The 130,714-nt window shown below is 39.0% G+C and overlaps 4 protein-coding genes across 5 annotated transcripts in view; 2 read left to right on the top strand and 2 right to left on the bottom strand.

Moving 5' to 3' along the window:
* Positions 1–21,933: 21,933 nt before the first annotated feature.
* Positions 21,934–35,813, bottom strand: bcl2l11 (BCL2 like 11). 2 transcript variants are annotated; one of them, XM_034303014.2, is made up of 4 exons: positions 35,372–35,813; positions 33,264–33,628; positions 31,055–31,188; positions 21,934–24,185 (listed from the first exon to the last, which is right to left on the bottom strand). In XM_034303014.2, the coding sequence occupies exons 1-4, from the start codon at positions 35,377–35,379 to the stop codon at positions 24,072–24,074; spliced, it is 621 nt and encodes a 206-aa protein (XP_034158905.2). In that variant the 5' UTR covers positions 35,380–35,813; the 3' UTR covers positions 21,934–24,071. The 2 variants fall into 2 exon arrangements, with proteins under 2 accessions (XP_034158905.2, XP_034158904.2); XM_034303013.2 differs by lacking the exon at positions 35,372–35,813 and adding an exon at positions 34,244–35,313.
* A 3,464-nt stretch (positions 35,814–39,277) lies between these two features.
* Positions 39,278–84,821, bottom strand: acoxl (acyl-CoA oxidase-like). The gene is made up of 19 exons (XM_053232884.1): positions 84,625–84,821; positions 84,226–84,322; positions 84,031–84,117; positions 82,969–83,055; positions 74,563–74,661; positions 74,004–74,118; positions 72,995–73,081; positions 72,829–72,901; positions 71,011–71,143; positions 68,605–68,639; positions 63,417–63,533; positions 62,426–62,579; positions 61,520–61,609; positions 58,997–59,106; positions 58,078–58,189; positions 57,756–57,843; positions 55,988–56,058; positions 47,455–47,556; positions 39,278–43,043 (listed from the first exon to the last, which is right to left on the bottom strand). Exons 1-19 carry the CDS (start codon positions 84,738–84,740, stop codon positions 42,852–42,854), a joined length of 1,965 nt encoding a protein of 654 aa, XP_053088859.1. The 5' UTR covers positions 84,741–84,821; the 3' UTR covers positions 39,278–42,851.
* Positions 84,822–95,411: 10,590 nt separating this feature from the next.
* Positions 95,412–115,925, top strand: lhcgr (luteinizing hormone/choriogonadotropin receptor). The gene is made up of 11 exons (XM_026939300.3): positions 95,412–95,826; positions 104,321–104,392; positions 105,430–105,504; positions 105,799–105,873; positions 108,519–108,593; positions 109,214–109,291; positions 109,556–109,624; positions 109,722–109,796; positions 110,101–110,286; positions 110,646–110,711; positions 111,827–115,925. Exons 1-11 carry the CDS (start codon positions 95,663–95,665, stop codon positions 113,028–113,030), a joined length of 2,139 nt encoding a protein of 712 aa, XP_026795101.3. The 5' UTR covers positions 95,412–95,662; the 3' UTR covers positions 113,031–115,925.
* An 898-nt stretch (positions 115,926–116,823) lies between these two features.
* Positions 116,824–130,714, top strand: part of mertka (c-mer proto-oncogene tyrosine kinase a) — a 19,653-nt gene continuing 5,762 nt past the window's right edge. The window contains exons 1-10 of the mRNA XM_034302899.2: positions 116,824–117,095; positions 118,982–119,261; positions 119,573–119,673; positions 119,770–119,940; positions 123,653–123,739; positions 123,862–123,977; positions 124,247–124,430; positions 125,315–125,460; positions 129,130–129,265; positions 130,097–130,244. Of these exons, the coding sequence (XP_034158790.1) occupies positions 117,023–117,095; positions 118,982–119,261; positions 119,573–119,673; positions 119,770–119,940; positions 123,653–123,739; positions 123,862–123,977; positions 124,247–124,430; positions 125,315–125,460; positions 129,130–129,265; positions 130,097–130,244 (1,442 nt within the window). The 5' untranslated portion in view covers positions 116,824–117,022. The remainder of the gene's footprint in view (positions 117,096–118,981; positions 119,262–119,572; positions 119,674–119,769; positions 119,941–123,652; positions 123,740–123,861; positions 123,978–124,246; positions 124,431–125,314; positions 125,461–129,129; positions 129,266–130,096; positions 130,245–130,714) is intronic.

Here is a 130,714-nt window from a genome sequence, read left to right as displayed (position 1 = left end):
CTCGGCTGGTCCGCAACACTTCCATTCTTTTTGAATTTGTTATTAAGTTTGACAAGTGGTGTGTGTGATGTGCTGGCCATGTTTCCTGTTCAAGTCCACCGCAACCTTGCGACACCTTCCCGATCCTGCCATGAGAATGATTTCAATACGTCCTTCTTTTGTCATTTTTAAAGGCTATCTGAAAAAATAATATTATATAAACTAAGTATGAAAAATTTTGGAGGACATTTTGCGAAAAAGTGTTCATTTTCCCTATGTATGGAGACTCTTGGGACACCCTGTAGATATACATATACAGTGTGTATGTTGTACAGAGTACATAATGCATTATGATATTTAATACTACAATGTTGTGTGTTGACTTCAAGCATTGACAGTTGACAGACATACTTTATATGAAAAGCTAAGAAAATAATATTACATGTTATCAGTATATTTACTCTGCTAAAGGTCTTGATTTTAAGGATTATGAGGCTGATAAACAGGTAATTATGGTAATAATCATGACTGGTTTAGAATTACACTGCTACTTTATGTATCTTTATGCTTTATGTATCACACTCCAAATGGTCCAGGCTTAACGATGCCAACATGAGCTTGTGATTACAAATTTGTGTTTTTTTCACAACTCAGAACCCTAGGATTAGGGTCAGAGGTATATTAAAGAGCTATGAATTTATATTGCATGTATATAACATCTACTAGAATTATCACCTTTCATATCAGAAACTGAGTCTTAACCATAATCGCTTACGGAACGTTCGTGCGACTGATTGTCAGGATTACAATGAGCCAACCTATGGAAATCTAATATGTTTACGTTTTTAAACCTCACGTGTTTGACAACTGTGAATTTTTGCAGTTCCTGTTTTAATTGTTACTTCATCTTCCCATCCCGTATCTGTACATTCATAGGATTTGCTAGAAAAGAGTATTTATTTTCACACTGTGGCCAGTCCCAGGTTTCCAGCAAAGGCGAAAGTCTGTTAACAAAGTGTAACTTTGTAATCTCTCTCTCTCTCTCTCTCTCTCTCTCTCTGTCTCTCTCAGATCTGGAAGCATGTATTTACATTTTCTTACACTGGACAAACCTATTTATAAGTCTGCTGTTGTGGAATAATTTTGTAATTCTTATCATTTATAACTCCTTGTCCTGACTGACTTCTTGTGCTATATATAATTCCTGTTTTTTAGGTTTATTTCCATAATGGGAATTTAGATTTGGATTCATTTGCATGGGAAAAATGATAACTGACTGTTTGCATTGTAAAAAAATATTAACATGGCTGTATCTTACAGAGCTGATGATTTGATTGGTTCAAAAAAATCTGATGAAATGGTCACCTGTGTTGCACAGCAGGCTTCATGAGTCACTGCTTGACTAAGTCTCCTTTGCGTTTGACGCAAAATCTAAAATAAAAATTAGGAAGTGGCTTTAGGTTAGCAACTTGGCATATCTTGGTGGCCTGTCGTCTAAGGGAAAACACACAGCTAATGTCTCTGACGTGAAATCATCAAGGTTAAGACATAAAAAGATCTGAATTCATATGCAGATGGAAAATTTTGTTTTGGCCTTATATTAGGCACTGGGTGGGGAGAGTAGTCTGAAAACCACACTCGAGTGAAAGTATTCTTATTTTACAGTTTCACGTAGAAGTAAAAGCAGCCTTCAAAACTAACTTGGGCAATTTAAAGACTCTGTCAAAAAAAGTGCTGAATGTAGTTTGGTTTCAGGTGAATCATTTCTGAACAAAACATGAACAACAACATGAAGTCGTACATTTCAAGTGGCCCTTTTTCCGCTGCATTGTTTAGCTATTGGTCAAAATGAAAAGAAAAAAAAAAAGTTGTTTAACAGATGAGCAGTGAAGCGGCTGTGAGATAACACTGTGTCAGTATGCGAGCCTGAATCAGAAATAATAAGGAAGAACCTGTACACTACGTCTCTTCCTGACCCCTCCCGTTCCCATGACTCGGCAAAAAAAAAAAAAAAAAAAAAAACACAGGAAGTTGTGTGACTTCCAAGCTGTGCGACACTATATGTCTCTGCATGGTAACTGTTCTTCGTCTGTCTCGTTTTATTTGTGCTAGCACTTCACTCTGGCAAACCTGATGCCCTCGTCATCTTAATTGGCGTATAATGGCAGGCAAAATCGAGCCCGTATTATAATAGGGATCTTATCTCTATGATTATGAGCGGCAGTGTGTCACGGTGATCCCTTTGTGTACATGAGTAAGTGAACACAGGTGAAAGGGGGGAAAAAAATGTCAGACAGACATCTAGGAGCCAAAGCACGTGTGATACAGATATGATGACTATCTGTTTACAGGCTGCTGAAACCCACCTCACAAAAAAGTGACTGAGGTGACTCATGGCATTGAGACACATCCTGAGACATTAACCCTGTCCTTACACAACCGCAGACAATGTTGTGTGTGTTGACTTCAGGCGCCAACAGTTGACAGACCATCAAAATAATTTTAACATGTTCAGTCGTTCTGCCTACGATTTGCTTCAGTTTATTCTGCTGCACTTTACAATGCGGAGAAAACAAAGATGTGCTAATGGCTCTGGCAAACAAATATTACTCAAGCATGTGGGCTTTCACCTGCATGCTAATTGTTTGTGCATAACTTTATTTGAGTTTCTGTGCAGTCAAGGGGAGTTTCTGCTTAACCTTTTACCAGTACAATTTGGTACAATTGATTTTTGTCATGGAGTGTACACAATCAGTGATATACACGTTCACTCATAAGATCATAATCACCAACCACTCCATGACAACTTGAGCCAAGTAGCCCCTGTCCTGTCTGCTGCTTTTTATTAGGCTGACTAACGTCATTATCTTGAGACACTAGTCTGCCTTTTGTTTATTCACCTCCAAAAGTGCCGGTAGTTAGAGAGAGAGAGAGAGAGAGAGAGAGAGGGAGAGAGGGAGGGAGGGAGGGAGGGAGGAAGACAGAGGAAGTTAGGAAGACGTAGGGAGAAGAGAGAAGAGTCTCGGCCCCAGTGAGAGTGCTCACTGCCCGGGGCGACACATACACGCCCTGACATGTTGAGCTGCCTCTGCTCTCCCTCCTTGTGGCTTTGTCCGGCACTGTGTAAATAAAAGTCATGCAGTCAGGTGCTGCTGCACGGAGAATAGACTTTACTCAGCTCTGTCTGAACCTCTGAAACTCACCCCCCTACCCTCCCTTCCCTCCCTACACGCTCTGCCCCAGTCATGATGTAAGAATTAGACACTCACAGCACTGCATCCATTTAAACATTCACCACTATGCTTATTATTCTCAGCAAACTGTTCATCTTTACCCCTCGCAGTGGCATATGATTCGCCCCGAATAACACACCTCACACTATTCAATTTAACAAAGGTTTCATTCGCTTGAGGCAAGCAAGCACACACAGCATGTAAGGATGTTAATATGCTTCACAACATGATCTCACAACTGCAAATTCATACAAATAAAACTGTTACTCCATGGTTTTGGATAGTTCACTTCCTGGATTCTTTGCATCTTGAAGGAGTGCTCCATGGAACTCTTTCTGAAACACTCTTATGTATGTCTTAAAGAACCTTTAAGGGTTGACCAGAGGGACAAATCTTTAGGATTGTAAGCATAGCATGAAATATACACACACACACACACTCACATAGCATGAAATATACACACACACTCACACATACACACACTCTAGCTTGTTAATACTCTTCTGATTTTCATGGAAGATTGGTTTGGGGTTTTCACACTGTGAGTTTTATAGCCAGGCAAAGAGGAGAAAACAAGGGAAAAACAAGGGAGATAGACAGTTTAATGGTGGAATTAGACACTGCCTGAACAAGACAGATGTTCAGAAAGAAGGAATGTGCACCTCTGATATGTCTTATTTCAGAATTATTTATTAATATCTCAGTCATTCACAAGAAGACTGAGCTGTGGGCAGCTTTTACTACATTCAAAAAAAATTTCAGTGTAGTACATATAGTTTCCAGAGCCATTTTGGACAAAAATCCTTCATCAGCTGTGTAAGCAAAGTGGCTCTGAAGCTGTAGGAGGTGAAACGAGTTGATATTCCTCAGAAGCACTTTGTTTGTGAAACTAATTAAGGACTTGTCTTTGAAATGTCCTGTTTCTCTGGAAACTTTGTGTACTACACTCATCTTTAGCTATACACTGCCAGTCGGAAGGTTTTCAATATGCTAGATTCATCCAGTCCATCTATCTATCTATCTATCTATCTATCTATCTATCTGCATTCTTAATACACCAAGGGTACAAAATTAAGTGGGTAAGTGTGTTAACTTTCCACTGCATATATTATGAGGACAGAATGAAACAATCCCCTCCACAGCCCTAAGTGTCATTCTCATCCGTGACCTATCTGGGTTTCTGACTCATCCCTGAAGATCAACAAAAGGGCTGCTCCTTCAGCCTTGGGGTAAAAGCACTTGCTAAACCTTGTGTATTTTTTTTTTATTTCCAGCTCCTTGTTACGTAACTCATTAGCACTGAAATATAAGAGTTCATTTCCATTCATTTCCATTTCATTCATAACTTTCCCTGATAATCGACTGCCCTAATACTACATACACTACATCTTCAACAAGCAGCAGGGCCATGGATCCTTCCTGTCATGCTCCGGCTTTGGACTTTTTCCAGGCTTCAGTGAACCTGTCCCTACTATAGGCTCAATATGGTCTTCTGCTGTTGTAGCTCATCCACATCAAGTGTTGATAGGTTGTGCATTCTGAGATGCTTTTCTGCTCACCGCAGTTGTAAAGAGTGCTTATTTAACCTTCTTGTCACCTCAAACCAGTCTGGCCATTCTCCCTTGATCTCTCTAATCAACCAGTCAATTTCACCCACAGAACTACCGCTCATTCTAGTGTCTGTTGTGTGTGAAGGAGTCACCAGTTTCTGAAATGCTCAAACCCTGTCATACTGGCACCAAAAACCATGCCATGGTCAGAGTCACTGAGATCACCTTTGCTTTATGTGAACATTACTTAAAGCTCCTGTCCTGTATCTGCATGATTTTATGCATTATACTGCTTCTATATAATCATTCAACATGATCAGATAATTGCTTGAATTGAGCAGGGATACAAGTGTTCCCATTATAGTGGCCTGTGTGTGTGTGTGTGTGTGCCAGTTTGAGTGGAATCAGCAGTTATGGTGAAAGCACATAAGGGTCACAGTCTATTTTACTGACTTTTAGATTTCCTTCTGTAATGTTGTAGTAATTTTAATCATCATTCATCTCTAGTTATGTTCCTTTTGTGCAGCGAAGCCAGAAATTTGGTCCCAAATATGTCGCCCACAACAGAAAAATCATATGACTGAAACGGTACAATAGTGTCATTTATGGTGATTTCATATTATGTCTTTTTTTTTGCTTTCATCTTTATATTGAGGCTGTAGTTTTTTGGTGTATTGCTCCTGTTCTGCCGTTTTAGTTCTATTGTATCTATTGAGAAGACTATAAACAATGACTTGGGTTGAATATGCTGACGAGACTGCTTTGTTTTGTGCTGGTTATGGTAACTGCAGCTTTGCGTGTTATCTGTCACTGCTCACGGTCTCTGGGGGGGAGGTTAACAAGCCTGGTCAGAGTGGCCAGATCCCTGATTAGCAAAAGACTGGAACGACATCTACATCGTGTACATATGTCTAAGTACAAGGTGAAGAAAAATGAAGTCTGTCCTCTTCTTAGTGCAGAGATTAAACGTTATAAGAACTTTAAAAGATTACAAAGATAAAGCCTAAGGTAAATATGTCCGACTAAACTTTCATGTGGCTATTCCTAACAGTCTGAACGTCACAGTATCTCATTAAAAACACTGCAGAAATACTGAATATAGTCAAATTTATCTAGTATTTCTTGTTTTAAGATTTTTCTTTTTACTAATTTCAAGCTTGACATTGCTCATGCTCTACTGGCTTCTTTCTAGAAATCGATGCTTAAAATTAGCAAAATTATCTGCCAATAGAACAATAATATTTCAAAATATTTAAAAAAAGTAACAGAAATGTCTTGAAATAAGTTTAATAATCTTATATTTGGTTTACTGTAATCTTATAATAGATAATATTAGATACATAATACTTTTAATTTGAGATATCTTCACTTGATAAGATGTTTTTTTTTGCAGTGAAAATCCTAGTCTTCAGCCAACCAGAGTACAGTAAGCCTAGTGAACTGAATAAACCACCTTAAATCTAAAGTCCGTCCTGCCATATACCGTGAACCTGAAACTAAACATGAAACAACTCTTTAAAAACCATATAACTTTGGAACTTCAAAAAATTGTTTGTTTGTTTGTTTATAATTAGTGTTGGTTTGGGGGATTTTTTTTTACCTTTTTGCATCATTCAGCAGTCTTAAACTTTATTAACTGAAACTAAAACTTTGTTAACTAACTTTGTCCTAAAATTCAGAAATGATATTGTTTAATTTTGAATATTAAAATTTTTAGACATTTTTAGTTATTATTATTTCAGGCATACTGTTTTTTTTTTTTTTTTTTAAATTTAAACTTTTTACTTACAGACAGGCCTTTCAATATACGCGACACAGTCCAGACTTTTCAGTCAGTAATATTTAGACAGAATCAAAACTCATACATGCAATTTAAAAAAAAAAATTAAAGAATCTGGATATGCATATAAATACAATAGATGTAAAAAGTCTACACACGCCTGTTAAAATGGCAAGATTTTGTGAAGTAAAAAAATGAAACTAAGATAATCACCTCATCATTTCCCACCATTAATGTGAAATTGCAAAGTATATAAATAAAGATCAGAAAACCTTGTAGGGAAAAAAGGAAAAATAAAAAAACTTACCATAATCTGGTTGCATAAGTGTGCGCACCCCTGAACTAATACGTTGTTGAAGCACCTTTTGTTTTTATTACACCACGTCTTCACTTAGCAATATTTCCCACTCTTCCTTCCACAAACGTTGATTGTCGTCACATGCAGAGAGTAAGCAGTACTTGTCAGATATTCCTGCAGCTCCTTTAATGTTGCTGTGGGTCTCTTGGCAGCCTCCCTGGTAAGTTTTTATCTTGTCCTTTTGTAAATTTTGGCATAACGTCCTGTTCTTGGTGATGTCACTGTGGTGCTCTGCTTGATGATGATGGCCTTCTCGGTGTTCCATGGTACATCTAATGTTTTGGAAACCTCTCTCCTGGTCAGCAACAGTAGGACCCTGTACAGGCTTTGTAAGCTCTTTGTGGACCATGGCTTCAGCAGTCTGATGTAACCAAGAGGATGTGAAGAAAATCTTACAGAAACAGCTGGGTTTTTTGGGGGGGGTTAATAATAATTTCACTGAAGACAGCTGTATGATAATTACTTTTGAACATGAGATTGAATGTGATTGGTTCATTCAGAACACAGCCACATCCCCAATTATAAAAGGGTGTACACACTTATGCCATCAGATTATTGTAACTTTTTTTCCTATTTTTTTTTCACTTAATTTTATATGTTGTAATTTCACGCTGAGGGTGGAAAAAGTTCTGATATGCTTTATCTTAGTTTCTTTTTTTTTTTTTTTACTTCAAAAACCTGCCATTTTAACATGGGCGTGTAGACTTTTTATATCCACTGTAAGTTATGCATGAAAGGGTTAATGAGAAGAAGAAAGCAATGCCATGGTGTTGAAATATGGCGGATGCTGTGTTTTCAGCCTGGAAACAAAATGTGATGACTCACGTCATACAGGCTGATGTCGACGCTGCTCGCTCGCTCACTCACACACACAGTCCTCTCTTTGAGCCTCCGAACAATCTACCCAGCACACATATTTCTAATTAATTCACTTCAATAGCTTATTGTTTCATGTGATGAAATCTACAGTTGCTGGCTTGCTCAGTAGAAGGTATTGACATGAATTGGTTTGCACATGCAAAATTTTTACTGCCAAGTAAAAAAAAAAAAAAGGGTGTGACTGATACTAACTAGTAGCCTAATTTTATTTTAAAAGAATACTAAAGCTTCTAAAAATCAAACTAGTGCAAATATATAAGTATTAGTATTTTATTTCCTTGTGTTTCCCCTTTTGTTACTGTTTGAGATCTTTTGAGAAATTTGAGATCTCAAAGCTTTAGACTGACTAATTTCAAATTATCTCTGCTAACTATTCATGTGGAAATTCAGTTTATTAAATTGGCTCTAATTTTAAAAAAAAATCAGAAATGGTAAATCAGGCAGAAAATCCTGTATTGTTTATCCATTTTACTCTGCAAGAAATTCATCGACCAGTAGATATAGAAAGCAGCAGACACTCTGCTAGGAGCATTTAGGTTGACTAGCTGAAGCCACCTGAACTTTATACCTGCTTAAAATAACCCTGCCTAGATCAGCCAATTAGCAGACTGCAGTACAGAGTGACTCACTGCTCTGGTATACCTGCACACACTCACATCGTCCAACAGTTCCCTCAGCAGTGCGGATGTACACAAAGCACGCAAGCATGGGTTGGTCCTGGGCTGATTTTCAAAGGAAAGAAAAAAAAAAGTACTTCTTGATGACTATACCAGTGATGAGCATATGTATTCATAAATAAGTAAAGGCTTTTATATGTATACATTTTTTTAAAATACATTTTATACACAAATAATGAATATCAGTCATCATTCAAAATCAATAAATTACACATGACCAGTTTTATTAGTGTAATAAAAAAAAAAAACTTGAAAAACAGCAACAGTTCTCATAAGGCCAGTAAAAGATAAGTACTGTGTGAGAAGTGTTTCAGGAGGAACCCTCAGGCTCTGGTGGTGTACTTGTTGACACTTCCTGGTGGGGATTTTTCAGGAGGAGTCCTGAGGTGACAGATTGAATAGGCCCGTGGGATGACTAACACCTCTGGAAAGTACACAGCGTTCCCATCAGCAAGCCACTGCCCTAGGGTGAAGCAAGGGGCAAACAGCCCACAGGTGAGCAGGGTCATTGCCCTCAAGGAGTCTGTGGTGGACGGGGGGTGATTTGAGTTTTTTTTTTTGTTTTGTTTTTAAAGGTATAATTGAGCCAGAAATGCTGACAGTGAATAATGATAGATCGAAGCAAATGACGGTGAGTCAGCATAATTTAGATCTTAACTTTCATTTGCTGCTTGTTGTTTTCCACTGATTGTTAGTGACAATACATTTCTGGTGAAGGACTTTTTTCGAAGATGGAGGTTTGTATTTGCACTTTGCAAACTAGACATGAGGGCTTCGTCACTAAAAACTGAGCTAACAATCAGGGTTTTTTCTTTTTTCTTGTTTTCTTTGTGAGATTCCAGACGGTTGCTCAAAGAACGTCAAGTCAGCAGCCATTTCTGTCAGTACATATTTGATTTAGAGTGTTATCAAATGCAAAGAAACACAGAAAAGATGTGTGGAAAGTGTATCTCAATTTGTCCAAACAATGGCAGAAATTAAGACCATATATTTACTCTTTGTAAGGGGTTGAATGACACACTTTTTCCATGACTACAGGGAGGGGCACTTCTTGTGCCTATTCTCTTTTGAGTCTGATGAGACCAGAGAGAGAGAGAGAATTGAAATATCTATCTATCTATCTATCTATCTGTCTGTCTGTCTGTCTGTCTAAATTGCCCTTAGCATTGTGTGCAAATTGTGTGCAAATGTATGTGTGCATTGTGATGCACTGGTGTCCTATCCAGTATAAATTCCTGCCTCCTGTTTGCTTGTTTGTTTGTTTCTTTAAGTAATGGACCCATGACGAACCCACACATAACAGAACACACAAATTAACCAAGGAAATGATTCATTATGTGCTCCATAATGTCCCATCAAGGATGAATTCTCCTGCCTTGTGGCCAGTGATACCAAGATAGGCTCTGGATTCACTGAGACCCTGATCAGGATAAAGCATTTACTAAAGATTAATGAATGAATGAATGAATTGGTATGGTTATTTACCAGTGAAAAATATGTTACTATAGTAGTCTGGAATTATGTACTTAAACCGATACTGTGTTGACTGTCGTTTTTGAAAGAAAAGAATAAAAAACTGTATACTTATTTGTTTTCCATTGTCATTGCAATTTGAGCAATATGATGAACAATACAATTTGTTCACATTACTAGTATTAAGCTTAGAATAAAAGGCTTTATCTGATAAAAAGAAATGTTTTATTGTTAAGATTTTAATGTAGACTAGTTACAGTAGGCCTGGAAACTGAACTATACAGGAAGTCTTATATTAAAATTATTAACCACATTTCAACCACATCTCTTGCTCTTGTGTATTATCAGTGGAACCAGTGAAAAGAAGAGACTAGATTACAATACGGCCTGCTGAGGGATATCCACTTAACAGTAGACACACCTAGAAAGCAGACGATAATGATCACAGTGATGATGATGATGATCGGCTGAATCAGGAGTTAAAACATGGAACGCTAAACTTTGTAGTGCTTTGACCTTCGTACTTCTTCTGTACACTACTGGAAATGAAGTCAGGAGTACTTCAATGGTATTAAGCCAAATACAATAGTTGAACAGTTTCTCACTTCCTATTTCCATGCGTTTCTCTTTCACTTTTGGACCTTCCTTTCACCTCTCTCCAACCACCTTTATTTACATATACTAACTCATACTAACTGAGGAACTTCAGTGAACCTTGATTTTTTTTGCAGTGACGTTTTGCTTTGTTCTAAAAGCCACACTCTTGAAACCAAGCATTCAGATTTTGAAATTTAACATTATTCGCACTTCTGCATCAGGGCACCAAATTTTAGTCAGAAGATTCGAAAATGAATATTCCTGCCCTTGTGCTTAACTCATGGTTCTGTGATCACTTCCCAAGCAATGAATTGAACTGTCGTCAGTGTGGTGATTTAGGCTTAGAGTCAGTCAAATAGCTGTAAGTAAGTTTAATATCAGTCTGATTTCGCAGCTAGAAAGCTAGTGTGGACTTAAATAAATTGCAAACAAAATACAATAATTATCATCTAAGAGGATTTTAGTAACAGGATTCAGTGTCCTAAATCCTCTTACTAAAATGTGAACTTCTGTGGGTAAACAGAATTATTATATTAATATCATTAATATCATAAAGATATCAATATAGTAATATCATTTATTTTGAAATCTTGGGATTTTAGGATTATTAATTTAGAATTACTTATTGTTAAATGTTACTACAGACCAGCTTTTTGCCTCTACAGATACCGCAAATAAATGACTTCTAACCAAAACCAAGCTTCGTAATGCTTACCACAAAAGGGAAAAAATGAGAACAGCTTTACAAAAATTGTGGTGCTTGCCATAGCTGTGTAAAGTGCACAGCCATAAAGTGTAGACCATCTACTGACACAAAATACTGGGAAGTCAGTATGTGGAAATGATACTGCTAAATAAATAAGCCATCTAGAGGTTAATATCCTTGAAGAAGCCCATAAGAAAACCACAGAAACGTTTATTTAGTAAATAAGTAATTTAATTGAATTGAATTTTTCTTTCGCTTACATTTACTTGAGCATTGTCATAATCAGGACGTCCTTCAAATGTCTAGATGTCGACGTTTCTGCATATACTTGCATACTTCTCTGTTGCTCATGTATTCACATAGCAGCACTGTGGCATCATGGGTAGCATTGCCTCTTCACAGCTCCAGGGTCCCTGGTTCGATCATGAGTCTGGGTTCCTGTCTGTGCAGAGTTGATCTGCATATTTTGCATGCTTTCTCCCAGAAACATGCCAGTAAGTGGATTGGCTAAGAGAAATTGAGTACGTGACTGTGTGTGAACACGGCGCAATGCAAATGACTGGCGTCCCAACCAGGGTGTATTCTGACCTCTCGCCCAGTGTTCTCGGGGAAGGCTCTGGATCTGCCACGACCCTGACCAGGATAAAGCGGTTACAGAAAAGTGTGTGAGTGTTTACACATGCAGTGCAAAGACTTCAAGAAGCTCTTTTCTTCAAGAAATTTTTCTTCTATTTTTTAAGAAGTTTGGTCTGTCAGAAGTTCTGTGATAGAGCTTTACTGCTGTATTCTACATATGTACAGATACAGTTTTATTCTATACTGACTACAATGTACAGTTGTGGCTAGAAGTTTACATACACCTAAGCTTAAGACATTCAAACTCAATTTTTCACAAATCCACACATTTCATGTGACCATACATTTCCCGTGTTAAATCAGTTAGGGTATGTACTTTAGTTCCATATGAGGTTGTTTCAAAATAATAGAGCTAAGAGACAGATTATTTCAGTTTTTATTTACGATATCAGATTTTCAGTGGGTCAAAAGTTTGCATGTACCTTGTTAGTACTTTTAATTGCTTAACTTGAATCAAATGCTTGGGGTAGCCTTCAACCAGCTTCTCACAATACTTTGCTGGAACCTTTGCTCATGCCCCCTGACAGAAGTGGTGTAATTCAGTCAGGATTGTGGGCCTCCTTGCTCACACATGCTTTTTCAGTTCAGTTCACAACTTTCTATGAGATATAGGTCAGGGCTTTGTGATGGCCCTCCAATACTTTCACTTTGTTTTTGTTACAACTTTGAAGGTATATTTAGGATCACTGTCCTGCTGGAAGAACCAGTTGTGACTAAGATCTAATTTTCTGGCTAAAGTCTTGAGGTGTTGCTTCACTATTTCTAGATAATCTTCCCTCCTCATGACATCATCAATTTTGTGAAGTGCACCAGTCCCTTTTCGAGCAAAACACCCCCACATGATGCTGCCACCCCCATGCTTTACAGGTGGGATGGTGTTCATTGAATTAAATCACAATTTTTTTCATAGTGCTGAACATTATGGCCAAACAATTTAAGTTTTGTCAGTAAAAAGGTTGGGTCTTCTTCCTGGTAATCACCTGCAAACTTTATGAGAGTTTGAAGTAGGGGATTCTTCCTTGTGTAAAAGCTTTTCAGGTCATATCAATGTAGGACTCAATTGTAGGACTTAATGGTGGTTGTACATGTTTGCTACCTGATGCCTCCAACTCCTTCACCAGTTCCTTTTGTATTATCTTGGGGTTCAGTTGAATCTTTCACACCAAAGTCTGTTTATCCCTGGGATCTAATTTGTACTTCCTTTGTATATGTGGTCCCAATAGTTTAATATTTGCATACAATTGCTTGTACAGATGCCTGGGGTACCTTAAGTTGTTTGGAAATAACATAATTCCTGTATATATGACTTTGTTATATAGACAAAATTGTTTCTAAACAACTTAAGGTACCCCAGGCATCTGTACAAGCAATTGTATGCAAATATTAAAATATTGGGACCACATAGTCATTGCAGCATTCAGAAAGGAAGTACAAAGTAGCTATATAGAGAGGGACATGGTGGCTTAGTGGTTAGCACATTTGCCTCACACCTCCAGGGCTGGGGGCTCAATTCCCGCCTCTGCCTTGCGTGCACAGAGCCCGCATGTTCTCCCCATGCTTTGGGGGTTTCCTGTGGGTATTCCAGTTTCCTCCCCCAGTCTGACGACATGCACTTGTGGCTGGTTGGCATCTCGAAATTGTCCATCGTGAGTGATTGTGTGCATGATTACTGCCCTGTGATGAGTTGGCACCCCATTCAGGGTTCTTTTAATTCTTTTAATTCTAATATATATATATATATATATATAATGTTGTTTTTTTTTTTAATAATTTGTAACTATGAAAAGTAGTGCCAACATCAGTGGTCATAAACTAGAGAGCAAATTTCCAATACATTGGGTAATATAAAAGGAATTATTAATTCATCCATTTACCCATCATTAATTCTAAAATTAATCATAAACTAATAAAATTACTAATTTTGCCCAGTGCTAATTAACTCATGGCATGCATTCATTTTATCAATTCTGTAGATATATGTTTGTGTTATATTTTATATTAGTATTTTTTTGTATATTTTGTGTTGTAATTTGCCAAAATGTAGTACATAAGTCATGCATTCCATTTATTCTGTGACTAAAAAAAAGCCATACACATCTTTTTTGTGAAAAAGATACAAAAGATTAATTTTTATCATGTGGCAAAGAAAGTGAGAAAAGTAAACCTATATGTTTAATAAAAAAACAAGTGAACCTTTGATTTTCGTGTGTATAAAATTGTTAGAAAGGACTTTCTGTTAACAGAGCTCCTTGTCTCCATATTTGTATAACATCAACAGGTCTAAAGAATAGCATACAGTCTTAAAGGAAGAGTGAATTAGCTCTTATGAGATCTGGGGCTTACTTGTGTGTGATGGGCATGTGATAAAATACCAGAAAGTGGGTAGTACTATGGAAAGTTTCGTGTGAATGAACTCAATAGAGGAAGACATTTGTCTGGGGTCTTTAACCACAGCATCCTGAGCACACTGCTTCTTGTCTGCAGCTCAGGGTTCGACTTACTGTGCTTGTTGAAAGAGAGTGTTAATGCATTTGTGTGCCTTTCCAGGCAAAGAATGTAGATTTCCTGAATAGTGTGGTCAAAACATTGAAAAGCGGCGAAGATTGCTAGAGGTTTGGTTGGCCCACAGCAGTAAGCAATGACAGCAGCACTTGTTGAAAGTGTATATACAGATTGTTGGACACCGGAGAGGGATATGAATGCTTTCTTCTGAAGTTTATGTGCCGTCAGGGGTTTCAGAGTCACTTAGGAACCAGGATATGGCACCTCTCCCAGCACGAAGCACATTCTGATCTAATTGAAGTGCAGGTTTAATCGAGATATAGTAAATAAACATTCATAAGCCTTATGACATAAAGCTAAACAAAAGCATTTTGTTATCCATAAACCCAGTTCAGTGAATGTACCAGCAAAATCAGCTGTGTTAATATTCCTTGTGCTGATGTTCCACAGGAATCAGTGTTTGGGCCTCTATATCTCCAATAAACATCATAAAACAGGTCCTTAATGTGAGAACTACAGGCAACTGCACAACTAGAGCAAAAATGATTGTATGACATAAAAAAAATTCACAGACTGATTCAAATTTGTCACTCACAAAATGAGGAACTACTTGACTTTCCTGAAAATATATCATTAACCTCAAAAATATGTGGCAAAAATATTGATACCCCCTAAAGAATATTTGGAATAAATGCAAACAAATTGTCAAGGCTCTGTGGGGGACAAGCAGAGAACATTTAACAAAACAAGACAGATGGTTGTTGAGTAGATAAAATTGGGTAGATATATATTGTTGGGTAATGGATATAAAAATACACAATCAATAAAAATATTAATTAAGAAGAATCAGGACAGTTTATAAAACTGCTCACAAAGGCTGTAACAGTTGAGAATTTGCTAGATTTTAAATGCATTATCCTATTGAGAGAGGCAAAAAAACACCCCCAAAGACCCTCACAGTTTCAGAATTGCAAGTGCCTCCTCCGTAACAACAAGCTGTTTGGCAGGGTTTCATGAAAGAAGACTTTCTGAGAGCAGCCCACAAAATACAGCACCTTCACCAAGCATCTCTGGAACTGCAGCTGATGGTCATATAAGACCAACTGTATACCCAATGTAAAATATGGTGATGGTTCATTAATGCCTTGGGGCTGTTTTGCAGTTGTTGATTGCGTCATTCATTTTGATATTTTAGCCTAAAAATAGACCACTGTTCTTACATATAGTATCTTATCTCAATAGATGTACATTTTGCACCATTTCACATACTTCCTTCATTCATATTACTTATTACATCTTTTTGCACAGCTCAGTGATCTTTACAATCATCCTACTCATTACTTGCACCACACTGTATGCTTTTTTTATATTGCGCAATTCGCAGTACTCATTCCACGTGCAATCTCAGCTTGTGCAATACTTGTTTTTGTCAAGGACATAAAATAACAGCATAAGGACAGAGTTTATGTCAGGGGTGTGCATAAGAATTTCATTGCTTCTCTTATACTCTGTGTTCCGGAAACATATGGCAATAAAGTGAAGTTTGAACCTGGTCGCCTCTGCCAGGAGGTTAAGAAGAAGATCAGTGCTTTGCAATGACCACCTAAGTCTTCAGATTTGAACCCTACTGAAAACCTGTGGTCTGAACTAATTGTGAACTAACTAACCATGAGATTGGTGTGGATAGCTAAAGATAGCTGTGGATGGTCTTCCTTGAATAGCCTAAAGACTGCACTTGCCAAAAACAGTCTACATTCAAGTCTCAATCACTTAATAGTAGAAGAGAAATGACATATAATTGCGCTATCTGGTGTCGCCCAGATGGAGATGGATTCCTTTTCGAGTCAGGTTCCTCTCAAGGTTTCTTCATCTTGTCATCTCAGGGAGTTTTTCCTTGCCACCGTCACCTCTGGCTTGCTCATTAGAGATAATCTTAAAATGTATATAGAGTTTCTGTAAAGCTGCTTTATGATCATGTCCATTGTTAAACATGAATTGAATTGAATTGAACTGAAGTTCACATGAGTAAAACTTTAAAACATTGTTGAAATGTTATGCATTGAGAAGTGGACCAAGATCCTCTACAAGTGTTGCCAACCTTGTTAGTGCAGTTATTCTTTCCATGTGAGGCTTCACTACATATTGATGCAAATAAGTCTGACGCAGTGTTTTGCAGGGAAAAAAGTACTCTTTAAGGAAACTACTTATTTTTTTTTAATGAAATGCAAATACTGTAGATAATACAACATCCCCATTTCAGTTATGCAATCTTGTTTTTTTTATCATTTTTCCTGAGGCTGTTGGTCCTTTTTTAGAAGTAAATAAAATAATAATGGTGGCACAGCGGTGTAGCAGACAGTGTCGCTGCCTTACAGCCCCAGGTTTTGATCCTGAGCTTGGGTTTCTGTCTGTGTGGAATTCTGCAGACTGACAAACAGATTGGGTCAGCGGCAGAAGTGTTATAGTTGCTGGACCAGTCTGTGGTGGTGAAGCAGGACTCTACAGAGACCGAAAGAATAAAGTCGCAAATATAGGTGATGAAGATGAACTGCCTCTGCAGGGTTGCTGGGTTTACTCTGTGAGAGGATGATGAGCTCAACAATCAATGAGAGCCTTAGAGTAGAGACACTGCTCTGCCGAATTGAGAGAAGCCATTTGAGGTGGTTCAGGTACCTTACAACAATGTCCCCAGGTCAGCTCGTTGTAGAGCTGTATCAGGCATATTCCACTGGACAGAGACCTCTCCTCCTGGAGAGACTATAGCTCACTGGTGGCTTTGGAACATCTGGTGATCCCCCAGGAGGAGCTGGAATCTGTGGCTGGGAATAGAGAAGTCTGACCTGACTGACTGAAGACTGACTGAACTTCTCAGTCTGTTGCCATGATGACCCCAACAGGAAATGAATGAATGATCAGGAACATTTCTGATCAGAAATATCAATCCAAGATGGACATCAGCAAACTTCTCATATCCTTCATTTTCCAAATACCAGTCAAGCCACATCCCTTACCTTACTACTACTATTTTATTTATATAGAATCAATAATCAATTATTTTATATTTTAAATTCAACTCAAACATTCTTTACAAAATATATTTATATACTGTATCTTCGATCATTTCTTCGTAATCGTAAAACCACACATACGGTTGCAACTGGTGCGCATATATATATATATATATATACTGTGCACAGATCATAAGGCACAAGCGCTTAGAGTTGACTGCAGGAATTTAAACCACCAACAAATACTACAGAATAGTCACTTGCTCATCTATTACTCAATCAATCACAGAACTGAAAACTGAAAGGTTAGTAGTTACAGGAAAACATTTGGTTGACACTTCCTCAGCAGTCATCATCTTACAGCAAAGGATTCCAGTAAAAGTAATTCAAGGAAAAACAGAAAGTTTAACTAATATGTCTGTCTGTCTGTCTGTCTCTCTCTCTCACACACACGCACGCACACACACACACACACATTTATCTCTCTCTCTCTCTCTCTCTCTCTCTCTCACACACACACACACATTTATCTCTCTCTCTCTCTCTCTCTCACACACACACACACACACACACACACACACACACACACATTTATCTAAGCTAAAACACACGTTTTGCATAGAATAAGAAGACTCGATCTCTGATCCATTTTTGCCTCTGAGTGCTTATTACAAAATTCAAAAGTAACCTCCTGTTCTTCATACCACGTTACATTATAAGTGTGTATTTATGATATGAAATTCTCCAGCTTGGCCTGACTGCAGATAATTTGGAGTTCATTTGTAAATTTAATAATTTAATAAATTCTGTATTCAGTCCAGGATGATGATCTGATGGTTAAGTAGCCATTAAAAGACCTCTCTGTCTACCATTATATGCAGCAGAGAACATGATTTGAATTAACCATTAAAGAAGTTGATTTGAAGTTATAAACAAACTGGTTTGTCACATTTACTGTAATACCCACAGACACTGTTTGGAGGAAAGAACCACAAAACCTACTCTTGTCCAGTGTGTTTCTGCGTGTGTTTCTCTGTGTGTGTGTGTGTGTGTGTGTGTGAGAGAGAGAGAGAGAGAGAGAGAGAGAGACAATGACATGCCCAAAGCAGAGAATAGCTCAGCATAAGCTATATAATTATGTCCACATGTTTATGCCAAGTTGTGTGGAAGGTACCGTACTTTCCATGTCTTGCAGATTAGCTCTGATAGGCTGCCCATTTGGAGGAAGAGAGAGTTCTCTTTTCACATGAACACTCAAATTAAGGGGGAGTGTCTGTGTTCGGTATACTCTGTGTGCGTGAGATACAGGACAGAGTTTCAGGTGTACTGTACTGTATTCATTCCAAAACAAAGTCTCTGGTCCTTTCTGTATATATATTTAAATGCAGTGTTTATTTCTGATGATCCAGTATAAGATCTTGGTACAGGTTAAGTTCATCAACAAATGTTTCGAATATTTAAAGCAAAGTTTCAATCAGTTAGTGATACGAACATTTTTGACCGGTTACAGGTGGTATTTCGGGCCAGCACGCATATACTTATGACAACATTTCCATAGTCTTTCGATCTGCATGCAGTTTCACTTTTTATTTCTAGAAGTATTTCTTACCTCTTAAAAAATTTCTGATACTTGAAATAAAATGACAGATTGACTTAGTCAAAAAAGTCCAAAAGTCTGTACTAGCCTTTGCACCATATTTTTTCATGCAATACAGAGGCACCAGTGTGAGATCTGAAAGGTTAATGCAGTACCTTCAGCCGACTCTGGACTCCTGCAGGTCCTCTTTATTCCCCTTTCTTCTCAGATCCTTTGGAATCACCCCCTTTTCTGTCCTTTATAGTGCCCCTGCAGGCTTTTTTTTTTGCTCTTGTAGCATAGGCTCCTTTTACACCTGGTATTAACATGCGTCTCGCGTGATCAGCTCACAAGTGGTTAGCGCTAAGTACAAGAGCACACGGGGTCATGTGTGACTTGGAGACACATTGTGATCTGTTTACTCAAACCACATACATGGGGAAGTGATCGGGGACGTGTGTACCTATTGTATGTACACCTATTTGTAGTGTAAACACTAATATGTCTCAACATTGAAGGACCACCTAGTCACCAGTGTTACCAGGTTTTCATGCACAAAAGAGCTACTTAAAAAGCCTAACCACACTGTTTTGTCTGATATACACGAGAGGGTTTTATTTATCCATTTTTGTCCACATGTTGAGCATTTTAGAAACATTATATTTATTAAATCTCTCTTACCGTTCTCAGTATGAGCTCTGTTGTTAATGTATGAACGTATATATCTGATTGAGACAGTTTAACCTACGTATTCTCATAATTATTCTAACAATTTAACAACTTTTAGCACTATTTTGGGAAATTGTGTGTTTTAATGGTACTTCATTAAGAAATGCAGTATGACTTCACATTTTGAATATTACATTTGCACTGATGATCCTGATGTTTTACAATAAAATAGTATATAAGGTTTGGAAATGGGTATATTTTCGTTTGGCAGTGTATATTCAGCCATCAGATGGTACTTTTATAGGAAACCTGCTTACACCAATGGATAATATTGATCAAGGAAACGCTGTGTAGGATCTTGTTACAGCTACAGACTATTAAAAGTGAAATGTGTCTCTGCAATAATGTGCAGTGTAGTTCATTAGAGGTGTGTGTGAGACCAGCAGGCTATGTAGGTGTATGTGGGTGTGTGTAAGAGCTGTAGGCCTACTGTAACTCAAACTGTGACTCCAACTCACGTTTTTACACATTTTTCTCTTCTCTTTCAGTCAACAGCTCCTTTCAGTTTGCGAGCATCGGTTTCATGGTTTAATCCGCAGCCTAAATACCGTCCGATGGCTTAATGTATACACTTAGGCCCAGATGCGTAGCTACGAGAGAAGATTTCTACTTTGAGCCCCACTGAAACAGCCTATTTTCCTGTTCCAAATGCTTATTCGTGGAACATAACACTCAGACAACGCAGCATATTATATATATATATATATATATATATATATATATATATATATATATATATATATATATATATATAAAATATGCTGCGTTGTCTGAGTGTTATATATATATATATATATATATATCTTTTATATATATCTCGTTATATATATATCTTTTACGGACGTCATTACAGTGCAATTACTGTAACTGTTATTTGACATTGAAGAACGTTTTGCGCCGTCATTGTGCTGTAATGATGTTCATAAAAGGTCTATGGAGCCATCATTACGATTAACCACCATCAAATGAATGCATCCCTTAGTTTGTTTAATTACATCTTATTGGCTACCAGCTCCTATGGGAAGAAACATTATTAGCCAATCAGAATCATGCATTTTTACCTGTTTCTGTTTGAAAGTCAGCAGTACTGTGAGCTCAGGGATATCGAGGTGACAGAAGTATAGAGGTCAGGTTTTATGAGCTAAATCATTTATTTAAATCATTCTCAATGGTATTTTATGGCATTGCTTAATATAGCAAGATTGGTTGATTGTAGATACCCTAAATGATTAAATAACACATCTGTGTGATCACTGCTCCCACTACTTTCTGCCAGGCACCCAAAATGCACGAGCGCTTAGCACTTATCACTATAACCGTACAGATCACTTCATGATTTTATTTAGTATGTTTCCTCATTCCACGCTGAAATTCATTCCTGGTTAGGTTACTTCTTAGGCTTATTCATTTGAGTATAATTAGGCTTACAGTATTAGACCAGAAGGGTTTAGACTGCTGTGTTGTTTTTGACAAGTGGTCAGTGAGGACGCATTCGAGACGCATGAAAAGACCAGGTATGAGGCTATCCGTCTCAACTGACCACGTGAGATCCGATCACTTGAGACACACGGCGTCATAACAAGCACATCCACAGTGTCTAAGGCACTGTCAGTAAATATGCCAAAAAAAGTCATCTAAAGTTCTGGAGATGTGTTTTGATTTGTCTTGAACTGTTTAACCTTCTTGTTACGCTGATAGATGTCGGATCAGATGGTTGATGTTATATTAACACAACTGTTTAAGAGTTTAACTCAGAAGAATGCAGCCTCATTTCTATAACGTCTGCCCTGTACTTATCTTTCTTGGGTTTACATTATACTATCTTTTTATTTGCATGGATGTTGTTTGCAATTTCAGTGATTTGTGTTTGTGTGTGTGTGTAGAGGTGCCCTACTATAATTAATGCAAAAAAATGTATATATATATACAAATTCTACTCTGAATAAAAACTGCCATAAACCTAAATGCTTGCCTCAGGTTCATTATTTCTCCTCAGAGCAATTACAGCAGGAATACAAGTACACCTTTTGATGCTTTTCGTGAAGTAGATTTACAGAGCACTCTCTTAGGTTATGATGGTGTAGGAATGGTGTAGCCAGAGCGCACATATATATATATATATATATATATATATATATATATATATATATATATATATATATATATAAAATTTTCTTCAACAATAAACATGTATTTTAAATTCAAAATTACGTATAAAAGGGCTTCTTTAAATTAGACGCAAGTTAGTCGTTTTTAGAAAGATGAAAAAGAAGCTTTTATTTACAGCAGTATTGCACAAGTTCAGCACAGCAAGGTTTCAGTGCAACAACAAAATGTCAAAAAAAAAAAAAAAAAAAAAAGAACCAAAGAAAAATGTTTTGCTACAAACGTACTGGGTCTGCGAGGTGGATCAGTTAATTTGCAGGTAATGCGACTGAATCTATGAAAAAAATCCAGTGAACTGGAATGCAGATCGGCTTGAAGTTTATCTTCTGTGAAAACGTTTGTCCTGGGGGAAAAAAAGGGCATGAAATCTATGACATTTCCAATACCGGGAGTTTGATTCTATACCAATCTTCATATGATTGTGCATACGTAATGCATAAATATTGAAGAACACAATGCAAATGTCAACATTTACATACAGTACGTTGAAACACGTTCTTTGGTTTGAGTGGTAAACCTGAAACGATCAAGGCAAGCTAAAAAAAAAAAGCTTGTTGTCATTTTGACAAGAAATTCAATTTTGAATGAAAGAAATGATGAAAATGTGACAGAAACGATGCCCATAATTGCATTTTAACAAGTGGATTGTGGGTGTCTTTAATATCTGCCAATTCCTCTGGGTGTCATTTGTCATCAGTTAACATATCTAACACAGTTAACATATTAGTTGTTAAGTGCCAAGAATGTAAGTGTAGAATATGACCCATCTTTTGGAATGCTAAATGCAATACTGGGAAAATGGCAATGCATAAAAAAGGTTAGGGTAGAGCCATGGACTGGATCATGAAGAAAGCCCATTTTGTTTAAAACTCCACAGGTATAAATCCCCTGAGTCACTGAAGCTATTTTTATAACACCATTACATCACTTTTCTTGAATCCAGACTCGGCGATTAAGGCTGTTCTTGGTCAAAAGTCAGCAAGAAACAAAACCTCACTTGAAAATCCCCTGAATAGCTTTAATCTCACACACGCAATTAAAAGTGGACACCACCACCCACGATGAAATGCCCAATACAACCACAGCTGACCAACCGCACGTGTATTATTAAACCTTTCACTCATGAAATTACACCATGGGCCAAATTTAAAACAATTAAAATCATCTGTTAAAAATAAAATTTCATCCAAATCACTTTAACGTGGAAACCGGTGTGTCTCGTCTGTCCTTAGAAATTCCAGTCGCTCACTTTCATTCATTTTCACAAAAGCAAAAAAAGACGGCCTTGTGAGGGTTTGTGTTGTATTTCGTCAGTATTAAATCACTTGGCCTCAAAACATGAAAGGGCATGAAGCCAAGGCTGACGTTTCTCTGGCAAATAACAGTGTGAAAATCGCACGTGTACTACGGGTTGGCTGTCCCTCAGGTTTCTGAAAAGCCAAAAGGCGAAATTAACAAGTCGCTGAATGTCTGGCCTGGTGTGTTTCTGTAGCTCTCATACGCTGTTCACAACCGGTTGGAGATTTCCTTGTTTCCACCAAGATCTTCAGGCAATACATGATTAATCAAATAATTCTGTGTAACTATTATGTGTAGACTATTCGAACAGAAGTGCAAATTTTGAGTTAATAAAGAAGGGCAGGCAGAACTGCAACATTACCGCTAACTAATCCACTTCCATTAAAAACAATACAAAACACAACTTAAATACAACAGTGGCAAATAAATACAGAACACAGGCAAGTTATTAAAGGAATACATAGTTAAAATTAAAATAACCAAAAAAAAAAAAAAAAACAGCAAACAGGCACTGAAAGGGAAAGATTAGAGCACTGAGGCCACGAAGGCACGTTTTCAACACGTCTTCGCTTGGCGAAAAACGGAAAAACTCCAGAGACAGACAGAGGCCTTCTTGACCCAGTGTTTTAATGGCTCAGCTTTCCATATTTATGCAGGAAACATAGCTGTCTATGACTCCAGGTTACATCCCAGAATTTCCCACCCAATTCCAGGCATCCAGATCCAAATTCCTCTCCGGACAGGGAATGTCAACGTCAGCGTGCAGTTGAAAGAGGAACAGATACTCTCATAGTGAGATAGAGGCAGAGAGAGAGAGAGAGAGAGAGAGAGAGAGAGAGAGAGAGCAAGCACAGTTTCTGATGTTGTGTATTTACATATCTACATTCAGGTGCTACTTGTCTGCTGGGTGTTCTGTGTGTCCATCATCTTTGTCTCAGGAGGAACTGTAATAGCCGTCCAATCAGGAGCCCCACCCACAACATGATGGCGGGCTCGTTCTGGGCCTGCTGAGGGGCTGCGCCACCATTTCTTTCTGCCTGTTGAGAGGAAAAACATTTGTGTGAGCGTGTGAATACTGTGATTCATTAAATCACTCACAGAAATTCTTCTGGAATGGCTGAAGTTCAAGATGCGCCTTTCCGCCAAGTGAAGACAGTGAGTAATGAACGGTTTTGGGATTTCTCAGAGGGCTTCTTTGTGTATTACAGCCTTCTGTGATATCAATCACAGGTCAATGCTGTGGTCAATGCTGTGATAATGATTATGAAAGTACATATTGTGTAGCTTTATTAAAAATACATAGTTTTAATCCTTCAAACCATGAGAAATAAACAACAAAATCACTTCAGACACACACCTGTTAAACCCTTAGTAATACATGCATGCCCGCACACACACACACACACACACACACACAACACACACACACACACACACACACACACACACACACAGTATACCATTGATGTGAACTGCAATCACATCCTCCAAGGATTAAGAACATTTCACATCCTACCAACACCATTTTCACTGCTCTACTTGTCCATGATGAGGAGGTTTCAGGCTTAGACTAAATCGGTCAGAATTAAAGTTGACTTGACGGTGGAGTGGCTGTCGCTTTATGTCCCAGGGCCCCCTCATGTCCGTGTTACCTTCTGACTATCCCTTTTAGTTACTGCTATCATAGATAGTCCCTGCTTGCACAATGTACATCATCATAAACCATTACAATGCAAGAGCATACCTAATAATAGGTGTTCTATTATTCTTCAACCCATTTTCTCTAGCAACATATGCTAATCCCGAGTTACCACTGATCCTGACCCCTTCTGCTCTCCGGACCTGCCTGCTCCATCCTGATGCCCCACATTTGCTTGGAGCTTTCTTCACCTGAAAATCACTCGCTGCAGCTGAGGATGGCCCAACGTGGAATACCTAAAGACCTCCATGAGATGACTGTGGATGGTACCACACAGACACTTCCTTGGATAGTCTAAAGACTGCAATTGCTAAGAGCAGTTTACGCTCAAGTCTCCATCACTGAACAGTTAATAACTTCAGTCATGATCCAACAGACTTGCTAGGGTTAAAACTCTAATGATGCTCATACTCCAGTTCCTGTTAACACACTTAGCACTATTTGACTATAGTATAGAGTTATAGAAGAGAAATTATTTATGATCACACTATCCGGTGTCACGCAGAAGACGATGGGTTCCCTTTTGAGTCTGGTCCCACTCAAGGCTTGTCCTCTCAGGGAGTTTTTCCTTGCCACCATTACTTCTGGCTTGCTCATTAGCGATAAATTTAAAAGTTTAATGTTGATTTTATATCCGGATTTCTGTAAAGCTGCTTTGTGACGATGCCTGTTGTTAAAAGTGCTATATAAATAAAATTGAATTGAGTTGAATTGAAATCACAGCACTAGCTTCTAGTTTCATGGCATTCTCCCACTCAGGGCTCTTGTGATCACGATCAGCTAGCAGTGTTTCAGCTAATAAAACGGAGTCTCATTGTTAAAGACAGCTTGGCTTTTGTGAGATCTGGCAGCATTCAGGCTGAATCAGGTGGCCTCTTCTAGCCCTTGCTTTTGGCGTACTTTCACACCGAGCACACACAGTGACCCCGATAAGAACAGGGCATTTCCCCCTGGGGACTCTTGGCAGGAACCAGCGAGGAAACACACTCCAGAATGAAAAAAGGAAAAGAAAAAAACCTTTTCCTGTACCGAATAAAAGAAGGATGAAAAACACCATGCTCGAGAGGGCTGCCTCTACTTCACCTCCAGGATAAGAATCGTTTGCCTCAGGCTAATAAGGTCAGCTATAAGAGCTAACAATCAAGGACGAATAATAAAAAGAATTAGATCTGGATTAAGGCAGGTGCAAAAGCCTGGAGAGGAAAAAACAGGAAAGCAAGAGGATACTGACTTGCAGCATGTGGTCTGAATTAGCCTCGATTATTCCTCTTGGCTAAAAAGCGATTTTTAATAAACAAATACAGCGGGTGAAAAATAAGAGGGGGGTTTGATTCAGAAAAAAAGGCCAGCCAAAAACCACAACATGCCCAAGAAGTGATTGTGTGCTCAGCCAGAGGAAACAGGTGAGGAGGAAGTGGAGTAAAATGGAGGGACATTTAACCCTGTGGTGTGGCACAGAGACAGAGGGAGCGAGTAAGAGAGTGAGTGAACCGCATCAATAGCGTGAATGACTGTGTATGCCAAAGGAACAGTTTAAGTTTTAACACATCACTCAATGTCAGTCGGGTCGCGCTGGATTACTGAGATGCAGTGCCAAGTCACACATCGCTTTCAGTCAATGGCTTTCAACCCGGATTTACCATCAAACAACCAAGAAACACAGAAATAAGCACACACGTGTAGACTTTTGGAGTAAAAGCTACACCTAGCATGCCAGCATGAGCTATATGAAGCCATTCTATTTTGCTCTACTCTCATGTTACCACTCAAAAACTACCGAGATCCAATGAACAATACACAACCAAACAAAACTGCACAACTCCATTCGCTTTCTTTTACTATTATACACATGCAAACATTTGCATACATTTGGGTGTATTTTGGTAAGTAACGTCTCAGCTCAATCTGTTCAATCTGCTCTTCTGCTGAGACAGCATGCAGTCCCAGTTCAGAGCCAAATGACAGCGGGAGCATCCCTTTAATCAACTCCAATTAACTTCCATACCACTGTGTACACAAGAGACAAAGAATCACAGCTCTAGTGAAAGACCGCTTCTTTTTGAGCCTCAGTATACGTACACGGCGCATATCTAGACCGTATGTGATCAGATCATCGCCATGGTTCTTACGAATAACTGCAATACAATACTAAAATAAAAACAGTGGAGTGCAGAGAGAGAGAGAGAGAGAGAGAGAGAGAGAGAAAGGGAGCGATAAAGAAGAAAATAGTGGTTAAGCGTGTCAGAGTCACTCACTCACAGTCATTTCTCAGAGAAAACTGGAAGCTGGTGAGCGAGACCACATGGAAGAAAAGCAGAGAAGCCACAAGCACACAAAGCCAGAGAACTGCAAAAACACTCAGCTCAGACCAGCTAACTGCCACGGTATGGATGAAATGACACTTTTTCTAATCTATTCAGAGATTTATTAAGGCTGTTTTAGCAGAAACAGCTTACTTTGTTCAAAAAAAAAGTTAGTGCATTTAAATTATCCCTTATCCCTGGAAAATGTTAGCTTATTATTCAGTTATTCAGATTTATTTTATTTGATAGCTGCTATGAATTATTTTTTGTTTTTTTAAATCCTTTTTTTTTAGTGGCATGCTTATGAGAGTGAAGTAATTCTGGGAGTAATTATACACAATTTAATATGATACTTAACCTGTAAAATCTATTTGTTGACTTTACTCAACTGCCTTGTCTACAGTCGTTTAAGCTGTTGGGATTGGCAATGGCTGATTTACGCTCCATTAACTGGTACAAATTACAGCAATAATTTACGACCAACTCCAATTAATTAAACCATATCTCCAAAATCTGAGTAAATTCATGACGCCAATAGCAGAGAAAATGCATCAATAACACCGTACGTATAATTCCTTTATCTTAAACACCATAATGACAGCATGATCGTTACACTTATAGATAATGTACAGATAATAACAGCTATTTTCTTGATGGACTGTCTAATACTTTGCTTTAACCTTGATAAATGTAAATCTCCTCACACTTGTAAATTATTACGTGTCTTGCCAGAGACAGAGTGCTAGTTATGCACTGCCAAACGACATGTTCGAACATAAATGCCTTCACCCATCATATCATCCCCTGAGAGGTGGCCGCCTGAATACAGAAACGTCCACGGGCACAAAGGAAGACGCTGTTCTGCTTCTCAGGGGGGGAAAAAAGATGTGCAACAAAAAAGCACTGATGCACATCACTGACAAAAGTCAACCGTGTGACTAGTGGGATGCAGACGACAGAGTGGGCTTGAACAGTGCCACCAACTCTGAGGCCACACATCTGCTCTGCATTAGTGCTTAGCTTTCTTATTATACTGCAGTGTTTCACAGCTCACACTGCTACCTCTCAGTTAAGCTGGATGAAATGTGAAGTAGGAGTCCAGGAGGAATTCTGAAATAGAGCCGTGAATAATACAGCGCCGTCGCAAAATGGGCTCCAAGCAAAAATGTGTCCTATCTTCTCTTTTGAATTCAAGCTGAATTCATAATAGGTCAATGGTAAAGTAATATTTGCGTGACACTTGGTGTAGCAATTGAGTGGTGAAGGAGGCCATCATGGTCTCACGACTGTGTGGGTGTAAAATTTTCGCATGAGCACACTCCTATGAAGAGACAGTTAAAAATCAGTGAAAAGGAAAGTGGTAGCAGTTATAGACTTCATTACGATTTCATTCTAATTATCCTGTAAATTATGAACAGCATTGATTTATTTAGTGTGGCCATGGTACACATCTCTTCTGTTCATTGCTTTGCTTGTCATGGGAACACATGGATGAAGGTACCAAAGAAAGCTCTGAATGTAGGTCAAGTGACATTTATCCCAAAACAAAGCAAGGCAGTGACATCACACACATGGGAGAAGAAAAATGAACTAAACAGGAGGTTTAAAAAAAAAAAATCCATACCCATCCATTTTAAACTTGAGTGGACAGCTCGATTCTGACCCTGACTAAGAGCAGATCTTAGCTGAGACTCGAGTGCGTCTGCATGGCGCTGAGCAGAATGACCAAGTGGATAATTAGAGCCTAGAATCTAACCACAGGGTAAACATTATAAAGTCAACTCGTCCCGGTCGCATACAAACCCTGCCATGCAACACGCTCAGCCTCCACTAACTAGCGACTACTACCTCCTCTGCACAACAGAAGTTGTAACATGTTATTGTGGCTGTTAAGTTAGCTCTGAGATGACAAAAAAAAACAAACGAAAAGATCAAAATATTCCTTGCCTTCTATGGAGCCATGTTCTAACACACATCAGGTAATGCATTTAAAGCCTAGGAATGTAATGCTCTCTTAAAGATGACAGATATGCACAAAAACCACTAATGTCCACCAGAGATCGGTCTGCGACGGAGATGTAATCATAACAAACATCCCTACTTGAAGCTATAATATGGAGGATAGAGCATGAGAACCAGGCAGACTGTCACAAAGGATTCTTTAATGATTAATGTTAGGTTAAGAAAATAAAGCAAAAAATAATATTTAAAAAAAAACATTATTTTTTTCGCCATCTAAACAGTTCATTAAAAAATGTAAGCTAGGGCCGATTTCAGTCTGAAGAGCAAATCCAAAGCTGAGATCTTTATTGAAATTCAGGCAAGCACACAGTCCGTATACGCACACCAGAAAGGTCGCTGAATTCTGTAACTACAAGCTTCATCACAAGCTTGTTTTCAGATAACCCTTCTCTGAAAGGGAAACCGTCTGTTCTACAAAAAGAACTTTTTAAGATAGCGATAGTGGAAAGCAAAAGAAAAAGATATGTTTTGCAGAACATCGTACGTGGGACACATGACACTGCACCTGTTCTGCTTTCTGGCATATGACATCGTTCTCTTACCGACATCTCAGCCACTTCTACATGGAGGTAAAGGAAAACACATCCAAAATAAAACAACTCTGATAAAGGCTGTCTCTGAGTCAGAATATTAGTCACAGTTTCAATAGCTTGTAGTCACGCTGGTGCTTCCTGCTCATCAAGATATCTGTGTGATACTTAGAGGAATGTGTCAGAATGCTAATATAGTTAACAACACAGCAAAGCTATTACAGTATGACATCTACACACGTATAGAAGTGTATATAGCTAAAGAGCGTTAAATCATCGGTATGTTAATACTTTAGTTTAATATAATGAAGTAACCTTTTAAATCCATCACTTCACAGCTTGTCTTCCACTACGCTTCAGAGTGTAAGTGTGTTACAGACACGTGACAGCAATGCAATGTTATGATGAGGTCTGAAACATAAACACAAATTGAACCTCTAAGCCATTTTCAATCACCCTCTTTTTTTTTTTTAATCCCTGGAACAGTAATTCATCTATTTTACAGAGCTAAACAAGTTTGAAACAATGATGAATAGGAGAGAGATCAGCTCATGTGAGATAAGTTGCTATTTGCATAAAGAGCTCAGGGTCTGGCCAACATGAAAGCATGTGATGTGGACGAGTATGAAGACATGCGCGCAGTACAATGCTGTATTAGCATCTGACATAAAGCGAATGGATTCTGGATTAAATATTGATACGACTCAGAAAATCTGACTTACGTGGCCCAAAAAGAAGCCACTGTCATCCAACATGTCTGGAAAACGAGTCTAATGCAGACGGTATGGAAAAAAAATGGAGATAAAAAAACACAACTATATTATGTTTTATGCACTGTGTATATGTATAATAAATGCATAATAAGTGTCTCATCTGATGCTTATTTAGAGTCGAGAAAGCATAATAGAAAATTATAAAGAGGTCTGTGTTATATATAGAATCCTAAAATGAAACAAGGTTTCCCTTTCGGCGAAGGTTTCAAGCAGAGCCGCTTTACAAGAACTAGTAACCTTCCAAAGAACCCTTGAGAAATTTCTATTTCTAACAGCGTACTGCATGACTCATGAGAGGCGGTTCCTTAGGCGAGGACCTTGATATCTGACTGTAAATGAAGTGATGCAACGTTCAGACATGCAGTCAAAAAAAAAAACCCCACGCAAATCCTTAATGTAAAGGAAAGTAAACGCTTCTCAAGTTAGAACCCTTCTCTCTTTTCCTGCAGCGGCAGAGGAAATCTCAAACGCTTTCAAGACCTCCTCATAATGATCTCAGATAGAATAAATGTATTCTTCAGATAGGTTCGACCAAACAGCCTGTTATTAAACACACACACACAACTATATGCTTCTCACCTCATGAAAATAAAGCTGATTAAATTCATCGCCGATGCGCCGCAACTCTTGCGCAACGTACGACTCCGGTTGCATGTCCCCCGCAGATGCCGCTCCGTGGGGTGGATAGTGGTTATGGAGAGCAGGCCATAATTCTAGGAAAAGATAAACAAAGAAACAAGGAAAGATAAATTATGTGTGTGCCATGCCACTGGAAAAAAAAAACACCAGAAAATCCTTTATTTTTTTTAAAAAATCAGGTAGATACAGTAATAGTACAATGAAAAAAATAGCAAAGTAATACAGAAAGAGTTATTTTATATTCATTCACGTCATCAATTCAGCACTGCTGCTCATGAACACATGACTCGGTCGGAATATTTTCTGTAGCGAGATCTCAAACGTCACGTAACGCAACTTGCCTTCTTCCTGTTGTCGTTATCTTATTTCTGGTTCCCGTCTTTCTGTAACAAATCACAATTCGCCCCTCTCTGGACGGCTTCAATCCTAAGAAGCTTTTTAGCCGCCGTGCCTTAAAAGATTTTGAAAAGCATATACGATCAGAGCGCGTGAGCTTTAGGACAACGGTTTGAACAAGTGAGATAACTCAGCGCTGAAACTCTAAGACCTGCAGTAAATCTGAGTTGTGGTCAGAATACACTGGAGAGAATACCGAGGCTAAGTGCTAATAATACAACCACAATCTGGCTGAAGGTGCACTGATTCTCCAGCTATGACTCAAGCGAGAACCAGTTTTACTGTTATTTCTCATGCCCAATCATATTACGACCATATGCTACTCATTTCCACACATCAGATTCGTTGAGGCTTTCACTATAAAATAGCCAAAAAAACTCACTCATGATATTACTCAATTACATTCACCACTTTTACAAGCTCGGCCACGGGCCAATGACAGCAGTACTGACGGGTAATGATATAGTGTTTGTTTGTTTACACGCGAACTGTCACTGTGGTCGGATGGATCTGCGATTGTGCTCTGTTTTGACTTACACACTAACATGATACAGTCGGTTTCTCTGTGTCAAACGTATCACAACGTATGCCAGAGCGCTCTCTATTTCATCTCAGCTGCCAGCACTGCTAATACAACTGGCATCCTGACAGGTTCACAGTTACAGGGTCGTCCGAGTGACACGAGGATTTTCGATACGTCTCGAGAAGCGAAACGCAGCCAAGTTTGTGTTCTGATCCAATGACAAAGTGCTACAACGACGCCAAACAAAACAAGCGAATACTGATGGGGTAACCCTGCTTCATACGAGACAGAAGAAATCCCTGATAAGTCAGTGTTGCGTTTGCTTCTCCGTTAAGAGCGGCTTCTTGGAGACAGGTCACTCGCAAGGCACTCCAGGAACATGATTTATCACAGGCTCGCATCTCCTGCTTCTCTATAGCAGAGAATAGGGATGGTTAGATCTCGTGTCTGGGCTTCACAAAAGACTATTTTGACTGCCAGAGGATAGAGCTCCCGCTCTGGCTGGTCGCCTGAAGCCTCTGCGGCAGTACGCAGAAATAAAGAGACGACAAGCAAATCAGCTCACTCCATCACTTCCATTGTGAGGAGACGCGCACTCTAAACATGGGGGCTGCCCTCGGTGCAAAGACAAAAAAAAAGGTTTCCTGTGGGTATGTGAAAAGGTACACGGACCTCCCAACTCAAACGGATGTTCATGCACATGCAAGCAGAGTCACATGTCTAAACACAGGTTCAAAGATTCAGAAAGAAATGTGACGAATATCAACTTTGGAACACACACACACACACACACACACACACACTTGTTGGACATCATCCAATAAGTAATGATTGTTTGTTTAATAACTTTGAGTACAACAAAAGATTACAAATAATGTTTAGTATTAGTGTAAGCAACAGGCTATAATTTGCAACACAACAACACAACAACTCTTTCTACAATTACAGAAAACTACACTTTATCATGCACATTTTGCAAAAAGTTCTAAAAGCTTAGACACAACATCATGCATGGAAAAGTTCTGAAGACTAATATTTGTTTTTTTTTTTTAAAGTTCTCAGACACATGCAGCACGTGAGCACTCACAGCTCAGGAGTCGTTATGAATGAGAGACACGGCTGTGAGAGCAGAACGCGGAGAAGTTCATATCAGCATGCAATCCCAGCACTTGGATAGCTTTTACACACACTCGGGGAGGAAGGGAAAAGGGGGGGTGGAATCAAGCTTACCGTGAGCGCGCGCGTCGCCTCGCGCTTCGGAAATGCGCTGCAGGGCGTGAGTTATCACTTGACTAGACGGACTCGGGGTCTGAGTGGCCGTGCTATGGGTGATTAGTGGAGAGCTCGGCTCACTGTCGAACGAAAAATATCCACTCGACGACCTGGAGAGGGTTCGGAACACAGGCGACCTGGACTGGTAAGCCACGCGGCTATTGGGCACCGCCGCGATCCCTCCCCTAAATAACACTTCCAGCTCGCTCGGCTGAGGCAGAGGCTGAGGCTGAGGGCTCTCACACGGCTCGGCCCGGGAGGCGCTCTCTCCGCATTGCCCCTGCTCCTTTAAGAAGGCTGCGCCATCAGCCCGGTATTGCCGTCTGCAGGATAAAATAAAACAGCAGGAATTACCGTTTCGGGCATGCCGAGAAAAGTGTGGCTAAAAATGTGCAACTCCTTTTAATTGCGCACGCGACAACTTGTTGTAGTCTCAAATCTAAGACAGATCCAGATTCTGTTTGGCTGTTTGGCTGGGTTTTTTTTGGTTTTTTTGCTTCCCCGCTATGTTTACTACGCCAGGTTTGGGATGGCCGGGTCACGCGCGGCAGAAGCTCCGGTCAAACTGCGTCACAAGTCAACTTCATTCCGAGCCAACTTCCTATTTTTCTGCCTTCGACGCTCGAGACACAGCGGCTTCTTCACGTGAAATGAATGTTAAAGCGTCGGCGAGGCTACAAAAAAAAAAAACCATCAACAACGCGAGCTTGTGCAATTAAAAAGTCACACGTCCACCAAGCAGACAGTGTGTACCGCGTTTACAAATCCTGTCTCGTGCAGAGGAAACTGAACGCACTGTGGCGTAGAGTCGTAACTACCGCGCGCGACTGCATGTGCCAAAGCGCCGCTGCTGTCGGCTTCTTGTTGTTGTTGTTGTTGTTGTTGTTGTGTTCCCGTGCCAGCATTTCGAAACAATGTCATTACATGGATTAACTCACGGGTAATGTAGTGTACAGCTGACTCCACACTGCCGACTGTTCCGAGCTGCTGTAAACATTAGGAGAGCCGTGTCTGTATGTGTGTGTGTGCGTGTGTGTATGAGTGTGTGTGTGTGTGCGTGTGAGAGAGAGAGAGAGCGTCAAACGGAAACGCGTGTCCTCGGCATCACAAACGATTGGATTACCGCTCAGTTGACTGGCAGTCAAAAAGCCAAACACACACATAGACACATTAAAAAAAAAAAAAAATCCACAAATAAAGTTTTGTGGAAAGAGGAGCTCCTCCTAGTGGCTTAAGCTTGAGCAGAAAAATATTCAGCATCCAAAAACTAGCCCGAACAAACCATGGATAGATAGCACGAGATCAATAAGTTCTACATCACGGTGGATATTTTGTCTCGTATGTGTGTGTTATGTGTGTGTGTGTGTTTTAGGTATATATTGGAGTTGTTTTTATGAATGAATAAACGCTGTCTCGGAGTCTTAGGAAGGAAAAAAAAAAAGCTCCAGTTGTTTGGAGTTGATTCGTGAATCCCGACTGCTTTGATCCAGCGCTCGTGCGCGTGCAACAGCGAGCAAAACAACAACAAACAGGTGCTCGCCTGGGTTTTCCACAACACAGCTAAATAATTCAGCATGCTCAAGCAGCACACCAACAACGACTTGGCTTGTTTTTTTTAATCTTCATGTTCGACTTTACTTGCAAGACGAGCGTTATGGTGCGGGGGGAAAAAAAACCCGCGCGGCATTGTCGGCTTATTTCTTTCTGTATAAATAGATTACATTAAATCTCCTAAGTAATTATAATTCACGTCTTCTTCTTCTTCTTCTTCTTTTCTTTTCTTTTTTTTTTGAAATCAGAAGCAATACTAACTTCAGTGCATTTAATAATCCATGAGTAGAAATGACTTGTACGCCAAACTATTGCAAACTCCCCTCCTTTTATTTGAGTCATTTCGAGCTTCTTGGGACTGCTAGAGGAGAAAAAAAAAAGATCTCCGACTTAAAGACAGATTGTGAGCAAAAGTAAACTCATGCACATGTTAAAAAAAAAAAAAGAAAAGAAAGAAAGATAAAAAAAAAAAAAAGGTGGAATTCCGGACGCAATCTTGTGCGCGAGCCACTCACCTGGACATGGTGCTGGAGCATACGGCTTAGAAGATCAAGGAGAGAAGAAAAAGCAGCGGCGGCGGCGGCGACCAAGAAGACGACGAGCAGAGAGCATGCGACAACAGCAATCCAGCGTTTACAAAAGAAAACAGAAGCGAGAAGAAAAGAAGTTGCATTTAGATGTTCTCTGATTGGAGGCAGCTCAGTAGAACACCAAGTTCCGAGTTGTCCTGAGAGCAGGAGGAAGGAAAAGAAGAAGAAAAAAAAAAAACCCAGGAAGAAAGAAAAAGCTCTTCCAGTTCCAGCGCTGTCGATGAGAAGCGTCGCGGTGTTTGTTTTCGACTCTTTTGTTTGCGGGCGCTCCGAGAGAAGCGCTCTCCTTTTTTTTTTTTTTTTTTTTTTTTTTTCTCTGTACTTCCTCAGAGCGACTCCGAGCGCGCGCACGCGGCTGTGTGGCAGCTCGCCGTTACGGTCACGCAGTAAAGCGCTCTATGGCCCCGCCCCTCACAGAGGGTGGGGTCTGTAACATAACACAAATGCAGCACAGGAGGCAACCTTGGATCACTTAGAACTGTATGCATACCGTATCATTTATGTGCATGATAGATTTTAAGCTGTATAATGGGAAAGAAAAGAGAAAAAAGAATGAAGGACAAAAGTTTGCACACCCCTTCCTGAATGCGATAGCTTATAGGTTAAATGGTCCTTAATTGCTTGCCCACCTTTATAACTACATCCAAGCTTTTTCGGACCATCTGCTCCTTTTGGATCCTCTCACTTGTAGACATTTTTTTTGTTGTTTTGTTGCAGGGTGCACTCATATTTTTGTTTCTTTGTAGACATTGCAAAATAGAGGTAAAGCTTCCCCTTTTCCCTCAGAAACAATAAAACTTTGCATTCAACAATACTGTGCAAGGATTGTCCTCTACAGGCTATACATCCCATCAAGACCTGATATGTTTTTTTGTTTGTTTGTTTTTTTAATTCCTTGTTGCACAATGCACACCTATTTTCTTATTCATAATTTATTATGAATAAATCTGGCTTTGTAGAAGCACATGCAGAAAGACTAACGAATCTTGGGCGTGGAGTAAAATATTCTGCCCCATGCAGAACAACCAGGAAACGGAAAAAAGTGTTCCATCCGTTGGAACTTTCCCGAGTCAAATCCTATAGAAAATCTTAATGAACCTCGCTAGTTGTTGTGTAGCGGTTCTTACAGTTTGTATTGTGTAATTTGTATTTGTATTGTGACTAAATCATATCTTAGGAGGTGAATTTTGCTAGTTGCTGTGATCACTAGGTTTTATATTGTACCAAACTACTTAAATTAGGTAGCTAGCTAGCTACCAAGATTTTGACAAATCATATATTATCATTTTGCAGACCACTCCTTTGACTGGTAGTGGTATACAGAGTGATTGAGTAGAACTGGAAAAGTGGGTAAAGGGGCTTAGGTTGGAATTCTGGGCGGCTTATTATTTATCTAGACAGCCGAGAAGACACAGTGGACACGCAAGAGCGGGAAGGAAACGAAATACGGATGCAAATTGATAGGACATAAGCTAGGAGGAAGATCTGTTCTTTCTCCCAAACATCAGTTGTTTCATTACTCAATTTCTGAATGAAGGTCCTGTTATGTAAGGAATAAAATATGATGGGGCATGCTGTTACAGGAAGTTCTCAACAACAGTGTGATGTGATGCTGGTAATATCCAGAAGTTGATTATTTTTCCCTAACAGCATGTTAGGAAGTGTTTTTTTGTGTCTTTTACCACAGAAATTTGCAAACACTTTCTTATTAAGGAATAGCATCATGGATTTTTCAGTTTACATTCATCCATTCATTTTCCTTTTCCACCTGGTGGGGGTCATGGTGTCCGCAGGTTGAGAAGGTCAGCCCAGACTTCTCTATCCCCAGCCACAGATTCCAGTTTCTCCTGTGGGATTCATAGATGTTCCTAAGCCAATTTTGCGATATAATCTTTCCAGTGGGTCCTGGGCCTGCCCTGGAGTCTCGATAAATCTCTAGCAGAAGCCAGAATAAGGTGTCCGAACGACCTCAACTTGCTCCTCTCAATTGGGAAGAGCAGGGGATCTTTCGGATTGCTGAGCTCCTCAGCCTATCACCGAGAGTAAACCCAGCATCCCTACAAAGGAACCTCATTTCCACTGCCTGTACTTGCAACCTTCTTCTTAAGTTCATCTAAGTTCAAATATTGGACTGAGTCTCTGCTCCAGAGCCCTCTCACAGACTTTTCCTGGGAGGCTGAGAAGTGTGACTTCCCTATATTTGAAACCCACCATCTAGTCCACTTTTTTTTTTAAATAGGGACCACCTTCCCAGTCCAAATGCACTGCCCCCATTTTACTACTACTACTACCACTACTTTCCTGCTGAATCCCATCAACATCTGCTGCCTTGCTGCTATGAAGGTTTCTAAGCACCATAGTCAACTCCACAGAGATAGGTGTTTGTTATCGACAATCTGTGGTTTGTGCAGAAGTCTAATAACATTTCCAGTAAAACTGCTCAGATTCGGGAGGCCCTTCCTCCCAATCCCGCCCCTCCCAATGTCTCCATCATTCCAAAAATGAGCATTGAAGTCCCCTTAGGAGCACTAGGGAGTAGAAGGTACCCTCTTGAGCACCTGCTCCACCTTCTCACAGAACGCTGAATACTTTGAACTGCTATTTGTTGCATATCCATCAGTCAACAGCCAACAAAAGTTTTTCTTCTTGAGATCTGAAATCGCACTGAAGCAACCTTCTTTCCACTGGGAAAAAACTCCAACTGCAAGGCCATCAGCCTGGAACTGGTAAGTATCCCTAAACTTGCCTGAGTAGGACAGAGACCACCCTGATCAAGAAGATTGATACCAGAGCCTTTAATGTGTGTGGATGTAAACCTGACTATATCTAGTCCAAACATTTCCATCTTGCACACTAACTTGCACACATTTTCCCCATCAAAGTGACATTCCACGTTTCCAAAGTCCATCGAAGACTATTCATCATATGCCGACTTCTTGACAGCCATTGCACCTGACCCCCACCCTTCATCTTGCAGGTGGTGAGCCTGACCAGGTTACATGGATGGCCCCGTCACCAGACGCTTGCTTGCAGACACAACCCCTAGGCCTGGCTAAAGGGATGTGTCCCTGTAACCCTAATCCGGGCAGGGTACACTTAGTATTTTTTACCAGTTATAGTTACATTTAATGTACAACATCATTATCACTTACTGTTATCACTTACATTGTAGCAGCTATAAAGCCATTCCCTTATGCTTTCTCCTTTTTTCTCTCTTTAGGTTAATAAGATAATAAATATAGAGCTTGTTACGGAGAAACTGCAGGGAGCAAAGCTGTCTCCCTGGAAGACTTCCCCGTGGCATAAAACTTAAAGGAACCTTTAGCTTCACCGCTTTACCTCTATCTGATACCCACTCCTTCCATAAATGTTAAATAAACAGAAAGTTTCACAATGTCACAATGTCAATTATACATTTTTCTTTGTTAAATACCAAGTTTTTAATCAATTTATTAATAGACTTAGATTATGTGTAGAGTCCGCTATGTCCATATGATATAACTATTACTATAGAAATCATAAAGTATTAGAACAAGTGTATTAATATAAAACTATGATTTGTCATGTAGCTGGCATTACTGCTAGAGCTGTTATAAAGGAGCACCAACACCTTCTGACAAATCGCATTAGAAAATCACATCTTCTAACCACAAATCATATTCCTTGATACGTAAATATAAAACTTGATATATAACTCATGAATCTGTTCCATTCAGATCACACTCCTTTGTTGAATTATTTACTATACAATACACTATATAAAACTATACACTACTGAATATTACAATACTAAACAATGTTTAATTGTTTAAACAACACTATCTGTACTGTAACACTTCTATCATACATAAACTGATCATAATCACCAGTGAATGTCTATCCTGCAGTCAAGAAGCAAAGACCAGGTTTAGAAATAGACACGGTTTAAAATTCTATATGATTTTTAATGGTGAGAAAAAAATAACAAGCAAAAACCATGCGAGGGTTGTTTAATAATAACATTGTGCTTAAAGAACACTGGCAGCTCTTAGTACATACAGTTGCTTGTTACATAACATCTAGAGTTCATTTAGGAAAATATTATGTACCATCAACATAGCATCACATTTCATACAGACAAAGTCAATGAACAGTTGAAATGTCTCCAATGCAGGAGTAGGACAGTCTAAAGAATGGTGACAGTGTATAACTCTCTCTTTGGGGTGGATTATAAAAATATTCCATTTAACTGGAGTAAAGATTTAAATGTAATTAGAGTAAAGATAAATATCTAAAGCATATCAGCTTTCATTATTGGCAAATACATTCTAATTTAGCATGGGCATTCACTCATCTCATTCAGTAAGTCACAGGCATCAGTATTCTGCCTTACAGAACATTTAGCTGCCTTTAGTAACACAACTATTTAGAACATAAAGACAGCCAGTAGTTGAAAAAGTAGTGAAAACAATAAAGGACTGTTATTTGACGAATACTTTAAGTTCTAATAATAAGTTCAGCAAGCAAAATACACATTACATAAGCATAAAATTAACATATTGTAGAAATATGCAAAACGAACCTTTAAATGAATGTATATAAATAGCATAAACTATACACTTCCTTTTAGATGAATGGGAATGTGAAAACTGGCATATCAGCACGTATTATACTATATAATTAGTTATGCACTATATGGCCAAAAGTCTGTGGTCACCTGACCATCACAATCATATGTGCTTGTTGAACATCCTATTCCAAAACCATGGGCAATAAAAGTGAGATGGTCCCCTCTTTGCTGTTATGACAGCCTCCACTCTTCTGGGAAGGCTTTCCACTAGATTCTGGGGATTTGCCCATTAAGCCACAAGAGCATTAGTGGGGTTCATTTAGGGTGGAGATCAGGGTTCTGTGCAGCCCACTCTACACCAACCTTCTACACCAACCTTGGTGAACCATATGTTCATGGAGCTTGCTTTGTGCACAGGGGCACTGTCATTCTGGAACATGTTTGGGCCTCTTACTTCCAGGGAAGGGAAAGTGTAATGCTGCAGCAAACAAAGAAATCCAGTCTTTGTATGTAAACAAACAGTTGCGTGCTTCCAGCTTTGTGGCAACAGATTGGGGAAGGCCCACATATGGGTGTGATGGTCAGCTGTCCACAAACTTTTGGCTATATAGTGTATCATTCTTATTTAATTGTCTTGAAAGTCTTTGTATGCTGTATTCCTTTCACTGGAACTATGTGGCTGAACCTAAACCTGTTCCAGCATGACAGTGCCCCTGTGCGCAAAGCAAGGTCCATAAAGACATGGATTGGAAGAAGTCAAGTCAAGTGGCCTCCAGAGAGCCCTGACCTCAACTTAACTGGAATGCCGATTGTGCACCAGGCCTCCTCACCCAACTTCAGCCCCTAACCTCACTAAAAGCTCTTGTGGATGAATTGGCACAAATCCCAAACAAAAGGGTGGACCAACTACATATTAATGCCCATGGCCTTGGAATGGGATTTCCAACAAGCACATATGGGTGTGATGGTCAGATGTCCACATACTTTTGTTAATATAGTGTATATTAGTGTATAATACAGGGTTTACCAACTGTGTAAATTCCCTGTGGGCTCTTTCTGAATAATGATACATACTAAAACTGTACATTCAAAAATAAGGTGACAACAGTTATAAAGGCATGTCCACGGTGCCTGTAAAACCAGTTTTTCTATTTTGCTTCAGAGTCTTTGCACTCACCCTTCTGCTAACTCATCTCCTTCTACTCAAAAGCTTAATCATTAGCTCATTAGCCAATGACTTTGATGTGTCATAACACGGAAAGCTGTCAATTTGAAAAATGTGCAGGGTTACTGCAGAATTTGCATTGGGGACAGCGCTCTAAACCATATCCTGTGCTGCTGATCAACAGTTCTAAGAAAGGAGTGGTACAATATAGAAACTACCAAGAGAAGAGTTACTGGTGTATTATGCTAGACATTAAGGGACTTGTGAATGTTGAGTGGTCCACGTGACTGGACTTAAAGATGTTTTGAAGATGTTTCATATTCATCCCAGGGCAGGGGTTATCTGCAAGGGGCTGGTTGCTCCAGCCAAGCAGAAGCCAAACCTGATAGTCAATTAAAGGCCAAGATTAGGTGTTTGTGACTAGTTTTGGCTCTTGCTTGGTTTCAAGAAAAATCTCCAGCCAAACAGGATGACTGTAGATAAGATTGGACACCTCTAGTCTCGTCTCCAAGACTTATGAGTACTAGACATTTTATTAAGTGTAATGTTGGAATCCGTGAGAGAGAATACACACAGTACCCCCACCCTACTGTTCTGCTTGTCACCACCCATAACGAGCAATTAATGGACTTCCCAGCTCAGTTTCTCTCAGCTCATAGTAGAAACTGGCGAGACCAGACCTGCTCAGGGAGTCTACAAAGTAACTCATCACCAAACTCAAGGTTTACTAGGAAGACTACCTGGAAGAGATCCAAACAAGGATTTGGATTTGTATCAAAATACAACTGTAGAGAGGACTGGAGGGCCAGGTGTTTGGCTGCAGGGCGAATCTCTGAGCCTATGTCACACTGGACATCATGAGTTGCAATGACTCATTAACAACAACAAACGACGAGCTAAAGATGGCTCTCAACCAAGAGGAATGATCAGTGTGATACTAAGCATCACTCAGCTAAGTAAATCTGTTTGACACTGCAATCCCAGAGACATCCAGCGTCCTCACTGAATGATGTTAGGAATCAATGCAAGAGCTATTTTTCTTATTTTTTTTATTTTAAACCAGTAATTCTGTATTAGAATATTAATAGTGCAAGCTTTATTTAAACCTTCCATTTTGTTTATCTTTCCAACTATAGATTTAGGTGGTATCTTCATTATTGGCATGTACATTTGAAAGTTTTTAACACGGGCTATGAATAATGAGAATAAAAATATCAACATAATATGAACCAGATAATGAACATGGAAGTTAAATAAGTGTTTACACATTAAGTGTTGCTGTGCTTCACTTTTAGGCCCATTTTTTTGTACGTTTGAATACCCTGCACTTTATATCACACAGATGATTTCAGAGTGCTATAAAACATTTGAGCCTTTATCTTAACATTGCTTCTATTTATTAAAAACAAGACCAGATATAAATAGCCATCTATAATAACAGACCTTCAATAATAATGTTTGATTTATATAATAACATTGCTATTGGCAGAATAAGCAAATCATAAAGCATAGAGATTCACATCACAAAACCCAAAACCCATTTTTGAAAAGACAAATAAGGTGCTATTCTTTCTTTAATCTTTCCAAACATCCTAATGTTATCCATTGTAGGCGAAATTGAAAAACGAGTTTACAAACAGGGAGCAGTACAATTTAATCCAAGTGTTCGCAGAATGTAGGTTTTCTATACCTCAGAGCTTTGATGTGGCTCTCTGCTGGCTTTGGGGCTGGGGAATGGGGCTCTCGGGCTGTGGGTAGAAGCCCCAAGGTGCCCTGGAGTTGGGCACACCGGCGATGGGTGCCTGGATGCAACAGGGAGGCATGTTGAAGTCTGACACCACCTTCAGTGCATCGTCCTTCACTGACCTGCACAACTCCAACAGCTAGGTGGACAACAGTGGACAGCAGTGCACAACAAATGACTGTCAATACACACATTTTCTCTGCGCTGTGACCTTGAAATGTGCTTAATAGGTAAAAAAGTTAGGTCTTAAATATTTCTATCTGTAGAAAATCTGAGTAGAACATGTCTTTAAATACAGAGGCCTACAGGGATTGCCATGCCCTCTAGTGGCTAATACAGCAAAACAGTTGCATAGAATGTATAGAACCACATTAAGACTGGTGGCAAGAAGTTTTTTAAATTAAAAAAATTGTATGATTGTTGAAAACCTATGTTTTATGCCATTAAATAAATCATAAAATACTGTATGGTGCAACTTCACCATTACATTAAATTTAACTCTGCAAACGTATCAATTGCTGTATTTTGTACAGCCTGTCCAACACTGTAACTTGTAACTACACCTATGCTCACACTACTATAAACTATATGTAACATAGCTAGAAAGGTTGAGAAAAAAAATGTATGTTTGCGCAACTACAACAGTGTTACAAAATTTCAGGCATTCCTACAGCAGTAGAAGCTTTCCAGGGGAATGCCTGCCATCAGATTCCCAGTACTGTAAGATCTGAGAACTAATCTGGAGATCTGAGTGCCTCTTATGTAGCCTCCGTGATAGCTTTGCGTGTTCCGGCACTTTCCACAGGCAGTCACGTGACAGATTAAAGCCTATATTCGGTAGTTTAATCGATACTTATAAGAGATTGCCCAGCGGCTCAGCTTCAAGGTTCCAACGCTACCAACGACTAAGAAGTTCACCTCGTACACAAGTGCTACAATTATTCATTCAGTGATCAACCAACACCCAAACCTCATGGAAGGATATGAGTAAGCAAAAAAATTATCTCATAGGAATAAAAAAAAGATCATCTCAAAGGAATGCTGAAGCTGGACACTACCACGAAAAGATCAAGATCAAGATCTAGCGTAGTCTTTACTTTTTTTTCATTAGACGTGAAAATCGTTTACCTTTTTGTGAACAATATTGCACGCTGCATTCATAATACAGCTTTGTTCCTTTCACATAAAAGGAAAAAACTCTTCTCTGATTAAAATAGGGTGAGTTACATTACACTTATTACGCATTACTCATATCGCAGTCATTCACCTTCTGTTTGTTTCTCTGTAAATCCTGCATGAGTCACTCGGGTTACTACAGTCTTCCCACCACCCTGCCTGACAAAGAACTAATTTAGCATTCCACCACCTCGGCTTTTCTTCAACCGCTCAGCAGTTGAGATGAAAGCCGACTCAACAGACATATTGAGGTTACAAAAGCATGAGGCATATTTGACCACTCGCTCCCTCACTCTTCACCGCTCACTCTCTCCCTGTCTCTCAAGATGAAAGAAGCCATTTGTGTGTGGGAAAGCCTACCTGATTTCAGCACAGAGTTAAAGACATGCACCAGTCTCTTTCCCAACTATACTGTAAAACACACTAATCATATACTATGCAGAATATTTTTTTCCTCTGGCAACGATGATAATTATGAAAAAAGTAATTTAACTCCTAAAAGGTACAGACCAGTCTAATCATTTGCATAAGGCTTGGTGTAAAAAACAAACAAACATTGGATCTATTGGATTTCTATTTATAAGTAAATGCTACTGGGTATAGTGACCTCTGAGAGAGTGTGAGAGAGAGAGAGAGAGAGAGAGAGAGAGAGAGAGGGGGGGGGGGGGGGGGGGGGGGGGGTTTGTAGGGGGGACAGAGGCAGGGAGAGAGAGGGAGGGAGAGAGAGAGAGTCTTTTTTTCCCATGCTGTGCGGTTGGTGAGGCTGTCTCTAATATTGACAAGTGTAATGAGAGCACTAAGAGTACAATAGCACTAGCATTCTAAAAGGCCAGTGGCCTCCTTAAAAAACTCACACCCTCCTGTCACAACTGCTGTCTCAACACCACGCAGGCTCCCCAAGGACCAACACCCACATACACAATAACAACACATATGTGGTTGTGAATAACATTGCACACGACACCTCTGTCACTTGTACGTACATAGACATATAAGTACATATAAATATGGACATAGGTCTTATATATAAGGTTTAGGCATCCTAAATTCTTCTATAAAATTTGTCTTCTGCATTTATGAGGTTTTTAAGAGTATATTGTCAAACAATCATTTTCCAAACATTCAGACATTCAGAGATAGAGAGCTAGATACACTGTATGGCTAAAAGTATGTGGACATGTGACCAATCACGCCCATATGTGCTTTCTGAACATCCCATTCCAGATTTAGTTCCCCTTTGCTGTTATAATACTCCACTCTTCTGGGAAGGCTTTCCACTAGATTTTGGAACACGACTGTAGGGTTGTACCCATTAGCAAGGTCAGGCACTGTGTGCAGGCCACTCAAGTTCTTCCACATCAACATTGGCAAAATATGTCTTTAAGGAACTCGCTTTGTGCGCAGGAGCATTGTCATGCTGGAACATGTTTGGGCCTCTTAGTTCCAGTGAAGGGAAGTTGTAATGCTCCAGCATACAAACACATTCTATACAATCCCGTGTTTCAGACTTTGTGGCAACAGTTTAGGAAAAGTCCACACATGGGTGCGATGGTCAGGTGATTAATGGTAATTAACTGGACATAGAATCTTTACTTCATGGATTTTCTGTTGATGTGGACACTTTTCCCAGTACTGTCTGTGTGCACAGAAAGACCTGCTACCACTTAGTGTTGGTCTGGTTGTGTCAGTAATGACTCACACCCTCCTGAACCACATTACTTCTTATAACTGAATATGTTAAATTGCTTAACAGCCAGTTGCTTCCACAAGAGCCTATTGACCTTTAATTATATACAAATAAATGCAATTCTTTGACAAACTGCCATACAGGATTACTCCATATACATGAACTCCACAAGCAATGAACTCTATTCAACCCATAAGAAATAAGTTTAATAACTGTGTCCAAATCCACAAACTCAAAGCATAAGACTAGGTCATGGAAGATTCATGAAACTGGCCCATAAAAATTGTATACATCGGCTTGGTGATCGCTAGAACAAAAGCTTGAAGAGAAAAAGTATTTATGGCAAAAAAAATAACATGTGGTCCTAACCATAGAGTTATTTCTGAGACCGAAGAAAGGCTTATTTGTGCACACAGAGGCTGTGTTAGCTCTAGAAGAATGGCAAACACACACTGCTGATTGCATACTGACAGACTGGTGTTAAAGCCACTGTCCTCTCAGCTTCACTGTGCTCCTGTACGCGGGAGTGTGCTGATAAGGCTGCCGCTGTATTTAGTAACAACTAATTGTGAACAACTGGTCAAACCACAAACCACACGCTATGTGTTTATGTGTGCTGTGGGCTAAAGGGACTGTAATCAATACCCGTTATTGACACTCACATTCTGTTACTAGCTCTCTGCTTCATCTAGTTTTTTCATAAAGAGTAATACCATGAAGAGGATTTCACAGAAATGAAAAAAAGACTGCCAAGAAAAAAAATGCCTAGATTGCTCATAATACTCAAAAAGGTAGGTAACCATTTTCTGCGTGATGCTAATTGGTATTCTTATACATTACAAATGAAGGTGTGATGATACAAACAAACAAAAAAAAAAACCCTTTATTGCACATCTGATGAAGGACTTTCATCCAAAATGTCATTTCTTTGCTTGTTATTTTTTCTCCTACATTTTCACTACCCCTGCATTTAATATGGAATTATTATTGATTAATGTAACAGGAAGTAAATATGGATTCACAAAAATATATCCCTATGAATGAGCAAGCCAGTGGCAACAGCTTTGACCATGACATGGTTGTTGGATGACACACCAACTGAGTAGTCTGAGTATTTCAGAAACTGCTGGTTTCTCTGGATTTTTTACACACCACAATTAACAAAGAGTGGTGTGAATTAAAAAAAAAAACATCAGAGGAGAATGGCCTGGTTTGAGCTGACAACAAGGCTATGGCAACTGAAATAACCACTCTTTACAACTGTGGGGGGCAGAAAAGCATCTCAGGACACACAACACATCGAACCTTGAGGTGGACAGCTACAACAGCACAAGAACACAGCCAAATTCATGAATCTGAGGCTATAGTGGACACAGGTCTGGAGGTTAGTGCAAACAAAATCTGGAATGGGATGTTCAACGAACACATATGGGTGTGATGGTCAGGTGTCCACACATTTTGGCAACATAGTGTACTTTTGAAAATGGTAATATTGGTTTGTATGGTTACCGTGCGGTATATTCATCATACCATTGCACCTGTATTTGTAAGCAACCTCAGATATATTAACCTTTGAAGTATGATTCGATCACCAGAATTATGCGTTAGCAATAATTTCAAGATCTGTGCTTTGTGGTTAATAGGTCTTTGTAGCAGACAATGAATTGTGGTCATACTGAATATGTACCTGGCTGCGGATCTGTCTGCTAGCACCGGTACTAAGGTAGTTGTGTTCCAGATACCACCCTCGCTCCTGATACACCAGACTTGTTCCATGCAGAAGGCAGAACTACAGGGAAAATAGAAAAAACACCAAATCACTGATATTGATTAGCAACAGAGTCCAGTGTATTGAAATGGATGGGTAATATTACATAAATACGAGCATAGTTGCATGCTAGAAGCATAAGAGAAGAAATACATAAAACGCAGTCAAATGGCTTAATACTGTATTTTTTTCATTCTTAGATGGAAGACTTTAAAATAAAAGGTAAGAGACTGTTCAACATGATTAATTGCTGTTTAACTACATTATGCAGAATAAGCTGTAACAAACATCATACCTAATATTTTTTTTGCTATAAAAGAGGATCTGTGTTCAGGTCTTTGAACAAATGGAACATGTTTCTAGTGGTTTAAGGTCAGTGAGAGCAGGATGCTCTGCAGAAGACAAAAGGGGAGTGGAAAAAAAAATTGCAGGTTAATATCTCCACTCGACTTAGGCAAGTGAGAACTAACCACTGCATAGCATCAAAGAGCTGGTCGGAAAAACAACAACAGCAGCAGCAACACTGAGTATGGTGTTTGCTTTAGTGAGTGGACAGAGAGGAATAATGTGACCTGCGTCCCTGCAGCTCAGCTAACAGGGCATTCGGCAAACCATCTGGGATGAGCGTTGACCTCTCTCTTTAATCTGACACAGCTGTGTAGGATATACAGTCTGTGTGGGCCTGGGACAGCTTGTTTAAACTGTGCATAAATCTTTGGTCATTACTTTTGTCAAACCGAACACCAGAGACTTCATCTTTATCATTCACGGTTTGGAGTTCCTCAACCTAAAGTCTTACGTTCATGCAGTTCACTCATCACTGTGCTGACAAACAACATTAATGTTCCAAAATTGTTCCAACATCCTACAGATGAAGATATTAAACTGTTACAGCTTAACCTGATAAATGTACAACAATATAATGGCAACAAATAAAAGCACATAAATACCCACAAAAAACACAGGGATTGCAGTATTTTTCCTAAATTCATCTTATAAAACATAGAAACATACAGTCAGGTCCATAAGTATTTGGAAAACGACACAAGTTTCGTAATTTTGCCTGTATATACCACCACAATGGATTTGAAATAAAGCAATAAAGATGCGTTTGAAGTGTAGAATTTCAGCTTTAATTCAAGGTGGTTTAACAAAAATATTGCATTAAGCGTTTAGGAATTACAGCTATTTTTTTTACAGAGTTCTTCTATTTTCACAGGCTCAAAAGTAATTGGACAAATGAATGATAAGCAGTTTCATGGCCTGGTGTGGCCTGTTTCCTCATTATTTCATTACAAATTAAGTGCTTGAATTTGCATTTGGTAGCTGTTCATGGGAACTCTCAATATGTGGTCCAAAGATGTGTCAATGAAAGTGAAGGAGGCCATCATTAGGCTGAAAAAACAAAACAGACCTATCAGAGAGATAGCAGAAACTTTAGGAGGGCCAAATCAACAATTTAGTACATTCTTAAAAAGAAGGAACGCACTGGCGAGCTCAGCAACACCAAAAGGCCTGGAAGACCACGGAAAACAACTAAAGTGGATAATCGCAGAATTCTTTCCTTGTTGATGAAAAACCCCCTCACAACATCTAGCCAAGTCAAGAACACTCTGGAGGAGGTAGGCCTATCATTGTCAAAGTCTACACTCAAGAGACGCCTTCATGAATGTAATTCATGACAGTTTATCTCAAGACGCAAACCATTTGTAACACTCAAGAACAGAAAGGCCAGAATAGACTTAGGCTCTAAAAAGTCTGCCCAGTTCTGATACAAGATTAAACTGTACCAGAATGACGGGAAGAGAAGAATATGGAGAAGGAAAGGAAGGGCTCATGATCCAAAGCATACAACATCTTCTGTCAAACATGGTGGAGGCAGTGTTATGGCATGGGCATGTACAGCTGCTAATGGAACTGGGTCGCTGCTGTTAATGATGATGTGACTGCTGATAGAAGTAGCAGGATGAATTCTGAAGTGCATAGAGCTATACTTTCTGCTCAGATTCAGTCCAATGCTGCAAAACTGATGGAAGGTGCTTCATAGTACACATAGATAATGACCAAAAGTACCACAAAAGCAACCCGAGAGCTTCTTAAGGCAAAGGAATGAAATGTTCTTAAATGGCCGAGTCAGTCACCTGACCTCAAGCCAATTGAGCATGCTTTTCACTTACTGAAGACAAAACTCACAAATAAGCAGCAAAGGAAAGCAGCTGCAGCAAAGGCCAAATTTGCAGAATTGCTAATCAAAATGCATTAATCTCTTTCTGTGTTTCGGCTAAATACAGAGCAAGGCATCACAAAATGAAACTGAGAGTGCAGTTGCATACCAGAAGCCTGACACAAGCCAATTCTACAGGGTTTGAACCACAAGAACAGTTTCACAACACTGGACTGAAAAGGACCACCCTACACCCACCCTTTTTTCCACATCCAGTCAGAAGGTTTCATAACTATTTGTGTTCATAATTTATAATGCATTGTTTGAAGTAATTACATGAGAAAATAAAAATACAAAATTTTGATTAGCTTAGCAAACCCTAAAGGGGCATACAGCATCTTAACTGCAAACTGTCATATTAAAGCAGTTCAAAAGTTCATTTAGCAGTCCAAAAGTGATAAGCAAAAAAGTATTTATTTTAACAGCAGGGGAAAAAAGCTTATACAGTAACTATGGGTCGGTTATATGATGATTTGATAGCGATTAATGTCTGTATTGACTATCATCAATACATCTACAATATATACCTTGTTTTTTTCTCTCTTCTTCCTTTAAAATAGGTTTTTAAATAATATTCATCAATAAAAAAACATATTGTTTTTATCTTGGTTCTATGTTCTCCAACTTTACCCTCAGCAATTTAGCCCAGTCAATCCACTTACAGACAGTTCTGTGGAAGTGGGAGGAAACCAGAGAACCCAGAAAAAACCTACATAAACACATGCAAAACCTCACAAAGACAGAAACCAGAGCTTAGAAATAGACCCAGCACTTTTTGAATGAGTCACTAGTCAGCATCCCTCAGTTCCATGCACTCAATCATTCCTTTCGTTCAGTTGTCGCTGACAGACTTTGCAATTGCAAACCACAAAACTGAAATATAAAAACCAAAGGACTACATTTCCATACTTATCCATAATGGAATTCATGATTATTACTGTTATTATATAATGTAGGTTTGCATTGTATGTTTATCTGTCTGTGCTTTTTAAAGTATTTGCTACAGTATATGGGTCTAACCTAATCGAATCAGTGAATCCTTCCCGTAGTGACTGGGATTTGGTTCTCTCTCATTCAGCAGATCAGCATTTGAATCAGTGAATGTTTTTCAAATAAAAAAATTTATCTGTCAGTTTCTTGAACCACCTCTGGGATTTGTGATTCACCATCTGTGATTCACCATTCCAGATTTAGTTCCCCTTTGCTTTTATAATAACCTCCACTATTCTGGGAAGGCTTTCCATTAGATTTTGGAGCGTGGCTGTGGGGATTTGCTCATTCAGCCACAAGAGCATTAGTATGGTCAGGCACTGATGTTGGGCGAGGAAGCCTGGAGTATAGTTGTCAGCGTTCCAATTCAGGCCAGTTGAGTTCCTCCACTCCAACCTTGGCAAACCATGTCTTTATGGGCCTCGCTTTGTGCGTGGGGGCAATGTCATGCTGGAACAGGTTTTTGTGTAATTGAATGCTTCCAACTTTGTGGAAACAGTTTGGGGAAGGCCACATATGGGTGTAATGGTCAGGTTTCCACAAACTTTTGGCCATGTAGTGTACATAGAACTTTAGAAAATCCAACAACTTTTTCACAGGCAGTTCAGACCTGCGCAAGGCTTTATCCTCCAAAAGGATATTTCAACCAAAAAATTCTAGCACTACCAGCACATCTAAACTATATGGCCAACAGTTTGTGGACACCTGACCATCACTCCCATATCTGGGTCTTCTCCAAACTGTTGCCACAAAGTTGGAAGCACACAATTACATAGAATGTCTCTGTATGTTGTAGCATTACAATTTTACCTTCACTGGAACTAAGAGACCCAAACCAGTTCCACCATGACAATGCCCCTGTGCACAAACTGAGCTCCATGAAGACACGGTTTGCCAAAGTTGGTGTGGAGGAACTCGAGTGTCCTGCACAAAGTCCTGACCTCAACCCTACTGAACACCTTTGGGATGAACTGGAACCCTGACTGACCCCCAGGCCTTCTCACCTGACATCAGTACCTGACCTCACTAATGCTCTTGTGGCTGAATGAGCACAAATCCCCACAGCCACACTCCAAAATCTAGTGGAAAGTCTTCCCAGAAGAGTGGACGTTATTACAACAGCAAAGTGGGACTAAATCTGAAATGGGTTGTTCAAAAAGCAAATAAGAAATGTGCTGGTCAGGTGTCTGCAAACTTTTGGCCATATAGTGTATATTTGGCTGCTCCAGTTGGATCTCTGGTGTCTGTGTTATACTCTCTACTACACAGCAGACTCCAGATATTCTATATCTTTAACAAATCCCCAAAACAGTTATACATGTTACACCCCTTGTCAGACATCCTATATATATATATATATATATATATATATATATATATATATATATATATATATATATATATATATCCTAAGGAATGGTTATTGTTATGCCTAGTGTGACAAAGTTTCCTGCAGTGATCAGGGATTTAAGATATGTGTGACTTAAACTCATAACTTGCAAAATTTTCGTCTGAAAAACCAAAGGAAACTTCCCCTCACTTTAGAATTCTTACTCAGAAAGTTGGGAAGTTTGCCTCATCTCTGGGTATAGCATATGATGTCATATCAGCATGACCACTCACAGCATCAACAGTAAACAAAGTAGCACTTCTTAACTCTTAAATGAGTTATAATATACTACTAATATACAATACTACTAATATACTATACTATATATTAATATTTGCTTTAGATCAGTCAATATACAGACATATTTGCTTGTTAAATCTCTAACACTGGCGACACAGTTTACTGTTTTGAGGAAGTAAATGCATCACTCATATCACTAACTTTGGCTACATTGTTGTTAAAAGACGAACATGAAGGCATCCATGTTTTTCCCACTTTGTAGCTTGAATGCATGGAGGTCAAAACAGATGTGCCAAAATAATGCACAGAACAGTTTTTCATTTTAACAAATCTGGTTCAACTCATCAGCTAACCACCAAGCCCTTCACAAGCTAAATGTCCTGAACTCCACAGCAGTGTGATTTTCTAGGGCTGGAATCTGATTTCCAGTAGAAGTGAATCACAGAGGATTTCATGGAATCCTCATATAAAAAGGAAGTTGCTCTCATCAACAAGATGTGTCCATTATTGTTTCCCCTTTTAGACATGCACTTTTCAGCATATTTTATTTCCGATAATACATATTAGAAGGTAACATATCCAGAGCTTGGGATTCAACATCACTTTGCACTTAGCCAACATAGTGTGTGCTAGAACCGTTTGTTTACATCTAGCAGTTAAATAAGCTAACTAAATTTGACTTTTTAACTATGAAATCATGTCAACAGAAGGAGACTAACAATCTTGCTAAAGATATTGTTAATTCAATGTAGCTAATGGAGCGGTGTTAAGTAAATATGGCACGCCAGAAGCAATTCTCATAGGTACTGCAGAAATTATGTTTTTGCATCTTATCACCAAAACTCAAGCCAGTCAACGTCTCTGTGTCATCTTAACCCAACTTCCCGCATTTTTTCACCACAGAAAAATACTTTCAAATGACATTTTGTCTACTTTTTTTTACCACACTTTTCATCATGTCTCTGAATTTTAAAATAAAAATGTTAAAATGCCAAAATTTTTAGTAGAAAGTAACTAGCTAGGTAACATTTTGTCTTGCTAGCTAGCTTTAATGCCTTGTAACGGTTTATATCCAGTCTGGCAGCTTGGTATGACCTCACATTGCTAAGCGCTATACAATTGACTGTAATCACAGTATTACTACTGTTTAAAATGTACATTAATATTATAATAAAATCAATGAATGTGCAGGAAGCACCACTGTAAAATTGTGGTAGGAAGCACCACTGCAACCTTGCTCTGGATTCCACTGAGAACATTTAACAAAAAAAAAAAAAAAAAAAGCAGAGCTGTGTCACATCTAATTTTAGTGTTGTGGCAAAAATTTGAATGCGTAAATATCAGTATAAAAGGGTTTATTTCATCGCTTTAAGCTCTTAGCTTGTGCTCATTGGATAAGTTAACTATCTAGACATGCTAGCAAGCCAATTTTCCTTGCAAACTTTAGCTAGCTACGTTTAACAGGCTAGATTTGGTTCAATTAAGCAAGTAAGGTGATTCATTGTATTGAAAAAAAAGATATGACTTTCATTTGGCATAATTTTATAGTGGTAAGGACAGAAAAAGTGAGATCAATGAGAAATGAAAGTGTTTTATGAAGTGTGTCTCATGGGAAAAAATGCAACTTTAATACACATTTAAACACACACCAGAGGTACAAACCTCCAGTATTCACAGAATAGATCGATATTGCTAAGCACTAGCTAGCTAGCTAAAACGCAAGACCCTGTTATGTTAAGCTGTACTGGAAATTTCAGGGTCTTTGGCTGTCCTCCTTTGGCCTATACATTGGACGTATGTGTGGTGGGGTATGACGCGCATTTGAAAACTTCGTTGTAAATTACAGTGAATTTTACTTTTACAGTGAATTTTCAGAGTCAGAATTAATTATTAGTCTGTAAGTATTTCAAAGAAAATCAAAAACTGCAAAATACTGCTCACATAAGTATTCAAACCCCCCAGGTTCTGGAAGCTGCAGGTGAAGGACACAATTAACTTGTAAATGAAGACTATGGAGCATTCTAAGGAAGTTAAGGTAATGGAATTTCATATATATATATATATATATAAATAAAAGAATTTGGACATCCCAGGAAGCTCAGCTGGATCAATAGTGAGGAGGTGGAAGCTGCCATCACACCACCCAAGCACTACCTAGACAAGGCCCTCCATCAAAGCTCAGTCAAAAAACAGAGACTGGTGAGGGAAGCCACAGTGAGGCCAACAGTCACTCTGAAGGAGTAACCTTGGCTTAGAGTGAAGTGAAGGTGCATCAGACAACCCTTTTAAGAGCTCTGCATAATTGAAGACTGTATGGGACAGTGGCTAGAAAGAAACCATTGCTCAACAACAACCATATGAATGCACAAGAGTGACCCAGTGAATGGAACCAAGAATAAGATACTGTAAGTTTCAAAACTCTACGTGTCATGCAGGCCATACATCGAATAACATTATCCTGACAGTGAAATATGGTGGTGGTAGCATCATGCTCTGGAGATGCTTTTCATCCTCAGAAACTGGGCTTCTTGTCAAAATTGATGGGAGACTGAATTGAGCAAAATACAGAGGGATATTACAAGAGAACCTGCTTCAGTTCAACAAATAAATAAATAAATAAATAAATAAATAAACTAAAGCTTGGGAGAAACTTCAGCTTTCAGCAGGACAATGGACAATCCCAAACACAAAAAGGTGAATGCTCTACGGTTGGCAAGTCAAAGACCAGATCTGAATCTTACTGACAATCTGTCACACTGTTTGACCTGGAACTGCAGTCAACATCTGACCAACCTGAAGAACCTGGAGCATCACTCCCAAACAGTGTGCAAAGCTGGTAGGAACAGGCTTAAAGCTGTTATTGCAGCAAAAGATGGTTCTCCCAGGTATTAGTCTCGAGAGGTTGAATACTTACGCAAGCAGCATTCTTTAGTTTTTCAATTTTTAAAAGAAATCTACTGATCTTTTAAAAAATGATGAATTTTGACAATTTCTATTTGAGGTGTATCTGATAACTCTTAAGGGGGTTGAATACTTTTGCAAGGCACTCATTCTTTTTTCTCCCCTGATTCAGTATTGTCAAAATGATTCTTATTTTCATTATTAATAAACTCCTACACACACACTGAATTATGTATAGCATGTACGGTGGCTTTGGACAGTTCTGAATACTAATAATGAAAGACAGTAAATGAGGATGGCACATGAGTTCTGCATACAGGGTGACGAGTGTGTGTATTTCAGCATGCAGTGTTGGTAAATAATGTGAGTAAACATTTGTAATTCGATTACTGTACAGCACATTGCAGACAGAGTGGGGACAAACCCCAGTTACAGCAGAACAAATGGAACAAGACCTTTGTCCCCTCAACACTGCACAGATATGCATCCAAAATTTTGGTCTGGTCAACTTCTCTGAACTTTTTTTTTTTTTCCACTACTCAAAAACTCAGTGACAAAACCCTGAGCTGTCAATTGTGGGCACAAGAAGTTGTTTGTGGCGCTTCTGAGAACTTTCCATAGACTCTGTGTAATGAGTCGGAAGAAGAACAGAGTGGCGTGAGATGCCGTGAACAGATAAATGGAAACCTGTTTTTTTTCACACATACCTTCTTTAACAAGGCTTGGTCTTCGTTCACTTGGCACTCTTGCACTGCCAGCGCAAACTGCTCCAAAGTCACTAGATGGGAATTAAACAGTGTGAAAGTGAGGTGGTTAAAGTGTGTAAAAAGCAAAGCGTGTCATGTTTACTGCAGTGCAGAGCTTACTACACTTACTCCTGTGAGTGAGAACAGCTTATTTCCAGCATAGAAACACTTCCAGCATAGAAGCATTCATTATGTGAATCAATGAAGTTTTCCGAACAATCTATATAAAGAATAATGTGCAATTAACTATAACATGCTCTATTCAAATATTATACGGTATATTGGTAAATCTTAAACCTGTGTTCGAGCTTTATATTAACTGATTTTACTAAAGAATACAGAATGAAAATTGCAGAATAGAAATGTGGCTTTAGAATAAGCCTTCTCTCTGTAACATCTGTCAGATGAGATTCATATTCTTGTGTGTGCATTTGTGTGTGTTTGTGTGGGAGGAAGATGAGAGAATGGAAATTTGGTATGGGGGGATATCAGCTTTGTATAGCTCTTTGGTTAACAACATACTGAAAAGTATTTTAGAGCACACACACAAACATGTAAGCACAGCATGTAGTCACGAGAACAAACAGAATGAAATAATACACATTATGTCCTTAACCAAATTAGCATTTAATAATAAATGCTCATTATAATGTTACACATTCACAGAACTATAGACTGTTGCATATCATTGCATAAGCAAAACCAAGGCACAAGAAGGGTTCACTGTACATGTTCGGTTTATTCTTGACCATTTGCCCAGCTGGTAATGTGACACAGAGTGGCAGAAATGTGATAAAGGTTTGGGTTTGACCGATGAATCCATTATTAAGAGGCGTGGTTAAGCATTCTGCTGTGATGTCCAAACAAATTAGCTTGATTCCTTTGCATTAAGAACCTGACTTTTTTCTTTTTTTATTTTCTTATGACATACTATTTGATTTCACTTATAGATTTCATATAGTGGTAGAAATGACCAGCTGGCTTGCAAAGATTACAACAAATATAGTCTCGGTTTTCTCTGTCGATATTTTAGTGATAGTGTTATAAACACAGAAAAGAAAACACTTCAAAACATTTACAGTTTCATTTCTGTAGGGTGTAGAATCATTTCATTTTATATTTTTGGAGATCATCTCTGGAGAGCAAGGATCAACCCCAAAGCATAAATGGAAGGTCATGTGAGAAAAAAAGTGAAAGTATAGCATCTGACCTTGTGTAATGAGAAAGCTATTGGTATTAATGATACTATTATGAAATATTATGTAAATAACTTCCTTAATTTTTTTTAAACGTTTTTTAAAAAAGATTTCAATGGGTTTCTACAGATATTATGCTTCATTTGAGTGTGCGTTTAAAAAAAAAAGGCAGCAGGTCAAAATGTGCGTGCGTTTTTACAGTGTGTCTTGCAGCTGGTGTGGATTTAAATGTTGGTTAAAAATAGAAGTGCTACTAAAGGACGCTTTATAAAAGCCTTTGTTGCGAACTGGCCATTACTAACTATAACTGAGCTCTTTGTTCTTATTGGCTGTAGATAAAATAATTAGGTCTGATAGAAATGTTGAATATTTACTGGGTGTTAAGAAATGGGACAAGATTTATAAGGCAGTGCTTTAGGAAAAATACAGTCTTATCCCTGCGTCTATTTTAAGAGGGGGTAACGCACAAGCATAAACATGACTAATATCACCTCCACAAAGCCCCACAACAAAAACAAGGTGTGAAGTGTTACCTCTGTGTATGTGTGCCAGGGCGAGGCCGGTCACATGATGCAAGCACGAGTTCCAGGCACTGAAAAACTCTTCTTTGTTCTTATCAATCTGCTCAGGATAATACAAGAAGTGTTATAAAGGCTAACCAGAGATCATTCATTATTTACTAATGCAACTAGACATTGTTGTCATAGCATATAAACGCATATACCATGTAAGTTCAATGAAGAACCACACACCAACAGACGCCCCTCCACCACCACAAAATAAATAACAGCTGAAAACATGTACAGGAAACTGTTTTTTTTTTTTTTTTTCTGAGAGGGCCCCAGTGACACTGACCTTAGTGTAAAGGCGTGCAGCAAGGCTACGCTGTAAGACCCTCTCCCTGTAGCTCAAGGCTTTCAGCAGGAAGCTCAGGTCTCCTACTTTATCTACAAAGAAACTGGGAAAGCTATTGAAGAGAAGAGATATGTCTGCATTAACAAAGTGTAGCAAAATCAATACATCTGCTCCAGAGCCAGAAATTAAAAAAAAAAATTTAAATTGAGATTATTTGATAGCCCCTTAAACTTCCTTCTTAATACTCAGTCATTCATTTTAAAGCATATTATTCAGTACTATGAACACAGTTGTCTACGTTTCATGTCTGAAGAACTGCTTGGTTCCAGCCTAGAGTGCATGCAACACCACTACGGCCTATTATCTAATGACTAGAAAACCAAAAACCACAGCATTTCTATTTATTCCTGAGTTTTTTATGTTCCAGCACAGAGGACAGGGATGACAGCAACAGCTTGGTTTCTGTTCATTATTATTACTGTTACTCTTTCTTGCTAAGAAGATATGTAATCTATTCCAGATTAATATAGATACATATGTTAAATGAAATCACACTAGTTAGGTAGGGCTTCTTGGAGGGCTACAACATTGTATACTTTGCATTTTACATTTACTTCATGATTTTTTTTTTTTTGCACAAATTGACTTAGAAATTAAGACAGGATACAACTGAGCAGTTTAGAGATTAAGGACTTGTTCACTGGCAGATAGGCAGTACTGAGATTTGAACTCATGACCTTCTAATCTATAGCCCAGTATCCTGATGCCTTAACTACTGAGCTACCAAATTTTCATGCAAGTTTCATGCAATTTTCATGCAAAGCTAGTGTGTCCTGAGGCCCTTTACAAACGGTGAGTTTTCGCCTGTAACAACAAGTGAACTGAACACACATGCAAAGGCAAATTAGACAATTTGGACCTGGTTCTGAGGCTGTCGGAGGCATAACTGGTCCAGCTTTTGATCAGTCCAGACACCATGCTTTTCCCAACCTGTCTGGAGTACTGGCTCAAAAGTTCACGAACCACCACCTATAAATGTAAGACAAAAAAGCCAAAACATCCAAAAAGCCAAACAAGCCAAAACATCACCCAGACACAGCCCCCCACCTGCCAATACGCACCCTACGACAGCTACCATCTGGGGAACGTGAGGGCTGACACATGCTTCCCCTGAGACATACCGACATATAAAGCCATCCAAAGGCATCTTTTCACACTGCTGCTCACACTCTGTCACAGGGCAGCGTAACACACTCGGAGGAAAGTGCCATGTGCCCTCTTCCACATACATGAGCTTACAGATGCCCAAGACTGGTTGGTGTCGCTATGATTGACAGGGGTGAGAGAATATGTCATCTTCCTAACAGGGAGTACGGCCAGTTTTGCTCCCTTGCGTCCCGGCTACAGATGGCATTGTCGTGATTCGAACTTGTGATCTCTACCCTTGTGCTAAAGGGTATTTAAAATAAACACAAACTGTCAATCCTGAAAAGCAAAAATGTGTTTTTTTTTTTTAAAAATTGCTTTTAGTTCCTTTATAAAAACCCTTCGTAATCCATCACCATGGGGAAAACCAAAGAACTTTCAACACAAAAGAGATGGCTGTCTGATGAGATGTCAGCTAATGAACATAAACTAACATCCAGTTAAAAATATACCATTGAGCACAATAAGGCCTACAATAAAAATGAAATTTTACCAGGAAGAGAACATACACATCCTGTAGCTCATATTAAGGACAGTCTACATGCGCAAACCGAGGAATTTAAGAGCTTGAAGAGCTTGTTCGGTACGGAGCAGTGTCCTAGGACCGTCTACAAATATCTCCAACCTTGTTGTACTATACAGAGCCTCTGTGCTGTTATTGTTACCAGGGAAAGCGTATTGTTACCAAATATTAATTGTAGGGGTGCCAATAATTTAGAAACAAGTGATCAGAGTATTACTCGTGACAACTATTATTCATTTTACATATTCTTTTTCACAAAGAGCACTCTGGAATAGAGTATGTGCAAGTGGAGAAGAAACAAATGTAAGTATTTTTGATGTTACAACACGTCAGGTCGTTAGAATTAAGTAAGCTGAATATTAAAAAAAAAAAGGAAAAAGAAAAAAAAAAAAACAGTACACGTGTCGACCATTTACGTACAGCTGTGGAAGTCATGGGTTCAACATCTGTGCGTGAAGACGGGCACGAATACGCTAACACTAATACAGCAATACACACTGCGTAAAACCCAAATTCCATACGTATTATAATTGTATGACTAACATCCTGCCCCAAACGGCCACAAAAGGAAGAGCGGGAAAGGAGAAAGGAGAGAGGGAGAGGAGATCTTATTAACTTATAGGCCGCTCTGCAGTTGAGTTAAGGGTGCTTCCAAATACAAGTATACTCTTAAAAGGTACAAACTGAGCATGATGTGAGCACAGTAATTAGTGGAAACACCTCTCATTGACAGGAAACTGCATACCACTATGAATCAATGACTTAGAAATATTTAGTAAATGCTTATTTCTGACTCAGAGTTTACATTTGTGTTGGCAATTAGGTGCTCTACAGTATAACCTACAAGTGAACTGTTACACCAAATCAGGACATGAATTTTCCATTCAAGGGGCTTCCCATGAACGTGTCTTGGTTAAACTCTGCATTTCACTGAAAACGCCCCCTCACGACTGGTGTTCCACCGTTTCCTTCTCGAAACATCTGCACTGATGTTCTGTTGTTTCCTTTTTAATTTTTATCAAATCAGTGAAAAGTGGGCTTGCGGGGGTGTTTTCCCTTTTAATGTGATCATGCTATAAGTTAATTTTCCACGGCTTGGGCAGGATGACTATTTTAGTATTGAGAAGGCTTCTGTCATCAAATTGCAAAAGAAAAGTTTAGTGTGTCTTCAGGCAAGCTGTGAACAGAGAGCTTATACTTGAACATTTATGTGTGTGGGCATTTCATCACTCCCTTCTGTTTCAGCAGTCTATAAAAAGGTGAAATAAAAATCCCCTCACATGTGATAAGCTCAGCAGTTATTCAAGAACACACCTGTCACAACATCAGCACATGTTGCTGCGTATTCAGTGACACACCAAAAACTTCTAACTTTCGCCTTGCATCATCACTACCAGTAATTATCACTGGTTCAGTTCTCCTTGGAAGGAGGTTTTGAAGTGTGTTTTCTGTTTTTGGCCTTTCATTTGCTTCAAAAAGATCATGAGTAACTACAATGTGCTGCTGGACTATCACTAAAATAAGACAGAAAACAAAAAATAACCCTAAGCAAGATGAGTTTGCCAAGCAAGCCTTGTGATGTAAGCTTTTCTCTTTTTTGCCTCTCAATCAGTGGTTGTTAAGAAACAGCACGTGGTTTTGAACATTTTGAAGATCGATATGTCCATGAAGTGCTTCATCTTGTTTCAGAGGAGGTGTTTGATACTAATTTACCTGCAGCATGACCATATTGTCTCCTTCAAAAGTCACAAAGACATCCGAGTCACACTTCAGAGAGGGGATCCTGTTCTCCATCATGAAGCCCTGGTGCAATGAATAGGCAAAAAACGAGAACGTGATATTGTGCATGCGATACTCTTAATATTACCATGTTGCCGTAGTTCAGAAAGTTCAGCACTCTTAAATACACACACACACATACAGACACACAAAAAAGATTATTGTACTGCGGTTCTGCTACCTTTTTATTTCACATCTTGTGTGGTGAGCGCTCAGAAAACTTAAATGTCAAATGGGTATGAGTTAAGAAAGTGCACTTTTCAGTGTGGTGCACTGTTCAATTCACTACGGGGGTGCAGTTTTGTGGTTTTCCCCTGCTTTTCACACTGCACGGTGCAAATAGGTACAAAGCCTATATAAAGATGTGTGTTTTCAGATCTAACTGAGATATACATTAACATTAAATTATATACTGAAAACAAGAGCACCATTATTCTGGGTCATCAATGCAACGATATGCGAGAGCTGCCCCCTAGTGGCTCATCTAGTGAAGGCTCTCCGCCCGGATTCCAGATCTTCAGCTCTTTTGGATTCATCAGATTCATGGCTGCCTGTAAGTGTACGCATGGCTGCACTCTTGTTAGATGGATTGGCGGGGTTCCTCTCTTTCCAACATGGGCATCATCAATATACATAACTTCCAGCTAGTTAGGATTACCTTTGGCACATACTAAGTTGCTGGACAGTTCAGATTGTCTAGTGCTTTACCAGAAAAGGCAGCTGTTGAACATTATAGGAGAGCCTTCGCCTTAAGAAGAAGAGCTCAGTATGATAATATGTAGCCAGTTCATTTTTAATGACTGCGAGGTTTGAGACAGATGTACACAGATGTGCACTCACCATGCCCCCGGTACACTCGCGGCATTCCTGTAGGCACGCCACGTTGGCCCAAGTGCTGTAGGCTTTGAGGCCAGCCACCAACGCCTGCAGGGGACGGTTACTCTGCAGATCCTGCCCCTGACACAGAGCTTCATCCATCAGCCCTGCAGTATGTCTACACACACATACACAAAACACGTCATATAACAATGCATTATTTATTATTAGTAGTAGTACTATTATTATTGCTTTGGTTGTTGTTGTTTTTTTAGTAACTCTACTACTACCTGCTATAATTCAGATACAATGTGAATATTAAAAAAAATCCAAATAAAAACATGCCTTTGGATAAATTATATTAAGGGGTATTAAGTTAATATAATATTCTTATATTAACTGTACTGGAGTACGGTTCCAGTGGTCAAAAGTTCAAGATGTTAAGTGAGTGAGTTAACCGGAAATGCTCTGTACTCTACCTTCCTGAACGTCATCACAGCTCAAAGCATGCCTGTAATTAACAGCTAAAAAGTACAACAACAACAACAAAAATAATAAACTACCCAATAAAATAACTAGTTAGTAAAATTGCTGAGAATCAAATGCCAAAGAAAATTTGTTGAACCATTCTAAATATTATCAATAGTGGAACTTTTTTTTTTCCCTCTGAAGCTACGATCACATGCTGCTGAACTCTTTGGTTCTGTCTGCGTCTATATTCTGTGGTATTTCTCAGAAAGTGTAGTGTGACTGAGGCATGCGTGCAGCATCTAAAAAGCTCAGCCAGCAGAACCCTGCCCTTACTCTTTAAACCAACCAACAGGTGCTTCATTTTTTTCAGTAAAGAGCATGGGAAATCTTTTCCAAACATCTGACGATATAACAATGACGCGAAATCATGATAAGAAACGTTATCCTGTGCTATATACAGGAGAAAAACCACAGACCTGGTATTTCTACATTCTTAGGTATGCAAGTAACAGTAAGGCATTTCTGGTTATTCTGGCACACCAACCTAGTGGTAAAGGTGAGAGCAAGGACAGCAGCCAGGTGGGGCATCAACCTCAGATACTGAGTCTGGTGCTCAATGATTTTAACCTCATCTTGGTTTTTTGGCCCAAACTGTCTGCGGCTGAGAGAGACAGAGAGAGAGAGAGAGAGAGACAATGACATAATTAATATATTAACGTGGACTATTGCAGTATACTGTAGAGTGTATATATAACCATCATATAGTCATGTAGTATGTTATGATGTTAATAGTGGAAAGAAATTCCATCAGTTTAAAATGTTTGCATTAACCTTTCTGAGTGTGATATAAAGACAAAATACAATTTATTGGACAATATTTTACCACCTACGTACATCCTCCTGCCCCCCCACCCCCAGTTTTTTTTTAAACTCTGCTGTACATAGTAGATTAACTTTTTTCATCTCATCCAACAGACTCATGTCAAAAGTTCTTTTCAAACCCACATTTTCATTATTTCATTTCTTAAAATGCTTAAAATTTTATTTTCTACATACATGGTACTAAAAATACATTGTCCTTTTTCAACCAAATAAACATGGAGCATGCAAACTTTTGCAAGCAACTGTATCATGAGAGAATATAGAAATTTGCCTAGTTGCAACAAGCGTGACAAAAATTATGCAGTGTATCTTGTGTCTGTGTGTGCACTGCTGTGGTGGACTGTCAGCTTTGTGTTCAGCGCTGTACGTGTGTGAAGATGTGTTTCACTAAGATATGGTGTCAAAACTGAGACGCATGCACCTGTTGCCTCTGAACCACCGCAGGCTGTATCTCTAAATCTACTCAGTGCAGGTGGCTTTCCCACAAGACAGGAGTGAAGAAGGGCCAAGTGGTGGATGTGTGTTAATGTGTGGCTGGTTCCATGTGACAGGGTCTTGCCCGACTTACAAGCATGAAGCACTCACTGAATAATTCTTTTAACTGTGGCATCTGATTTTTCCATGTAGTCGCATGCTATTTTCAGAACAAACAGCAGTCAGTACACGCATGGCAAGTTCTCCAATAGCAGTGCGTAAGGGAAAACTAAAAAATAGAACTATCATTGCAAGAGTCTTGCTCACAGAGCTCCTATAAATCAAAGTAAGAGCCAAAACAAGTTCAGTAAAATTCTGACTGAGGTTTAGAACAACGTCAGCTCTGACCGTTAGCTAGACCACACAGGAGATGACACCTGTACCCGAGTGTGTGTGTGGGTATGATCAGGGGAAATCCTTTAAGAGAAATCCCCCCCACTACAAACACCCACACGCACACACTTACACTTTTTTTTTAGTTTGTTTTTCTAACTTTTCAGGACACAGGTGATTGAAGTGTAGACTTTCAGCTTTATTTCAAGGGGTTTAACAAAAATATTGCATTAACCATTTAGGAATTACAGCCCTTTTTTTAATCAAAATCCCTCCATTTTCGCAGGCCCCAAAGTAACTGGACAAACTAGCATAATTATTAATATTAGGATTATTTTTACTACTTGGATGCAAATCCTTTGCACTCAATGACTGCCTGAAGTCTGGAGTCCATGGACATCACCAAATGCTGAGTTTCCTCGCTTGAGATGCTTTGCCAGGGCTTTATTGCAGCTACCTTCAGTTGTTTGTGGGTCTTTCTGCCTTCAGTTTTGTCTTCAGCAAGTGAAAAGCATGCTCAACTGGGTTGAGGTCAGGTGACTGACTCGGCCATTTGAAGAATATTTCATTTATATGTCTTGGGTTGCTTTTGCGGTACGTCTTGGGTCATTATCCATCTGTACTATGAGGCGCTGTCCTATCAGTTTTGCCGAATTTGACTGAATCTGAGCAGAACGTATAGCTCTATACACTTCAGAACTCATCCTGCTACTTCTAACAGCAGTCACGTCATCAATAAACACCAGCAGCCATACATGCCCATGCCATAACACTGCCTCCACATGTTTGACAGATGATGTTGTATGCTTTGGATCATGAGCCCTTCCTTTCCTTCTCCATACTTTTCTCTTCCCATCATTCTGGTACAAGTTAATCTTGTATTAGAACTGGGCAGGCTTTTTTTTTTAGAGGTTTTTAGCAAAGTCTAATCTGGCCTTTCTGTTCCTGAGTGTCATGGGGTAAAGGGGTTTTTCCTCACCAAGGAAAGTATTCTGCGATCATTCACTTTAATTGTCTTCTGTGGTCTGTCGCTGAGCTCTCCAGTGCATTCCTTCTTTTTAAGAATGTACCAAATTTTTGGCCACTCCTAAAGTTTCTGCTATCTCTCTGATATGTCTGTTTTGTTTCTTCAGCCTAATGATGGCCTCCTTCACTTGCATTGACACCTCTTTGGACCACGTTTTGAGCATTCATGCAAATCCAAGTACTTGGAATCAACTCCAGACCTTTTATCTCCTTAATTTGTCATGAAATAATGAGGAAACAGGCCACACCAGGCCATGAAACTGCTTATCAGTCAATTGTATAATTACTTTTGAGCCTGAGAAAATAGAGGGACTCTGTAAAAATGGCTGTAATTCCTAAACAGTTAATACATTATTTTTGTTAAACCCCTTGAATTAAAGCTGAAAGTCTACACTTCAATCACATCTTGATTGCTTCATTTCAAATCCATTGTGGTGGTGTACAGAGGCAAAATTACGAAAATTGTCCAAATTCTGTACTGAAATATATATATAATCTTAACCCTTTTATTATTTTGTCAGTTTTGTCAGGACTATCTTGCTCGTCCAGACAAGGCAGAGTTACCTCCTGTTTTATCTGGTTTCGCTACATAGTCAGGACATTTTAGTCTTGACCATTCGGAAACCCACACCCACACTCACACAAACACACATTTTTTTCATCCTCAGTGTGAGTAATGTCCTGAGCAAGTCCCGCTGAGCAAGAACAAAGATAGCCATGGTTTAAATCCCATACTTCCACAGTGCAGTAGTCATTTTAGGCCTGAACAGAAGCACTCAAGCACTCTAAGTCATGCCTAAAAGACGTCTGCGAGTAGAGAGATAAACGTCTTCCAATGTGCCAGTCTAAGAGAATAAAAGCACAAGTAGCCAAAGTGCAGTAACATATTCTGTGAATTTCAGAATTATTGGCACCACATAGATAATAAACTGACCTAGCCACTGCCACTAAGCTCCTTTTAGACAAGTACTGAAAATGTTAAAATATATCACTGCTGTAAGAGGCAAACTTTTTTTTTTCAACAGATGTTTTTTTTTTTTTAATGTTGACTCCAGACTGTCACTTTAAATCAATATTTCCATCACATACCAGTAAGTAAATTTAAGGCAAAAAAAATAAAAACTTGGTTGGTATCAAGAAACTGCTTGGTTAACCAAGCAGGTAAACCAAGATGTCAATCTCCAAATGAAGCCAAAAGCAGCACAGAAAATATTCAGAACACACAAAACCAATAACAAATGTGTGATCTGAATGAAAGAGAGCAAATATATATATATATATATATATATATATATATATATATATATATATATATAAAATATATAATATATAAATACAGTATATTGGTAAATATTAAAGTTCTTTCACTGGTCTTCATTGGTCCAGTATCTCATTAAAAGTGCTTCCCAATCTTTTAAAGAATTACAGAAACAGACTGTGCCAGGCAGATCAAACTCTAGTATTAGTTTTTTAAAATTCAAGCAAAATAATTTAGTGTAGTGTGTTGTAAACAGTAAAATTTTAAAAGCCACTTTCATAGCAAGGCTCGGTGGGGCGTAAAACAGATATCACTACAGTAGTAAAAACATTCTTCCAATATGTCTATATATAATATGTTTTCTAATGTGCATGCGTACAAATGGTGGAAAAAGGCTACCATTTTTCGCTTTTGCCTTTTACACTCTCTTTTTCTTTTTCTTTCTCTCTTTTGTCTCTGGGGATACCATCTTTGGAGACAACCCTGCTACTCATCCACCCACGCACATGTGAAACACACACGCATGCACAAAGCCACATGTAAGGAGGAGACACAGCAGCAGTAGTGGGGAGGCCGAGAGTCCCCCCTCTGCACGGGATGCTCTCTGTGGTGAGCAGACTCTCTACACGTCACTGTTGTTTATACTCTCTTGTTTTCTGCTCTCTCTGCCCCATGACCACATTAAATGCCTTTTATAGTATGTGCATCCTGTTTTTGATGTCAGCACTTGAAAGATATCAAAACAGAATCAAACTGAGTGCGCTCAGGAGTCCTTGTTTCACTGGCGGCTCGTCCATGGGGGCAGTTAATCTTAATAAAGTCCTCATTCACAACTCCATACATTTTAACTTCCGCTGAAACACTAACTACTTTACGATTAAAAAAAAAAAAAAACATTGCTTTTCCAGATGTTGCGCAATCGTGGGGCAGAATGCTCACTGCCCCATTTAGCTTCCATAGAGCTGTACCTAGTGGTTAAAAACGGAAACTGCAAGAAGCATTAATAGAGGCCCATAGATGCAGGGATCACGTCGCCAAATACTCAAGGGAGGAGCAGAGGAAAGGATAAGTAATGACAGAGTTGAGTTAGTTTAAAAATACTCTGCAGCCATCACGATCTTGATTTTGATTTATAGCAAATAATCAGTTTTAAATGTAATAAATTTCTGTAAAAAGGCAGCGCATAAGTTGTCTAGGATGTACAGCACCACTTCTATTGTAAGATATATTGCAAATATTGAGAAGGGGAAAGGGATTATGGAGGGGATCGTATCATCATCAGAATTATCAGAAATATGTGTGAAATGAACCTTCAAGGCTGAGAAAAAGAAGGAAAACGCATCTCCTTTTTTTCCAGTGCTCAAATGGGCTTCAGGTTTTTTGAAACCTGTCAACCTGGTTAATGATATTACCTCGAATGCAGCTGAACAAATGTGCATCTAAAACTGATTTAAAATGAGCTGCTAGACTGTACGCTGGATGACTGTACTCTATGTTCTCAACTCTCAACTAAATATGGGTTACTCTAGACATTCGCTGATACTAGCCTATAGCAAAAGTCAAATGTTATTAACTTTTTTTGACTTCATTTTGTTTGAGGCTATGTTGTTATTAAAGTTGTTCTTCCCCACCAAAATCTATGGTCACAAGCTGCCGCTGACTTGCTCATAATTACCCAGTAACGGCTTGTTGTCTGGGATGATCGAGTTATTACAGAAGCTGATTCATTCTATTCTCCCACACAAAGTTCATGTCTTACCTGTGACTGTAGCGCACCGCTATGATGAGTCCCAGCTGCAGGCAAAAGAGTAGGAGTTAAAAGACAGAACAATGGGCAACGTAAAACTGAACCTTTTAAACCAAGCAAGCGAAGGTGGAAAAAGTAGCAAAATATTAATATTTACTGGGGTGAAATTGTGTCCAGATTGTACTCAACTTCACAGTGAGAGTAGCGAGTCAAATTTATGATTAAATAAAAGTTATGAAGGTTATGATTAGGGCTGGGAGCAACCATAGTGTTCGTACTTTTCTTATTACTTCATTGTATAAAATTGAAACAAATGCATCCACGTCATCCTCTCCCATGTGAATGAGTTCTTTAAAGTCTAAAAGAAAATTTAAGAAGCCAAACAAAACAAAAAGAATTTTCCTCCGGAAGATACAACTGAGTAAGAACGCAAGTATTAAGTATTACTTTTACTTTTACAATTACTTATCAGCCCTGAAAATACTTCGTTACTGAAATGACTCAGCGCGTATGGACTGACTGAACTTTTACAATATATAAACCTGCACTTTTCACAAGGTTTAAACATGTATCAGACTAGATGAATGGAATCTTTGTGTACTTATAGTCCCTGAATATCAGCATATCAGTCTAAGTTCAGACCAAAGTCCTCCTGCAACAGATTCTCACTTTAATACTGTGTGCAAAGAGAAAAATGAAAAATGAAAGAGAAAAATGAATAGGGTTTCTGTCCTATGAGTCGTGCAATCAGTTGTACAATCCTATCAGCTATTACTCACTATCACCTCATTTAACTGCAGCGATAAGGTTCTAAACATACTTTTTTACCTGCACTGTCATTACTGTCCAATACACTCTGTTGTACATAAGTATAGACTGTGCTTATGGTATTATAAAGGAAATAAAAAAATTTAATACCATAATTTCTTCTTTGATTCTAAGAGTAGTAATGGGTCTGGATTGTATACTTCATAAAAATTTTAACCACATGCATTTACACTTGTAGTTACAAGCACCTCTTTGCAATCCTATTGCTGTATCACAAGTTAATACGTAAATCAGCTCAATACAGTTAACTGTATGCCACTTTAAATCTCCTTAAAGGTGACCTTGTGCATTTTTTTGCAATGCTACCCCTCGAGCGTTTTGTTTGTTAATATATTGGAATCTATCTTGGAGAAATGATTGCATTTATACATAAATTCCTCTCAGACCTCCTGTATTGGTTTGATCAAACTGATTTCAGTGCATCTCACGTGTGTTTACACTATCAGCTGTAAGTGGATAATTCCATCTGGATATACAATAATTCTAATGCTGATGTTTCATTGATTTGCTCGCCTTTCCAGATGTTGTGCAATCGTGGGGCAGCGTGGTCACTACCGCATTTAGCTTCCACAGAGTTGTACCTAATGGTCAAAAATTAGAACTGCAAAAAAAAGCTAATAGAAGCCCATTGGGACGAGAATCGTGCAGTTCCGTGCTCAAGGGGACGAGCAGAGGACAGGACAGTTAATGTCAGGGTTGCCAGATTGAGTTCGTTTAAAAATACTCTGTGGCCAGCAAGATCTGGCTTTATAGCAAATAATCAGAATTAAATCTAATACATTTCCACAAAAAGGTGCAGACAGTAAGTGCAGACAGTGTGTCTTTGATGTACATAATCATTTCTATTGTTAGATATATAGCAAAGATTGGGAGAGGGAAAGGGGGGTTATGGAGTGAGTAATATCTGTACCTCAGAAATACGTGTGAAATACTTTTTCTCAAAGGCTGATAAGAAAAGGGCGTCTCTTTAATCTCTATCCAGATATGATTCTGACGATGAAGACACATAGTATGCTAATGGCACAAAAAATACAGTGTACACCTCCAGGCAGACTACACTGGTAAAGCATTAAGAAATCTTCTATCTGGTTATATCTGGTTTTATGACGTGAGCTGAGCTGTTGCTGTTTAACTGTCAGTGTTTAGGGTTATAAAGCTTTAAATTCTCTTTTGTAACAGCTTATCACTTAAAAGTGTTAATAGATTTCTAGTCTGGTTAATTTTTGTTCTTTGGCATTATTTCCTTGCCAGTGTTCACCTGAAAATATCCCTTAGTTACCCCGAGATCTGATGAGATCTGGCCTTAAAGTCTTTCCAGCAAAAAAAAGGGACACTGATTTAGAAATATTATCCAGCTCTATTTAATCAGTGCCAAATCATGTTGGATTGCTCTGATAGGGAAGGGAGTTTAATATACAAAGTATTTGCCTCATAATTCAAAATAAAAGTAGTGCTATGTCAAATGTTTAGTTTCAGGTCACCCCCTTGTGGTCAGCAAGAGACGAGCACCACACATTATTAAAATCAGACTGCTTTCAGATTTGCAAATGAGTAATATTACTGATACATGGTGCATGCTGAGCTCCTGACCTTCATGGCAGCCATTGCCTGCACAGTGAGAGCCAGACGGGTCGGGGTGAGAGCGGCGAGCATGGCGTTGAAGCGACTGCCTTTACTCTGAATGGGAGAAGAGTACTGCCCATCAGCTGACACTGAACCAAACCTGTGTGAGACGTTAACATTTCATTTATTTTATTTACCACAGAGACCAATTTGTGGTCAGCAAATTTCCATACAATATATTAATACATGAAACAGGTTATTTCTGACAGCTAAGGGTTCCATCCCAGACCTGCACACAAAAGCTACAAATGTAATAAGGTCTGTAATATGATCACACAAAATTAATATTAATTTTAATCACACATTAAAAAAAATCCGTGGAACAGCCACTGACTATTTAAAGGAAGGATTGAAATCTTGTACCAAATGTTTTATTTGACTTTTATCCTATCTCACCATTCCCAGCATGGGCATTATTGTCTCTCACCATTCCAAGATTTGGAACAAAAAAAGCCATTGTTATGAATTTATGAAAAAGTTATGAAAACTGTCCCTAGTGAAACAGATCCTCTCTACAAACGAAACAGGACAAAGTTGTGTATGTTCAGCTGGGCCCCTACCCATTACACTATTTCACCATTTCACCAAGGGGCATATCAGCAACTTCAATTTATTCTACTGATTCTTCCTGAGCGTAATTTCAGAGGCCGATCAGACGATGAATACAAACAATCTTGGTCATTTTTTTCAAGCTAGAAATCTTTTCAAAAAGCCAAAATGATTTTCACAATAGTTCTCTGACATCACTATCGTTCAGCAGCAATATTCAGCCCAACAATGTTCTTATAATTCTTGAGGAGCATCATCATTCATCTCAACAACACTTAGCTGGAAGAAAAATGCCAACTCCAACTCCAAAATAGTATGGCAACACAAGTGCAATCGGTGCACACATGCATTCAGCAATCATGAATGACAGTAATGAATGTTTTCATTTCATTCATCATGTCCATAATGGTTTTCGTTCAGCAACAGGCCAACATTAAAATTTGAAAGCAAGGGCTGCACAAAATACTGGAGTGTGATTATATTCCTCTATCTTGTAATTCTGTCCGTCATACAACGGTCAAATAAAAAATCAGGGCCTAGGAAAAAAATTAGGAGGACAAAGTTGTTTACTTTAACCAGCAAGACATTTAGTGTGTAAGGTTTCTCAGCTCTTCCTTCATTATCACAGGTAATTAAAATGGTCAAATTTCATCTTGTCAATATTAATAGTGGGGAAAAAATCCACTAATGGAATAAATTACTTCAAAAGGTTGCATCCACTGAATGTACGTAACCTGCCGTCTGGATTGTCTGAGGCTGGTCAGGACGCTCACAGCACACAATAAACAGTTTTGAAATTTGTTAGATATTATAGCCATCTATAAAATCAGAGCAATATAGCAATCATCATCATAACATGCTATTTCTCTGTGTATACAATAACTGAAAATAAACTATTCTATGGACACTATATGGTCAAAAGTTTGGATATCCCATTCCAGATCCTGCTTTCATGGATCTTGCTTTGTGCACAGGAGCATTGTCATGCTGGAACTTGTTTGGGCCTCTTAGTTCCAGTGAAAGGAAATCTTAATACAACAGCATACAAAGACATTCTAGAAAATTCTGAGCTTCCAACTTTGTGGTAACAGTCTGCTGAAGGTGCACATATGGCTGTGATGGTCAAGCGTCCGCATACTTTTGGCCATACAGTGTATTCTGTATATTCCATACACAAACTCTGATACACACCAAGTGGTGGTTAATAAACACGATAAAGGGGATGAATATACTCACTTGTGCAGCAGGTTTTCCCGTGGTATCCTGACATGATCAAATATCAAGATACCATTGTCAACGCCATGTAGGCCTTAATAAGAACACAAAAAAAAAGAAACCATTTTCCGAGCATTCTAGAAGAACTGTTAGTGTTTCTTTTTAAGATTATATTAATTTCCCCCACCTTCTTTATGTTCCATATCAATTGCAGTCACTCCTAGACACATGACCCCATTCTGGTCTCGTATTGGCACAATGAAACAGTGAGGACCTGAGAGAAAATAAGAACAAATGCACTTTAAATATGTTTCATGGGTGGAAAATGTGAGCAATTCTATGATAAAATGCAGTGTTCCTTTGCCAGCTTCTACACTGCAAAGTCTATTGGGTTTAACTTTCAATTCTTCATATAAGAAAAAAGAGAAATATGGCCTAATATATATATATATATATATATATATATATATATATATATATATATATATATATATATACTTATATATATATATAGATATATACTTATGCTACGGCAAGGAGCAGTTAAAGCTCACAGTGGGCAATGAACATGTAAAATGATAAAGTACGAGCATTAAGAGCATTATTATCCTCCTGCAGGTGATTGAAGTTTGTTCACTACATTTATAATCTTAACCTGCTACCTAGAGAACATCATCAGAATGTTCAGTGGTGGATTTCATAAGACTTTACAAAAACAATCTTCTGAAATGAAATAAAAGCAAAAATGCACATATGCAAAGGCAATGTGTGTTATTTGGAGCTCAAATACAATTAATACAATTAAACACAATTTTCTGCTTAATGTGAGCAATCTCATTTATATTTATATATATATATAATATAATATAAATTTATCCACAATACTTTTCCATGTTAGAATGGAAACATTCCATGTTGGGAATGATTTCTGATAGAATAAAGGGAAATATTTCCACCAGTTATTTAATTGGAACATTTGAATGGTTATGTATAGCGTTTATCTTACGATTATTTTTGCCTGTTCTCTTAAATAGGTGCTAATGATCCCTGAGTTGGAAATAATAATGGTTCATGTCAATGATCCCACTAATGTTAACTGTTAGACTATTCAGAAAGCTTGACAGATTGAACCTTCTAGGAAGAAGAAGAAGTTCCTATATCTGTAACATGTGATGCACCTTTTCGGTCATACATACCATGGCATTCTCCGTTAATCATGAGCTGTGCAAAAACAGCAGCATAGTTTCCTTTCATTGCATTTCCAATGTACATCTTCTGTGCATTTTCACAAGGTGTGTTGATAACAAACTCCTGATAAGTCATCGAGACAAATGAGAAACAGTCAGCGATGATGAACACAAACTTATTTATGAACAGCAGTGTAATAGTAATAGTAACCCTGGTGTACTATGCATTAGTGCTGTAACACAGAAACCCAGATACAGTACATCGCTCCTTTGAATAATGATGACTGACTGAGATCCAGCTAATATGAATGCATTTGCATAATGCTAATGAATCAGTTCTCATTGTTTATTATTGTCATCTATCATATATTATATCTATAATCTATTACTATTACTACTAACTATTATTTCTTGCATATTTTCAACTTTCATTCCAAGAATAAAGGCAATTTTGAGCTTTAGTCCAACAACAAATAAAAGTGTAAAGGTCAGCTAACACACGCTTAGCTTTCCCCCAGATTAACAGTGTAGCTGAGGGAGCAGTTAATCAATAGCTAAAGGAATTTACCTGTGTTGAAGGGTCATAGTGAGCCTCAGTGAGTATGCCCCGCACATTACTCCCATGACCTCTTTCTGTCATGGCAAACATCCCAGTGAATGCCAACTCCTACAAATTAGGAAAAGTAGAGAGAGAGTTTAACATAACATATGCTAAGATAGATAAAACTCTCCTAAGAAAGGCATAGATATATTAGAAATGACAAGACAAGAGTATGTTCCCCAGATGACATAATCACCCAGGCTTTCTGTCTCGGCAACATGCAGAGACCAACTGCAAATAACATTAACTCAGAAATAATTACATTTCCCAGAAGACAACATTTCATGTCAGCTGCTGGCCCTACATCTCCGTAGAGACTGAATATCTCCCATATCAACTATCAACACTTTTACATCAACTGTCAGCTGGAATTTCCATACATCTACCAAATGTTTTTAGGTAAATACCAAGTCATTCCTTATTGTAGTCACTTCACCCTTCATTCCAAGGCCCCTAGTAGTGGCTGCATAGCATCTTAGATGCAGTACTAACTTTAAAAAGTAAAAATGTAAAACAATTCAAAATAAATTTGGTTAAAACAGTGGGGTATGGTTGCAGCAAATATAAATTGAGCTGAGTAAATGTATAATCTGAACAATACATTAGCCAATGACGGTTCTGATAAAGCCTCTAAAGCAGAGATGCTGCCCACATGCTTGGAAAGCTTAAATGGTAAACAGTTTCAATTAATATTTCAAAGAAAACTAAACGGCCAGCACCCTGCAGTTAGTGTTTATTTACTCAGCACTTATGAAAATGTTAATGGGTTTGTTAGTAACACAGCTGATTGACTCGGCTATTTGTTTCAGTCCCTATGTGTGTACACATTGACTAGGTTTATGTTATTACCATTAGCTACTATTTAACTACATCCCCGAGATCGACTGAAGAAGTGTTTAACTTGGCTACATTGCATTGCTTTTAGCCAGCTGTAACAGGAAGTCATTAACTAGTTATTCACTGTGGCTATGCAACTTGATGGGGAAATGATATGTTTAATGTGTTAAATACACAAAAGCCTTAGAATCCCTATGTTGTGCAATAAAAAGATTATGTCATACTTCTACATTGGAAAGCGCAGATGTAAGATGGGAACCCAAATCCTTTGGTAACCTCTACCAGGATGCAATAGATTTCTACCTGAACATCATTTTGGCCACCAAATGCCCCTAGCATTCACTGTGTTTAAATGCTTCAAGTAATGTGAGATTATGGAAGACTTCACTAGGGCTCAGAACTCTACCAATTTGTACCACTGTCCAAGTTACCCAGTATCTTCCACTGGTAGTGCAGGATGTGGTTGACAAAAATGGGGCACTAGTAAAACAATCCTTCAGTGATGGAAATGCTTTGGACACAGCATTAACCCATTTTAAATTCTTGGGTCTTCCCTAGAACATGGTGAGATTAGTGACCGCATAACTGAAGCCCCAAAGGACACTCCTCAAGAAGTTGGCAAGTGGTAGGAATCTCCTTGACACTCTGGGGTTGGGGTCAGGAAGTAACAGTCTGGATTTTTCCATCTTAACCCTGCTATGCAATCAGAATAATGCTAATAAAGCTTATTGAAGGGCTGTGGAATTTGCAGTTTGATGTACTGTAGGACCAGTTTTCTTTGACAGAAGAAAAGATAAGGATATCATCTAAGTAGACCAAAACAAATTTATTCAGGAACTCACAACGTCCCTCATTACTAAAGGCTTGGAAAAGTGAGGAGTGAGGAAGCATAATTATTGACCAGCTGTGAAGGCTGTCGTTCATTCTTCTCCCTCCCAGATATGTACGAGGATGTAAGCACTGCTATGATGGTGTTACAAGCCCCAGTAATAAACGCAAGGTCAAAGACCCATGTCATTTTTCTTCATGATAAAATAAGCCTTCTACTGCAGATGTTACAAATGTACAAATGCAGATGTTACAAATGTTACTCAATGCTAATGTAATTCTGTTATGTATTTGTCCAGTTAGTGTAGTAAACAAATACCACCAGAAGCATTCAACTCTACTACACTCACAGAAGCATTCAAGTTGTGGCTCAATGGTTAAGGCTCTGGGTTACTGAGCAGAAGGTCAGTGGTTCAAGCCCCAGCACCACCCTTGAGCAAGACCCTTAACCCTCTCTGCTCTAGGCATCCTGTATCATGGATGAGCCGGCACTTTGACCTTAACAAGCTGGGATATGTGATGAAAAGAATACTGAGACAAAAACAGGCTGCTACTTCTTCTATTACTTGATCTCAGAGCAGCATTTGATACCAAAGATTATTAGAATAATCTTCCATTCATATAGGAACATTTTGTTGCAGTCTTATTTGACTGACCACTATCAGTTTGTAAATGTTAATGACTTCTTCATACATACAAAAGTCAATTTTAGTGTTCCACAAGACCCTAGGCCCACTGCTTATTTACCCTATATATGCTACCCCTGGGTACAATTATTCATATACATGGTATTAGCTTCCACTGCTATGCTTATGACACATCTACTAAAACTAGATGACAGACATCAGCTTAATAAAGTTGAAGTATATGTAAAGGTCTTTAAACACTGGATGCTACTTAATTCTCACAAGACAGGAGTACATCTACTAGGGCCGCAGGCAAATAGAAATAAACTCTATGATTATGTAGTAACTTTGGCTGGACCATGTTGTGATTAGTCTCCAGTCTCATGTCTGAAGCTCATGGAGATAATGTTACTAGGATATTATCTCAGATTCATCTCAATAACATTGTTATATTGCTGTCTGGATGTCCCATTAGGTGCACAAATAAGCTCCAGTTTATCCAGAATGCAGCAGCCAGAAGAGTCCTTAATAGAACCCGAAAGTTTTACCATATTACACCAATTTCATCCACACTGACTGCTGCATTGGCTCCCAGTAAAATTTCACACTCATGATAAAATACTACTAATGACCTTTAAAGTACTGAATGGTCTCACCCCAGAGTATCTATATTTTTTATTTGTTATGATCCAGCACAACTGCTTCAATCAAATGGTGCAGGCTCTTTATCAGTAACTAGAATAATGAATACTATAGCTGGGGGTAGAGTTTGTTTTCCTACACAGCACCCAGCTGTATTTCACATCCTTCCAATTAGTGTTTGGGATGCAGACACAGTCTCAGTCCTGAAGTCTGTGTAGTCTGTGTATTTGTGTAGTCAGGCATTTTGTTAAATAGCTTTTCTCTTAGATAAAGGTGCAGATCTGGGGGGTCACGGGCATAGAGAGTTTTGGAAAACTGTAATGTTTTGGTGCTGCTTACTACTTAGCACTTAGTACTGTTTGCCTTTAATGTTCTAAACAGTATACTGTAATGACTTATAATACCACTATTTGGTGTTGCCCAGAAGAGGATGGATTCCCTCTTGAGTCTGGCTCCTCCTAAGGATTCTTCCTCATGTCACCTCAGGAAGTTTTTCTTCCACTGTCAGCTTATGGTTTGCACATTAGGGACCCAAATCGACAGCTTCTGTAAATCTGCTTTGACACAATCTCTATTGTAAAATTAATTAATTAATTAATTAATTAATTAATTTAATTAGCTGCTCAGACACTGGATGATTGGTACGTCTCTGAATGTCTGCTCCAGTTGCGGAAATATTTGCAGTAGGACCATCTGAGTGGTACCAAAGGGTGACAGTCCAGTCCAACACTCTTCCAGTGAACAATGTGGTGATAATGATAATGATGTGATACAGTGCTAATGAGGGATAGTTCATCAATATCTCAGGAATAAAGTTGGGGAACACTAGTAAAAAGGAGATGAAGTCTGTAAGATGAAGTCTTTAAAAAGCATAAAGTAAAGTAAAGCATATCATCACTGGACTCTGGAGCAGAGGAAACGTGTTCTCTAGAGTGATGAATGTATAGTGCCAACAGTAAAATTTGGTGAGAGAGGGATAATGGTCTGGGGTTGTTTTTCAGGGTTTGGGTCTCTTAATCCCAGTGAAGGGTAAAGTTAATGCTACAGCATCCAAAAGCTTTTTAGACAATTGTATGCTTACTACTTTGTGGCAACAGTTTCGGGAAGGCCTTTTCTTATTAATTGCTGTTGTTGCTCCTCTTTTGGCTGACCCCGTTAGGGGTTGCCACAGCAGTGTTTGGTCCGCGTGTTTGATTTGGCACAGTTTTTAAACCAGATGCCCTTCCTGACGCAACCCTCCCCAGTTTTATCCGGGCTTGGGACTGGCACTGAGAGCACACTGTTGCACACAACCCCAGTGGCTGGGGTTGGTTCCCTGGCTGGAAATCAAACCCGGGCCGCAGCAGCGAGAGCGCTGTGGCCTAACCACTAGTCCTCCAGGGACCCGCCTTTTCCAAAGACCGACAGACAGACAGAAAGAAAGAAAGAAAGAAAGACATCCAAGCATCTTTGAATAACTCAGGTGTGTGATTCGACATTCAGGTCCTCAGACCAAAGCAGTACTTCACAATGCCTTTTTTTTCCCGGTATGTTAAATGAATATACTACTTAAATGAAGTATGCAGTCCGGGGCATTAATCTTCACATTTACAAATGCTGACACTAATCAAACTGCATTACCTATATTTTAATATGAGGGTGGAGTTTGTATTTTCTCTTTTTATTGTTATTATTACCTATACTACTCTACTTGTACCATTACTGATTACATGATGTTGACCTTGATTATTTAATTGCAAGTAGCTAAAATAAAATATGGGCAAATGTTTGTGGACACCTGTCCAGCACATTCATATGTGCTTTTTGAACATCCCATTCCAGATTTAGTCTGCCTATGCTGTTATAATAACCTCCACTATTCTGGGAAGGCTTTCCACTAGATTTTGGAGCATGGCCGTGGGGATTGTGGCCCATTTAACCACAAGAGCATTAGCGAGGTCAGGCACTGATGTTTGGTGAGGAAGCCTGAGTTCTTCCACTCCAACTTTGGCAAACCATGTCTTCATGGAGCTCACTTTGTCATGCTGGAATAGGTCTGGGCCCTTTAGTTCCAGTGAAGGGAAATTGTAATGCTACAGCATTACAAACACATTCTATATAATCATGTGCTTCCAACTTTGTGGCAACAGTTTGGGGATATATACGGGTGTGATGACGAGGTATCCACAAAACTTAATAGTATATACCTGTATATACTATTTTATACACACACACACACACACACACACACACACATATATATATATATATATATATATATATATATATATATATATATATATACACACACACTTAATAGTATATTTATAGAAAATAATAGCCAAATAGTAAATTTGCTTTACAAGCACTCTGACAAAACATGAGTACAAATACGCCAAAGTTGAAATCGATGAATAAAGAAACTGTGGACTGTATATTTGACTGTATGCAGCCGCTCTTTGCTTGCATGACTGTACAATCATATTTTTGTAACACTTAAGCAATTTAGAGTGTACTACAATGTACCAAAAATCCTCTAGTCTCACACTTAGCCAGTACTTGTCCTGTAGGCCATACATTGTTTCTAAATATCAGCAACAAAAAAGCAAAGTCCTGTTTGTGTCTAGAACTCCCTGTGAATGGTTGTTACTAAAGAACCCATAACATATTAGAATTAGAACGAGCACATAAATATATACCTGTGATTTGCCTTGCAGCTGGCACTATTGTCAGAGCTGCTGTTATAAAAAATTAATCAACACCATCTGACCAATCAGAATTGAGAATTCAGTAGTGCCGTGGTGTAATCAGAAACATAATACAGCCATTGCAAGATTATCACAAGCAACCAGTCATTATTGTTAAAGGGCTTTGTGAATAGGAATTACAAGTCAGTCATAGCACAGGACATGGAATTTGTCATATGATTTGGAAAAAATAATACATCACGGAAGATGAACTTTTTTCTCATCAATAATAATGAGTCACTAGTAGAATGTCAGCAGAGTGAAGGATACCCAGGGTGGTTAGCAGCTAGAAAAATGCCATATATTTAGTGTGGATTATCCACCAGAAATCCATAAATATTTGCTCATTAACAAAGTTTTTGTTACTGCAGCTATCTGGCACAGTATACTGGAGTCAGCACATAATGGATATGAGTTCAAATTGCAGACTTTCAGCTTTAATTTGAGGGTATTTCCATCTAAATTGGGTGAGGAGTGTAGGAATTACAGCACTTTATATATGTGGCCCCCCTCCCCCACCTCTTTTTAAGGGACCAAAAGTTTTTGGACAATTGGCTACTCAGCTGTTTCATGGCCAGTTGTGTAATTATTTCACTTACAAGTAAGCAGATAAAAGATCTACAGTTGAAGTTCAAGTGTGGCATTCGCATTTGGAATCTGTTGCTGATTCCAAAGAGCTGTCACTGCCATCATGAGGCTGAAAAATCAAAACAAACCCATAAGAGGGATAGCAAAACATTAGGTGTGGCCAAATCAACTATTTGGTACATTCTTTACAAGAAAAAAAAAGAAGACACTGGTGAGCTCAGGAATACCAAAAGCCTGGAAGACCAATGGAAAACAACTGTGGTGAATGATAGAAGAATTCTTTCCCTTGTGAAGAAAAACCCCTTCACAACAATTGAGCAGAACAAGAAACCCCTCCAGGAGGTAGGTGTATCTGTGTCAAAGTCAACAATCAAAAGAAGACTTCACCAGAGGAAATACTGAGGGTTTACCACAAGACCAGATTAGAGTTTGCCAAAATAATCTAAAAAAATCATGTACAGTTCTGGAACAATATCCTATGGACAGATGAGACAAAGATCAACTAGTACTTGATGATGGGAATAGAAGAGTATGGAGAAAGGAAGGAAATGCTCATGATCTGAAGCATACCACCGTATCATATGGTGTAGGCATGTATGGCTGCCAATGGAAGTGGTTCCCTTGTATTTATTAATGATGTAACTGCTGACAAAAGCAGCAAGATGAATTCTGAAGTGTATAGGGCTACATTATCTATTCAGATTCAGCCAAATGCTTCACAACTGACTATACGGGGCTTCAAACTGCAGATGGACAATGGCCCAAAGCGTCCTTTGAAAGCAACCCAAGACTTTTATAAGGCAAAGAAGTGGAATACTTTGCAGTGGCCAAGTCAATCACCTGACCTTTATCCAATTGAGTTGCATTTCACTTGCTGAAACCAACAAATGAAGGTAAAACACCCCAAGAACAAGCAGGAACTGAAGACAGCTGCAGAGTTTCGCCAGGTAAGAATCCCAGTGTCTGGTGATGTCTATGGATTCCAGACTTCAGGCAATCACTGACTGCAAAGGATTTTGCAACCAAGTACTAAAAATTACAATTTAATTTACGATTATGTTAGCTTGTCCAATTACTTTTGGTCCCTTAACTTTTGGTTAAAAAAAGGGGGGACCACTTATAAAATGTGCTGCAATTCCTACATGTATACCCTTAAATTAAAGCTGAAAGTCTGCACTTTGACCTCAAATTTATTTAAATTCTATTCAAAATTATTTAATTTCAACTACAATATACTGTGGTACTCATATGAAATAAGAATAACTGTCAATGTCTAAATATTTATGGATCTTACTGTACATGTAAATTAATCAGAGAGTCAGTATTTCTTAGTAAGTGTGTCATTTGAAGTCCAAAGGTCTCCAAATGACATGCAGCCAAAACAAACACAGTTCACTACTGAAGCATTTTTTTGTATATTTCTGATGTAAATTTCTGTGAAGAACAAATATCCAGTGAAATACACCATAGAGAAAGACATAAGTCCAGGGATTAAATCGGAAGGGACTGCAAAAGATACACCTTCGGTTTATGTGAACAAGTGGAGCTGATCTTTGGGATTATACTTTTATAGAGATTATGGCATGGAATAATACTAATGTAATACAGTTTCTTACTGCTTTATAGAGAAATGCTTTCATTTGAAAATGTTTTTCTCCAAATGCAGCAAATGTTAACTGCTGTTTATTAATGTTTGATCATTAAAGCAAAATGTTACGTTTGCTAGGTTTGTTTAAATGCTTTATATTTTGATATAATTTTGATGCCAATCATGATAAACAAGAACTACTGTAAACATAAAGTCTGGCCTCATAATTGTAGTTAGTTAAATGAAGCCCTTAGACATACATTTTTTTAATCACATCTCCATTATATCAGTGTTAAGAGCATATAAAGAGGATGGTACAGTTCTAGCAATGTTGGTATCCGTCTCTACATCATAAATCCCAATTTTAGCCCTAATCAAAACAGATTATATTCCATAATCTCTCTATACCCAGAATTCACTGTGAAACGTACGGCTGAAAGTGAGACAAACCAAATGCTGTAGCATTCCAAACCAATTTACACACTGTTTTGCAAATGAAACAAGACAGGCAGGACAATGTGTGGTATTTGACACTCACTGTGACAGGCACATATAATTTCTCCACTTGCTCTGGACTGCCTAGGTTGGTGACAGCCCCACCATATAGTCCACACACAACTCCCATCTGCAGGTCAGAAGAAGTGGTATAGTAATATCACATAGCTGAATGACTGCAAAGCCAAAGGAATGCAAATACAGTCAGAAAATGCAAATAAGACACCACTAAACATGCCCGTTCAAATGCTTTGCATAGACACGTATGTTACAACAGGTGAAGGAGGCTGTAGGAGACCATATTAAACAAATATTGCCACCATACTTTAAATTCTCCTCTCCAGGCTTAATGCCATAGCCTGAAAGATACACTCTATGGCCAAAAGTATGTGGACACCTGACCATCATGCCCATATGTGCTTTTTTTTTTGTTTGTTTTTTAAACATCCTATGCAAATGTTGGTCACCCCTAGAACAGCCTCCAGCTTTCAGGAAGACTTTCCACTAGATTTCGGAGCATGGTGGTGGGAAATTCTGTCCATTCAGCTACAAGAGCATTAGTGAGCTCAGGCACTGACGAGGTGAGGAGGCCTGGTGCTCATCATAAAGGTGTTCAGTGGGGTTGAGATCAGAGCTCTGTGAAGCAACTTAGGTTTTTCTACACCCACCTTGGCAAACCATGTCTTCATGGAACTTGTTTTGTGCACAAGGGCCCTATCATGTTGGAACATGTTTGGGCCTCTTAGTATCAGTCAAGGGAAATTGCAATGCTACAGCATCCAGTGGCATTATAAACAATTGTGTGTTTCTAACTTTGTGCCAAAGGTTTGGGGAAGAGCCACATATGGGTCGTGATGGTCAAGTGTCCACAAACCTCTTCTCCATATGTTGTACATGTTACAATATAGGTTTTCAAACCCAGTCCAAACGCAGCAGACTTCCATTTTTTCTAATCTGAACACTAACTGGTGAATTATCGAGATCTGGATCTGTTTGAAGCAAAATTCAATTAGTGCAATGGTAATGCATTTTTACAGCTGGAGTAAAGAAGGCCTGCTATAGCGTATCTCTTTCAACAAGCAGACGAAATGTTAGAAAGCACCACCTTCACTCCAGTGGCCATATCTGCAGAACAGATCAGCTCTGTGATGCACAGGCTCTTGCTTATGAAACCTTTCTTTCTTCCAGCAACCTACAAACAACAACAACAACAACAACAAAAATACATCAAGACTTGCTTATCACAAGTCCATAATGTTAGCTATGAACAGTTGCATGATTTGGTGTATTGCTCCTTCACCTGATCACTGAGATGGCGTTTCATTAGGGGGAGTTTCAAGACAAAGTGCAACCTGTGTACAGTCAGCTCTCTGCTCTGATCCAGAGTCAGGTCATAGCTAAATGGAAAACAAGGCATTTCAATGAAACACATTTGCTTAAATGAAAATACACTTTATAATTCATGCATCATTCATTCATTCATTCATTCAATCATTCATCATTTGTTCTTTTATCCTGGTGCAAGCTGAGCTGACTGAGCTGTTATAACAGAGCTGTTAGGTTAGGTTATGTTGTTAAATATCATATTGTTTGTCTATACACTACAGCATCATACAGTAGAGCTGAGATCCATCAATCTAACCATGTGTCAGTAAGAGACTGTGTTATACTGCTGCTCCTGTAGCCAGTGTGTGTCTACCTGCTGTGCTGGAACAGCTCACATCTGGAAATTTCCTCCCGCAGGGTGTCTTTGGTCTGCCAGAAATCTCCATCAAGATATCTGGAAAGGCTGGTAGCGAAATATTTCTGAGACATGTGGGAAGACAGCGGTGATCTCCTGTGACTTTTCCGACGGTCCCTTTCTTTTTTTTTTTTCACATTTCACTTCCGTGTTTTGATGATGTCACGTCAGCGCATACTCGTAACGCGTACTCGTAACGATTCGTGTAAAGAGCGAGAAAAGCAGCTCAGAAAGGCGGGTTCATGTGAAACAGGTTCAGGTGGAGCTTGTGCTTTGCTTTAGCTCACTTTGCTTTAGCTCACTTTGGTTAAACCTTTTCAGACTTTTCTGAAAAGTCTCCATGTGCTCAGTTTACATACATACATACATACATACATACATACATAAATAAATAAATAAATAAATAAATATGGTCATCCTTCATTATTTTCCTTGACCTTACCTTATCCTATACAGGGTCACAGGGTCACCTGGAGCCTATCCCAGGGGCACTCAGGGCACAAGGCAAGGGTCAAGGGTCATGCCAGTCCAACACAGGGCATAATCACATACACACTCGTTACGGACAAGTTAGAGATGCCAGTCAGCCTACAACGCATGTCTTTGGACTAGGGGAGGAAACCAGAGTACCCCAAGGAAACCCCCAAAGCACAGCATGGGGAGAACATGCACACACACACACACACACACACACACACACACACACACAGGGCGGAGGCAGGAATCGAACCCCCAACCCTTGAGGTGTGATGCAAACATGCTAACCACTAAGCCACCATATGCACCACTCCATTTAATTAAGAAAGAAAGGAAATTTTTGTATTAGCAGTGGTCTTCTTACATTACTGGTTGTCATGTATACATCCTATGTTATTGTTGTTGTGCTCCTGTTAGGGGTCGCAATGGCAGATCATTAGTCCACGTATTTGATTTGGCACAGTTTTTACGCCGGATGCCCTTCCTGATGCAACCCTCCCCAGTTTTATCCAGGCTTGGGACTGGCACAGAGAGAGAGCACACTGTTGCAGTTAAACCCCAGTGGCTGGGAATCGAACGAGAGCGAGAGCTTCATCATAAGGATGGAATTAAGTGGTGCACAATGCATGGTTTCCTCCAATGCTTGCTATTCAAGCCAGTCAAACCGCAGAATATTGTTTCTTATGACTCAGTAGTTCTTTCTGTGGCTTTTGTTAAACTCCAAGTAAGCTGTCATGTAATTTACTGATGACTGACTTTTGTCTGACCACTCTTACGGCTTGAGGGATTGTGTAATGCATTGATCCTTCCCCTCTGGCAGATTCTCTCATCTCCACACATGACCTCTAGAGTTCCCCCAGAGTGACCTTCATGCACTTGCTCACCTCCCTGACTCCACCTCCCTTTCCCTCCTGCTTGCATAGTTTCACTGAGTGAATCTCAGTAGGAAGAGGAAGAGTCTCAATAATTCTAAACTTTTTCTATTTCGGAATGATAGAAGGCAATGGGTTTTTAGGGCCTTCAATGCTGCAAACATTTTAGTTCCTTTGTCACAACCTGCGCCTCTCCTCAATCCTGTTTCAGAGGTGTATGAATGACTCATTTGATTTTATTGATCTTATTGTTGTCAGATATTGTTAAGCAGATGCAAGTGCAGGGTTTTATTAAAGAAAACACAAACAAAACACGAACAAAGTGGATCATTCACAATCAGAAACAACAGTAAGTGCAAGAACAGCATGGTATACTACACACATAATACTAAGCACAACTGAGGTGAAATGCAACAAAAGCTTGACAATGAAACACAAAGAAACCGGAACTAATTAGTGAAATACAAGACAGATGAGAGTAATCAGTGAGGCGAGTGACCAGAGCTTGGCTTGGGAGGCCGCCTCGTAGGCCTCTGGCTTGAGCTTGGCTGGAAAGGCCACCCCATCGGCCGCTAGCTTAAGTTTGGCTGGAGAGGCTACCCCATCGGCCCCTGGCTCAAGCTTGGCTGGGGACCACCCTTTCAGCCTCTGGCTTGGGTCTGGCTAGAGAGGCTATCCCATTGACCTCTGGCTTGGGCTTGGCTGGAGCCTTTGTTTGTCCTTCGTCTCCAGCCATCCCTTCAGTGCACCTATCTGTGTTTGGCTGACTGGGCTCGGCTGACACACCGGCTATAGTCTCCCACCCAAAAATTTCTAGGCGAGGCCTAGCAGCAAGCTGTTGTCAAGCTGCTTGTGTTGTTCCATGACTAGGTGGTTCTCTGCCATCAATTCCTGATAAAATTTCAGGAATCATTTTGCATCCATGTTTAGGTCAGATATTGGAAAATGGATGCAAATGCAGGGTTTTATTAAAGAAAACACAAACAAAATGAACAAAGTGGAAACAAGGATCATTCACAAACAAAAACAAGAATGAGACTAAGCATAACGAAGGTGAAATGTGACAAAAGCTTGACAATGAAATACACACAGATAATTTAACTTAAATGGAGTTACAATTTTTTTTGCTCTGACATGAGCTGCCAGATTTGGGGCTTTATATACCCCATTCACCAGACCTGATGCTAACTTTAATCTTCGAGGTGGGGAGTGGGGATTGAGTCTAAGCTGTGTGTTCTGTTCAGTAGTGAACTGAACTATGTACAGTTTTGAATGGGGTCAAATGCATCGTTTGATTTGATCAGAGCTGGATCTACGTAATAAGTGACATAAGCAGTTGCTAAGGGCCCCGTAGCCACCAGTGGGACCCCAAGAAAGGTTGACTTATGGAAATATAATGTCAATAAAGTTTGAAAAGTTTGAAACATTTCTATTTCTACTGAGGAAAAAGAAACATGACGGATTAGGTATGTGTTTCATAATGGCCATTCAAATGCCATTCTCTGTACAGTCTGATAGAGACGGAGAGAGGATACTTAAATATGGGTTAGATATCAAGGTTTAGGTGTTCCACATCAGCATGTATTCCTCCGGCCCAAAATCCATTTCCTGCTATAGACATTAAATGTTGACACTGATTAGTCTTCTGCTCTAGTGTTGGCAATAAAACAACAAGAAAAAGAAAATGTTTAATATATATATTGATTTATTTCTTTTTTACCGACAATAATTTTATTATAATGCTAAATGTAAATGTTAAATTAAATCCCCGCAGCAAGTATTTTAAAGTATATTAGTGCAAGAGCACAGGGAAGAGATTTGTAACTAATATAGGTGATGCATACTTTTGCATGTACTTACAATAAAATGAACAAGAGATACAGTACATTTTTCATTTTGATTTTGCCCAAAGTTTTGGACTGATTCTTGTTACAGGATACACACACATTTCATTTTAATGTCTTGACATTCCTGGCATTCTATTCTTGGGATATAAATACTAAAATAGGTTATAAGGCCATGGAGAATGCGAATATTTGCACTTAACTGCAAACATGTATGCAAACATTTGTGTTTTTAATAGGCAATTAAGAATATTTGAAACAAACAAACATTATATTTCATTTGCAGAAAGGATTCATGTTCAATGAATGTTAAAAAAAAAAAAAAGCGCATTTCCATCTAATCAAGAGGGAATCATTTCAGGATTATGCGAAACTATATTATGTTGTGTATCCTGTGGAGAACTTACAGATACATGCAGTTGTACATTCTCTCCATTCTATCACCATTACTTCACCTGAGAAGGGTGCCACAGGAGGGTGCTGTAATGAAGTAAGTAATTCTGGTGAGGAGAACCTAAATGAAAATGCTAGAGCCAGCCCTGGATCTGATCACTCAGGCCATTTGTGGCTACATTACAATTGTACTGGGCAGATGCACAACTAAGAGCTGCCTACTTACTTGGCCAATGCAATCAGATAGCAGATTAGCCTGTGACTGGGGATTGGCTAATTTACAGCAAGGTGGTTCAGCTAATTTGGAATATTTAGAAGAGAAGTGATGTGTAACCAAGTATGGTGACCCATACTCAGAATTTGTGCTCTGTATTTAACCCATCCAAGTGCACACATGCACACGCACACACACACACACACACCCCCAGTGCAGTGGGCAACCTTTTTTTTTTTCTTTTTTTTTTTTTTGCCGCGGCGCCCGGGGAGCAGTTTGGGGGTTCGGTGCCTTGCTCAAGGGTCTTACCTCAGTCGTGGTATTGAGGGTGGAAGAGAGCACTGGTCATTCACTCCCCCCACCTACAATCCCTGCCAGACCTGAGACTTCAGGTTCACCTTCGGGTTACAAGTCCAAGACTCTAACCATTAGGCCACGACTGCCCCACAGAGTATGCAGAGTGTAAGTCAAACTGTTTGCAAAAACACAGTCAAATCGCTGCCCAATATGGTTCACAGACAGAGCAGGGAAGGAGGCTTTCGGCCAGAATGCTGAAAGGATGTTTTTCAACTGCTGTCACTGTTATAGTTCACACTGCTACACATCTGACAGTCTGTGCAATCAGTGTTGTTGGCAGCGCCACTAAGCTCAAACAGGCCATTGTTCTGCCTGCTATTGATATTATTGGTGGGCCCTCTGTGGCTGCTACCCAACAAACTAGACTTGCTTTGCGTTACCGTGGGACAGAAAACCACACACCTTGAAATCATGGATCTGGCCTCTGGGAGCAACTCCAGCATTTTATAATTGGTGGGACTCATTCTTGTGAGTGCATGTTGATGGATTGCCATTGCGGGTGCTTAATTTAGTCAAAACTTGTCTCTGATCTCCATAAAAAAGATGGTTCTGAGTAGGATCTGGATTTGCTGCTAAGCAGTTTATGCAACTTGCCAAGTGAACTAATGTAAGACATGGATAAAAACTGGCTTTTGCTCTAGATTTTTTTTTTTGCTGGCTGTTATTATGGCCAAATGAGTTAGTAAAAACACACACTGTCAAAAACACATTGTGCAAAAACGTAAATTTAGTTCCCTGAACTAGTTACCAAGAAAATCAAGTTAAGCACTTATTTCTCAACCAAGTAACAGCTCTTCAATTTCAACTCCCTTTAGGTTGCGTAGCTGCTGAGAACAAAATATTTTACGAAAACCATAGATCAGGATCAGGAGGGTATACAATCAGTAGTTGTATAGCCTATCTGTAAAATACACCTAAACCTAGCTTTATTGTAGTAGCTTTATTTGTAGCAGGGACACTTTCATATGCTATGTTGAACAGATCAGAAGCATTAACACTAGCTGTGCTAGTGAGGTGTTTTTTGTCCAGAAAATGGGAGCTGTTTTAATATTTCATAGTTTCAAGGCAATTACAATTCTGTTCTTGTTAAGACAATAGCTTTCATCTGGACCTTGTGGAACCTGGGGGGGGTTGAATACTTGTGCAAGCAGCATTTTTTTTAGTCTGTGATTTTCTGAAATACCTGCTGACCAATAATTAAATTCACTGTAAGAGGAAATGAGATTGCAATAAAAATCCTGACAGGAAGAATATGTGTATTTAGACACATCTGATCAGTTTAAGGGAGGTTGAATATTTTTGCAAGCCACTGTAAATGTGTGAGTTTATTTGATAATGTATGATACAAATGTTAACGCTTATGAGGGCAACTGTCAATCTGTAAAGTGCGCAAACTACTTGTAACATTGCGAGCCAAACTGTAAACCAAAATATATAACGCAATAAAATGATACATTTAACTTGAGTAAGAATGGATGAATATCATAACATATTAGAAATTAGCAAATTAGTGTAGTACATATTCGGCATTTGTGGTATTTTTAACTATGAAGTGGGTCACATTACTCTGCAGGCCTCATAAATAAAGCTTTGTAGGATCACAACCAGCAAAAGTTAGTGTGATAGATTAAAAAAATATGCTTTTGTAATGGAGAGAGGTTGTGTTCTTTCATCTGGTATAACTGACAGTTATACTGACTGTACAATTGTCATATCGATGCCGGAATCGGTGTCTAACTACACATCCCAGAATTCAGCACGGCCTACAAATATGGCCGCCGCAGACTACAACACCAAACATTCTCACTTTCAGACTCACCTGATTACTAATCAAACACACATGGGCTCAATCATAGTCACAGCCACACACACAGTATTTAAGGTCTTTCAGTGTGAAGTTCACTATATAGCCAAAAGTTTGTGGACACCTGATCATTACACCCATATGTGGTTCTTCCCCAAACTGGTGCCACAAATTTGGAAGTACACAATTGTATAGAATGTCTTTGTAGGCTATAACATTTACTATTACAATTTCCCTTCACTGGAACTAAGGGGCACAAACCTGTTCCAGCAAGACAATGCCCCTGTATACATTGTCATTATCACATGAAGACATGTTTTGCCAAGGTTGGAGTAGAAGAACTCGAGTGTCCTGCACAGAGCCCTGACCTCAACCCCACTGAACACCTTTGGGATGAACTGGAATGCTGACTGACCCCCAGGCCTCCTCACCAACATCAGCACCTGACCTCACTAATGCTCTTGTGGTTGAATGAGCACAAATCCCCACAGCCACGCTCCAAAATCTAGTGGAAAGCCTTCCCAGAGGAGTGGAGGAAACAGCAAATTGGGACTAAATCTGGAATGGCATGTTCAACAAGCACATGCTATATGAATGTTATGGTCAGATGTCCGCAAACTTTTGGCCATATAGTGTATATGCTCTGTGTCCTTTTGTGCCAGTTGTTATCAAGCCTTTTGTTACTGTTACAGTCTTTCTGATTTGACTTAGGTTTGTTGTTCATGTTTTGCTTCTGCCTGCCCTTGTCTATGTTGTTTGCTCATTGCCTGACCCTTGCCTGTTTTTTGGATTACGTCTTTGTCCTGTTTGCTACAGCAATAAATCATTGTGTACCTGCACTTGCGTCCTCAACTGCATCCTGACAACAATAAGAACACAATAACAGAAGCAGATCATTTTGGGTGCGTTTCAAACTGTACGATACTCTACAGTATAAATTGTATGTCAGTACACCAATGGTGTCATTGCTATATACGTAGGCATCATATTTAGTCTGTAAAATGATTTGGGACGCAGCCCTGAATTCTCTCTGAATGTGTATTGTTTAAAATAGCTGTTTTGTTTTTTTTTTTTAACCAGAGAGAACAAAATTCCCAAAATCACAGATTTAGGTTCCCTGGGGCTTTAATCCCTGAGTCAGGCTGATCTGTAAATAGTTTAGTGTCAAATGATGGAAATCATTGTGCTTAAAACCGTCAAATAACAGCACGTACCTGCAGGTTCACAATGCAATCAGATCAACTCATACCTGTCAATCACCTCACTGACTATGTTCTGATCATCCAATACATTCTATAGAACGCACTTATCATTAGGAAACATATTGAGAGAGAGAGAGAGAGAGAGAGAGAGCAATATACAGATGTAGACATGGAAATTCAGATAGCACATTAATAATCCAGAAAATGCTTTGAATGGAAAAACTTTATCAGCTGCACACGCAAATGCTTTCAATATTCTGTTGTTCTGGAAAATTTGTTTACTCTCTGCGAGTACATTTGTGTGTGTGTGTGTGTGTGTGTGTGTGTGTGCATGCAGCCATTTGGAACCAATCAGAAGACTATTAATAGTTCCAGCATGAGGATTGTAAAACAAATAAAAGCATTCGATGTGAATTTCTCACTGTGAATGTAGGATATTTACAAGTGACCTCCTTATATGCTTTAGTTGCATGTCAGCTACATCATCAGCTAAAAATCCTCACGTAGTCCATGGTTATACTGCATCTCTTTGCTTATCTGTCACAAACCAGGCACTGGAGTGAAAACAAATGGTGTCTCAGTCTAGGTCAACATGGCCTAAACAGCTGTGGACAGCCACTTGGCACGAACCCCAAAGATGCCTTTTCTCCTACATTGATTTCTTACATTCATCCCCCATAAAATCAATTTAAATAATTAAATTGATATATGTTGACATAATCGTGGGGAATTACATCCCTGGAGATTTATTCCATCTAAATAGTACACTTCTCACAAGATTTTATCTGATCTGAGATTCTAGGGTACATTCAAGTTAATGGACGTCGTCTCTGACTGCATGAAAGTTGGGCCCTAGGCAGCTGCTTGGTTTGCATAGGCTTATGTCCAGTTACAGCTAGTTATAAACAGAGGTGAAAAAAGTATTGAGAACCGTATATTTATATGGAAGTGAAGTGTAGATAATGAGTCTTACTAAATTAAAAGTGGAAGTAGCCAAAATGTTAGTGAAAGTAAAATACTGAATAACGTAAAGCAGAAGTAAATAAAGTAAAGTGAAAGTAAAATACTTAGATATTCAAAAGTAAATGTTTTAACTGAAATGAAATTAGTGTCATGTTTTCATGTGAAAAGTATCATATTACATAGCTGAAACTATTTTCATTTTAAAGCAACTACACCATGTCGCTTGAAAACATCATTCAATATAGGTTTGCACAACTAATGATACATAGTTTGATAATGAATTAGTCAGAAGTCAAATATCCTGGCAATATTTGCCATTAGCTAGAATTTGACTTGCTGCCTGTTAGCTACTGAAATCAATCCAAAACAGGCCAATTTTTAATGTTTGCAAATTAGCGAAACTTACCTCAACATGCTCTTTTAAATTAGATGGAGTTTAAGCCTTCTACAGATGCAAAAGAGACATCTCCTTTTCTATGGGTCTTTGATTACTCCAGTGTATTGAAACATTTCAGTGAAGTAGGGTCAGGGGCGCTTATCCTCAAAGCTGACACTGCAGTCTGGAGACTTATCCATTTTCAGACTCACGCTGATAGCACAAGTGCAAGAGAACGTCACTGCAGATCACAAATTCTTGATAGGTTGTTTTTTTATATTGATGAACTTGACTGGAACTGAAATGATAAACAGATGATTGAAAGGATCTGAGTGATTTCGACAAGGGCCATATTTTGATGGCTAGACGACTGGGTCAGAGCATCTCCAAAACGGCAGGTCTTATGAGGTGTTCCCAGTATACAGTGGTTAGTACCTACCAAAAGTGGTTCAAGGAAGGACAACCGGTGATCAACTGAGTCATGGGCGCACAAGGCTCACTGATGTGTGTGGGGAGCGAAGGCTAACCCGTCTGGTCTGATCTCACAGAAGAACTACTGTAGCACAAATTGCTGAAAAAGTTAATGCTGGCTATGATAGAAAGCTGTCAGAACACCCAGTGCATCGCAGCTTGCTGTGTATGGAGCTGCGTAGCTGCAGACCGGTCAGAGTGCCCATGCTGACCCCTGTCTACCACCAAAAGCATCTACAACAGGCACATGAGCATCAGAACTGGACCATAGAGCAATGGAAGAAGGTGGCCTGGCTTGATGAATCAGTTTTCTTTTACATCATGTGTATGGCCGGGTGCGTGTGCGTCACTTACCTGGGGAAGAGATGGAACCAGGATGCACTATGGGAAGAAGGCAAGCTGGTGGAGGCAGTGTGATGCTCTGGGCAATGTTCTGCTGGGAAACCTTGGGTCCTGGCATTCATGTGGATGTTACTTTGACACGTACCACCTACCTAAACATTGCTGTAGACCAAATACACCCCTTCATAGCAACAGTGTTCAGGAATGGTTTGAGGAATATGACAAACAGTTCAAGGTGATGACTTGGCCTCCAAATTCCCCAGATCTCAATCTGATTGAGTATCTGTATATACAGTATATGGCATAACAGTCATTAGCTAGATGAGAGATTGAGGGAATTTTGATTCAGATTCAGATTCAACAGTTTATTGTCATATGCACAGTAAAACAGGCAGGTACACTGTACAATGAAATTCTTGCTCTGCATTCCTTCCTATAAACCATCAATAGTGTACAGGTTATGTTAGAAAATGGTTGAAAATCATGTGATATATTACAAGTATGAAATGAAATATGCTACAAGTACATTATAGTATAGTGCAATTATAGACCTGTGATACAAGATATTTTGTCCTTATGTGCAAGAGGTTGCAATCAAAAAGTGCGCTGTGTAAAAATGTGCAATACGGCAAGGTTTTCATGAGCAGCAGTATGGTTGTGTGTGTGGAGGACTGAAGGGATTGTATTGATTTGAGCCCAGCGTCTCACTGGACAGAGTCAGTTGTATGTGCTGGATGTGCTGGTGGATGTGTGGCAGTGGTTGAGAGTTAGTGCCAAGCCTGCGAGGAAAAAACTGTTGCTTAGGCATGTGGTTCTTGATTTTACATTCCTCTAGCGTCTCCTTGATGGTAGGACTTTAAACAGGCTGTGCTGGAGGTGGGTTCTCTCCATGATGATATTGTGGGCTCTCCTGGTGATCCTGGTGATGTAAATGTCCTCCAGTGATGTGAAGGCTGCTCCTGAGACTGTTTGAGCAGTTCTCACCACTCGCTGTAGAGCCTTGCGGTCCAACATTTGAGATTTATAACTAGTACTTTGAAGATCTGAGTGAAAAAAATGAAGGAGTAAAAGTATTCAATTAGAAATAAATCCTCAAGTGAAGTATAAATATGACAAAATAATACTGAGCAACAGTTACTCAAGAATTTTCCACCTCTTGGTTAAGCACATAATGACTCCTTCACATGGCATAGGATTTCCTGTACCTTGAATCATTCCCAAAGTCATGGTGCCAATGGAAAGGCAGTGTTTTAAAAGAAAGAAAGGACTGAAGAGCTTTAGTGACTGTCAGATCACACACAAGATTCCCTTACGTAGTCTCTACGGATCATTGAGTCAATTTGTTTGAATCTTTTCGACTCGACTCAGCAGATGGATCATTTCCTGTTCCAGCTCTGCGCAAATGCGCATCCCATCGCCCCTCTCTCTCTCTCTCTCTCTCTCTCTCTCTCTCTCTCTCTCTCTCTAGCCACTTTTCATACACTCTTGTAACAGTACCTTGTACTCGACGTTTTTTCCTTTATCCACCTGTTTTTTTTTTTCCTTTCATGATTCACTTTGAGCTTGGAGGAGATGTGGAAAAGAGCTGATTGAACTGTCTGGTGCGCGCTCGCCCCTGTGCATTACGCATCCAAGAAAGCTTATTATACTGATCAGTACAAATAGAAGACAAACAGACACAATGAGGACATCGCTTTTCATCTTCAAGTTCATGTTCATGATGTGGCAGTGTGACTGTTTGCGTTTTGTGTGTCCGGAGATGTGCCGGTGCTCCATCAAGACCATCAGCTGCACCAGCGCGACTGAAGCCATGGCGCAGAAACAGCGCGGCGCATTCAGCAGACTGTAAGTCAAACCCAGCATGCTGTGAATGTTCTGAAGACATCTGCATGATGGCTCCTCAGTGAGACACAGCTGACATCTCACACACTTACCCAGTTCAAGTCTTAACACACATCTAGATGATGGAGATGATGGTGCCTTAAATGTCCATACAGTGTTAGTGTTCCATACAGCATTGAAGTTATAAGTTGTGATAAAATAAGTTAAAATACTTTGGAGCAACACTTTGTTCCATGCAACATTGAGTTCATAAATCCTACATCTTTAACTGTAACAAGCAAACATTGAAGGAAAAACCATTTCATGACATAAATGCAGTCTAGTAATTATCCATAACATATTTAGTGCCATAAATATATCAGGGGCTCATTCTGACACACTCCATTATTTTGACCTTTTCCTTTACAAACTAGCTAATATAACTAATAACTAGCTAATATTGGTCCTTCTCAAACATCCCAGCTCATGTGTGAGTACATACTAAATTGCAATTATCTAAGCAATGATCTTATCGTTTTCATTAAAAACATCCATCCATCCATCAATCCATCCATTCTCTGTAGCACTTATCATACACAGGGTCACGGGGTAACCTGGAGTTTATCCTAGGGGACTCGGGACACAGGGTGGGGGACACCCTGGACGGGGTGCCAACCCATCACAGGGCACAATCACACACACACACACACACACACCCATTCACACCCATTCACACACTACAGACAATTTGGAAATGCTAATCAGCCTACACTGCATGTCTTTGGACTGGGGGAGGAAACCGGAGGAAACCCCTGAAGCCCGGGGGAACATGCAAACTGCACACACACACAGAGAGGAGGAGATAATCGAGCCCCGAACCCTGGTGGTGTGAGGCAGCAGTGTTTACCACTAAACCACTGTGCCCACCCCCTATTAAAAACATGATACAGGTATTTTAAAAAATAAAAAATCTGAGTATCTGATCCGGACATTCTCACAGTAACTAAAGCTGACTCTCTGTAGAACTTTGTTGATAACAGTGATATGCTCTGCATGGCAAAAAATAAAGAAATAAATAAAATAAATAAAAACAAATGACTTAACAAATGGAAATATCTTGAATATAGTCAAACTGATAGGGTAGTTTCTGTCATAAGATAACAGTAAAGCCAATATAAGATTATTAATCCTATTTCCAGCCTTTTATTATTTTATTATTTATTTTTTTACTAATTTTCTTATTCTGTTTCTATTTCTTTCTAGAAGTAATGCAGAATTATCTGCCAATAGAACAGGCTTCAAACTTTAAATGCGTAAACATGTCTAGAAATAGGTTTAATAATCTATATTTGGTTTATTGTTATCTTATAATAGGAAATACTAGATAAATTTGACTAATAGTCGCAATATTTCTACTTGCTAAGATGTCGTTTTTGTAGTGTGTCAATATCACACATGTTCATACCATAAAATGATCAGTAATTCAGATTTTTTTTTTTAAATGTCAGATCTGACCTGATACTGATGCAGTGTGTCAGACCAGTATTCTTGATACGCAGTGTTATATTTGTACATTCCTACTTCTAATTTGGTTAAATGGCTACTTGTAATTTCTCCCCAAGGAAAAATTTGCATTCTTGGACATAAATAACTTGGTACATGATGCATCTGTTCACTTCTACCATAGAATAATGAATAAAATGGCTGTTATCATATATGAAAATGAAAATACCTGAATTCTGTTACCCAAGATTGCCCAAAATACTTTCCCATTCTGTCCCATTCCTGTATTTTCACTTTACCCTTGCATGGCTCATTCTCTGCTCTTGTTTTCGTATACATACAAATGCCAAAATATTAAAATGAAAGACATATCTGCATGTTTGCATGCTAGATGGTGAAAGAAAAAGTAAAGACATTTTAAAATATTTTGTAATAAAATAAACGAGCCTCAAAGAGCCTTTTTTTTTTTTAGTTAAATAGAAATACTGTGAAATAGTGTGTGTGTGTGTGTGTAGTAAAAAGATAGGAGGAACACAGTGAAACCTCATGGGCACTGAACAGTCCTTCGTGTTAGTAGTAGTCTTTCATGTTAGTGCTAGTGCTGGGAGAACACAATCATCCCAATAACACTTTTCAAAGGAGCTGTGTGTCACATCTCACTTTCAATGCAAGCTATTTTGATAAGACTTCTTTTTCATGGGTGTCCTGAACAATAAGCCTACTGCAACAGCCAAAATATTAGCACATTATAGCGTCATACAAGATGGAACTCATATTAAAGGCTGGAAAACTGGCCTCATCATTTCAACACATCCATCCATTTTCTGTACCACTTATCCTACACAGGGTCGTGGGGGGCACAAAAAGGGGGGCAGCCTGGATGGGGTGCCAACCCGTCGCAGGGCACAACTGCACACGCACTCATTCTCACTCTGGACAGAGATGCCAGTCAGCCTAGAACACATGTCTTTGGACTGGGGGAGGAAACCGGAGTACCCAGAGGAAACCCCCAAAGCACGGGGAGAGCATACAGGACAGAAACAGCAATCGAACCCCCAACTCCAGAGGTCTGAGGCAGTTGTGCCTGCCTCCACCAGCTTGCCTTCTTCCCATAGTGCATCCTGGTGCCATCTCGGCCCCAGATAAGTGACACGCACGCACCTGGAGAACACGTACACACGCAGAAAATGTGATTCATCAGACCAGGCCACCTTCTTCCATTGCTCCATGGTCCAGTTCTGATGCTCATGGGGCCATTGTAGGCACTTTTGGCAGTGGACAGGGGTCAGCATGGGCACTCTGACTGGTTTGTGGTTACGCAGCCCCATACACAGCAAGCTGCGATGCACTGTATGTTCTGACAGCTTTCTATCATAGCCAGCATTAACTTTTTCAGCAATTTGTGCTACAGTAGTTCTTCTGTGGGTTCGGACCAGACGGGCTAGCCTTCTCTCCCCGCATGCATCAGTGAGTTGTTCTTCCTTGGAGCACTTTTGGTAGGTACTAACCACTGCATACCGGGAACACCCCATAAGACCTGCCGTTTTGGAGATGCTCTGACCCAGTCATCTAGCCATCACAATTTGGACCTTGTCGAAATCGCTCAGATCCTTACTCTTGCCCATTTTTCCTGCTTCCAACCCATCAACTTTGAGAACTGACTGTTCACTTGCTGCCTAATAAACCCCACCCTTTGTCAGGTGCCATTGTAACGAGACAATCAATGTTATTCACTTCACCTGTCAGTGGTTTTAATGTTATGGGCCTCCTTTTGTTGGGAGTCATTCAATAGGAGGACCAAAAAAACGTAGGTAATCCAGTTATTGGCATGTCCAATAACAATCCATCTGTGGTTAACAGTAACAATATATGTTTCACTCTTGCAGCTACTATACAAGATTGTCTCACTGGCCGTACAGCGGATTGAAATTTTTCCCCTTTTTTGTCATAATGAGCATGTCTGAAGTTTGAGTTTGCTTATTTGCAGGTGGGAGGTTCTTTACTGCCATTATGGCTTTTATTTCAACAGTTATATTAATGACAGTAGCTAATATTTCTTGCTATCAACTAGCTTGTCAATACTGCAACGTCTGTAATCCGTTACCATCCTCACACACCTTCTTAAGGTGGGACGTGTTGCAGGAACCATTCGCTTTTGGTCCTTGCTAGCTTTGAAATTCTATTTCTAGCCACTCTCACCTTTTAGAAAAAGCCTCATATGTGATTTTTTTATATATCACTTGTCTCTTCTCCTTTTGTGGCAGACCAGTAAGGGAGTTGTGGTCATGTGTATAAGAAAAAAAAAAAAAAAAAAAAGGATCTGGAGGAGAGAGGTCAAGTTGTTTTGCCAAAACTGAATATATCTCTGGCTGGCCTCAGGATCGAGCTTGTTAGTGATGTAAGAAAGGTAGTGCCTGGTGAGAGTGAGGAATGTGTGTGCTTCATGTCCTTGAGGGCTTTAAATCATCTCCTCTCTCTGATACACTCAAAACCTTGAGCCTTGATAAGAGTCAGTCAAGGGCATCAGACAAATCAATGACACATGTAAATGAGTACAACATGCAAAAATTTTAATGTACCAAACAGCTCTGATTCATTTTGTCATGCTGCCTTTTTATACCTTGCCTTTGCATACACCCTTGGAATTTGCTCCCTAGTGGCAGCCATATTGCATCTATACTGTCACTGGTCACAGAGCTCAGAGATTAGTTGAGGGTCAGTCCGTCTCAAGTGGTCCAGTAATTGTAAAGTTGGTTGCTTGGCCGTTTTTTTAATTTTTCAATTTTTTTTGTAATGATTACCTCTGTGTATTGGGATTGCAAAACCACCAGTTTTTGTTTGTTTGTTTGTTTGTTTGTTTCACTTGGTCTAACGTTAACGTCACTTGGTTTGACGGCCATCTTCGTGTCATGGCACAAAACAAATTTTGGTTATACAGCTGTTTACGGAAACCTCAGCATCTCGGCTCAGGATGGTCTTAGCTCCCTGGAACAAAAACTGATCTCTAGAACACATTTGTATAGTTGTACATTTGGTAACTACATCGTCATCACTCTGCTCCATACATGTTTCTTTTTCAACCACAAAAGTTTTTTTGTAGCACGTGGGACACAGTGACCTACCAGGGACAAGTTTTAGAGGATAGTTTCCTTTGATATGTGCTCTAATCAAATTTCTCATAGTCCTTTTGTAATAGTTTTTTTGTGATATTCCAAGGGATTAAGCATAATTACTGTAAAATACTGTTCATTTTTATTATTTGTTATGCTTATATTACATCTTTTCATTTTTCAAAATGCATGAATAAAGTAGGCTTTTCCGCAGATTTCTACCACCACTAGCTCTGTAACCAGTGGAATCTCAACTCATCTGTACAGCAGAATGCTACTGAAGAGGACTTATTTCTCTGAAAATTTCACGTTTGTATCTGGTCTTCTACCAGAGATATTCAACCTGAAAGTAAGGGGAATTTTAAAAAATTACACTTCCTCACCCCCTTAAAAAATAAGAGAAGTCTCAAACCTGACATGTTCTGCATGAACACTATACTTACCCAGGTACCCCTAAAAAACCAAGACTGAGACTTGAACACTTCCCCTTATAAATTGACCCTAATAGTGGAAATGTGGGCAATCTTGAGCATTACATTAGGACATAAGCTCTACATCTAAGGAGCAAGAATGTGCAAAATGTTTCTATATGTACATGTACCTTATAATGTGTTCTAGAGATCAGTTTTTGTTCCAAGGAGCTAAAGCAACCTGTATTGGACCACTTGAGATGGACTGACCCTTGAGTGAGTGTAGAGTGTCTACAGGGGACTATCCAAATCAAGTGTTATCTAAAAGGCTATCAGCAACACATGCCATTGTGGAAATTCATTTTCTCATTTTAAGCTTTGTACTATTTTATACTGATGTGAATATATTGTTTATATTCTGTAAGCATTTCCTATAGGCATTTATCCCTGTAAGATATACTGTACTGTGCAAAAGTCTTAGGCACGTGCAAAGAAATGCTGTAGAACAAAGATGCCTTCAAAAATAATGAAATTTAATGTTTCACTATAAAGAGCAGTAAACAGTAATAAATAAAGCAAGGTCAATATTTGGTGTGACGATCCTTCGCTTTTAAAAAAAAAAAATCAGTAGTCTCAGGTACAGTGTGTGCAGTTTTATAAGGAAATGAGCTGTAAGTGTTACTGAGCATCTTGCAGAAGCAGCCACAGTTCTTCTGGAGACTTTGACTGTTGCACTTGCTTCTTATTTTTGCAGCAAAATCCAGCAGCCTTCATTATGTTTTTTTTGTCTGAAAAGTGTCTCTTATGTAATCTGCTGCTTTCTTTACTGACATTTTTCTGTAACATTTCATTTTGTGCTGGAAAACTAATGTTTGGAAATCTAAACTGTTTTTTGTACTGAATCAATAATGTAGAAGTCTTAAAATACAAATCTAAACAAAGTTTATACTAAAAAAAAAAAAAAAAAATATATATATATATATATATATATATATATATATATATATATATAGGGTGCCTAAGACTTTTGCACAGTACTGTATATAAGAAAATCTCCTTCTGCATCAGTTATCATTATGTAAGCTAAGGACAAATAATAGGCATGTTCAAAAGATCAACCCTCTTTCACCTTATAAAGTGCAAGACTTTTGATTCCAGTGACTGCAGCATGTAATTGGAGGTTCATATGCTTGTACACTGCAGTGTCGTATGAAGAACTGAAAGAGCCCATTCTTTTTTAGTACTACAAGGTGACAAACCATTCAATAATTGAAATTGCAAGTCTTTATTTAAATCAGATATACTGACGTTTTATTATGCATATATAAAGTTGCACTCATATGAAATTCATACATATGTACCATAAGGCTTGGGCACCAAATGGTGCTATCATTCATTCAGTCATTCATCTTCAGTAACCACTGTCTCCTGGTCAGGGTCACGGTGGATCCAGAGCCTATCCCTAGAACACCGAGTGCCAGATGGGAATAAACCCTGAACAGGATACCAATCCATCGCAAGACACCAGGCACACTCACATCACACACTTACATCTAGAGTCAATTTAATGTAGCTGGAGAACCCAGAAGAAATTGGAAAAAGATGGAGAGAACATGCAAATCGGTATAATCCATTTTGTATTAGTTTTCTTGTGATGAATACCAGATGGTGAAAAGTATTTTTAATTTCAATTCGATTCAATTTTATTTGTATAGCACGTTTAACAATGGACATTGTCCCAAAGAAGCTTTACAGAGGGTATATGTTTTTAATTTATAAATTTATCCCTAATGAGAAAGCCAGAGGTGATGTGGCAAGGAAAAACTCCCTGAGACCACATGAGGAAGAAAGCTTGCGAGGAACCAGACTCAAAGGGGAACCCATCCTCATCTGGGTGATAACGGATAGTGCGATTATAAATAATTCCCTTCTATAACTGCGTACCATATGAACAAAAAGTGCAATTGTGTAACCAGGTAATTCATTATAGTTTTCACGTGAAGGCTATTTTGTTGAAGTTATCAACCGTTCACTGATGGAGACTTGAGTGCAAAACTGTTCGTGGCAAATTCCTAAAGCTATCATAGCAATTGCAGTCCAAAGCCATCTTCATGGTTTCTAAGTGGCACCATCTACAGTAATCTCATGTATCTTTAGGCTTTGCATATGGGGCTATCCTCAGCAGCAGTAAGTGGTTTCCATGAGATGAGAAATCCAAACAGAAGTAGGACATCAGGATGGATCTCGGCAGGTCCGGAGATCAGAAGGGGTCAGGATCACTGGGATCTCAGGAGTAGCATGTGTATAGATCGACAGATCGACAGAGAGAGAGAGAGAGAGAGATCATTTGGTTGTCATAGTATCATAAATTTAAAATTATGGTATTGCTGCTGTAGTAGGTTATGGATGTTGTTCGATCATTTCCTGTGTTCTGTTCTAATACAGTGAGCACATGTGAGACATAAACACTTCATACATGAGTGCTGGGGAGACTCTTTAAAGCAGTTTCAGTCGTAATCTCTTTTAGTGAGTTACTATTGTCCTGAAACGAAAGTGATGTTGATAGGAACATACACACAGAGTGTTTCGTCTGTTCCCTGCTGTTTACTGTTAATGCATTTTGTTTCATGTCAATTTTCTGGCCATGTTATTTTGTTTGAAATATTTGTGATGTTGTTTGGGCTATGTATGTCTAAGCTTGGCCGATACACAAATCTCCGACAGAGCCACGTCTATATCAAATAGTATATAAACAACTACAGTACTATCAGTGTTACTGAGACTGAAGACCTTGTCAGATTAGCTCTTATCAAGTTGGCTGATCCTTTGCTGACTCAGACTTCCTTGAGGCTAGTTTATAAAACACTGTGTGAAAGGAACTTGGTAAAACTGGATAGTTGCTTTTACAGTGCTGTACAAGCAATTGCATACAGGTGATGGAGAAAAACGGATGATTGGTGGCATCTGAGTGGTTGAAGTTGCATTGTAGAATAGACACGACTGGCAGGTCAGGTTACAAATAAAATAGTCATTTAAGGCTTTAATCATTAAACAGCTCATAGTACATGGATTTCTTGAAGTTGTTGACATAACGTACATAGACACCAGGCTTACTGCAGACAAGGAAAGGATGTGGTTTAGTAAAGCGTAAATGGACTATTAGTACCTTGACTATGCGACTGATGCTCTAAGATCAGTACAGAACAGTGCATTTTGTAGGTAATAAATGCTTTGGCTCTCTGTTGTATAATCGCAGGGTCTCACATCTGCGTAAGTAACCGGAAAAATGAACAAACTCTTAAATAAAATTGTCATGTTTTGTACTTAATTGGAAACCCTTTTTAGCTGACGACTGCCTCAGTCCATAGACATCGCCAGTCACTGGATATCTTTACTGGTGTAGCTCTGCCAGGCCTGTAATGCTTGTTTGCAGTTTGACACATTTTTAATCTCTTAAGTAAACAGTTATTAACAGTATATGTGATTTTATTTCAGTGCTCTGAACTATATCCACTTAAGGACAATTTCCAGTTTCAGCTTGGATGGACTGCGAGGTGTCAAAAGAATGTGAGTATCCTTTACCGTCCACTCGAACCAGAGTGGACGTCTGCAAAACCTTTTTTTTTTTTTTTTTTTTAATAGCTTGCATTTGGCCTTAAATCTAAATGCCTCAGTGACTATATATAATTGTTCTGTTGTTCACAGAATGCCAGCTACTTAAAAAAAGTTCGGTCAATATTTATTTATTTATCATCATAGATGGGTTACACACCTGCTTAAGTAGATTTTTTTATGCAAATAAATAAATTCCTCAGAGGTTGCCAGATGTTTCTCGAGTAGATGTGTCCAGGATAGGTTCAGGATAGGGTGTTTCAGTAGTGACTAGACCACCACCTATAAACACAAAAATTTTATCCTGTACAGGATGAATCTGGGATCAGTTAGATTGAGACCTGAGTAAGATCAATTTATGGAATTAATATATAAATTATCTGTGAAATTAATTTAGCAATTGACTTTATTAGTGCATTTCTGTCAAGTAATGGAGGCGAAGATGGGTGCAAGTGCACGCTTAGTTTATTAATGTTTAAAACAGACATAAACAGAAGATTATGATGCAAAACAAGAAATAAGGAAGCAGGAGAACAAGATATACATGACCTGAGTAGCAGAGAGCAACAGACAACAACAACTACAGAAGACGAACACTAGACAATGAGTGAAGTGTAAGAAGTGACTTAAATGCATGTGTACATTAACAAAAAAGTGACACAGGTTCAAAACAGTCATGTGACATATTCCAGTGAGGTGCTGTGGCTGCTGGGAAACGTAGTTCAGTGCCGATTTTGGCATAACGCTGACAATTACCAAGAAGCCACTACAGACAGAGCTTTAAAAAAAAAAACAGATCCAAATCCAAACCAAGAAGCTAAGACTGAGGTTCAGTAAGGTCAAGACATTGCAACACATAAAAGCTAGAGGACACTGTGGGGCCAGAAGACGATTAGAGTCTGGAACAGGGTCAACAGAGGACAAGGTCGGTAAAATGACGTCAAATACACTATTTTATATCTTTATGTTTATTATGTGTTGTGTGATTTCAGAGAAATTGCTCAAAGTGTCACGCTGGAAACCATAGAGACCCAAGCGTTCAACAACCTCCTCAACCTCTCAGAGATGTAAGTGCTGTTAAGGACCGGTGATAATGCATCTTCACATTAGCAGAAAAAAAATGCTATAATACTATACTACATGTATAACAAGAGGAAACAGTATCATTTATGCTGTTCAGCTTCCATTCCATTCATTTCCATTCCGTTCATACAAAAGTACATTATCACCGTGTGATCATACGTTTTTTTAGACAGTAGTGTTTAAAGATTATCGTCTTTTGATGTACCAATAGTTCATGTTCATGTTCATGTTTCTTCATGAAATTTATTGCTGGACTGTCATCTATGATTGATTCACAGATCAATCCAGAACACTCGGAGCCTGGTCCATATCCACCAGCGGGCCTTCAACAATCTACCCAAGCTGAGATACCTGTGAGTACATGTTTTTCTATATATCTGAGGTCTGCAGCTTACCTGCTGTGAATTGTCCTAAGTAATGCCCTGCATAATGAATAGATGAAGACACAAGCAAAAAGTGAGAAGATTTTTTAACAGCAGGGCAATGCAAAAAATCATGCAGGTACAGGTCAAGAGCTTCAGGTAATGTTCACGTCAAACATCAGAATGAAGACAAAGTGTGATCTCTGTGACTTTAACCGTGGCATGGATGGGCTGGTAACCGTTAGTATTTCAGAAACTGCTGAGCTCCTGGGATTTTCACACACAACAGTCTCCAGAGTTTATACAGAATGGTACAAAACACAAAAAAACATCCTGTGTAAGGAGGGTCTGCAGGCTGAAACACCTTGTTGATGAGAGAGATCAGAGGTGAATGACCAGACTGGGCTGAGCTGACAGGAAGTCTATAGTAACTCAAATAATCACTCTTTACATCTGTGGTGAGCAGAAAAGCATCTCAGAACACACAACACATCAAAGCTTGAGGTGGATGAGCTACAACAGCAGAAGACCACATCAGGTTCCACTCCTGTCTGCCAAGAACAAGAATATGTGCCCATGATGGCCTCGGATTCTTGTTCTTGGCTGATAGGAGTGGAACCTGATGTGGTCTTCTGCTGTTGTTATACGCAGCATACAATAATATTAATGCCAATGCTTGTTGGCTTGTTGTATTTGTCAATGAGGCAGTGCCTTGCCCTTTTCATTCATTCATTCATCTTCAGTAACTGCTTTGTCATGGTCACGGTTGCAGTGGATAGGGAGTCTATCCCTGGAAGACTGGGAGTGATGCAGGAATACTCCCTGCTGGGATTCGTGTCCATCACAGGGCACCATGAGCACTCACTCTCACACACTCATTTACACCTAGAGGCCATTTACAGTCATCAATCCATCAACTGCATGTTTTTGGGAGGTGGGAGGAAACCAGAAGAAACCCACAAGGACATGGAGAAAATATGTGAAACACCATAAAGACAGTAACCTGAACTCTGAATTAACTGACCTGGAGCTGTGAAGTGGGAACGCTACCTCCTACACCACCATGCTGTCTGTCCTGAGGATTTTACTTTCATTAACATAGATTTAAAAAAAAACACACAATGCAAATTCTAATGTTTTAATCAGAAAGTACACATTTTTGAACAATAATGGCGATAGCTAGGCAAAGATCGACAACTCCAGCTGGTTTTGCATTTCTATAGGCACATTTCAATTTATATTTCTGACTACGCTATTGGCATTCTGCAGTTATATTTTTCAGTATCAATGCATACTGTATAAATGTTTCTTTTGAAATGTCTGTTTAAGTCTCTGAGCTACTGATCAGAAGTGAGTTCAAGCCTCAGCACTGCCAAGCTGCCACTGTGGGGTCCCTGAGCGAGATCCATAACCCACTCTGCTCCAGGGGAGCTGTACTATACCTGACCCTGCACTCTGACCCCAGGTTCCTACCAAGCTAGGATATGTGAGGAAAAGAATTTTACTGAATGCTACATCTATATCTGGCAATAAAGCCAGCCTTTCTTTCTTTCTTGGTAGTAGTTAACTTGAAGATAGCCCCCATTAAAGCTTGGATAAATTGTAGTTTCTGCTAGAATCACTGAAATAGATGGTATGAGTAAAAAAATTCTGTGATTGTCCTGAGAATTGTAATCATTGCATTAAATATTAAAGAATTTCTCCTCCATGCCTGTCAATTATTTTGCATGTGCATGGATGGCCCATATAAATAAACAGCTTAATGGAGTAGGTGATAAGCCTGGGATCCAATGACAAACATGGCCGACGTCTGACCAAAGAACTAATTGCTACTTGAGAAGTCATTATTTTGTTTGATAGGTTCTTTGATTTTTTTTTTGTACGACCACACTGTAAGAAACTCCGTAACAAATGCAACATAATTTGCTTGACAAAAATAACACTCAGATGGCTTATTGGTTTGGACTCAGGTGTGTATCGGCTTATGTGGAGCAAAGACTCACACTCGCACTTTGGAGAGAGGTTGAGATGAAGGGCCTAGGACCGAGTAGAGGGAGTGGACTCAAATCAAATTAAATCAAATCAGATTTATTGGAAACACACACCCATATACAGAACAGCGTGCAGTGATATGCTTTTTTACGACTGTCTGGTTTACATCAAGACAGAATTTGTTTACATATAAATAGAAAAAGAAACATAAAAATATAAATATAAAAGATATAAAAAAGATAGATGGCAAAAATATACAAACTGTATGTGGTATAAAGTGCAGATGCTGTATGTGCAGTTGTATGTGCAATACAATGTTGTGCAACATTGAGCTGAGGTAGTTGTACTGAAAAATCTAACAGTATAATATGAATTTTTATAAATACAGGAAATGCAGTGTGTATTGACAGGAATGTTGGGTGTGTGGGTGTTGGGCAAAGCGAACTCCTTGCATAGCTAAGTCTGATACAAGTGAGCAACTTAATCAACACTGCTTACTTACTTTAAAATCCAATGAGGTCCGAATTGAGCAAGGCATTATTATGAAGGACAAAGAGGACTGTGTTGAGGTTAAGCCTGTTATCTGGGGTTTGATAGCGAATTGTTTTTGGCGACACAATGCTGATTGCGTTTCACTTCCACAGGAGCATCTCCAACACGGGGATAGTTGTGTTTCCTGACTTGACAGCCATCGCATCTCTTGAAGCCGATTTCATACTGTGAGTTCTACAGGTGTCAAAAGGATTTACGAGCTAAACTGGAGAGGGTAATGGAAATTGGTAGTGAGCTCTATATTGCAATGTATTTACCCAGTTTTATTGTTTGAACCCATAATGAAAGTAATAATTACATTGAGGAATTAAGTGACGTGACTGATGGTGTTCACCATGATTACACTAAAAGATATTCGCCTGGCAGGAATAAATAAAATAAATCCTGTGTTATGTTTTTGTGGTTATTGTTTGACAAGTGTAGTCTAACCAACTACCACCAAAGCTTCTCCCAGTCCTAAAATCTAGTAAATGACACAAAACAACTTGAGATGGTAGCTGGATATTAGGTCATATGTTCTAGGAAGGAACTAATGCAAGTCTGGATTAGTAATGGTAATAACATTCAAAGTGAGAGAGAGAGAGAGTCTGGATTAGTAATGGTAATAACATTCAAAGTGAGAGAGAGAGAGAGAGAGAGAGAGAGGAGAACCCAGATCATTCAGTCCTGTATTGTATAGTCTGATGTTTCACAATGTTATGGATGATCAAACACATGCAAAAGTACAAACAGGACAATGAGATTACAGTTTTAAATGAGATTACTGTCTCTTTTGTTTTCTTTTTAGAGATATCTGTGACAACCTCCACCTGCAGTCAATCCCACCAAACGCCTTCATTGGAATGACAACTGAAGACACAACAATGTATGTTATCTTATGCTCTCTGTCAGTCGCTCTAATAATCCATGTTCCTACATTGTCTTTTTGTAGTTGCTGATTCGTGCCCTGATTTTTAAAGCCTTCAAGGGCATTGCATTTGTGTTTTGTATGTCACTTTATATACCGTATATGTATGTTTATATATATATATATATATATATATATATATATATATATATATATATATATATATATATATATACACACACTCCATAATCATATTCCTCTGGTAATGTTGCGCTTTTATAGGAATCTGTATAACAATGGCTTCAGGGAAATACACAAACATGCCTTCAATGGGACAAAAATAGATAAACTGTAAGTACTGGCCCACTAACTCTAACCCTAACCCTAACCCTGTGAACCTTACCAGATTAGCATGGACACTTAAAATCCTTTTCGGTTTGTTTTACAGAACCTTAAAGAACAACCGAAAGCTGCGAATAATCCACAGGGATGCTTTTATAGGAGCTTTTGGCCCAGCTGTATTGTAAGTCATATTCTGCAGAACTTTAGGCACTTGATCGAGAGATGCCTTTAAATGTCTTATGTTAGCCAGATAAATACTAATTCCCCCTGTGTTAGTCTTTATGTTCACTAAGTAGGAATTAAAAAGCACATTTGGACACAGACTTGAAAAAATGTAATGAATGCAAGATATATTGTTTTATATATATATATATATATATATATATATATATATATATATATATATATATATATATATATATATGTATATATATATATTGTCTTTTGCATGCTGTATTTATTCAGAGGTTGTTATTTTATTTTAGAGACGTGTCCTCCACTGCTCTGGAGACGTTGCCATCTCATGGCCTGCAGTCGGTGCTGATGCTGGTGGCTCGCTCAGCGTTTTCGCTAAAGAGATTGCCTCCTCTAAACAGTTTGGAGAGCTTAAGAGAGGCTCATCTCACCTACCCGAGCCACTGCTGCGCTCTACTCAGCTGGGACGCTCACAGGTCCCTCCTGTTTCTTGTACTCATGCTTGGGTCTCTTGACCTACATACGTATTTTTTTAAAACTTCCAATTAGCAAACAGAGCTCCCTTGTCAACAAAGACACAGTTAACTATTAATTAATGAACTATTAATGGCCTTATTGTTTTAAATTATTTTATAATAAATCAATCACACAGCATCATCATCTAATTAGCTCATTCTCAAGTCCATTGTGTCAGAAGTGCAGAAAACTTTCTGAAGATAGTTATAGTTAAAGGTTTAATTATAGTGAAATGTGTGAACTAAAGCGTCTAGCTTGATGCATCTTGGTACAAGATCTTTCTTTAGCAGACGTTGTTATTATGTGTCTCCTTCAACAGGGAGTCTCCATCTTCAGCACAGAGAAATGGATCTTCATACTGTGAACACCAGAGTCCGTTAGATAAGTAAGGTTTATAAGACTATATAGTTGTAGCATTACATTTCTGGGGGTCATCAAAAAGTTGATGAATGTGGTCTGTAATTTAGTTTTACATGTAGACAGGATCCTATAAATTGATATTTGTCTCTACAGGGCAATCATTTTTGTCTAAATGTGCCTGTATTTTATCCCTAGTTTTTTTACGAACTTTCACTACACTACTGGGAGGTGCAAACCAAATTTCATTATACTTGTATGATGACAATAAAGATATCCTATGCTATATTCTGCAGGGTGTCTGAAAAGTCAGGAACCAATGAGAGTAAAACTAAATAGGCTTAATTTTGTGTTTATTATTTACAACATATGCTCTACATGGTCATCCTTATGCATTTTCTGAGCTGCTGCATCATGTTTTTGCAGATTTTACTCTACATACTCAGACTGACATATTTGCTAGACACATTCTTTTTGGTTCCTGACTTTTCAGACACCTTGTATAATTAACAGCATGTTAACACCAGCTCCAAAATCGAGGTCAGCTTGGCCCGGTCACTATTTTGATACATGCCACAGTGCATAGTAATGATAATTGCTTGATTGTATCATGCTGTACATCAGTCTGGATGCATCTTGGTTTCTCCAGTGAGTTATTTAAGATTTTCCTATAATTTGTCCCTCATTTGAAGCAAGCAACCAAACCTATATGAGAATTAAAGTTAAACAATTAACAGGGAAGGAGCTTTACCAGCTCTGTCAAGTTTTCTTTTGCTTCATTGTTTTTTTTATATATGCTGTTATGATGCACTCTTCTACTTTCCCTTCTCATGAACCATGAACTTTCTTTTCCTCACAGCTAACTTGGAAACAAGCTGGGTTTGTTGTCTCAGACTAGATTCATAAACGAAATCAGAAACATTTGCAGGGCCCCCAAAGTATAACCAGTGTGTGTGAAACAGTGAATGTATTGACACGCTGTCTGATTTCCGCTAGAAACCAGATCTTACTTATACTATACTCATTGTTATTGTGTCAAAGATAAAATATATCTATATAAATATGTGTTTGTATAGGGATTATTCCAAAGCATGCATTATGCAATACTGACTGTTTTTTTTTTCTTTACGTCTACATATTTAGGGGCTCCGAAAAAGAGGTATTCTATTCTGACATGCTGGATCCACTTTCTGAAGCCAGCTTTGGCAATGTGGACTTTGAGTACCCGGACTTCTGTCAAATCAGACCAGCCCTCCAGTGCAGCCCAGAGGCAGACGCCTTCAACCCCTGTGAGGATATTGCTGGGTTTGGGTTCCTCCGTGTGGCCATCTGGTTCATCAACATCCTGGCTATTGCTGGCAACCTGACCGTGCTTCTTGTGTTATTCGCCAGCCGCTGCAAACTCACCGTGCCACGCTTCCTCATGTGTCACCTGGCCTTCGCCGACTTCTGCATTGGCGTGTATCTTCTCATGATCGCCATCGTGGACCTGAGGACACGCGGCTACTATAGCCAGCATGCCATCGAATGGCAGACAGGAGTGGGCTGCAGCATTGCAGGCTTTCTATCCGTCTTTGGCGGAGAACTGTCCATCTACACACTGTCTACGATCACCATAGAACGCTGGTACACCATCACCCACGCTATGCAGCTAGAGCGCCGGCTTGCTCTGCCCCAAGCTGCTGCAATAATGGCTGCTGGCTGGCTGCTCTGCCTGGGCATGGCACTACTTCCACTCGTGGGCATAAGTAGTTATAGCAAAGTCAGCATGTGTCTGCCCATGGACATTGAAACCCCTCTGGCCCAGGCTTATGTCATTCTTCTGCTGCTTTTCAATGTGGGGGCTTTTCTGGTGATTTGTGGTTGTTATGTGCGGATCTACATGGTTGTGCGCCACCCTGAAGTGCCTGGCCGTGCTGCTGATGCCAAAATCGCCAAGCGCATGGCCGTGCTCATCTTCACCGACTTCCTTTGCATGGCGCCAATCTCTTTCTTTGCCATCTCAGCTGCCTTTAAGGTGCCCCTCATCACAGTCACCAACTCCAAGATCCTGCTGGTGCTCTTCTATCCTATCAACTCCTGTGCCAACCCTTTCCTCTATGCCATCTTCACCAAGGCCTTCAGGAAAGACACCTGCATTCTGCTAAGCTCCATGGGCTGCTGTGAGAGCAAAGCCAACATGTACCGCATGAAGACCTACTGCTCAGAGAACACTGTAAAAATGATGAGTTGCTCAGTCGGCAAGGGCTCTCACACTGCCATGTGGCTGTCCACCTGTCCTCAACAGAAGTGCCAGCTGCAGATAGAGGGGTTACAGAAAGCCAGCTGTGGAGAACATCTCACATAACACATTCTGGCTGCTTGTCTGAGAGCTCTTATCTTTTTTCATTACTGTGGAATGTTGTATGGTGTGTTATGTTAGCCGTGTCCCTAAAATTTGACTCTCACTCAGGTAGCGGAGGAGTTCTTTCAGAGGGAATTTGTGAAATTATTTTATCTCATATAAAGAGGTTTATTTTTTTCTGAAAAAGAATGATTTGTCCCATGAGAAACACTTTCTCATTCTGAGTTTATTCATACCCTTGATAGAGGAGTAGACAACAGGGGCTGATAGACTCGGACAGCCTGGATTGGGGCTACAGAGAAAGAAAAATGAGGAAACTGATTTGTCCTCATACGTCACATTACAATTCGTTCTTTCCATCCATTTTACACTTTTTACCTGCGAAGTGATCATCACTGCCTAGTTCTCAGATATAAGTAGGAACATCACAGACTGGACTCAGAGCACCCTGAATAGATCCTTCCCCTCTATCCTTACTATGTCTTTTGTATGTTTGGTGGTGTTATTTTTGTCAAACAAATTAGGTTTTGTATCATTCTGATGGTTTTTACTGTGAAATCACCTGCATCTCAAGGATCTCGTCTTATCTCTGAGAGCACAACATAACCTACATCGGTCGTCAAAGAGGTCAGAGGGTGACGACTGTGTGTTCTTTCGCTAACCTTGTTTTATGAACATAATATAACACGTCAGACAGCCTTACTATTCAAACACGCTGAGTGTAAGATTAATAGTTTTCTAGGAGAAATTGCGACATACTGCGGACAATAAACGAACTTCAGGTTTTGGAAAGAACGGTTGCTGAAAATCATGAAAAAAAAAAAATCGAGCTTGGTCTGACCAGCTACCAAAACACAGGCCAAGCTGATCCATCTGGTAAGCTGTTAAGTTATTTTTCACTTTTCTTATTGCTTGTCTAAATTGATGAATGATTATTTGAGAGTTCCTTGCCTTGCTGTTGTGTTATTTTCTTAAAAATGTCTTATCCACAATACAGCATTAGTAGCACTTACCAGGTGGCACGAAAGGTCTGACAGCTTATCCGTCTCGGTCTCGGTTTCTTGGTAGCCAGTCAGACTAAGCTGGATTCAGTTGCTGTAAGTAAGTAAACTATTTTTTTTTAAATGTCACATACATGTAATCATTTGGCAGAGTATATTAATTGAGCATCTTATAATAAAATCAGTTAAATCAAATTTACAGTTAACAGTTTAAGACTTTCTGAGAGGTAGTCTTTTTTCCTGACAGTCTGATCACATCCACATACTCTCACATATTTTCCTCTTGCCATTTTGTTCCACAATCAAGGTCAGTTTGGCCCGCTCAGTATTTTTATGTTATGTAATGTTAGATGTTTTGCTCGAGATATTCAGATCGACATATTTGCTCAACGTATTCCTTTTGGTTCCTGATTTTATAATGACTGTATAATGAAAAAAAAAAGTGTCTATTCGATATAACCAAAAGGATGTTAGGTTACAACAGAGAAATTCAAAGACAAATCAATATCTGATTGTTGATTGCCTGTTTTTCCTGACAGTCTGATCACATCTTTATATTCTGAGATATTTTACTCTTGTCATCTTGTTTAAAAATCGAGGTCAGCTTGGCCCGGTCACTATTTTGATACATGCCACAGTGCATAGTAGTGATAATTGCTTGATTGTATCATGCAGTACACCAGTCTGGATGCATTTTGGTTTTTCCGCTGAGTTATTTATGTTTTTTTCTGTAATTTGTCCCTTATCTGGAGCTAGCAATCAAACCCATATGGGAATCAGAGTTAAACAATTACCAGGGCAGGAGCGTTACCAGCTCTGTCAGGTTTTCATTTTCCTCATTGTTTTTGTTATATAGCTCAGGGTCTCAACACAACCACTGAGTTTGCTATATGAGTTTTAAATTTATTTTATTATATGGAAGATGTCTTGTTCGGTTAAACGTGATTAGAGTATATAGTGGATGTTATTACTGTTAAATACAACAGGGTGCATTACTAAAAAGAAAAGGATAAATCAATGACCCTAAAGGGTTCATCATCTTGTACACAGTTTAAACAATGTTAAAAAAATGTTGTTGTCACCTCATAAAGTAGAATATACCTTTAAACTTTAAAATCCACTGGATTATTCACAGCCACAGGTTACGTTTGAATACAAAGCATGGAATTGTGGGTAATTTTCACTGACCTATATTTTAGTTAATACTAGGGGGCATGGTGGCGTGCTTCAGGGGTTTCCTCTGGCGTTCTCCCCGCGCTTCAGGGGTTTCCTCCCCCATTGGCGGCTCATCTCATCCAGTGACCATGATATAGTGAGGAGTCTGAGACACACACACACATACACACACACACACAGAGAGAGAGAGAGAGAGAGAGAGAGAGAGAGAGAGAGAGATGCAGACATATCTGTTAAACTTGTTTAACAGTTAAACAGAGTGTTTCCTTGAATTACTTTTGAATTACTTTTACTGGAATCCTTTGCTGTAAGATGATGACTGCTGAGGAAGTGTCAACCAAATGTTTTCCTGTAACTACTAACCTTTCAGTTTTCAGTTCTGTGATTGATTGAGTAATAGATGAGCAAGTGACTATTCTGAAGTATTTGTTGGTGGTTTAAATTCCAGCAGTCAACTCTAAGCACTAAGCCCATGCACAGTCATATGTTCCCAAAGTATCTCACTGTTTCTGCTATTGATATGTCCTTTATGATCTGTGTACAGTATATATATATATGCGCACCAGTTGCAACCATGTGTGTGGTTTTACGATTACAAAGAAATGATCAAAGATACAGTATATAAGCATATTTTGTAAAGAATGTTCGAGTTGAAGTTAAATATGGAATAGTTGATTGTGAGTTTATAATTTGTTCCTGCAGAACGATTTTCTTTTTACAGTTTTACAAATACAGCCAAGAGTACTGGCATAAATTAAATACAATTAAAAAAAAAAAAATTTAATACAGTAAATAATAAATTTTTAATTAAATACAAAAGATAAAAATAATATTTAGTGTAATAATAATAATAATAATAATAATAATAATAATAATATAAGGTTATATTATATAAAAACATCCAGATGTTTACCTACATTAACACATTTTACAGCTTTCTTATTTCTGTGAAAAGAAATGGCTATAGAATTTTTTTTTTTTTTTTTTTAAATAAGAACTTTATTGAAAATCAGACAAGTATACAACAGGTGAACAACTTGTGTATACCATACAAATAAGCTCTGAAAGCGCCAGGGGATCAGTAGATGAAAAAGAAAGAAGTATTAAGAAAATAAACCAAATAAATAAATAAATAAATAATACAGTGTTACACAAATATCTTGTAAAGCTTAAATAACTATATGTCTTAACAGCTTTTTTGTTAGAACATTCAGAGATTGGAGAAACGTTTTGTTTGAGATTTATTGACAGCTCTAAAAAATTTTTTTTTTTAATTCTGATGTATGAATGTAAAATTTGTTTAAAATAATAATCAAATTGATCAAATCAATCTGAGAGCTGACCTTTCTGTCATACAGTGAAACCAGACAATACATTTCTCCAATGCAACATCAATTTAAGATAGATATGATCACTCCAGAGTTTGTATAGTGGCAAAACCCAGTGTTAAATGCACCAGTGTTAAATGCCTATAGACGCCTACAGACCTACGGAAATGACGCAAAGTCGCCAGCACGAGGCAACTTTGACGATGACGATGGCGGGTGACGTCACGGCGAAGTTAACGCGAGATGGCGCGCGCGACGCTGCAGCGGCGTGAGCAGCTGGACTGAGTTTGTTTGTGTGGTTTTTTGTTTTTTTTTTGAACAGAGCGCTGAAAGCTGCTTACTCCACTGAACCTGTCTGAGAGCAGCTAGCTCCTGCTGTAAGAAAGCGAAGACGTTCATTCCCTACGTTTCATGTCAGTGTAAATATGTGTGTCTGCTAAGTGGGTTTCTAGAGAAGAGCTGAACTTATTCTGGTGGAGGAAAGCGTCTAATGAAGATGGCTTCAGAGGGTTTCAAGCTGCTCGTCCTTGGATGTTTCTGGTCTTGGGTCTGTTTGACTGGTGGTAAGTTTTCTGTTTACACTGTAACGTCAATAACTTTCATACTGAACAGACAAGAAGTGAGAAAAGTGATGATAAAAAAACATTTTCCTGACAGATGTAGTATACAGTAGTAGTTTTAAAAAAAGAAAAACATACAAAAGCAATGATTTATGGTTAAAACCTGATTTGCAGAAGTTTAAATGATGAGCTGAGAATAAACTGGAGTGTCCTCTTCTTCTCCCAGACTAAGTTAGTAGTCAAACACACAAAAGTTTTTTTCTGTTTTTTTTCTGTTTTTCTCTGATCAATCACATAATCCAAGAATCATGAAGATGTCAGATGATTGAATTCAGCTCCATCTATAAACTACTAAAGATATCAGACATAGCAATTGTCATCTTTTTGTTAATTTTAGTATTTTATTTATTTATAGTTTCAAGAATGTTAAAATAAAATCTAATTTGTTGTCACCTTGTAAAGTAGAATACACCTTTAAACTTTAAAATCCACTGGATTATTAACAGTCATAGGTTACTGTTGAATACAAAGCATGGAATTGTGGGTAATTTTCACTGACCTCGGTGGACGTTTTTGGTCTTAAAACTGAGCTCCAGCTACCCCCTATATTTTTTTGGTTAGCTCATTCGCCTCGTACTGACGGGGTTAGGGGTTTGAATCCTGCGTCTGCCCTGCGTGCGCAGTGATTGTGTGTTCTCCCCATGCTTCAGGGGTTTCCTTTCCCAGTCTAGAGATGTCTGTTGTAGGCTGATTGGCATTTCTAAATTGTGCCCTGTGAAGGCTTGGCACCCTGTCCAGGGTTTCCCCTGCCTTGTACCCTGAGTTCCCTGGGATAAGCTCCAGGCTCCACCACAACCCTATACAGGATTATCAGTACAGAACATGAATGGTCAATACTTGGGTCAGTTAGGAGGCATTTGAATTATACAAGCTTTCATTCTTTAATACATCTGAGACACAGGAAAACAGTTTTGCATACACATTTTACCACTAAGCGATCTAAGTTAGTCTAGAGAGCATAGTAGGGAAATTAGAAGTTCTTTAATAGTTCGTCCACTGAGTACATATCCTTCCCGTAGTCAACTATAGATGTGAGTTCACTTGTATTAAGAGCTTCCAGTCAACACAATATGCTTCCGCTGATAACAGATCTCAATAGTGACTGCCAATTTCCTTTGGCTACAGTTGAGCTGGATATTGAAGCTTTGAAAACTGATGTACTGTTTGATGCAACTGAAAATATGAACGTTTACAGCCTGGAAGGATTGTTGATGTAGTCAGTTGAATTCCGTAATCAGAAACAATGGCAAAAATGCTAGGAAAATATTGTAAAATGCAAAAATATTATCAGAAAGTAGTACAGGTGTAGCTGTACATGTCTGTTCGGGAAGCAGTTAACAGTAAAGAGAGTATCTGCTATAAGATAGACACCGTATTTACATTTGCAAAGAGAAACTTTAATGGGATTCATGTTCCAGTGAACATTATTATTATTATTTATGATGATGGTGATGATGATGATGAACAGGATACTGCTTGAAAATTCTGTCAAAATAAGGTGCTTTTTAAGACAACTGTCTTTATAGTGACTTCAGAAGAAGAAAGGCTTTGAGCTCATCACCAATTGAATGCGCTGATATGATGATTGTTGCGAGGGTTGACTTTTTTTGGAAAATATTATATTAATGCATATCAGCACATTTGAGGGATGTAAACAAAAACAAAAAGTATACAAAAAGTATCATTCATAACTAGCATTTTGTTAAAACTAGTTATGAATAATTGCTCTGAATTTGACATTAGAACCATGTTACCACATAATATTGTCCTCCAGCTGCTAGCCATTGATGAGTCGCACATTTGTGTCTCTCGTGTCTGGCCACGTTCAGGTGGGGAGGCATCTGGTGGTGTGGAACCCTTGGTGGTGCCAGTCCGAGTGCCCAGTGTGCACTTATCTCAGGAGGAGATCCGGAGACTACGCTTCAAACCCACCGTGGGCACCATCCAGTGTTCAGAGGGTTCTGAGGTCACGTTCAACTGCTCCATTGACCTCACTGACATGGGACAGGACCTGAGTATCCTGTGGTTCAAGGATGGCAGAGAGATATTTGATGGCACGCAGACCGCTGTATACAGCCATGGATCAGTAATTCTGCTGTCCACTATCAGGTTTGAAAACCAGAAACTAATTTATAAACTTTGAGAAATAGAATGACCACCTATGATCATATTTGTTCCAGTAGGTTTGATTGGTGTAAGGTGGCATATATATATTTTAGCCTAAACCTCATGAACCTGATGAATGGTCCAATGTTTTGATCAGAATCCTAGCACTGTTTTGCAAACGTTTTTGGTTTCACATATTCAAAAATCAGCACTAAAACATAAGTCTGGTGAGCTAAATATTTTTTGTGCTTGTGCTTGAAAGCTGGTGCTATGCTGCTTGATGTGATTTTCTGAATGATCTTGATTTCTCACAGTATTAAGAGCGTTCAGCGAGCTGACTCTGGTCAGTACCAGTGCAGACTGAGCGTCAGTAACAAAGTGATCGAGTCAAATCCCATCATCGTTGAGGTTGCTGGTAAGTTCCTTATTATTATGACATTGTTCAGAAGGAAGTTCTTATGTTAGTGAATTTATGAACAAAGTCTCAGGGTATCTGGTTGTCTCAATGCAGGTTTACCAACCTTTACTAAACAGCCAAGTGATGTAAATGTTACCAGGAACAGCTCCTTCACGTTGACCTGCGAGGCTGTGGGTCCCCCAAATCCGGTCACAATTATATGGCTTCTTAAAGGCCAGAAGTTAAACCAAACCAGTCCCTCTCCAAGCACCATAACTATCCAAGGTAAGGGTTTTGCTCGTGGATCCCAAACTTTGCTGTTGCTGATTTTGTTAATCAAGCATTTGACCTTTGACCTGTTTAAGATTTGGCATTAGTTACCAACTATTATAAACTTAGTTGCAAAATTTCTGAAAGGTTTTAATTCATACGTACATTCAGCAGTTTGATTAGATCTCTGAATTATGGGAGAGTACGATTTATTTCAGATTATATACTGTAGATCATAGAATATGGGTATACTGAATAATACATATATCAGTCTTGGCATGTTCTGTAGGTAATAAGCATTATGATATCCTGCTATTCGGATTATTCACGCCATTCATATTCCACCACTTACCAAACTGGTTAAAACAACAGGAAACACATGAGAACCTCTAAGTATTCAAAGGGAAATGAGGTGGTAAAATCAGATTCCTCAGGGGTCAGAAAAATGCAAAAAAGGCAGTGAGTCACATATCTGACCCATGGCCACATCACCCAGAATCTTAAAACAGTGAAATAACGACATGGTTATCAGTATTTGGGAGGTATTTTCTCTCTGTGAATAACCCTGGATGTTTAGAAGTTGTCAGTCAGATTATGTCATACACATCTGTATTAAACACTAACAAATTCCTTCCTTTTTGCTTTGCGCCCCTGTTTTTGAGAATATAACCACTTTTCCACATCCGCAGTATTCTACCAGAGCTTAATATAACTGCACCGTTTCCTGAACTCGCACCGTTCTTGAGTTCTGGCATTGTATTGACAGAATGCTATTCTGCCTTGCTTAGACCGTTAGACTTTTTATTGCTGTCTCCACTACAATAGCCCCCAATATCAGTGTAGGGGATTTAAAGCCATTTCCACAAAGCTAGTGCTGAAGGAAAACACTCAGGCCCTGGTGAAATGTGCTGTATAAGATCCCTAAGTTGGACTTTGATTTATCAGAAACGTCACGCTGAGCCACTGGCAGTCTGTTGGATTTTGTGTAGGCACTAAGCACCAGTGGAATCTGATACAGGCAGCGAAAGACTGCATTGTAAACTAAGCATTTTCTGGGTTGAGAACAGGTTGCAAGTCATCTGTGAGTTTATTTTGCTTCTCTTGGCTGCACTGTAATTAGTGCAGTAATTAGTTCATGTTATTTATAACATATTCTATTTTATACGTACAATGTTTTGTCAACTGCACTGGAAAAGTGTTACTGAATCACAAGGGTTACTGAAGTTTCAGTCACGACGTGTATTAATGAGATACTTTCCCTCAGCTTGGTTAAAGTGACACTACATTCACACTGTTAAACTTCTGGTTAATCTCGTTTATCTTCATTTAACAACAGACCACTCATCTAGAAACAATAAAGACTGAGATGTTGTGAAAGTGGGACCAAAGAAGTTAAAGGTCACATTTTTTGCTTTGTTCAGTGTGTGTGTGCTGAGAGACGAGGGGAAGATGGAAAAACGGGGGAGGGGACGGAGAGTGTGAGGAATGGGGGAACGAGCGTGCCCGAGAGAAAGAGATTAGCCACACAAAAGAGCTCATTGAGGCCCTGGCTGCGGAAATGTTCGAGAGGAGTGAGGCAATACGCAAACGCTAACAGGCTACACTCACAGAAACAGAACCTGGGGCATAACTCTGCTGTCTTTAGCGCATTGTACTACCTTGACTGAAGCAATGAGACCCACCTTTCTACATTCTACATACAACTTATTGAGGAGATATTTGTATCTTTTAAAATGGTTTTGCCTGAGAGTGGACTGAATCTGCCTGTTTGAAAGGGGGCAGTTAATTGGTAGAGGAAAATGCAATTCACTGCTAAGTGTAAGATACCTGTAATAGACATTAAATTGCCTCTTATGTAAAACACACACACACACACACACAGAGAGGAAGCAGTTGGTACATCTTTACATTATCAGGCTAGAAGTGAAAATGAGGGTTGTTTTCTAGGCTGCTGACCGGCATATGACTCAAGATTGTGTTTTTCCAATAAATGCTTAGCAGGCACTCTGTATGCTACGAGAGAAACATTGTTGTTTTTAACCACACTCTTTTCTACATCTGTGTCTCTGTTTTTCTAATTATGTACTTTGGCAGCAGCAGTAGGCACTGCATACAAATGTGTAAGGTCATGTAAAGAGACCATTGCCACGCAGAAACACCAAAGCCAGTAATTACAGATCCTCAGAAACAGCATACCTCCTGGCAGCCAAACAGCTGTGAGATCTCTTTGCTGCTGACTTTTTACCAGAAAGTAGCCACCTCTTTGTCTTGTAAAACGCCATTGCTCTGCTTATCCTTTTTTTTTTTTTTTTTTTTTTTTTTTTTAAATAAATACCAGCTCTATGAATGAAATGAAAAGTGGGTACAGGCAGCGTTTCTTCATTAGATCTTTAGTACTTTTTGTCCTTTTTTTTTTATGCCACCATACTGTGGGTTTAATGGCTGAATGCTTGCTTCAGCTTGAAGTACAACTTGCTGAAGTTACATTCGTTTACAAACCTGGAAATGTCACTCCGGGAATTTCTGCTGTTAACAGTGCCACAGCAAGTTCCACTTTCCTCTAAATGAGAGGTCTGTTTAGTGCGTTAAATCCGCCATCCAGTATTTTTGAATTTCAACATATGCACTTCCATCTACTTACGTATTCACAAAGTGAATAAAGGGAATAGTCAGTGGATGTGGCTGACATGGCATCTGGGAAATGGCACATGATAAAGAAATTCTCTGATTACTTAAAATTTAACACAAAAAATGTAAACTTTACTACTTGTTCCTCTCCTACATGCATTTCACCTGAACTCGGCTGAAAATGGAGATACTCCTCCATTACTGCTAATGTAATAGTCTGAAATTATCTTCAATATCTGGTCAATAAATGTGGCCAGGAAACACTTACTGTCCCAACGAGAGGCCGACAGAACAGCTAATGTGATGCCATGAACTGTTTTCAACCTAGTGACTATATCTTGCTCCAAAGAGCTCATTTAAAAGTCTGTTTTCTCATCAGAAACTGGTGCATAGACATTCGTATACATGACTGTTACTCTGAACTGTGTGAACTGCTAAATGTACAAAACATATGAGATGCTCCGTAGGCCATGGGCAGAATATCCATAGCTGAGATTAGTCTGAGCTGGACATGGGTGATATTTTGACCCATGTAAACAATCCAACAAACAGCTTCCTGTTAATTACACGAAGGAGAGCAATAGTAGACCCATTGTGACAGCTTTTCTGAGCAAGCACGGCAAAAAAAGTGACAGATAAACAGGGACAAAAGGGATATTATGGCTATGCTGTCACTGGGTTTGGCAGGCTGCGGGCTTTAAAAGCCTGGTACTGGGTTTCATGTTCAGACTGAGAATTGCATACCCTATCAGTGGTTTAGTTTGACCACTGGAAACAAAGCCATAAGCCTTCATTGTGGCCTGAATAGCCAAAGTGATATGACCATGTTAAGGGTTAACAGGGTTTGGACACACATAGTGCAACGTACGTATGTACATGTGAAAGAGGATCTTGAATTTGTAAGTGTGGGCAGTTTAACCTCTCCCACAAACATCACCTAGTTCCACTTTTTGGAGCTAGCTGATATTCCTACGTGAATATGTGAATGCTGTCTTTAATAACACAGTGTATTCATTCATATACACTAATATTAAACTGCATTCCTCATTGATATAATTATCACAGTAATCAGAATTATATAATATCTCATGTCTTATAGGTGTGGACTCGCCCACTCAATACAGCTGTGAGGCTCACAATGCCAAAGGAGTCACCGTCTCCAGAGAGGCACATGTCAACATTAAAGGTAGAACAGCAGGAAGGGAATTCACTTACATTCAAGCAAAATTCCCACTTTGGAGTTGAAAATCTAGTAAGATTCATGAAGTTGCCAAAACCTCAACCAGTTGTCTCGTATATTTATTTCAGACTTTCCAGCCAAGGTCTCCAAAATTACCGTGGTGAAACGTGAAGCAAACAAACTCCTCTTAAACTGGACACCTGGACACGATGGCTTTTCCCCACTCAGTACCTGCCACATCACAGTAAATAATTTAACTTGATATGATTGATTGTGCAGGGATCGTGATAGTAATAGGAGTCACAGTCTAGCTCTTAATATACTTTTTTAAAAATGAAAAAGGCCACTCATAAAACTGACGATGTTGGTGTCTATTTCCTTGTTAATTAAGGCAGTTAAGCCTAAAGAAATTCGGGATGTTGCGCAATTAGAATCAAAATTAGATGAACACATAATATGAATATATTTTTAGTTCATTTCTAGATGATAAATGATGTTTCGTCTCTGTTCTAGGTGAGAGAGCTGGGCAGAGAGCTGGGCAACCCTACTAGCGTGCACAAAGTGTCAGTCCCTCCATTTTCGTACGAGATCACTGACCTGAAAGCCATGACCTGGTATAACATGAGTGTGTCCTGCACAAATGAGATTGGCCCCTCGCCACCCAGCTCCTGGGTCCAGAGCAACACTACAGAAGGAGGTGTGTGTTCTGTTGGAATTAAACAGACTTAATTTTCAATGTCACTTGAGTGAGGGTTAAGTTGGTTAGACCAATATGTTAGTGCAGTAAAAATATAACTTCTTGCCATTTGACACATTTGTTTTTGTTCCAGTAGATTAATCTAGTGGGGCCAAGTACAATAGTTGTGTCATTGCCTGAGATGCTTTAGAGTCTACTTTTGATTCGTTGTGAAGATGGCTTTTCTGTAACCACAAGAAATATTCAGGATTTTGCATTTGCAAATCTTATAGCACACATATGCCTAAAAGTCAGTGGCTGTTTTGATGCGAGGTATCCAGTCCAGCAATCATCATTATTAGAAGCTAGTTTTCAACTATTTTAATTCTAGCAGCCTAAGTCATCAAATTTGTCTATTTAAAAAGCTGGTGTTTTGAATAAAGAACAAAAACACAGAGCTACAATTCTGTAGATTCATTGACATATTCAATAAGAAAACATAAAATTGTTCTGCATGAAATTATGAAATTATAATTAGTTATGAAGCTTCAATAGATATAAAGTCACACATATAAAGGCACATTTTTTTTCCTGAAAAAAAAACCTTGTGGGAGTAGGAGTGGTTTTGAAGAGGAAATCTGCCTTTCCTTTAGGGCGTGTTCACATTATGTTTCCTGTGTATTCCTAAAGGAATGGCACTGAGATATTTTGAGTACTTCGAGACTGTCCTCTCATTTGCAGTCATGTGGTGAAGGGGCACAGATACGATTACAAGATGATTCTGGAAATTTAATAGTTTAAATCACCACTTGTCATCATGTCAGCTCCATGTTAGCTATGTGTTAGATCTCTACTTGGTTTCAGTGCAATGATATTAAAAGAAAAGCCTTATTCAATGTTTTCAGTTCCTTCAGTGGCCCCTCAGAATGTGACCGTTCGTGTAAACGAGACCATGCTCCTGGTACGATGGGAAGCTCCTCCTCCTGACAAGATAAACGGGATCCTACAAGGATATGATGTCCTTGTTTATGATGGGAAATATGTCAACAAGGTTAGTTGTTTTCTTGTTATTTATAGGTGAGTGAAGTTTTAGACAACGTGTTAATGCTCTCCGCTATCATAAGACATCTACCAACTAGGACTGGTGAAGGATAACACATGCTTCCTCCAAGGAATGTGAAGCGAGCCAACTGCATCTTTTAGAACTGCTGCTCTTGCTGCATCACATGGCAGTGTAACACTCTCAGAGGAAAGAACTATCTGCCCTCTTCTGCATACATGAGCTCATAGACGCCCATGATTGGCTAGTATCGCTATTATTGACAGGGGAGAGAAAGTAATGCCATTCTTCCACCCAGAGATCTTAGCCAAGTTTGCTGTGGCATCGTTGAAATTCAATCCTGTGATCGCCCAATGACAGGGCGAATCCTCTTCTGTTGCGCCCCTTTGCCTCAAATGGTTAGAAAATGCATAATATTTTTTTTTTCTGCTTAAAACTGATTTAAAGGGACAACTGCTCTGAATTGCTAGGAAAACACTGACACTTTCCTAACAACCATCCTCATGGGTGGCCTTGTAGGGAAAATGACACGGAGAATGCTTTTCTGTTGCGCCCCTTTGCCTCAAATGGTAAGAAAAGGCATAATATTTTTTTTTCCTGCCTAAAACTGATTTAAAGGGGCAACTGCTATGAATTGCTAGAAAAACAATGACACTTTCCTAACAACCATCCTCATGAGTGGCCTTGTAGGGAAAAAGGGCAGAACTTAGCAACTCTGCTTCAGTTGGAGCCTATTTTTTGATTAAAAAGGAAATAATATCCTGAATAAAAATTAAAAAAAAAATCAGTCAGATCCATAATATTGCAGTTCTTGGTCTTTATAAGGCATCTTTTGCATGATATGATTATTACAGGTCTAGAAACACTTTCAAATATTACAAACAGCACAAATGTTTTGGCAGTTCAATATGTGCCAGAAATTTACTTTAAGACCCCTGGCTTTTTTCTTTCTTGACAGTGAAAAAGTTTAACAGCTTGCAGATCTGGGCTTCTGAGTAGATCAAAAGAAAGGTGTTGGGATTGCGAGTTTGAATCCTGATGATGCTATCTGTGGATAATTGGCTGTCTGGGTGGGGAAGATGGCATTATTATGTCCCCTGTGACATTGCATGAGCAGCAGATTAAAAAGATGGGATGGCTTCATGTATCTCAGGGGAAGCACGTGTTAGCCCTCACCCTCTCTGCTGTCATGAGAGAGCGGAGAACTTAGCTAATGAGTGGGAATTGTTCGTGCCTACAGATTGGAACAAACCAACTAGCAGATCCAGTCTAAATATGATTATAAATTATCTCATGTTTTATGTGTGCATTTTCCTCACATATCACTTTGATGCATAAACTACAGAAGATTATTGCTACACACACTTATATAGTGAGTGAGTCATTGTGTACACTACGGTACATTTTACAGCATTTACAGTGAAAAAGAAAAGAGAAGGTCAGTGGGTCATGGGCCATTCAGGGCAAAGATGAATCACAAATGTCAATTATATATTTTCAAAGTAAACTATTATTCTAAACGGGAAAGTTTACGGCCAAGTGGGGTGTAATTCTGGAACAGGTTTCTTAAGTAGCACAGCTAAACCTGGCTGAACATTCAGACATGAAGCCTCATATTACATTTTATGTTTCAAATGTAACTTACGTCGTGTATTTCAATGAGTCAGTGTATTAATGACAAGCAATTTGACACTCATATTGCTTTATCGATAGACAGATTGATAGGTAGGTAGGTAGGTAGGTAGATAGATAGATAGTCATAAAAAGCCCATATTAGATAGGATAGGCCTAGCCTCGATTTCCAGTCACCAATCACTTTTACAACAAACAAGCCTTATATTTTGCAGAAATGTTTCAAATGCAAGCTGGTCACTTGCTTTAGTAAATCTCTAGAGGATGCATAAGCATCATCAAGCCTTTTGTTGATGTTTGTCTTTTTTCCACTCGCCTTCCTAGTGAAATTTCCATCATACATCCTTACGTTTTTAAGATGGCTGTACCTGAGAACTGCAAAAAGTCATCGTCAGCATTGTTCTGAAATGCCAGTCTGCTATGATTATGCAGTTGTTTTTGTGTAGCTTGACATAATACACAGAGTTAATGTTTCCTTACCTGGACTATGACCAGTCTCTTGGACAGTTTCTTTGTAGTTTTGAAATAAATAGCAAGACTATTCTCAGGAAAAGGGAAATGTATTTAGTGCTTTTGATTAGTAATAGTAATCAGGAAAAAGGATTTTTAACTTGTAACAATGAGGAACCAGAGATTAAATATTGTACTCTTAATGGTCTTGTCAATTATTTATCATTTATATCATCATATGTCATCATAATCATTTATATGATATGATTATTGATCATAATTTAATACTTTTACATGTTATACAGGGTGTCTGAAAAGTCAGGAACCAATGAGAGTAAAATAACGTACTTCATTTTGTATTTCTTCTTTACCACATACTCTACGTGTATGCGCTGCATCACCCTTCACCCTTACGCTCTACACATTTTCTCAGCCATTGATGGATTTTTTATGGATTTTGCTCAACATATTCAGATCGAGACATTTGCTAAACATATTCCCATTGACTTTTTTCGGACACACTGTATATTCACCAAGAAGCCAGTATATTATGTGAGTGACTTTTCTATATAGAGCATCAGTCTTCCTTTGGCAAGGGAAAAGGACATTGTGGAAATGGAATGGATTTCTCTCTAGACCATGAGTCATCATTGACTGAATGGAATTTCGTTGTGGAAGTGAAAAGCAAATTGTGCAGCTCTTTTCTCTAGCACTGATTCACCAATATGACTCTTGTACAACCCCAGTTACTGGAAGTGTGGAAGTGTGGAACAGCACCTGACTGCCCTCTAACACCTGTTACTTGGCTTTAATTCAGCTGGTGTGTCATCTTGGTTACGTGCATATTTAAAGACGAGTTGTTGTACCATGATTGGAATTATCATTACTCTGACTATTACCCATGACAAATACACGTTTTGATTTTACGGTCAGCTTCGTTAGCTGTTGTGCTGTCATGCCTTTGGAACAGAAGGAACAGATGTGATTGTGTCAAGCTGAGCTGTCTTTCAGTCACATGCCTGTCTGTTTTTCCAGTGTGCTTTAAGAAGTAGTCGTTCTTCCTCTTTCTTTAAAGTTTGTCACTTTGTGTTTCTGCATGATTCATCTTGTGACTGTGGTGTACCCTAAATCAGCAGTGTTTTCACAGTCTGACTTTTTGACCTTCAAAAGATTTTACTTTAGTTATTAATTTAATTCCTTTTTTTTTTTTTGCTGATGCATGTGTTAAATTAGTTTTGTTATGAATATTGTATGCCTGGAATTCAGGTGCTTGTGATGGGCTGGTATGTCTGGGTACGTGATTTCCTCAAAGGAGTCTTTTTTTTTTTTTAGGACAATTTGCAATTTTTTTTAAACTCCTCAAGGTTCAAGGTTCTTTATTTGTAACATACATATTACATACATGTGCCATATTAATGTAGTGAAATGTTTTTCCTTAGTTTTTCCAGAATATACTAAAAGCAGAATATAATGAATGAAATAGAAAAATAAAATAGAATCGAATCTAGTAGACAAATATAGACGTTATATGTAATCTCCGTGTAATCTAACTTTGAGCTCTTTATTTGTGTGTCTCAGATTCGCAGTATGTCCACAGAGGCAGCAGTGGCCATGCAGGAGTTTAACACTACATATACTGTGGAAGTGATGGCTTGCACACAAGCTGGCTGTGGAGTTAGAAGCTCTCGTTACCTGTTCTTTGTCCCAGAGATTGGTGAGAACCTCAGTTAATAACATTGCTGGTCACTAATGGGCAAGGATTCAGGAATGTAATTCCTTTTATTTTAGAAACTACCTCAACTTCATTTTTTTTTCTCACCTTGGAGAGTTCCTATTTGACTAGGTTCCTATTTGACACATCAACCCCCCAGTCAATCTTACACTCAGTGTCCACATTAACAGGAACACCTGTACATTTGCTCATTCTGTGTAAACTCTAGAGACTGTTGCGTGTGAAAATCCCAGGAGATCAGCAGTTTCTGAAATACTCAAACCAGCCCATCTGGTACCAACAGCTATGCCATGGTTAAAGTCACAGAGATCACACTATTTCCCCATGCTGATGTTTGATGTGAACATTAACTGCAGCTCTTGACCTGTATCTGCATGATTTTATACATTGTGCCGCTGCCACATGATTGGCTGATTGGATAACTGCATAAATGAGCAGGTGTACAGGTGTTCCTAATAAAGTGGACAGTGAGTGAATCTGACTACACTGTTGTTGTTTATTGAAAGTACTGATGTTTTAGTAAAATAATAAGAGAAAACCACTTGATCATACCGGTCCAAGATCCAAAAAAAAGGCTTAATCTTTCACATCAAAAGATATGGCAAGCAAATTGGATCAGTTTCATTTATCTGGAACCCAAATCTTTAACCCATATGAGCCCTTCATAAGCTGCTGACTTGGGAACAAATGATTGCTAAAGTTACCCTGTATTTCGTAGTTTTTGAGCATTAAAGATCATCATGCCATATTATTGGGTGTCTTTGTTTTGCTTGTATGAAGATGTTTACGTGTGTGTGTGTGGTTTTTTTCCAGATATGCCCTCCCCATCTTCCAGACCTGACACACATGGTTCAGACTCTGTGTACATTGTGTTGGGAGTTGCCTGTGGCGTCTGTCTTGTGCTGATTCTGATGTTTGTAGCTATATGTCTGCGTAGCCGGATATTAGAGACTCAACTAGGGTGAGTTTGAATACACGTTCTCGTCTTTCGTCTTACCTCACTTAAAAATACACTGTTTAAAAAGTTAATGTGCTGCGCATCAGTCGCATCTAAAATCACCCCAACAGCTTCAGTGGCTGGATGTTAGTGGGGACCCTGTGTGTGTGTGTGTGTGTGTGTGTGTGTGTGTGATTACGTTCTTTTTGTGAGCTGCCTAAATCCTAATACATCTCTTTCATAGTCCCATGGTCTGATGGTCTGGAAATACAAACAATAATATACATACTTTTCTTTTTCCCCATAGCTGCTACTCTGGGAGGTACATACTGTGCATCTGTCCATTTCCAGAGCTCGTTTGCTCATTCTAATTTCCTCAGCTGATATTAGTCATTTTGAAATTTTATCACATAAAAATAATAAAAAAAAGATCGTCTTGGAAAAGACCTAAATAACCCTAGAATCACTTGCATTGTAATGTAGACTGACCTAAA

The sequence above is a fragment of the Pangasianodon hypophthalmus genome, chromosome 3 (genome assembly GCF_027358585.1).
Source record: "Pangasianodon hypophthalmus isolate fPanHyp1 chromosome 3, fPanHyp1.pri, whole genome shotgun sequence".
Taxonomy (NCBI): Eukaryota; Metazoa; Chordata; class Actinopteri; order Siluriformes; family Pangasiidae; genus Pangasianodon; species Pangasianodon hypophthalmus.
This window is presented reverse-complemented; position numbering and strand designations above follow the sequence as displayed.

What these genes read in the sequence shown, in the direction of transcription:
- bcl2l11 (XM_034303013.2), bottom strand. Translation starts at nt 34,302, where the DNA reads ATGTTTACAGCAGCTCGGAACAGTCGGCAGTGTGGAGTCAGCTGTACA. An exon ending in AGCTGTACACTACATTACCC is followed by an intron (nt 33,629 to 34,243) that starts GTGAGTTAATCC and finishes TTTATCCTGCAG; the next exon opens with ACGGCAATACCGGGCTGATG. An exon ending in AGGCGACGCGCGCGCTCACG is followed by an intron (nt 31,189 to 33,263) that starts GTAAGCTTGATT and finishes ATCTTTTCCTAG; the next exon opens with AATTATGGCCTGCTCTCCAT.
- acoxl (XM_053232884.1), bottom strand. Translation starts at nt 84,740, where the DNA reads ATGTCTCAGAAATATTTCGCTACCAGCCTTTCCAGATATCTTGATGGA. An exon ending in CCTGGCACACATACACAGAG is followed by an intron (nt 56,059 to 57,755) that starts GTAACACTTCAC and finishes ATTCCCATCTAG; the next exon opens with TGACTTTGGAGCAGTTTGCG. An exon ending in GCAGACAGATCCGCAGCCAG is followed by an intron (nt 43,044 to 47,454) that starts GTACATATTCAG and finishes TTGTCCACCTAG; the next exon opens with CTGTTGGAGTTGTGCAGGTC.
- lhcgr (XM_026939300.3), top strand. Translation starts at nt 95,663, where the DNA reads ATGAGGACATCGCTTTTCATCTTCAAGTTCATGTTCATGATGTGGCAG. An exon ending in CTACCCAAGCTGAGATACCT is followed by an intron (nt 105,874 to 108,518) that starts GTGAGTACATGT and finishes TCACTTCCACAG; the next exon opens with GAGCATCTCCAACACGGGGA. An exon ending in CTTGAAGCCGATTTCATACT is followed by an intron (nt 108,594 to 109,213) that starts GTGAGTTCTACA and finishes TTTTCTTTTTAG; the next exon opens with AGATATCTGTGACAACCTCC.